The following is a 144,179-nucleotide window of genomic DNA, read 5'->3' on the forward strand; positions in this document are numbered from 1 at the left end:
GAGCACAGTGAATCAGAAAGGCCTGATTTCATCATCATCCAAAGAAAATAGTTGATTATAATTTCTGAGGGAGGTCCTAAGCATTATGTCTGCTTCTGGTGTAAGAGATTCCTCCTCGTCACTCAGGTTTTGTCACCTCAATTTACTGCCATTTGTGACAAGCTGCGTTTAGAGGCTCCCTGTGGATGTTTATCCCACTTGCTCCACCTGTAATTTGTCTCCCTCATTTCTCTTTTTATCTATTTTTACGTGTGCCAATCAATGCACTAACGCTCTGAGCCAGCAGGGTTACGTGTGCATATCCCAGGAGAGCCCTAATGCAGGAGTCGTGTTATCCAGTTTAAATCACATTTTCATTTTCTCATGTCACTCGCAATTCTTATCACATTCATGGAAGGATTTCCTTGACGATGAGCTCGAGTGTCCTCAGACAGACTCAGACAGGAATTTGAAGACTTAGTGTCAGACCTAGAGTGGCTAAGAGGGAGACATTATCTAGTTTTTAGAGATGTAAGAGAATGTTTGTTTTTTTGACATGGCTTGGTGTTTCTTTAAGTACAAATGTTGTAATCTTAATGTTTGGCTGAGTACAGTCACTGTCAGTAATGATTATAGAATATGTGAAAAAAGCTACATCACATATCCATAAAATGTCACTTCTTTCTGTTTAACAAACAGTAGGGCTCCATAACTGTGGTAATGGAAATCCTTTAGAAAACTACCATCCCTGCAGAGATTATTTTTAGATAGTGTCAGATTACATCTTTGATGTTGATTTAAATGCCGTACATCAGGATGCCAATTAACAGGCTGGGTTTCAGGATCACTCCATAAGTGACAGTTTCTCAAATGAAACTGACAGGGGTCGACTTTCATGGTGTGAAATAGAACCGAAGATTTTCATGGTTGTCAAATAAAGTCAAGAGTTCGAGCAGCAGCTTACAGTATTGTGTGACCTGGGGAAAACAGGCAAGCAAGGTGTCCTAGCAGCACTGCGACTGAGCACCAGGACCCCCAAATGTCCAAAGAGTGACTTTTAGTTTGTAGATCATTTCACTTAAATGATTCAAATTCAGTGGTATTGTTTGAGCAGAAAACTGAAAATATTACAAAAACAGAAATCAAGTTTATTTTGTGTTCTGTTATTCCACTGAATTATCTAGAAAACTCTTGAGGGTTCAACACCCCCAAAGATGGAGACCACAACGTCTTCAGTAGATATAACATTTACCATGTCTCTTATCTTAGGTTAGTGTGTAAGCAAAGTTCAAGCTGATGAGAATGTCTTTAATTTTTCAGGTATTTCAGTCAGATGTCACCAAATTCGCTGCAGTTCATCCTAAGGGGAACATGAATATTTGTACCAGATTTGATGGTAGTCCATCTTGTTCACGCAAGGGCCATGACACACCAAGCTGACTGCTTTGTCGTCTGCGCCGAAAAGTGACGCTTGAACACACCACAGAGACGAGAGCTGACAAGCACGTAGGGCTGCACATTTTCCGCTTCTGTGAGAAGCAGACATACACAAAGCAGAGTTAGCTCGTATGTTTTATAACTTCTTCAGATTTATTATGTCATAATAATTTCACATTGTGCTGGCTGGCGCTGGTAATGCCACGGTTTCTTCTTGTGCACTGATTCGCTGCTCAGAGTGGCCCCTCGCACCAACAGGACCAATGCTGCAGGAAGCACTGCAAAAACTAGGCTGACAGACACCTGATGGCCAACGGCTGATGCTCGGCTTGACGTGTCTGGAGACAATTATTCTGTAAAAGTTTTATATACTCTCATTCCAAGCCACAAATGTATTTAAAACTGATATTGTTTTAGTCTCAGTCATATCTCAGTGAGTTACAAATGTCACCAAGGACTGTGCTCCAGCAAGTAAAGTAGCCCACACAAAAGTTGAATTGGTTATGCTGTACATGCCTAAATGGGATGTATTATGAAATATTATATTATTGTAGAAAATTAAATGGAAATCATCAAATAGAGGCAGAGGTTAATGAGCTGAAAACAATGAGCATAACACCCTGTCTGAGAGATGGTTATGTTACTGATTTCTGTGAATTTAGTGTTAAACTACTGTCTAACTTGTGAGTTTTGTTTCTTTGCTTTAAGAAAGTTGCTGAGAAGTCCTACACTGACCAAACAGCCTGTATACTGTAACAAAGTACTTGTTTATTTGATGCCAATCACAAGTTCAAAGGTGTCTGTAGTTAAAACCTCTCGGTTTATCTGCTTCCTGTGTTTGGTGTTGTTGACTGGTCTTCTACCTGCTGCATGTTTTTCAACTTTCCTGTGGCTTTGGGATTACAATAGACCTGTAAAGCCTGTGTCAGGATGTGTAGGACAGCCTTTAGCTGTTGCTGAAAAAACAACCAACAGGATGTTGACACAGATTTTGCTTCAGTCTTTTAAGTGCCCCCATTCCCAACACATCAAAACAACATATTCAAAATTGCCACTAGCACATTTCTGTCCCTTGACAATAGTTTCATGTTTTGTTTGCCCGGTCTTAAATGGGATCAGGAACACTGCATTAAGCGGAGGTGTAGATGGAGAATAAAGGACAGGTCAGTACAGTAGCTGGCTTCCAGTGTTGTGATGTGCAGTTACAGCAACCTCATTTACACAGATAAAAATAAAACTAATAATTACGAAAGGAAACATGGATGGTCTAAGTATTTTAACTGAAGCATTCGGTTGTGTACTTCCTAAAACTGTCTGATTGTTTGAAAACTGTAATTCATCAGTTCAGTCCTAGAGGAGTCAACAAAAACAGCATTGTTTAAAGTGTGGTTCCGTGTTATTAATGAGAGAATGGTCCCTTCTTTGAAGGTAATGGGATTAAAAACTATGCCATATGTGTAACACAGCTGAAATATATCAGCTCAGGTATTTACTGTAGGACACATATACATCAAAACTACAATGGGACAAATCATTTTTATTATTAAAATGGGAGCAAGAAATAAGTCACTGGTGAAATTACAAACGAGTACTTTTGGTAGTGAGATTACTAATGCAGAAACACTCCTCTAGGTCAGTGTAGTATGTGTCTTAGATTTAGATGTGGCTTTTAATCAAAGTGCTAATTGACCTCTTTTTCTCCTCTGGGTATGAATCCAGTTCACAACCTCCAGTTAATCTCCACTTCAGTACCCCCATCCACTAATCCCGAGTGGCGCAGCAGTCATCGCAATATACAGTGCTTAAAAAAAACAAGATACTGTACCACCCCGATTTCACCCATGCTCCACTTTGTCCCATAGGGATTTCCCAGTACAAGAGGAGCAGAGATGTGTTGCTGTCTCCCTGGTGCTGTTGCCAGGCAGTTTGCATCAGATGAATTAGTCAGCTCTCTTGTTTGAAAACCTCTTAAGTGCTGTCTCCTTAAGCTGTTGTTGACCATAAAGCTGTGGGGTGGAGAAGGCCGTGATACTGCGGTGCTGCCGTATGGCTATGCTGGGTGGGATGCCTACTTTAGTAAATAGATCTAATTGAAGAATGGGATCTCTTAAGTGTTGCTGTAGGATACTGCAAGTGCACTGGCTTGTTAAAAAACTTCTGGCAACTTAATCCTGTTAATAAGCTATGGCGAGGGATAGAACTGTTGCACAGGCACAGTCTGTCTATATACAGTAATTGCATGTAGACATAGTTATTGAGGCAGCATGGTATAAGTTTACCCCACCCGCCATCTTAGATTAGTGTTTTGGCCTGCTAATATTCACTCTCAACAAATTATTGCTGTTTTAAATTTCAAAACAATGTAACAAAGTAAGAAATGCTTTTTAAAATACTAGTTTAAAGTAAATGTTCATGAAATTAATATTTTTGTCCCTAAGGTGGAAATTTTATAGCATTTTATTAAATTGACTTGATTGTATTTGTTGTTCATTCAAAACATACTGTAACTATTATTACCACCAGAAAATGGGATGAAAAGCAGAAGGTAAAAAGGTTGATTAAAGACATATTTGGCACATTATAGTTTATAAAATCAGCTGCAACCTATTGATTTTTAGAAAGGTATTTGTTAGATTCACAAATATTAAGTCTTAGCTTAAAATAACTTGAAATAATTATAAGATATCAATGATGGTAATAGTACCTTCAGAAAATACAGTATGTAATAAAATACATAGAGTCAGGAGCGTTCTTCCACCCACTAAATTACGTCATCAGACGTGGCCCAAAGTGTGACGATGTGAATTTGGCTGATTAGTAATAATGTAAGACAACAACATATTTTTTTTTTTTAAGAATTTGCAGGTGCAGCAGGTACAGGGATTCCTGTGGCCAGCAGCTGTGTTTTAAATGGTAATTGCTGTTTAAATAATTTAGGGAACAGTCACAGATTTTGCAGCTATCCAGTAAAGATTTTAATATCCAATACTTTATGTCAAGTTTTATGTGGGACTGTTTCTTGGCTTTGAGTACTTCTCCAAGCAACCGGATGAGACTTAAGGTAGTTACTTGTCACTTTGTTTTTTTGTAGACGATGAACAAAGAAGGGATAAGAAACCATACATTTTCCAGCAATGAACAACTGACCATCTGAACCAATCAGAAGTAGCATTTACATTCTTACATAAATATCATTGGACATACAGTATATTCATATACAGGAAGGGGCTTGAAATAGCACGGCACTGATGCTGAATAAAAGCCATTTATTGTTTGACTAAATTAATACTTTATTACTCTAGCCATTGCAGTAAGTGTCACTGCCATATGCACTAGCAGATGCCTTTTCCGGCTCTCACGAGTGCCCATTTGCTGAATGTGACTGCAGAGACCATAGCAGGGTCTCTTGTCTTCTCAGATCCCTCTCCTAAAATCGGTATTTGTAGTCTTAATTGTTCTTAAAGAATACTATTCAAACTTTTGCCAATTTCTTTCCTAAACCTTAACCCTGCTGAAAACTTTTTTTCATGTTTGGCCCAAATTCAGAATGGTAGAGATGTTGCATTAAATATTAACATGTGCATCTTTTTTGCCTTCTTTGAGGCATGGCACATACTAATATCTCACACTGTTTAATGATTTTCGGAGAAACTAATGATCAAGTCCTTATGGGCCTGTTGGATAGATGAAAGCCCTCACTGGAATTCGGTCTGTTTCCAAGTAGTTCAGAGTGGTGTTTTGTGCATAAATTGTAATGAGCTGAACTTGCACTTTCTGAAAAACTGTTTGTGCTGCACATAACTTGACATCTCATAAGGATAGCAGAGAAGCAGTTGTTGTTCTCAGTCAGTCTGTTGTCTTAGGTAATTGCTACATTTATATCAACATGGAAGGTTATGTGGTAATTCAGTACAAACGATTAAGATTCAACGCCCATGCTGGTGTCTGTGAGGTTGTACTTGGGCACAGGGGTCTAGTATAGTTGAAGATGGTGGAACTAAACTTAATGGCGATCCAACCAATAATTGTTGGGAAACGTCGGTCAAAAATATAAATATAAACCTCATGGTGGCTCTAGAGGAAATGTCGGGGGAACAGAGGTTTCTAGAACCCAAGGCCTTCTGGATCCCAACCCAGTGCTCTACCACTGAACCACCAGGCCCCGTACATTTTAAAAATTACTTAGTAGAGTTGAGGGGTTTGAGAGTTTAGTTTTTTTAGGAGACCCTGTTGCATGTCATACCGCCCTCTCTCTCTTCCATCATTTTCCTTTTATTTCCTGTTACAATGCCCCCCAAAAGATATTTTAAAAACATTTACGGAACAAGTAAATCAGTGGATTTGACCTGATAATAAAAGAATCATCACCCACCCACTTAAGATTCATATTCTGGACATAATGTACATATAACAGATTTTCAAGACTGTCCCTCCATTAGTCATTGAGATATTTGGCTGAATGCAGGAAACAGCACAGTCAGGTTGTCATTAGAGGAAAAGTTAGAAGATTTTTAACCCTACAGGGAACAAAAATGTCAGCTTCATCCAAGAACTCATAAACATAATTACTGTACATACTATATAGTTTTTAATATAAACTTCATGTGTAATAAACATTTTTTCTTCTTTCCCGCAGACTATCCTACCACAAGATCCTGCTGTAAATTTCTACTATTGGCTATAGCTCTTGATTTTTACAAGACCAAGAAATACCAAATCAGCAGAAAGTCCGGTTGATGACTGTCACACACCCTCTTCCAAAGTTACTGCACTCTGATCCTGTCCCTCCCCAGCATGGCTAGACGGACGTTAGAATGCTTTCTTCTGGGCCAGGTGTTTGCTGGTCTAATCCTGGTATCGATAGGACTATCCTTCGTCCAGAGCAACGAGTGCCCACAGTTGTGTGTATGTGAGATCCGACCTTGGTTTACGCCTCAGTCCACCTACAGAGAAGCCATCACTGTGGACTGCAATGACCTTCGCTTAACACGCATTCCAGGGAACCTTTCCAGTGACACCCAGGTTCTCCTTCTACAGAGCAACTACATAGCAAGGACCAGTGAAGAGCTGGAACAGCTCTTCAACCTGACTGAACTGGACTTATCCCAGAATAACTTTAGTAACATTCGGGATGTTGGCCTTACCAATATGTCCCAGCTCACCACACTTCATCTGGAAGAGAATCAAATCACGGAAATGCCCGATTACTGTCTGCAGGACCTCAGCAACCTGCAGGAGCTCTACATCAACCACAATCAGATCAATACCATCTCTGCAAATGCCTTCTCTGGGCTCCACAATCTGCTCAGGCTTCACCTCAACTCCAACAAGCTCAAGACCATCAACAGTCAGTGGTTTGAATCTACACCTAATCTGGAGATCCTCATGATTGGTGAGAACCCAGTTATTGGAATAATGGACTATAACTTCAAGCCTCTGAGCAACTTGAGAAGCCTGGTTTTGGCTGGCATGGATTTGACAGACATCCCCGGCAATGCCTTTGTGGGACTTGACAATCTTGAGAGCCTGTCTTTCTATGATAATAAGCTTGTCCGAGTTCCTCAGAGAGCCCTTCAGAAGCTGCCTAACCTGAAGTTTTTGGATTTGAACAAAAACCCGGTGCACAAGATTCAGGAAGGAGATTTTAAGAACATGCTGAGACTGAAGGAACTAGGTATTAACAACATGGGAGAGCTTGTTTCCATTGATCGTTATGCTCTGGACAACCTTCCTGAGCTCACAAAGCTGGAGGCTACCAACAATCCAAAATTCTCCTACATCAATCGTCAAGCGTTTCGGGATGTCCCAGCTTTAGAAAGTCTTATGCTGAACAGCAATGCCCTAAATGCTCTATATAAATCCACGGTGGACTCCCTTCCCAACCTGCGTGAGATCAGCATCCACAGCAACCCCCTTCGGTGTGACTGCGTCATTCAGTGGATGAATTCTAACAAAACCACTGTCCGCTTCATGGAACCTTTGTCCATGTTTTGTGCCACGCCAGCAGAGTTCAAGGGTCTGCATGTGCGGGAGGTCCTGCAGAAAAACTTAGCAAACCAGTGCCTGCCCATGATTTCTCACGATACCTTCCCCAGCCACCTCAATTTGGACATTGGCATGAGCGTGGACTTGGACTGCAGAGCCATATCCCAGCCTGAGCCTGATATCTATTGGGTGACACCCATGGGGAACAAGATAATCAAGGACGCCCTATCTGACAAGTACAGCCTTACCGGTGAGGGGACATTGAGAATTTCCCACGTCCAAGTAGAAGACTCTGGCAGATACACCTGTGTTGCTCAAAACTCAGAAGGAGTTGACACAAGAGTGACAGCCATACGGGTGAACGGCACTCTGTTAGACAGCACCCAGCTTATGAAGATCTACATCAAGCAGACAGAATCTCACTCAATCTTGGTCTCTTGGAAAATAAACTCCAATGTAATGACTTCTAACCTCAAGTGGTCATCTGCCACCATGAAGATAGATAACCCACATATTACTTACACTGCCAGGGTACCTGTGGATGTCCATGAGTACAACCTTACACATTTACAACCAGCAACTGAGTACGAGGTGTGCCTCACCGTCTCCAATGTCCATCAACAAACGCAGAAGTCGTGCGTGAATGTCACAACAAAGCAAGCAACCTTCACTGTGGAAATATCCGATCAGGGGACCAACACTGCTCTTGCAGCAGTCATGGGAACAATGTTTGCAATGATCAGCCTGGCCTCTCTGGGAGTGTACGTTGCCAAAAGATGGAAGAGGAAGAACTATCATCATTCTCTGAAAAAGTACATGCAGAAAACCTCATCAATACCACTAAATGAGTTGTACCCTCCTCTTATTAACTTGTGGGAAGCAGACAGTGAAAAGGACAAGGAGGGTTCCTCTGAGACCAAACCCAGTCAGGTGGACACCACACGCAGTTATTACATGTGGTGAAAGCTACTAACTATCCAGTGACAGCTAGAGAATCGCATTTCTTTTAGGAGCACAAATATATATATTTACTTCTCTATGTAAAAGTGAAGTAAGGCATTTTTTCTTTCACGTCTCCTCTTGGTTTTCTTCAAGTCTCTCAGACTTGCTCTCTGAAGGAAACAAACTGACATTCTGAGATCTTTAGTTTTAGCGTATTTTCTCTTTACCTCTCACCCATTTTGACAAACAAATATGGCAGCTTTTTTTGGCTTCCTGGACTTCGTAGTCACTGTGCTTTATTTTTAGTACTTGTTTTGATGAACACAGCATGAGCATTGTCACAGATTCAGTATGTGTGAGCAAAGGAAGAGCTGAAATCCAACTGATTTTTTTTGACATGTTTTCTCTGGCAGTACTGTTAGAGACTGCAATCTTTCTTTCTCTTGTGAAACAGTTTCACTGTTGACTGTTGTGCACTGAAATATATATAAATATATATATTTACCAATTTGTCAACTGAAATATAAGCTGACAAAGTACGTTTAGACTTGATATACCGTCTATTGAGTAATGTTAGCAATTCTTCTGTAATGTTGTATCAGCTATGATTTAATTTACTTTTTGTACATTAAATAACAATATGTTTGATGTAGACTTTACATTTTCAAAGCAACTACTGTAAACCAGCAATAGAAATATAAATGTTATAAACTAGGTAGATAGATGTAAGGCTTTTAAAATTTCTCAAATATTTCTTTTCTTATTTTGCTAGAATATGTCTACAATCACTGGTTTTGTTGTGGTTTACACACACAAACATGTTTATTGAGAAACAAGTTAAATAAAATCTTCTTTTTCTCATATTTTTTAAAACATGATTTAAACACCAAGTGTTGTTTTTTTTATTACAAAATATATATCTACAGTGATATTTCTGTGTTTTGGAGAAACAAGCATTTCTAGGTTGACAGTGGAGGTTCAAGAGAGAGAACATAATAATCTCATAAATCTCGTAAATTAGGATTTTATTAATTTTGGTGTAATGAGTGTAGCTTTAGGTGGTGTAAGAGAGCGATTGGGGGATGCAAACTTCGGAGTGTTTGCCTCTGAAAAGCAATTATCAGGGAATAATTTAAATTCTCGTCCTGGCAGAGTATAATTACTGCACAATATGCCTCAGAGTACATACAGTAACTTGAAAAACAAAGAAATTAGTCACTCGGAAGCAAAACAGTGGATTTAGTGCCTTTGTTTTTTTCTTTGCTGGCTTTTTTATTATACACAGCCTGTCTCTCCAAAGAACTCAAAGAACATAGACAATGGACAGTTACACCAAGTACAGACTGCAGCGTCCACACCACCTGCGTCATTTAATTTAATTTAACGCACACATCAGATGTTTGATTTTCATTTGATATAGCATCATACAGTAGGAAGCCTTTCTTTATCTGTCAGTATAATGACATGAAACAACCATCTGCTTTCTCTGCAAAAACTAATGAGACTGGAATATGTTGAGTTACTTGCAGCCCCTCAATGTGTCTGCTAGGCCCATAGCTTCACCACAATGCAAATCCCAGTTTCAGTGGCTCACTATCTAGAAAAGTGGATCTCCACTGGGAGCTCAGAAGCCCTGTTTGTTTCTGATGTTGACTGACAGCTTTGGGCTTTGTGGTGCAATCAAACGATCTCCGTCTAGTCTCCCCTGACAACACGCTCGTTCCCCTTCGTGCTCTCTCCGCCCCTCTCTTCGACAATTAGTGTTGGAATGGAGACAAATATTCTTCAGTGTGCAGAAAACAATGGACAGTTCATCAAACGTCTTAAGCTTTACCTTTGTGTGCAGCAGCTTTTTTAATAGCACCGTGGATTCTTATCAGTGACTTTATAGTTTTGTAGAACATTAAACAAACTGAGAACACTGTAACATAATAGCTTTAGTGTATTTCACTAAAACACACTAGAATGTAAACATTTTATGTGTTAATGGTATTTCTCAACAACTATACAACTATACACATATTTTATATAACTTTGCCAAGTGTTTATTGTTATAAACACAAATAAATTAATTTCATTCTTAAAGAGGACTACAAAAGGTAGGGGGTAGCTTCAGACAAAATCTAAAGTATTTATAGATATTTTTTTATCCTCACAAACTACTTCAAGAGGCCAAAAATGACCTGTCCTGTAAAAGATGCCCTGGTGACTTTTACCAAACTATAGTAAATCTGTTTGTGAATCATTAGTGCGTGTTTTCCAATACTTAATATTGTATGTTCCTTAACAGTTTATACACCAGCTAAGCATGAGAAGTTATATTTTATTAAACATTTAAAATGTGTTAATAGTGCTTATAGCTACATTAAAGTCAACATTTTTATTTGTGCGTATGCATTATTCGAAAAGCTGTTAAAATAAAGTGTTAAATTAAACTGATACAAATATGGGGTTTTTCAAATAAAGTCCCGTTGGTTCTCTGTTATACTACTGTCAGATACTGACTTGGTGTTCCATGCCTTATACATCAAGAAATGTGAATAATGAAATGGACTAATGACGCCCTATACTGCTGTTTCATGTATAGGGATGTCATGAGATGCTGCAAGAAAAATGTCAGTGAATGTCACCGATCCTTTAGAGAGACCTGTGTCCTGTCCTGAAAATGATTGACAGAGGAGGACAACAGCAGCAGTAGTCTGGCATTTGTTAAAACCCCACATTAAAACTGCGGCTTCGCTGAAATTCGCTGCCTTCCTTTTATCTGCGCAGAACCGATGAGCCTTTATGCCGGCTCAGCGGGCAGCCCAGTCACAAAACGGACATCAGCTCATTGGGACAGCTATCAATGAAAGCTTTTCAAAGCCTGTGCTGGAGCCCGCATCGTGTCCCATCCCAGTGGCCTGTTTCCATGACAACCTCTCGATCCATCCACCTGCGGGTGCTGGCAGCCAAGTGAGAGAAGTCCCCAGAGCCTGAAATACCACTGACAAGGTCAACACCCTGCAGGTGGGAAACCACTAAAACATCATGTATGCTTTCAAAGGCGTATAACGAGAAAAGCTCCATCTTTGCACTGAAGGTGAAACAGGCACAGAGCTGTCTTCTGCTGGGCTTCACGTTTGTTTTTCTTCTGTCATTTTTGAGGTGAACCATGCAAAAACTCTGAGTTTATAAAAAAAAGGGTACTGGTCAACTTAAAAACATACACATACCGACAACCACGCAGTAAATACAAAAAGTGACTGTATGTTGATGCTGTGTTTGGGTTAATATTCGGATCTGTCTGACTCGGGCCTCAGGAAGTGGTTGAACACCAAATTAGTCGCAGGTTACAGTGACTTTCTATGTCCATTATCAGCTTTTTGCTGTTATTGCAGTGGCATAGAGAAATTAATCAAAGTTTAAAGAAAGAAGTCAGAGCCTAAACTGGAAGCTCTTCAACCAAAGAAAAATTGTGGTCATCTTCTAAATGAATAATATTTTCAACAAGTCCCATACAGACACAAAATCGAACAATTAATTGCTTCTATTAATTTCTCCGTTGGTGTTCAAAATAAGAATAAACACATCACCCAGACATACTGCTCGACAGGAGTCTCTTCATCCCAAAACTCTTGGTGGAGAACTGTTAAAATAATGTTGCCCTGAATGCCCTGAATTTGCATAACTTTTTTCTGTGGTCTCAAGTACAGTGCATCCAGAAAGTATTAACAGCGCTATTAACTATTTCCACATTTTGTTATGGTACAACCTTATTCCAAAATGGATCAAATTAATTATGTTCTTCAAACTTCTACAAACAATACACCATAATGACAATGTGAAAGACGTTTGTTTGAAATCTTTGCAAATGTTTTAAAAATAAAAAACAAAACAAAAAAAATAGCATGTACATAAGTGTTTAGGGCCTTTGCTCAATACTTTGTTGAAGCACCTTTAGCACCAATTACAGCCTTAAGTCTTTCTGAGTATGATGGTACAAGCTAACACAGCTATTTTTGGGCAGTTTCTCTCATTCTTCTTTGCAGTACCTCTCAAGCTCCCTCAGGTTAAATGGAGATGAGCGGTGATGCACAGCCATTTTCAGATCTTTTCAGAGATGTTCAATTCGGTTCAAGTCTGGGCTCTGGCTGGGCCAATAAGGAAATTCAGCGAGTTTTCTTGTAGCCACTCCTTTGTTATCTTGCCTCTGTGCTTAGGGTTGTTGTCCTGTTGAAAGATGAACAGTTGCCCCAGTCTGAGGTCCAGAGCTCTCTGGAACAGGTTTTCATCAAGGATGTCTCTGCACATTGCTGCCTTCATCTTTTCCTTGATCCTGAATCTTCTCCCAGTTACTGCCACTGAAGAACATCCCCACAGCATGATGCTTTACTGTGGGGATGGTATTGGCCAGTTCGATCTTTGTTTCATCAGACCAGAGATATTTATTTCTCATGGTCTGAGAGTCCTTCAGACGGGCTGTGATGTGCCTTTTACTGAGGAGTGGTTTCTGTCGGGTCACTCAACCTTACAGGCCTGATTGGTGGAGTGCTGCAGATGCTGCATAATCTCAACTTTATTCTGTAAAGTGCCCTGAGATGACTTTGTTGTGAATTGGCGCTATATAAGTAACGTTGCCAGCTGGCTCACTTTAGGAAGAGTCCTGGTGGTTCCAAACGTCTTCCCTTTACAGATGGTGGAGGCCACTGTGTTCATTAGGACCTGCAATGCTTTTCTGGACCCTTCCCAAGATCTGTGCCTCAAAACAATCTTGTCTTGGAGGTCTACAGACAATTCTTTGGACTTCCTGGCTTTGTTTGTGCTCTGACATGCACTGTTAACTGTGGATCTTATATAAACAAGTGTTTGCTTTTCCAAATCATGTCCAGTAAACTGACTGTCCCACAGATGGACTCCAATCAAGTTGTAGAAACATCTTAAGGTTGATCAGTGGAAACAGCATCTGCCAGAGCTCAATTTCGAGTGCCATGGCAAAGGTGGTGAATTGTTTTTGTTTTTAAATTGTTTATAAAATTGCAAAGATTTCAAACAAACTTCTTTTATTTTTCATTAGCACCACTGTACTTCAACAGCACAGCAGCAGCTTCAGTATCAGCAAGGTGCGAAGTTGGATGTTGGTGGAAAGTGATCAGAGCCCCACACATACCCAACACAACGGAAAAGTCTTAAAACAAATATTTTGGTTTAACCTCAGACAGGGTCAATAATATGACGAGTGAAAAAAGCAATCGAAATACCTCCATTAATAACATTTCATGAAAATTTCCTGGCATAAACTTGGCAAAGACATGTTAGCTGATTAGCTTGTGTGGTTTTTCAAATGTTTTTGCTGTGCCTGAGATTAGCCTGTTAACACTGTCATATGTGCAAAAGTGAAAAGTCATAATTCCATGAATTATTTTAAAGAAAGTGCCATTTCTTTGACTTGGGCTTTAGCTGGATAACTGCCATCTGGTGTCAACCATCATATACTGTAGTGCAACACATTTTCTACTTCTAGTAACAGCTAAAAAGAATGTTGCCAATGAAAGTCAACATCGTGAAATGTTATGAGGGTCCCTGAAAGCAGCCAATCTATAAAAAGATAGTCAGGTATAGGTAAATATTACAATTACATTCCTAAAATGATTGATTTTAAGATAAATTCACAGACTTAAGACTCTTATTTTAATAAATAACAAAGCAAAGTCTATTACCTGTGACAATTCTCTTGTAAAAAAATGTAAGTGGCTGCTTATGAATCTAGTATCAGTATTTATATAACTTAGTACCTGAGTCAGTCTCTTACATTAGAATAAGCCTTTTCTAAATACTACATCCTGATATCTGAAATCATTGAACTAAGATTGACAGTCACTCTATGTGAAACCGAAATGGTTACTGAACATGGTTCAGTGGAAAGAGAAAACTGAATGTGTCAAATTTCCATCGTTCTCCTGTAATTACACTAATTACGTTACCAAACTGGGGCAGCATGGTGGTGGAGTGGTGAGTGCTGCTGTCTCACAGCTAAAAGGTTGTGGCTTTGCATCCCTGACTGACTGTGGCCTTGAAGTTTTAAAATCAAATGTTATCTCTTTAAAAATCTCAGAGGCTTCTCCAAAGGGGAGTCAGATGGCAGCTAAGAACATTAACCTGCGGTGAGAAAACCAGACAGCATTTTGCTGCCTGTTGTAATCCACACAGCACTCAGCTTTTGATGCCTCTGAGTGCACTGGTGACTTGCTATTTGGTTGGACAAAGTGATGAGCTCCATTCTAAGCTAAAGAACGATCATCAACAGGGTTTAACAGAAGGTCAGCTCCCACAGATTATTAATTCAAGCCAATGAGGAGTCATCCATAACCGGAGTCATCATAGCTCCTTGTTGGATACAACAACGGGGTGGCACAGCCTCACTTGTTCCATTGTTCTGGTGAGAGTGTAGGTGTGACTTCACACCTCTTCCTGAGAGAAACTGGCTGCCCTGCACACACAGCCCCTGTGAGTCTGTTCTCTTACTATTCTGTGTGGAGTTTGAGTCTTCTCTCCATGATTGGGTGGGTTTCATCCCACAATCCAAAGACATGCGTTGGTCAACTGGTAACTCAAAATTCCCCTCAGATGAGAGCATGTAACTGTGTCTGTATGTGTCAGCCCTTAGATAGACTGGCAGTCTGTGCCAGACAAAGCCCTCGACTGGTGATAACTGAGACCAGCACCAGCAACCCTGCGGCACTCCTAAAGGCGGTAGAATCCCTGCAGGCTGCAACCTTTCACACTGAACCACTAAATCCTCATGCATTTCTGCTTGACTCTGCATTTCTAGAGAGAAATCGAATAAGTCAACCTCTCCAAGACAAAAGTTCTAGGCCAGACCTTCAATACAACACAACATCAGCATTAACTTAGGATCTTTAGTGATAGTCCCTACAAAGTCTGCCAGTAGTCTGGGGGTCATCATTGATGACCCTAGCTCAGACCCTACCATCTGAATATGCAACCTAACTCCTCATGCAGGCGCTGGTCATATTTTACTGTAATGCCCTGCTGACAGGGCTTTCAGCAAAATCAACCCCCTCCAGATGATCCAAAAAGCAGCAGCACATCTCATTTTTGATCAGTCAAAAAGGCCTCGTTTCACACCACTTGTCAGATCTCTGCACTGGCTTTCAGTAGCTGACTGGATCAGGTTCAAAGCTCTGAGTCTTGGCTACAGAGTGGTCAACTCGAAAGCCCCTTCCTAGATAAACACCCTTATCCAAGTCTACAATGTCTTTCGCCCACTGCAATCTGAAAAAACTTGGACTGTCAAAGGGCAAAAGTAAAAATAAAAATTGCATTTTAGCATTTAGCTTAAAATGCCACTGTGCCAATATGATAAACCTCATAAAACCGGTAGCCTGGCTGTAAGCTCTTAATCTCAATAAAAATATATTTACATGGGTTTTCAACATAGGTGTAGACTGTTGACTCAACTTCTACTTGATGATAAAACATTGGCTCTGTCTAAGTAGTTTATTTTTAAAAAGACAAACTGGCTGTGTCCTGGTTAGGCAAACACCAGTCTATACACCCAGCTAGATGTCTGTCTATAGTTTTTTCTATCACAATAGCAAATGGCTTTTTTTCAGAATTTATCGCTGAAGACTGAAAATCAGTGCGAGAAATTAAGATAATAAATGCAGTCGCTGCAATAAAATTGCCAGTGAGATAATGACATTCAGAAAAGTTTCTGTTTTAGTATTAGACTGGTGTGATATGGGTCTATAACCTTTGAGGCATTGTCGCTATTTTTGCCTTTATTGACACAGAAATTCAGCTGGAAAAATATGAGCTAGAGGTTGGTTTCACTTGTCGCAGTGTGTGTTGTTTGCTTGTGTGACTCAAATGTGATGAGATTATAACTTCTATATTATCTAAATAATGGAGTCATACTGAGTGAAAAAGCACATCAAGAGAAGAGTGAAAACACAATGCATTTCAGTAATGTTAATCATCCGTTAAATGCATAATGAATTGTTGGACGGATTGTTCTGGTGTTTTCTCCCAGGGCCCAATTAAAGAGCTTTGCTTTTTGCCTGCAGCATACTGTAAGTATGAATATGTGTCAAGTCTCACTGCTGACACAAAGGCTTGAAGCTAATTTCCATCCTCATAGTTCCCACTGTAACACTTGTGTCTTTATTCAAACAGGAATATAAAATGTTCTGCAGTAATGAAAGTCAAAAACCATGGAAACAATTGTCTAAATTCAGAAACACACTGTACAAGTGTATAGAATAAACAAAGACTATTTTAATAAGCGCGCACACATTCCCATTGCAACAGGGAGCCGAATCCACAGGCAACAATGTCAGGAAGGTGAAACAATAATGGGGCAATCAAAGGTGGCCTCACTCCATTAGTCTATTGATTTCCTGATCATCAAAACAGTGCAAAATGGTTCCTTACATTAATAGTGTGGGTGCATTTGTGCATTCGTTTTTGAATTATAAATGAAAGCTGATGGATCACATTCTCGGATAAGAAAACCTTGATGCTTGATGCTTGAACCTTATGCTGCTTCTGACTTTTCATCCCGCACGTTAGTGACATTAGAAAGCAGGTCAATAAAGGTCAACAGTCTGTTGACTTACAAAATCCATACCAGGTTTGCCCTAAGCCAATGAGGATTTATTTCATTAGAACGTAAAACACGTACACACGGGTGTGTTCGCACTGCTAAATATTTTAAAACACGATATAAGATGTATAATGAATCTTTTTATAGAACAGAAACATCTTTCTGACTAATGTCTTGGCACAGCTTTAGTCGTCAATATTTGCATTGTAAAAGAATCACGTTAACTAGGTTACATTTTGTCTGAGGAACAAATGCTTGCGCCCGCCCATTGTTCAAAAGCCTTTTTCCAATTTCTGTGATGATGACACAACGTTAAAAATGTTCACCGCCGTGTGTTGCCACCATTCTCCACTGCGGTTAGCTCAAATTGACTGCTCATAGACAGGCTATTTCATGCATTTGTGCATGCTGAAAAGAGAAAAGAGACAGTAATGGGAAATATGGAGGTCGATTGCTTCCATGATTATTACTGATGAGAAAAGTAGCGGTGAACAGTCTGTGTGCCACTGTTTCTTCTGCATATCGTTACAAGGTAGGCAGCGAAGAACTGGAACTGTGTTGACAAGATGAAGTTTAACTTGTGACTTTTTAATACTTCTGTGAAGAGAAATGCAAATGCTGCTTAAAAGTGGCTCAGTGACTTCTCGGTCTCTTTGCATTTATTTGTCATGTCAATAACTTTCTCTTTTCCCCCTCACACTCATGCTTCTTCCTCTTTGTCACCTTCTAGCTGTATTGTTCTGCAGGTTTTCAAAGCAAAGCTAAACTGGTGCTACATATATATATATATATATATATATATATATATATAAAAACCAAAACACTTTTCACCAAATCTGCACAATCGCAACAGAGACCAACAAAAAATTATCACACTAACACCTCTCCCTGACGACCCCTCTCCCACCTCCCACCTCTCCCACCTCTCCCTACCACTTTTAAGTGGTATGGTGGTAATAGTGGTAAATAGTGGTAAATAGTGGTAAATAAGTGGTAATTAGTGCATGTCAGCTGAAAACCAATGTCCTGCTAGTCTCTGTGCTGCTGCCTAACCTGCCCAGATTTCACACCGATTTAATGTCAGTTTGACAAGACACAGTGAACATATAATTTAAACAAAGCTAAAAGCAAACACACTGACTGGAGCGAGTCTCTTTTGTTTCTCCACAGCACAATGGATCCCGCTCAGAAGGTGTCCACTGGTTATTACACCCCATTTAAAAAACAGACACTCAACCATAGCCAGCTAAGTGGAAATAGACAAAGGCTATTGATTGGTTTGGAAGAGTGGAGCCTCTTGAGAGATGCAACATCTTTATGGGTACAGGCCTAGTTGACTTGATTTGTGAAAGCTGTGCATTGATTGCTCGAGGTTACTGCTCCTATTCTGCGTTCGTTTGTATACAGACTGTGTTTTCATAATTATGTAACACTGCACAACTTGCGTGTTATTCTTGTGAAAGTGAATCATGAAACATGATGTACCACATGTAAAGGTCAAGGAAGACAAATGTTTCCAACTAAGGCCATAAAGTATCTTTTGAATTACTCTTTTAAACAGCAAACGCAATTTTATTATTTATTTATTTTTTTAATTTTAGCTTTATTATGTTAGTTTTATTTGCAAAAAACATTACATGTTTTATTAAAATGTAAAAGAAAAAAGATGCTTTACAACTCCAGTTTATATCATATAGACATAAGAAGAAAAAAGAAGATGTTTAGGGAGTAAAATAAGAAGAAGAATTGCAGTTGGTGCACACCACCCCTGCTGCTGTGCATGTGATGACAGCTAGATTCAGCTACAGTCTTTGAAGTCGGTTGGCTGTTTGGGACAAAGAACAAAGGGAAATACATTATAAAAATCAAATTTCAACCATGTCTCCTAAAAATTATGTTCCTATACCACTGCAAGTGCAATGAGCTCCCCTCCTCTTTTTCTCTATACATTTATTTGTCACCACTGTGTGCTATTAATTTTGTGTCCAACCAACCTGTATAATGTTTTGTTGTTGCTTTTTGTTGCCTAGGGCCTTGCTCAAGGGGGATTTGTTGGATTGCTTCTACATACTTGTGTAGTCTGGACTTTATCATGTAAAGTACCTTGAGATGACTTTGTTGTAAATTGGCGCTATGTAAATAAAGTTGAATTGAATTGAATTTTATTGAACTAAACTGCAGACGCAGCTAGATTTTTCAGAGGAGCATAATTACAACCACGTTCCGTTTACTATAGTTATTAATTAATGACATATTGCTAAATACGTTGATAATTTTTTTGTCGTTTCGGCTTATCCCGTGAGTTCAGGGTCACCACAGCAGATCGTTGTCCACATCTTAATTGGCACAGTTTTTACACCCGATGCCCTTCCTGACGCAACCTCCCCAATTTCTACAGGGCTTGGACCGGCACTGCACGTATTATATAAAATGTTACCACACAATATATTTTTGTCCACCAAAAATATCTGATCCAACAGTAAAATAACCTGTTTTGGTTTCTGCACATATAAGGAATCCTGCAATCCAGCATGCAGTTCCCCTGACTCTAGCTTTATTAAAGCATTTCATGGTTGGGTTTACCAAGTTAGAGCAGCTGGTTAGGGTCAGAAGAAGGTCGAGGGCTGGCTTCATAGAGGACAACTTCACAGCCAACCTGTTTGCCTGCTTTTAAACATACTGTACCTCAATCTTTCTCTAACTATGTAAGTAGTTTTCTTGTCTGAACCTAACCAGACACAGGACTTAGGAATCGGACCAGGGCAGAGGTGTCGACAGGAGCAGCATACCATGACTGAGGCCTCACTACCCACTGCTGATTACCTGGATTTACAGTTTAGATGTACAGGAGCATAATCTTTAGGAGACAGGCTTGAAAATGTGCATTTCTTGTTGGTATACTGATAATTCAAGCACAAGTTTTGTTAGCTAGATAATCAGCAAGTTTTAATAAAGACTTTTGGTTGTGTCTTGACAAACTTGTGGCTCAAACATCACTCGTTCTTCAAACTTAGAGTGAAGAGCTAAATATATTGCTCGCCTCAGGAGGCAGATGAACCCCCTTGACTCCTCGCTTAATTGCTTTGCAAAATCTTGTCATGTGAGTGAATCACACTGTCACTGCAGTTGCCTGGCAGCAGAGGAAAGCACCCAAGAATCTGCTGGGATGACTGCTGCAGGGCTCGCGAATGTGACTTAAGTCATTCTGCTGTGAACTGTCTTATCGCCCAAAAAAGTTTGAACTGCAGTGAAAATGTGTTTTCTGTTTGTTAGTGTGCTTCTCTTCCTTTCTTTTTATGCTTTTCACCTTAATTTTTAAAATACAATCTTTGGGTTGTCTAGTCCGCTTTGTGACTAATTCGAGCATGTCTGCTCCCCTGTTTTGATAGCCTTTGATGAATTCAGCGGAGTAGTTATTAAAAGCCCCTTTGAATCCTCTTGGGTCAGCTATTCGTAACCATCCGCACTCAAGCTGACAAAGACAGATGAGGGAAACCTTTGAAATTTCCTTTGTTCTTCACTGTCAGACCAGACAGGAGTACATCCAGTAGGCCATGATGCAGCCTTCCCTACGATCTAGAAGAAGCATCGCAGCCAATTTGAGGCCAGTCAATCAGCAGAGTAGCTGAGGGAGTGCTGGACGGTTGTTGATAACCTCCCCAGAGAACATGCTCTGTCATGTCTTTGGTTCATTAACTTTCCAACCAATTGTAGTCCACGCCTCAAAGTCTAGCTCCTTTGTGCTGCCGCGTGTGTGTATTCTCATTAAAACTAAAGGATGCCTGACAAAGGCACCCCTTAAAGACCCTCAACAACTCGCTTCCCTGGGAGCAAGAGGAGCTGTTTCACCCTATTGTACAATAAGTCAATGAGAACCATAATGTTAAGTCATGTAAAGTACTGTAGGAAAGGTCACTGAGTGAATGAGCATATCTTATTCACTTAAGGTAAACATTCAAAATGTATCTGAAACCATTCAAGTCTTCTTTCAAATTCTTTTAGCACAAATTGCACCTTTAGGCATGTTATACAACTTTTTAACAAGAGCTATTAAAAATGCAGTAATCTGAATAAATTCTCAGGGCTGAATTTTGCTTTTTACTAAATTGCGCACATGTGAAGAACTTTGTGTTTGTAACACCTCGCATACTCATAGATGTGTTTTTGATGGTAATTAGCACTTCTGAGTTTTGTAGATTTACAGTTTTTATTTACAGCTTTTTATGTACAACTTGACAGGCACCCTCTTGAAAATGATGTTATTTTTAGCCATGGCAGCATGACTCTGGGGATGGCTGTGTTGGTCTGTCAGCCTACAGGTTTTTTGTTCTAGACTACAAAATCTCAAAACATGTTGGATTGCCATGAATTTTCATAGTTCTTCATGATCCCCAGAGGACTTTGTTAACGCCTTGGTGTTACAGTCAAAAGCATCTCATTGTTTGTTCTTATCCTATAAAACAACATTTACAGGATGCCTGAATTTATGGTTTGCAGATGATGTTTCCTGTTGAGGAAGAACGTTTTTTTCCATTAGTGCCAATATGAGCTTTTGAGTACAATTTTTGGAAGTTTTGGATGCTTTGTAATGAAACTTGATTCGTGTTCCTATTGGAATATATTGTGTATTATACTTGCTTTGGTGGTTTCCTGAGTTTCTTACAATTGCATTGTGATTTTCCTTTAAGTGTTGCCAAGCCAAAGATGGCGAATGTGGCAAATATTATTCCCATGAAACATCCCTGTGGTAACATTATGTCTGCATTTATCTTATCAGAATAGCAGGACTGAATGGCTGTTGTCCCAGACTTGTTTAATTTGGATATTATTTCTTTTTTATAATATTGGTTGTATCCATTAATGACAATGGATGTTAAATCCATTGTCCATTGCTTCTTTGTGTTTAATGATATAGTAACTAAAATCCTAAAGCATAGTTTATAGAGCCATTGTATTCTTATATACTGATTTGCATGTTTTTACTTTTTTAGATACTCTATGCCACATTCACAATTTCAGTCGGATCGCTTAAATGAACTGGCCATTTTGCACAATTAACAAACACTAACACTGATCTTATCTGTATAAATATAAAATTCTTGACAACAAACTAAGATGTGTTTTGAAACATGGGCTGTGCCTTGTGAAATCTGTCATCTCTGAAGCTCCAATCGTAAAGCACAGCACAGGAGATGAGTCATGAAGCCTTTATTTTTTCAGCATTTATCAGTGTTTTCATATCAGTCAAACTGTCTATTAGTTTAGTGTCAAATACTTCTACAAATTCACTCCCAACACTTTTGATTGAGGATGCAATGTGAAATCCAGCTGCAGGACAAAAAACAGCACTAATTTTGCCCAAGGACAAAGATGAAGGCTGACTCTCAAAGGAAAATCCTTGGCCACTTGAGTGCAGCTTGGAAATGCCAGTTGACAATGTGACCTCCCCCCCATCTGCCTCAGATAGCCACCAGAGAATTAACCACTGCATATCAATTACAAGTAGCTAACATCAGACGAAAGTTGGACATGGAAACTCAACACAACTTCAGTGGAAAAAGACCTTGACTCTAACTCTGTTCTGTCAGACTTTAAGCATTACTGGCCCTGTTTGTGTGGGTTTCTACAAACCCACATGAACCCACAGGCTTACTGTGGCCATGTTTTCACTATAGTTCGGTCATATTAAGGCATTCTGACAACACCCACATAATTTGCTCCAATTGGCCTCGTCACATTTCCAGGTGTATTTCCAAGTTTCCAGTGTTTGGGAGGGATTTTATAGATTCCCATTTTTCCTGAAGCCTATGTTTTTCTTGATCTGTCCTGCAGGAGATTCATTCTGGAACCAGAAGAGGAACACTAAGTAGCCTCCTTCCCTATCTGGGCCTGCCATCTGCAGGCAATATGACATTACTACGGATGTCTGTAATGATATGGGAATAAATAATGAGAGAAGTGTTACAATTACTGAGCAAGAATCGAAAGAAGGAAAAACAAACAGAATAGACACCTGATAAACGATTTACAAAAATGTGTGAACGCAGTGAGAAAATGTTTATTGTTTCTATCAAGTAGCTTTCGCCCTCACAATAACTCGGATGAAACATTTTATTTTTTTTTGGTCCCAAGTTAATGACCAGATGGTCACAGCACCTTCATGTCAGTGGGCAATAACCCAAACGCGTCGCTAGAGGGAGCTGATTTGTGTTACCTATACCGGAAGTTGTGGATTCTTTTACGTCCCAGCTCATCTCCCGCCCTCCAGGAACTCAAGCAATGGACGTAGCGGGCGAAGGTTGGCACGTTGTGGATTTGAGCAATGGCCTGGAGAGTGTTGCTGTTGCGATTGAAAGCAGTTCCACTGTTCTGACATTTCCTGAATTTCAGGTAAAGTTAGGTAGCAGCTCCCTTTGTAGCCCAACGCACTCACAGTGGCCCGGTAATTTTAACTTTATCAGTCTCTTTTTTTAATAGCTGAACTGCTGGAGAGTCTTAATGTTTGCTTATTGTTGTATTGGCTACAGTGAACACATTCATTTTTGTCCTTGTGTGTTAAATGAAAACCTGAACAAATGTTTATTTCTCCCTCCAAATAAACAGGCAAACATTTTCACATGTCATTTTTGGACTTTATGACGGTTTGACAAACAACACAATAAGACCAAACATTTTAACAATAAACAGTTAAATGTATTTCCGTCATCAATAAACGTTTACGCCTGCGTTTAGACCTTGTGACGTGTCTGAATGTGAAATTTACCATTTCCTGGTCGTTCATGACGTGTGTAATGTCGTCTTCTACAGGCCAGATAGTATTTTTACTGAAAGTTTAAACTGCCTGAACATAACTTTACTGCATTCTTGTTGTGTAAACACTTTTATTTTATCCAATTAATTTACCAGTCAAAATACCTCTAAAAGACTTGTGCAACTGGTTTTCGTCTTGTCCAACAGTAATTCAACCATTTTACTGAAATATTTTCTTTGCCTGAATTTGATGCTTTGTTAACACTCGGAATGTGCTCCAGAGGATGGCAAACCCTTTTTATTGCATGGTACTACCACCTTGAAAATTTTAATATACTGTGCTGTTTGCTAGTTTTTGGATGGTGACGTACCAGTGCATCTGCAATAAAATATTTATTTGAGATTTGGTAATATAAACAAAATTAAATAACAACTTTATGTATGTAGCATTTTTGAGCAAATTTCTCTAACTTCGTCCAGAAATCCTCTTGCTGCCAGTGCGTTAATGTGTTGTTGTTAATCTGCGGTTGCATCAGCCTAATACCAAGACTCGCTACATTTAGATGATTTTTATTATGTTTTTACATTTAAACAAATCATAATTGAACAAAAGCATACTAAGTTTGCACAACTGGATATGATACACTGTGACACACTTTCATACGAAACTGCATTACCAGTTTAATTAATGTTATTAGCTCCTGTTATGGTGGATCAAATTCACTGATCTTTATTCATAAATAAGATGAATGTGTCGAAAACCCGTCAAAATATACAGTAGTGCTCATTATTTCTTGTATCAGATGTAGTTTGTCTTGTTACCAGCAGATGGCAGCAAATCATAACCACAGACCAACCGTCTGACCCAGTAGAGGGAATCAAAAAATAACTGCTGTTTCGCTTGGACTGAAAGAGTTGACCTAATTTACAGTTCACACTCACATTGCTCTAAAAGACCAAGTGTAAGTTTGCAAGTTCACAAGTCTTTTTTAAACAAACTTCTAATGATATGGCGAAGCTTTGGTTGTATGGGGTTATTTAACTCTAGTTGGTTGATTGCAAGTAGGCAGGTGCAAATTTTGACACGTGCTCTAAATATCAAAAATGTACCTTTTTCAGTATTCTCCAGAAAATGTTCAGGGACCAGGATGCACCGTTGACCTCAGTGAAGTCACCCTTCCTGGATGCCCCTGCCTTTTCCACTCCTGTCTGACTGAGAGCTGCTGCTGCCTGCAGGCACATGGACAGGCGTATGACATCACGGGCACAATGCTGGACCTCAATAGAACAGACACTGGTTACAGCTCCCCTGTGTTCGAGTGCAACGTCCTTTGCTCGTGCAGTGACTCTTGCTCCAACCGTGTAGTGCAGAGAGGGTTAAGGCTCAGGTTGGAGGTTTACAGAACCAGGAACAGGGGCTGGGGAGTACGGACATTGGAGCCAATCAAACATGGGACATTTGTGTGCGAGTACGCAGGAGAGGTCATCAGTTTTGATGAGGCCAGACACAGACAGCTTGCTCAGAAATCGGAGGAAAATAATTACATCATTGCCGTAAGGGAGCATGCAGGTACAGGCTCCATCATCGAGACATTTGTGGACCCAGACATGGTAGGAAATGTAGGCCGGTTTCTCAACCACTCCTGTCTGCCCAACCTGTTCATGCTGCCAGTCCGTGTGCACTCAATGGTTCCCAGACTGGCGCTGTTTGCTGGACGGGACATTGATGCACAAGAGGAGCTGACGTTTGACTACTCAGGAGGATACAGTAATCAACCTCCAGCTGAGCTGCTGTCCACAAAAAGTGATGTTGCCATGCAGGCCAGTAGCACAAATGGACTCCAGAGGAAAGTGTGTCGCTGTGGAGCTAAGAACTGCTCACAGTTCCTTCCACTAGATTTATCTGTTCTTAACTAAAATAATAAAAATTTCAAATGGTGCTTTTTTTTTATATCTGAATGTGAACAGATGAGTTTCTAAATATTAGCACAAAGAGCAGCTTCTCTCCTCATTTTCTTTCACATGTACTTGTTTTGCTCCATTTTCAGTGTCTCTGAAATAATGCTTAATTGAAGCACTCATCAGAACGTGGCAAACATGTTGGTGGCTCCACAAACACAATAAACTGGATGAGTCATGACTATGCCATTTATTGTTTCCTGTTAAGTCCCGCCGGTGTCTCCTGATCTGCCACTGTCTTAATGCTCCACTCCCACTCATTGTAAAATGATGCAAGGCAAGAAAAACACGCTTTCTTTTCCAAAGAGAGCATACTTGTTGATCCCTGTGTATTCTTTCAATTTATGTCTGTCCAGGGATGATACGTCTGTATAGGAGGTGTCCCACCAGTCCCCCATCATCTTGCCCTGGTGCACATAAATCCCATTTTTCACAAAAAGCATGAATCCTGAAGGAGAATCAATTGCACTGGCAGACAAGGAAAAATAAATGATATGTTATGGATTTCACTTAATAGCTGTATAAGCCATATATCTATATATAGAGAGAGAAAGTTTTTGTCATTGCAAAAAGCAGAATTTCTGTTTAAAGTGAAGATGTCGTGTCTCCATCAACATGACATTTCTTTTGTGTTCATGTGGCACAGTCTCCCCTTGAAGATATTCTCAGTTTTTCATCACTTTGCAACCTCAAGAGAGGTGGGACCAATTAAAAAGGGCCAAGGGGTCCATTTTTATATAGAAACCAGCTTTATTCCCCTGTCAAAGGATAAGCGAAGGTGTCCCACTTTAGTGTGACCATTCTGAAATCAGGACCTTCTCTCAATCTGCTCTGTTTCTAGTCTAGACCTGCTTTCATCTTATTAATATCCACATCTGGGTTAATTAGGATAGAGGCTGTTTCATCCAGAAATGGGACATGGAAGCCCTCAGCTGATCAGAGACTGCTGTCAAGTTGATTGACTTTGCTGTTTCCCAGTGGAGAGACGCATGACACAAGATGTTGTTGGATCAACCTACATTTTCTCCTGTGTGAGGGTTACCTGCAGTGCTTTCCTTTCAAAACGAGCTCTTCCTTGGACCTGATTTGATCAATGTTCAGGAACTAAAAAACTAAGGTGAAAGGAGTAGTTTAGAACTTTGATATATATGTTAAAAGATGAAAGCTGCAGCCAGCAGCTTGTTAGCATAAATAGGGGAGAACAGCTACTGTAGAGCTTGATTTGTTTTTAACTAAACCAAGAGAGTTTAGCTTTCATTTAACTATCAGGTGGCAATAGTTTCATATTTAACACAAGTGGTAAAATTCATCTCAAAATAATAAAGTACATGTTTATTGATATCCAATATAGTTACTATGTAACATAATAATTTAGTTTATGAGCAGCTATAGTGGGGATCTTGGTAGTTGCTGCTAGTGCCTGGCCTAGGAGAAAACTAGGCCAGACAATATGCAGAGAAAAGATGCTCAGGCATTTCTCAAACCAAAGAACAGAAATGTATAGAAAGTTCTAGGTCAAGGTTTCTCATTCTACCATCAGCTAAATCAGGTATTTTACCTCAGGTACTAATGGATTTCTACTTTTTGTGACTCATGTCTGATCTCTAGCATTCAGATTCCACTGTCCTCTCAATAAACCCACTACAAATATAAGAAATCTCTCTTCAGATTCATGACTTCTGTCATTTTTGAGTCATATGTCCCTGGAATCTCTATAGCAACCGGCTGTGTGTACGGGAGGTGATTTGGACAGCAGTGGTTGGTTTGGAGGTGCATGAAGCCTGTTCTCAAATCCTAGGTGTTGAAGAGACCGGCTGCGAATCCTTTCAGGATGGTCACCTAGCAACCACCAGTTATTACATGAGGTGAACTTCCCTCCCGAAGCCTGTCCACTGAAAAATAAATATGTCAAAGATGCCTTACAGTGCAGGAGCCTGTTCTATCTTTTTTTGATTATTTTGAGAGTGGCATCAGACTGTGTGACCCCTGAAGCAAATCTTTTTTTTTTAGAAAAATTTTGTCCTATTGTTTGATGGAGATGGAGCTGTGCTTGGTGATTTTTCCCAGGCAGAGTTAATAACTATGCAGCAATAAACTGGAATACTGAATAAATACTGTAATATGTTTAATACCAAAGTGACCAGAGAGGCAAAGTATTAAACTGCACCCATTAAGCTTTGTTTTCCTTGGGGGATATTCATGCCTTTATTTGTCAGCAAACAGGAAACTCAGGCAGACAGAAAGGTACAACATTCAACACTCCGGTCCACTGACTGAGACCTGAAATAAAGACATCACATTTACATAGGATGCATCTAAACCACTAAACTTCAAGGTGCTCCAAACTTTTGGTCATTTCAACAGTGGCCCTACCTAAACGTTTGAAAGGAGAAATGTTAAAACCTGTTTCACTTGTTACAAACCGCTGAACGAAGTAGACGAGGAATCGTATTGTAGCTGAATTAAGCTTATTAGGCCAAAAATACTGGTCTTAATGTCACGCTGTGCTTTAGCATGTTACAAATCAACGATGTCGTTGCCTTGAACAGAGCCAAAGCGGCTTTCTTTGTTCAAAGCAGTGCAGCCAGAACAGTGCCACTAATCTGCAAATCAAGTTCTTATTAGGTGTGAAAATGTGAAACTTTATCCTTTAAAGCAAAGGAGTCAGGGAAAAGCAATGTTAAACAGATTTCGATTCTCCCACATATGGTTTGTTGCAGCCCTACTTTGATTTGGGCTAAAAGACTTTTATCTGAATGTATTGCCAAGGGAAACCTTAAAAGGACAAATAATACAAAGACACACCTTATGAGAGCCATGCTTCTCATTGATGAAGGAGCGACGCGCTATTTCAGGATGAATGACCAGTGGAGAAATTACAACTGGCAGTCCATTTGTACAAAAATGGAGCACCCCTCCTCTGATGAGGGAGCAGATGTCCTTGCCTTGGATCCTGCAGCCAAATCAAGAAGAAACACACACACACAGAGGGAGAGAGCTATCTGCTGGGCCTCAGCTGGCAAAAGCATTTCAAAGTCCATTTTCTTTTAACTCTTGACTTTGCTGTGATGTTGGTTGCTGAAAGACACTGGTACAAACTAGTTTACAGTTTATCTTTTTAGATGCTTTTGAGATAATTACAACAAGCAGTGTCAATATTTCATAGAAAAAAAGACATTTATTGGTTTGTACAGTAGCAGACTTCATAAATGAGACCTACAGATGTCTTCATGCTTATACAGTGAACCTATTTAAAGCACTTGGTGCTGTACTGAAAATTTTTTGTTCCAGGTTCTTTTGTATTTCGTTAGTAAGATATCGAAAATGCTCAAACCTTCCAAGTTCACTCGTTCGAGTGCTGAACAGGAGTAATGTTTTATATATGCATGTTGTGATTTGGTGTTTTTTGCTTCAGTTCACTCTTGAAGGAAATCTCTGGGGTTTTCACACCAGCTCCTCCCTTAACAGATGTTAGTTTAAATTTGGCCAAGGACACCTGCAGTAGGTTAATGAGAAAGTTTCGAGGCCCAGGAACCACCCACATAGCTGCTCTCACCCGTGTTAAAATCAATACATATTCCTATTTTAACTACACATACACCACGTTTACAGCACACAAGTACATCAACAAAACAGATGTGCAGTTGACATCTGAAGACCAGTAGACTCAAAGGTGGCTGAGCGGAATGTAGAAACAATACTATAAAGAAGTAAATAAAAAGGAAACCCTGTAACTAGTGTTTTTCTAAAACCTGGCAGTGATGGGTTTTATCATGACCTAGGACACTGGCTTGAGTTTATCACTGTTATTATTATCACTGTCTTTCATAATAATCCAATTTGTGTTCCAATTGCAGAAGGCTCCTTCTGCGCGTGTCAGGATGAGGATTATCATGTGTGAGCTATTGCATGTTAGACTTTTTTTCACTTTGCACATCTGCTCACTGACAAATAGTAAATTCTCAACATTTCTGTGCAAGCTAAGCCGTGACCATCCCATGACTAACCCCATGTCACCTGTGCAACATCTAGCACAGGCTTTGCATTCATTCTGGAAATAAACACTGTTCTATTAAATCAATGTTAACAAACAAGTTTATTACATTCGATTCATTCCATGATTTGGTTTACTAAATGCGGTATAATTATAACATGTGACTCCAAACCAGAACAAGCTTTAAGTATCTATTCTTTTTTAACTACTGCCAACCTGTAACCAGGTTGGGTATAACGTGCAGTGAAAGTGAGGCTAAGAGTCCTCCCACACTCGCTGATCCTACAGGATTACCTGCAGTTAAAGCAGCTTAAAGAGCATGTTCTGCAGGTGAAATACATGGCTTCAGACCACTGCTTCCTTGGATAGTGTTTGCAAAACTCTGCTTGTCTGTATCTCCACAAATCATACACCATGCAGAACATTTCCCCCCGTTAAGTCTGCATAAGCTGGCCAAATGATCAGGCCTATGCCATAACTAAGGGTCATCCTTTGGTCTGTGCACAGTGCTTATAAGAACGGGCAAGTTGAATGCAGCTGGCTGTTTTCTCTATGTGGTTTGTTGTAAGAGCCTTCCAGAATCTGAAAAATACCATTACATTGCACACAAACTATGTCTGTTTTCATTCTTGGTCCAGTTAAATCAAGATTACGGCACAGAATGTAAAAAGTAATTTTTCTTATGCTTGATAACAAGTTATACCACAAAACCACAAGACCTAATTAGAATATCTCTGCAGCTGGTTTAATCAGACTATTTCCATTGGGGATATTCAGGTCATTATATCAGCATAATTGTCTTTTATTTTTAGTGAGGTAGATCTCTACCTTATACCAGGATTCCATACCAACAACTGTTTCCTTTAAAGCAAGAAATGAGACGGGGCCTCTTTTCCTGCATGAATACCAACTAAAAGACTGTAAATTTATGAGGAAAAAGTGTTTTCTCTGTATTCTTATCTTCTGCGTGACACTGCACCTTTTTCCATTCTTCTTCTTGCTCAGTGGTTGACCGCAGTCTGCAAAGAGAAGAAACAAAAAGCTTCTTAGAGCAACAAGCTTTCCTGCAGGGTTCTTTGCAGAGGTAGATGTGTTTGTGACCTGAGGAACTAAGCCTCTTGGCTTGACTGTCCAACTGACTGGACTCAACAGGGATGTGATGTCAGTGAAAGTCTGTATTCGTCATGGTGAGAGGATAAAAGGCACTATGTGTGGTGGGGGTGAGCGGGGGGGGGGGCTAATAAGCCAACAGGGATGTGATGTCACTGAAAGTCTGTATTCGTCATGGTGAGAGGATAAAAGGCACTATGTGGTGATAAGGCTTATAATGCTAATAAGCCATTATTAGCAGTTTAAACGCATCTATGGTTTTTGCTCCTAATGGCATCATGCTTACAGGGGTTCACTATCCCAATGCTAGGACAGCACTCAGAGGCCAGCGCCTTGTTTGTACAGTTATGGCACTAAAGAGGCTTCCATCTGCCATTTGAAGAGGACTAGACTGGATCTGGACTTTGGAACTTCATCTCTGATAATAAATCATAATTGATTAAAGGGATATTGAAAAATACAAGAGCCTCATTGTTCCTAATATATTTAGCGCTGACATTTCTGATGAATGTGGAGATTCGTTTGCAGTCATCATGGCCCACACAGAGGAGTATCTGAACCTCAGACAAGAAAACTACCAACCATTGTGCCTACACATCACTGCTAAGGGAAGGCCTGACTCTGCACATGAGAATACTCCGTAACACCCGCACAATAATGAATCTCACAATCTGTGCACCCACACAGATGGTCGCTGCGTTTTCTCATGTCTCTGTCTCTGTCTATTACATTCCAAGCATGCAGATGCTGTATTCATTGATTTGTTTGTCAGTTCTTAACTCTGGAAAAAGCGGCTTTATGTCTTCAAGTCAGCTACAAGTCAGACTAGCAATCGAGATGAATCACCTCTCCCACCCACGAAACTTGTACCCTTCTTCATGACCCCTGCAGTATGTGAGAAAGTAATGTGTCTCCACACCCATCCCGTTTGTATCTATCAGATGTTCGACTGCAGTCATGTACTGTGTGGGGTGAAAAAGCAGACAGGTTTCTCCAGGTTCAAGCAGGTTACATAAACAAACAATTTATAAATTATATTTCTGGAGAGCTACTGTACTTCACAACCACATATACATGTATATATACGTGTCTGTGTGTGTCTAACTCAGTTTTTGTTGTGTGGTACAAAGGCAGCCAGTCATTCTGTACACTGTATCCATGACAACTGAGTTCTCAGTGATCTGTATTCAATTTCACTTAATGTCGAATTTAACCAGGCCTGAAAATACTGGAAACACGTAAGTAAAAAAAACAAAAAACACTTATTGCAATGTCATGAATTTTGATATCCATGCTCTGAGACTAAACACTTGCAACCTTCTTTCGATTCAGCACACACACAAGTGGTTTTGGAAGTACTTTTGATGCCATTTGTAGTTGAATTTTATGACTATAAGTGATTGCATAATCAAAGGACAGAGTGTCTGGGAATACAGAAAGGGGCATTGCGTGCATAATAGATGTTCTTTTTTTACTACATCACACAGGTGCTGGATTGTATATCAACACTGAAAATGCAGCATTAAAACAGCTTTTTCTTTTTGTTATTTTTTAACTAAACAATACAGCATTTTGCATACATTTAGGCCTTGCTGTACTTGGCAAGCTGTGATACGTAGAAAGAGACAAAAAGCACTTTTATGGTAATGGACACTCCTGACACGTGTTCCTCCACTTACTCCACTCTTATTGTCCCTGTAGATCCTGTAGCTAAGAAACCATGTTAACGGCTAATCAATGGATTTCGTTAATGCCACTGCGACCATGTTAGGGACGAAAGTCCTCTGTTGCCCTCTTCCTGTGTCTTTCTTTCTCTCATCCAGATTGAAATTACCAATGACTATAATAATTAAGCATCTACATATTCTCGGATGTATGCAGGCTTTGAGAAAAAAATTTCTTTCTTGTTTCATAAGAATTACTGAGACCAATGCTCTGTCTAGACTACCTGTCTTACTTTTCTGAATAGTTCCATGTATTAAAGTCCCTGTTCCAATTGCTGTAGCTGACAATGTCACAGTTTGATTTTTAATGGGTCATCTGTAAATAAACGAGATCACTCAAAGTTCTAGGACTAAAGATTCCAAAGTTTACCTCACAAATTGGAACCTTGGTGCATGGGATAACAGAGGAGATGCTAACTACCTATATGTTTCATAGATCCTGTGATTTGTTTTTTTACAGTTAAATTCTGCAGTTTAATAGGACTTGGCTAAACGGACCACAAAGGTGTGGGCCTCTTTGTAAATCTGCAAATCTGACCGCTAGAAACCAAATCAGTGTTTCTGACAGGAGACTGCACACACAACTGATGCTTTATCTTGTGTCTTTTCAGATTTCGACATGCACAGCATGACTCTGTCTTTGTAAGGCAAGTTTTGAGCTTCTGTTTTTGACATTATATAACGTACATGAAATAATGTAGACATTGATTAAAAACCTCCAGTCTCATGAATTTGATCATTCAAAGGAATGCTCCCTGCAGTCCATAGACTATATGCCACACAATAAAACCACAATACGATTGTACATAATAATAATGTCATAATAACAAAAATAATAAACCATTAATGACAGCCAGCTTTTTTACGTAGGATTTAACACTGACTATTATTATATACTGACTATAACTATACTATTATAATACTGACTATTAGAAGGAACTTTCACGCGATGTAAATGCGTACAGAACAACATTACCCAGAATGCAACGCTGCAATATAAATAGTAACGAAAGGGGCGTTCACTTGGTGACATGTGGAGGAGGTAAGAAGAGGGTTGTTGCCGAGGACGCATTTAGCTGTCATACATAACGCCGCTCAGACTGCTCTTACCTGGAGTTTCACTACCATGGACTTAACGGGGGATAGCGCTGTGGAAATTATCCTGATCTGACCCACTTCATTGCGCGTTTTCTGTCTTTCTCCGTCTTTGACGCGTTCTTTTCATCTCAGCCAGGTAAAACGACTGTGTGTTTGTAGTTAAACAGCTTGGGCATTGTTCATTGTGTCACTGAGCTGGAAGCATCCCCTGTCAAGGAAGTAGCCCACGCGCTCGTTTGTTGCTGTTTTGCTGCAGCTCGTGCGATAAAAAGGCGATTAGCCGTTCAGTGTAGCTAGCAGGGTTGTTTGGGTTCTATTTAGCAATTCAGATAATTATTTTATGTTTCAAGACGTCCAGGTAACTTCACATATTTTGCCACTGAGTTACAGAAAACGAAGTTCAAACTTTATGGTCAATATGTCAAACTGACAGGGACTGCTGTGGGACATGAGTCTGGGTAAATATGACCTTTAGTTGCGCACAATATCTTAATTTAAACGCACATTTAATAAAACAAACAAACAAAAAAAAAAACATAAAATATGGTATTTATTTGTTTATTTTTGCCCTTGGCTTTAAAAACATTTTAGTGTGATGCTACAGTGCGGGATATTGAGAGTTTATCGCGCTGAATATTATTATTTTGAATACAGAAATATGTGTAGCACACCGACCACTTAACCACTCTACTTGTTCTTTTACATCGTGGAAACTGACAAACGATTTGTGTCCTAAATTCAACATTGGATTCACACAGCTAATAGTGTACATAGAAACTTTTATCACTTATAATAACGTCATTCTTTCCATGCGGATTACATAAATGCCTCGAGATTTTATTCTCCAATGTGCTTTTATATGTTTTTTAGTGGGGGGGGGGGGAAACAAAACGCACACATTTAATTGCAGAAATTATAGTTTAGAGAGATTATAAAATCCGTTATTTTTGTCTAATGTAAACAATATGGATTTTAGCTTATTGCTCCTCAATTCTCCACAAGTCATGTGAGACAACTAACAGTAGGTGGTGCTCTGAGGATGGGCTGGAAATTCTCAAGTCTGAACCCAAGTACCACACACTACAGACTCAAGTCACCCATGGGTGATCGTAACTGCTGCTGTCTACAATTTATACAAGACTAAAAGCTCGAACAGGAACAAGTACTCTAACTAGCTAAATAATGCATTGAAATAAAATAATAAATAACAAATAAATAAACAACAGAAACGGTCCACATTTTGCTTTTAGATTTTCCGTTTGTCAGTTTAACATCTTGTTTTAGATCGAGTGGAGATTTCTTTGTCTGTTTGGATTTTGTGATTTCGTATAGCTTTTATAATATGTGGTGACCTGCTGTAAACATTTACTGTATGTTGTCAGTTCTTTCTAGGTTAAGTCAAGCTTGAATAACCATGTCGGACAAGATGTCCAGTTTCCTCCATATCGGGGACATTTGCTCCCTGTATGCAGAGGGCTCCACCAGTGGATTTATCAGCACTTTAGGGTAAGTCTACTGTACTTCTTTATATAGGATTTTCATGACCATGTCCACGTCCACATTCACTGGTACCTTTCATGCTGTTGGATTCTAGATGAGAATAGACGGAATGTCAGGTAATATTGCAAACCCATTGACTAGAACATAATACATGCTACAAAGTTAACACAATGCCTCATGGTGGCATTTTTCAGCCAAAGAGATATCAATGTGAGGTAGTATAATCGATGGATGTAATAATTAACAGTGTTAATCCTGTAGTTGTCATTGCTTCGCCTCTTTTTCTTTTCCCTTGATATTTTACTCTAGCCTCAAATTATCTTCTTGCTTCCTGGTACATGCTGAGCGGAATTTATTTAAGTACTTGACATCTTGCCTCCTCCCTAATTGTAGGCAAAGAGTTAAAAGTGCATCTAATTATGTGCAAATTAAGCAGATCATGACATACACTTGACAGTCAGAAAAAAACTGAAGGCCAAAAAAAGAATAGAGCGTGAACATTGATGTAAATGTCCCCATCCACAATATCTGGGATGCACTACATGTGTGCTTCTATACTCCAGACTTTTTTCTTCTAATCAAGCGTGTCTACTCTTCGGCCTTTCTGTTATCTACCACATGATATTAGTTTTCTTCTTCCAAGGTGAAAAGTAGCACAGCTTCTGTGTTGCTCTCCCCTCCCTCTCATCTTACCTGATGAGTCTTCCTCTTCTTTCCATGCAGCGTTTTCCCCTTGAGATTTTTCTTAGCAGCAGTGCTGTTGTGTGTGCGATCCTAGACCTGTATTTACACCAACTGTGGTGGAATAGCTTAAAACGGTATTCATGTCCACCTTGCCGTGCTTGTTAATTTACTGGGAGCTTTTGACACTTGGAAGGCTCTAGAGGCCCAAATAGCTGTATTAATGAATCTTCAAGGATCAAGGGCCTCTACGCAAAAACTTACATGTATAACCACTATTAACATGCAAGATCGTCTTCCTTTAGCCTATTTATCAGGTCAATCTTTACCTGGAAATACACAAATGAAGGACAATAGGTGTGGTGGAAGCCACTACAGCAAGCCAAGGACTAGAAACAAATCTGAATAAAATGATCCTGCAAACAGCTGGTGGTGGAGACTGATCAGAGGCCAATGACAGCCTGCTCTGTCAAGGCTGGACTAAGCCATTAGTAGTTCAGAACAAGATCATGCTACTTATTTAATTAGCTGCTCAGGTTATTTAATACAAAATGTGCAAATATTCTACAGTTTTGGCATAGCCTAAGAGTCTTGACATGTAGCTTGGCTTTTAATAGCCACTCCAGACTTTTAATGCAGAGTTACTTTGTTCAAGTTACTTCAGAGATAGGTAGGTAGCTCTACCTTGTCACTGTATACTTCCCAACATGAATTGGCCAGCTATTGCACACTTGTGATCAGCCTGAACTCCCCTCTAAAAGTATTGGAACAGTGAGGCCAATTCTTTTATTTTTTGCTGTAGACTGAAGAGATCATCATTTCATCTTTTATTTCCAGGTATTTACATCTGGATCAGATACACAGCTTAGAAGATAGCACATTTTTGTGAGCAAAAGTGACCGTGTTTTGTTGCCCAGGTGTGTCCTATGACATGGATTATTTAAACAATGAATAGCACTGAATGTTTACGCTCATTTTCAGATTTGGGTTTTGCTTATTCAGACTGCATTTATAGTTAAGAGGTGTAACCAACATGAAAACCAGAGAGCTGTCTGTGGGTGAAAAACAAGGAATTGTGAATCTAAGAAAAGATGGAAAATAAATCAGAGCCACACAAACATTGGCCATAGCCAGTACAATCATCTGGAATGTCCTGAAGAAGAAACAAACCACTGGTGTTATTAGTAACAGATGTTGAACGGGTGGACCAAGAAAGCAATAGCAGTTGACGACTGAAACATTGTGAGAGCTGTAAAGAAAGACCTTAAAAAAACTGTTAATGACATCAGCAACAACCTCCGGAGGGCAGGAGTGAAGGTATCACAACCTACTGTTGGCAGAAGACTTTATGAACAAAGGTAGAGAGGCTACACCAGAAGATGCAAACCACTTGTGACCATTAACAAGAAAAATAGGAAGGCCAGGCTGGAATTTGAGCCTCAAAAAGTCTGGGACAAAGTTTAATGTACTGATGAGAAAAAGATTAACCTTTGCCAAAGTGATGAAAAAGCTCATGTTGGGTAAAAATGTATCTGCTCATGATGCCAAACATACAAGCTCATCTGTGAAACACAGTGGAGGTAACGTCATGGCTTGGGCTTGCATGGCTTCTTCTGGGATGTGCCCATTAATCTTCATTGATGATGTAACACATGATGGTGGCAGAAAAAAGAACTCAGTGATCCTTTATCAAGTGACCCAAATGACCCAAAACACATTGCCAAAACAACACAGGAGTCCTCAGGGGAAAGATTTGGAAGGTTTTAGGCTGTCCACGTCAATCTCCAGACTTAAACTCTATAGAACATGTATTTTATTTTACCTGGTAAAAAGGAGAATGAAGGGAGTAACCCCCCAAAACAAACTACAACTGAAAGAGGCTGCAGTTAAAGCCTGGAAAAGCATCACAAAAGAAGAATTGAAAAGTTTGGTGAATTTAATGCAAGCAAAGGATTTCCAACAAAATATTAAGTATTCTTCTGTTCCAATACTTTTGCTCACATGAAAAATGGGTGGATTCAAACAAAAGGTGCTATCTTATAAGCCGTGTATCCAATCCAGATGTAAATACCCTGAAATAAGAGCTGAAATGTTGATCTCTTGCCTCATATTCATCTTTTGATGTCAAACCCAAATTTTTTCAGTCTATGGCAAAATTAATGGAATTGGCCTCACTGTTCCAATACTTTTAGAGGGGAGTGTATGTTAGATTGGTAAATGTTGATATCACTGTAGGGTTATTATAATTTTTTTTAATAAGAGGGTGTTTCTCCTTTTCCTTCATTCTAACCTCAGTCAGCTATATGCATTGTAAAAAGTGAGTGTTTCTTTGGTGAACATCAATGAACAATGTAAAATTTTAAATACAAATCTCTTAATCCAGTAGATACCTAATGGATATAGGACAAATGCTGCCGTGTCACTGCTCTGTTTGGTGCTTACCGGAAGGACTGCCAAGTCCATGTGCTAGCCAGCTCCCAGAAACCATGCTCTTTCACAGTTTAGTGTTGTGTGTCACCCACCGTGGCAACAAATGTGTGCAAGCTTTGAAGACTGCCACGATGACAGGGCTCATTTGTCAAACGTCCCATCTCATGTTGTTACGCCTGGTAATCATTTCCCCCTACTGCTGCAGTAAGCACACTATTAATCACATGAAGATGATGTAACTATAAATAGCATTGTTGTAATACAGTAGGTGTTACTTTTCCTGTTAGCATACCGAATGTAACCCATGGAAAACAGTTGCAACCACCTGGACCTCTGCTGCTGCAGAGAGAATAGCACCCATTCATACTAGGAGATGTAGCCGTGATGCTTTGTGCCAGAATGAAAAAAAAAAAAAAAAAGATCACCTTCTGACTCTCGATAACAGTAACCTCCCTTTGGATGTTGGCGCGTCAGTACGCTGGTATAATCAATGCTAACCTATGATCAGTCCTATAGAGGACATTCTCACGCTTGGTGCTTTCTTTTTGTGTGATGACAGTGCTTCTGTGGTGAAGTGTATACTCATGACCTATAAAAAGATGCAACTGAATGGAAGGGCCAGAACCAAATCAACTGTTGTATTTGTGGGAAATCTCCTATCTCCCATGGGTTTGTTAGAATTCTTATCTATCGATGATAAAAGCAGTTGTGGTCCAGATGCAGCAAAGCAGGCCCAAATCATTGACACCACCATGTTTCACAGATAGAATCAGACATGACAGACTCATAAGCATTGAGATTAATCCCTGTTACCACTCCTGGGGCAGGTAACAGTGGTGTTGAATGTTCTCCATTTGTACAGAATTTGCCTGACAGTTGGTAGAGTCCAAATGCTTGAGAAATATTGTGAAGTCAAGATACACTTCTACAAACCCCTTCTTCGATCTTACTGACCGTGAAGACCCATATTTCCCTTTTTTGGATAAGGAGGGACTCCCAGCCAATTTCCCTTTTTAAATAAGTTTATTACCTTGTGGATTCATATGTATACATTTGTAAGAATGGACCATTCTTCTTAGTAATGTTAAGTGTTTCATTCGACACAAAATCTTCTGTGTATTTCAAGTGCAGTCTTGTTGGTTGTCAGTCTTTATCCTTGAAATTTCCTGAAAGTTCTAATTAAAATAAACAGTTGAATTTGTTTAAAAAAAATTGACTCAAACTGATGGTTGTGTCTCCAGGCTTGTAGATGACCGCTGTGTGGTACAACCAGACACAGGTGACCTCAACAACCCACCTAAGAAATTCAGAGGTAAGGCCTCCAAATAACTTCCTACTTAATGCCATCATAATGCCAGGTTGTTGTTTCTTTAATGCTGTCAGATGGGTCAGTTGTAGTGTAGAAGGAACAGAAGCAGGCCCTAATAGAAGAGCATTTCATTCTGTAGACCTGAAGGGAAATCAAAAAAAGTCTACACAGGAATGCTATGGACATGTACCAGTCTTTTCAGTATGCAGCTTTCAGTTTTGGCTTTTTGGATTAAGTACCAAGACTGAGTTATAAGGGTCAATTCTGACACCACACTTTCTCATAAAGTGGCCCATCTAAATTTGGATTTGCAGTTCATCCCATTCTTTCCTGCCAGATTCTCTCAAACTCTTTCAGTATGATAAAGATTTGTGAAGATTTGCCTATTGGAAATTCCTTTTTCAGTCTGTCATTTGTTTTATCCAACACAGTACTTTCAAGCAGAATTTTGTTGTGCTTCTCTTGGTATTAGTCTGTCAATTCTTTCCCTTTGACTTTTGGATTTCGGTGGTGGTAGTGCAGTGTTCATTGCACTGTACCACACTCTGGACTTTAGGTCCATACAGAACGATGTTCAAGTTTTGTAGTGGTGTCCTCTGTGTGTATTGTCAGCTGGGTCGAGTGTCTGTTTTATGTCGTGTTACAGCCCTGACTGTTCTTGCTCCAGAGATGTTGAGTCTGCTGTTCCATCTTTTGACCATGCACAGCAATAATCACCTATGAACTGGCAGGTTAAACATTCTCTGGTGACCAGTGAGGCTGTGGCAGTTAAATTATGGTGAAAAAAAGCTGCCCACATAACCGACCTCACTCAACCAAGCAAATGGCTTAAATCATTCAAACCTGCTTTAGATGCATTTTTTTTAAGTGGCTGCAAAACAATTTCTTTGTGGGGATTGAGGCCAAACTGTGGATAGCCCCATATCCAACAAATTTTAGGTTAAAAGAAAAAAGTAAGAACCAAAATGACAGGTGATGTGATTACAAATCCAGCTTGCTGGGAAGGTCTCTGATAAGGTATTATTTTAAGTGGCCAACTGATGCGACATGGAACATTTACAAAACTAGCTGCACCTTTTCTAACATGTAGCAAAACTACTTATTTTAGGTGATCCCACATTTAAACTGCTTTTTATAAAGATGGGAAATGTTATTTTTTGGCCTGTGATGAGCAGGTCTCTGTTCTTCTAGTCTGTCATGACTCAGTGATGCTGTCCAGCAGGCATACCCTTCTTTCAACCACATGTTTTGTTATTGTCCTAAGATCTCAGAACAAATGGTTTATTTCAGGCAGAATGCCAAGTAGAGTTAAGCGTCAGTCCCATGACAGCAACCTGCCATTACATCTTAATAACAGGCTCTGACCTTACAGTGAGAACATGTGCACAGACTTGCTGGCGAGATTTTGGTTAAAAATGCAATATATGTTCTATATTTATGCATTTCAACTGCCTTAGTATTGCTGATTTGTTTTAGCTTCTGTTCTCATTAAAAACGTTATCCCGTGGTATCCCATTATATTTAGACTAATTGGTATCTAAACAGATGTCTTATTGGGGCTTGGTGACAGTCTTGTGTGATGGGTGGTCATGACAAAACATTTGACTCATCACAGTGACTGTACAGTAAATGCTCGGTTGGTAGAGTGGCCACCTACTGACTATAGGGTCAGAGGTTTGCGCACACCGTCCATAGCATCTGAGGTTCGTGCCCCGGTCTTCTCCACCACATGTCGAAGTGTCCCTGGGCAAGACATGGGACCCCCAGCAGCTCATCAACATCCCCAGGTGTGCAGTGGCTATCCAAGGCCGGGTAGAAATTGGGCAGAGTTGCTTCAGGAAGGGCATCGGCATAAAAATTGTGCCAAATCAACATGCAGCAGAATGATCCCATGTAGCAACCCTGAACTTACAGGATAAGCCGAAAGGACAAAAAAGTCCAGTACATCACCACAACAAAATACAACCTTTAAGTGTAGAAAAGAACTGAGTCAGTACATGAGTAATATTTTTGCAGGGCCTTTGTACTGTATCACATTATATTCCAAAGGTTTTTCCCCTTCCGGTAAAGTGTGACTTGAATTAGTAATTTGTAATGAGCTAGTTTTTTCAGTGGCTAGTCTGAATCCATCCAAACATTCTTGTTTACTGGATGATTGTGTCAGGGCGTCCCTTGCCATGATAATGCATTTCCAGTTGTCTTACAGAAGGTGCAGAACCGGTATAGTTGCTAATCATAGGTTGGATTGCACATGGAAATTTCCCATAACAGAAGCGGAACTGACATGGCTGTAAGAAACACAACAATGGCATTGGAACAGCACAATTAGCCCTGCTGGGGCTTTATCAGTGCAAGACAAATAAAGTGTAAAAGTCTTTTGGCTTCTTAATGCGAGAAGCATTTCTCTCTATTATCAAATTTATGAACTGTCTCACTGAAAAAACAAATTAAAACAAACTAAAAGAAGAGTAAATTAACATGAGTAGCACGGTAAAACAAAAACATTATCAGTCTAATACCAATGATATTAAGTCTCTTACAAAGACGTACAGTATTTTTCATGTGCACATACTGCAAGATGTCTGCAAATAACTCTTTGAGCCACAGTTGTTCAAGTTGTAGTTTAACTGTCAAGAGTGGATATTTCATATCGGGAGACTCTTTATGTGTTTAATACTCACACAGTAAACACTTTTTTAAAATACAAGGTTCTATTTAAAAAGGGGGCATGCTAGCTGTTTCTGATTGAAGTGATAGATATACATTTGCAGGCCTGCAGTTCCCCCTTGTACTGACAATATTAAAGGTGTTGTCTTGATATAACATTACCTCATGTGGCTGACGGCAGTTTGTTAATGCCCTGCAAACTAATTGAATTTGATTGTGTTTGCATGTTGCATGTTGTCTTTCGATACCATTCCCTTAGAAACATTAAATAATTAAGGTGCTTTTAAAGTGAGCCATAAATGATTTGGCCTCACATAATATTATTGGTTGCTTCTTATTGCTTTAAAAAACAGCTCATTCACACTAATTTACATTAAACCTGCTTCAATATTTGTTTATGTGATAAAGTTCCCTCATACTTAAACACATAAGGGATTCCACAACAGAGCAGCTTTTACTAAACCAATCATTTCCTGTGGCTCAGGTTCCGGATATGTTGCTAGCCAATGACTGTGGATATATTACGTATATTTATTGTATAATATACTGATGCAACAAAAGGTACCGTTGCATTATCTTCTGCATTATCTGCTGCTAGCTGCACTGACCCCTTCTAAGGCCTGCTACTCACCTGTATCAGGAAGTACTTAATTTGACTGAGTGAACAGTAGATAGGTAACAGTATTTTATGGTTCTAAACAAGACACTGGCTTTTTAGTTGAGGATGCAAAGTAAGACTTCACTTGTCTTTTTCTAACTGAGCTATTCAAATTATATTCACAGATGTAGTTTACAAACATAGGACTGCAGTAACAGCAGAGTGATACTGGCTAAACTAAGTATGTGACTGATATTAAGGCGGTGCAAATAGTGAAGTTATGAGCTAGAAAAAGGCCAGTGGTTAAACATTACATACTTTTGTACTTAAGAGTTTTAGTTTTTGTGACCTCATGTTTAATCCAACTACAGGTTGCTATCTCACCTCTCTTACTAAAGCCAGTCTTAAACAGATGCAGTATACCAAGACTAAATCCTAATGTCCTTCTTAAGTATTAATAGCACACTTAAGCTGTTTGCAAGGAGCTGATTTCTCTTTTAGACACAAGTGTTTTTCACTTTATGTATGCAAAAAAGAGTTTTGACTATAATATAATGCTAGGTTTATGTTGTCACAAATAATATAAGCAGAAATGGGCCATTGAGCACAAAAACCATACAGACCTCCCTTAACCTGAACAAATACAGTATTCCAAACCATTATAGATAATTAACATTGGAGTCAATCAATAAAATGTTACTGTACTTTTTGTGTAGTGAGATTTAGATGTTTTAGTCATTTAGTAAATGTACAGTATATTTGTCATTAACTAGTACAAAATGATGACATGGGTCCGAAATACTGCTCCAGCTCTGCCCCACCTGTCATTATTAAACAAAAACACAAACAAAATTCAGAACTTTATATTCTTCACATTTAGCAGGTTTTATCGATTTTTTTTCATTGGCTGTCAATAAAGGTTGGCTGAACACTTTTGCAAGAGATTCATGCAAAGAGTGTTCAATTTTTACAATATTTCAATCTCCAGGCAGTTAACTAGCTATTATCATAATGTGGAACTAAAATGTCTTTAAGTTTCAAGCTTTATTTATTTTTCCCTATCTATATTTTTCCCCTCAGTGTGGTATAGTAGAAGCATACTGATCTCTGAGTGGTTAACATAAATGTAAAGATCCCTATGATGTTTGAAATAACAAAGAATACATATTGCAGTAGCTGCTGGCACATTATTTAACAGCACCTTAACGGCATAAACGTGATTCTGAAAAGACCTGTTTCTCTCCAAGGCCATTCTTACAACCCAGCTCAATTTATATTCATAAATAAATAAATAAAATTGGTAAAGTGGTTTATGTAATAGCCTAAGTAGCAAGTGTGAGCAGACTGGCTCACTAATCAGAATTTCCAGAGCAAAAGGTGTGATGAGAGAAAAGGGTATGAGCATCTCTGTCTTGAGTCCAGAGATTAGACAGACAAACAGGAGGAGGCAAAAGACCAGTGCGACCATTTATTCCTTTTAAACGAAACAGAACATAGCTGAGGATGTGTTTATCATTACAGTCTTTGGTGAACATACTGTAAGTCATTCAGGTGGAACAACCAGCAGCGCTGCAGTGTTTTGTTTCATAGGGGAATTAACTTTTATAGTGAGATGTAATGTCGAAGTGTCTCTGGGCAAGAGGCTGAACCCCTAACAGCCCATTCCCCTCCCCAGCTGCGCAGTGCCGGTCCAAGCCCGGTAGAAATTGGGGAGGGTTGCGTCAGGACGGGCAACCGGCGTAAAAACTGTGCCAAACCAACGTGCGGACAACGATCTGCTGTGGCGACCCTGAACTTATATGATGAGTCGAAAGGACAAAAAAAAAGTGAGATGTAAGTCACTGACTGACTGACACAGTGGTTGTGAATTTCTCTGTATCCTCATTTATCAGAGAGATGTTCTCCCAGTGCCCTGTTTTTTCTACTGGTCCTTGTCCTCCTCTTGTCTTTCCTCTACCCCGTGTCCCAAGATGGTAAATCCCCGAACACTAATGTGTTGACCGCATTTCCAGCAGAGAATGTCATAGTACTGTAGTAATCTTTACCCTGGTTATAGCTCACCAGGTCCCCATACTTGTTAATAAACAATACTGTGTGTGCGTGTTTGTGTTTGTAAAGCCACTGAATACTAATTAATGAAACCACACATCCTGTGTGGTGATTTATTTTTTGATCTTGTGACACTGCTTCCCATGCTTCCTAGCACCCTCAACTTACACTGTTTAAACAAAACCGATTGAGCTATACTGAGATGGTACAGTACCTGCATCTTTCACTGCATCACACATTTAGTGTTTGTTTAGAACCTGAATTATGTGACGGCTCTACAGCTAAGTAATTCTACAGAAGGATCTGCCAGTCTTTTACTGACAATCTCCATTCTTAAAAACAACCCCAATTCAAAAAAAGTTGAGACGTTATCCCGTGTAGGGTTGCAGGGGGGTCATAGGGCGAGAGGCTGGGTAAACGCTGGATAGGTTGCCAGTCTATCTCATCCAGTTTTAATAATAAATGATGATGTTTGGCTTACTACATTTTTCCCTTTTGTTTTCTTTCCCTAGACTGCCTTTTCAAACTGTGTCCTATGAACAGATATTCGGCACAAAAACAATTCTGGAAGGCTGCAAAACCTGGAGGTAACAGTACTACTGACACAGTCCTCCTCAACAAACTCCATGTAAGACTAACTTAATTATTTCGAAAAATCCATGTATTAAACACTAGATTGTGGTATATCTGTTTCCTAAGGCTAAACTTTGTAAATACTGTTTCTTGCACCTCTGCCACTTGCTCTCTGTTAGCATGCTGCTGACCTGGAGAAGAAACAAAATGAGTCTGAAAACCGCAAGCTGCTGGGAACAGTCATCCAGTATGGAAATGTCATCCAGGTGTGTTAAGAAACCCATGAGATAAGGTGCCCTGGTTTAGAGAACAGTCGCAATATTTAGATGTTTATCACAAATATGACACTGTGAACTTGATAATATTGACTGTAATTCCAGTTTGATCAGTAGGGAGTTTTGAATAATTGCTGCAAGAAAAAGGTGTGCTGTAAGGTTGTCTGTTGAATCGTTTTATCATATTTACTCATTGCACAGAAATGGTTTGCACACAGCTATGAGATCATCCCTGGCATGCACAAGGTGCATGCAAGTGTTAAATGTAGAATGTCCAGCTGCACTGAACTGTCACTTAAGTAATAATGGTAACACTTACTGGCAGTATATAATTTCATGTTAAGAAAGTGTTTTATCCAGTCTTACATGTTGATTAAACAATTGATTATGGGTGAACCTAAGCTGCATGATGAGTTATGGGAAAATGGTTTACACATAAACAAACCACATTACAAAGACGCATATTGTCAGTCGGGTATTTCTTTAGTAGACCTGTTTTGCAAACCTGTGACATCTTACCGCACTTGTTCCACTGTTATTCTTTCTGATAACGCTAATGTAAGTTCTAATCACGCCAATCAGCTTCTTGTTTTGCCAACAGTTACTACACTTGAAAAGCAATAAATACCTGACAGTGAACAAGCGCCTACCTGCACTGTTGGAGAAGAATGCCATGAGAGTGACCTTGGACTCAGCAGGAAATGAGGGATCCTGGTTCTACATTCAGCCTTTCTACAAGCTGCGATCCCTGGGAGACAGTGTGGGTAGAGTAGGGTTTGGGATTCAAGTTAATTATGCTCAGCAGGAGAAATTAAGGGCTTATTTTTAGGCTTTTCAGCGGGTTTGAAAACAGATGTCACATGGGCAGGCTTGTAGCTTGCCTTTGTCAGACTGGATGATTTCAAGAGAAACGACAAGAAACCCAGTCTTAGCAGCAGTTCGGCTGCTGTAACGCTGTAATGCTTGACATTCCAAGCATAAGGAACTGCTAAGGAACATATAGTTATCGGTCTTCAAGTCTATGTCACTGAATTTGTTTTCCTTCCTTAACAATATGGAACTTCGACTACAAGCTTATTGTTCATGTAGTCATTATGAGATTCCCTCCAAAATTGTAGAAAGCCTTTTATGGAGCTGTTAGAATTCTGGTTAGTGTTGTCATGTGAGGTCTTAAGTCAGCATTCATTGGTTATATGTAGTTGCCAAACCTGGCAACTACATAAAAATAAGGAGCCGAGCAAAGGCATCATATCCCATGTCCAACTTTGCTATTTGAATTTAACATTGGACATAAGCACTATCTAGGTAGTATGGTGTCAAAGAAACAGTATATGCTTGTGCTTGTGAACATTTACTCTTCTGACCATGTTGCAAATTATTCTGGCAGCTAATTGTCTAAATAAGTTCAACTTTAGTAATCTAATTATGGAAATATGTCATCTGAACGAGGACAGAGCCTGTAGACAGACTCCATCTGATGCCACTGTCTTGGTCAAGACAGGAACAGAAGACTGTGTAAGAATACTGTCAAAACATGAAGAATTAAATCAAAGGCCTAAATGTTTTTTTGTTTCTTTGTTGGAACAACTGCACATAATAATGATAGTTTTTTTTTTGTGTGTTTCACAAGCAATAAAAACATTTAGGTACACTGACTGAAACTGAAATCCAGTAATGTTAAGATGAGATTCAGTGCCAATTTCTCACATCTTAAGTGATCGTTTTAGGATCCATTTGACCATACAGAGAATCTGTTGGCAAGTTAATCCTAAAACGCAAAACACAGATGTATGTAATATTTTTAGACCAAATTACACACATTCCTCTTTTAGTTAGAGTGATGCTGTGGTTCAGGAAAGCACCATTATGATGATGCTTTATCGAAGCTACTACTCCCTCTAGTGTTTATGTGATGGCTCACATAATCCAGATCTCCCAACTTTATAATATTAAACATCTTGTGAGAAAGGGAATAGCCGGTATTGACAAAAGAAATTTAATAACTATGGACTCGATGTAATTGTTTTTTGTTTTTGTTTTTGTTTTAATATTACTTTACTGTTGGAGGCTGGATTTAAATTGAATGTTGGAAATTACACTTAGATATTGACTTGATGTGACTGCAGATTCCTATTCATTTCAATACTTGTTTGTAAGCAGTATCTGTATTTGTATTGCCCCTGCAGGTGGTTATTGGAGATAAAGTGGTCCTTAATCCTGTGAATGCTGGACAGCCTTTACACGCCAGTAGCCATCAGCTAGTTGACAACCCAGGATGCAATGAGGTACATGAACACAGTTGGCCTTACCTTGCTGTAAAGTAAATTGACCACGAGAATTGTTTGATTACAGTAAAATATGAAACTTAACAATCATAAAATTACATAAACTTTACATAAAAATGACCCATCTTAAAAATGTTGTTTTTGCCTCAGGTTAATTCTGTAAACTGCAACACAAGTTGGAAGGTTGTTCTGTTCATGAAATGGAGTGACAACAAGGAAACAATACTCAAAGGGGTGGGTAGCCACGTATTTATGGACGACAAATAAGGAGTCTTCTATCTATCTACATGCATTTTTATTAATTGTTTATAAACCAGTGATAGAACGTAGAAGATCCACTGGCTAATGAACATGGGAAATGTATATTAAGGTAAAAAATGTCTCTACATGCATGTGTACTGTTTTTAATTGCAGGGTGATGTGGTGCGATTGTTCCACGCAGAGCAGGAGAAGTTCCTCACTTGTGATGACCACAGAAAGAAGCAGTATGTTTTTCTTAGAACCACCGGCCGGCAGTCTGCTACTTCTGCCACCAGCAGCAAAGCACTGTGGGAAGTAGAGGTTAGGACACCATGTTTTGGCAGAAATTATGATACTAAGATGGCTACGTAATAATACTGAGGTGCTTAAATCTACGTGACTCTAATTCTTAGTCAGTACAAGTGTCTCCATTATTTTAGCCATAGGCTGTGTCCCATTTTACCTGGACCATGACTACACTGTAAGAAAGGAGGGCCGAGATGCATAGCCATTGTTCCATGTAAATGCTTTCAGCTGAGAGGCAACTTCAACGGCCCCGCTAACTTTCAAACTTTGTAAATTGAAGAAAACGTTTTGTTCCCCTTGTGCTGTTATATCCATGATTTGCAGACTTTTTCTTGCAGCAAATCTACTGTTATTTCACAAGGAGAAATAGTCCCACATATATGTAACTGTCACTTTGCAAAATGTTTTTATCTCTGTGGGTTTTGCCACTACCAGGTGGTCCACCATGATCCATGTAGGGGAGGTGCAGGCTACTGGAACAGCTTGTTTAGGTTTAAACATTTAGCCACTGGCTGTTACTTGGCTGCTGAAATGGGTGAGGTATGTATCAACTTCTTTATTCTTATGTCACGCTGTTATAACTATCTAGCCATCTATACTTCTCAGGGCTTTTAATTGCATCTGTCCTTGCAGTATGAATTATATGTTGAAATCAGCAAAATAGTGGTTGCCTGCATGATTCAAATCTGTGTGGTACAGACATATTCTGTAGGGATGTCAGATTTAGAGCATGCAAACCAAAATATGAATTTAATTAAGCTTTGGAGAATATCTAACGTGGGTGTGTTTTCCAGGTGAACCTAGATTTTGAGGAGGAGAGTGCTGAGCAGCGGTCCTCGGTAAGTTAGCCTGATCTTTTTCTATTTGAGTGGTTAGCAATGTCATGCTAGTTTTTTGGATTGCGATTGATCTAATCCGTTGAATTCTTTGCTGGATCTTTGCTTTTGGCTTCAGGTGGCGGACTTTACGCCCTTTAATTTCCAGGTACTGTCAGATGATTTTTACTTGGCTGGAGGAATCTAACGTAAAAATCTTCATTATCATGTCTGCCCATGGATCCTTCTGTTTTTCATTTTCTCTTTAAGTGCTCCTAGGCATAAATACCTCTTCATCAAGGTTGTCTGTGCCTTCATTTTAGTAGCAGTAGATTACCACAGGATGTCACCATTCTCCATCATATTAACTGATGTGTGGCTCAGTGAATTACCGTTAGGTGGCAGTGTTAAAAAAACAAGGCAGACCTTTACTTTTGTGCAGTGCTTTTCAGCTATATGCCAATGAGGCCCAACAGAGTTGATTAAAGTTAATATATATATAAGCTAATATATGTATATATAATTTGTAGAGAATAAGAAATTAGAAATTAGAACTAAAAAATTAAATCTGTTTCGGTGGTGTCAGTAAGTTAAAGTGAAAACTTGGCACTTGGCCTCGTTGTGGCTGAGGATTGTTCTCTGCACTTCACCACAGTTTGTTCTCACTGCTCATTTTCCTGCTAAAGCTTGATGCAGATAATGAAGCTTTGCGAGGTCGTCTGCGAGCTCCACAAGAGAAAATCATGTACACTCTGGTGCCAGTTCCTGACGGAATGGACATCTCCTCGATCTTTGAGCTGGATCCCACGACTTTGAGAGGCGGGGACTCCATGGTGCCCAGGTATAACATATGCGCCACACGTATACATTCCTCTGGAACCATGGATGCTAACCTTTACTCTTCTATTTACAACTACAGATTGAAAAATGTAAATTATGGTTTACATAAATAGAAATGACCCAGGCTAAATCTGCTTCATCCAGCCAATGTTAGAGACCCCTTATTTCTCTACAGGGATATTGCAAACTATGAGGCAAAAACAGGGTGAATTACAGATATGTCAACACTACATTATAACAGAAAGACCACAGTGATGCAAAGATTACACCAGATCAAACTGACAATAGTAAACATTTGACTCATTTAGATTTGAAGGGGAATTTGGAACATCATCATAATCAGCAAGGCCAGGACTTTCTGAGGTGATGAAACTTTGTTTGCTATTGCAACTATGGATTAGAGCCCTATAATAATATATGATCTGCTACTATATGTCTTGGTAACAGTTACTGTTCGGGTCACTTAGTGGCATTCAAATGAGAGATCGGTTCTTTGTCCTTCCCGTTGGGTTAAATCAAAAACAGCAGAATGAAAGGACTGTTAGCAAGAGTGTTGTCAGTGGGGTATTTTGTTTGTTTTATTTAATTTTTTCATTCGTGCAAACTTTATTTAATTCAGTAATTTAGTTCTGTTCATCTGTTTGTGTGTCAATTTTAGTTCGTCGGTCCGGTCATTTTTTAAATGATACAGTCACTAGGATTGGAGAGTCCCTACATTGCATTAAACAGGAAACTATTGTAACCAGTATGAGAGTAAAAATGGATAGTGGGCAATGGTAAAAAACTAAATTTCAAAATGTCATCTAAGGTCTTGTTATATACCACAAACCAAATTTTGTGTAAACACTGCACATGACTTCTCACTCAAACACATTATCTGGGAGATGAATGTTTTATCAAGGAATCAGGTCTTTATTCACATTCACAGGTTTGTTTTAAAATTAGTTATTTTGAACTGTGGGTTTAATGCAGTGAAAACAAATATTTTGTGTGGGAATAATGTGATTTATAGGCAAGTTCTTTACATATTTGTTTTGTTTTGGGCTAAGCTTTGTATCGAACATATATTATTAGTTTGATTTAGCCCCTGACCATTTATTCTTTTTGACAGTGTAGTGTGAGAGGGAATATATGGCACTGAAATTGCGCTAGTGTAATTGTTCCCGTCCCCTCATAGATAACAACAGAGCATCTCTACCTCCGTATCAAAGCCTATATTGTTTTACATCTTCAGGTGCATGCTGACACACTGCAGGGTGTTAGCTGCTAGCACCTTCCTCATCTACCTGAAATAACGTACAGTAGTCTGTTTACATTTAGCCAGGCGACTAATAAATGCCTGGGAGGACTGATGCACAAAGGTAAGCCTGTTAGCTTCAGAGGGTGGTTATGTAATGCCTGCCAAGAATATGGCTACTGTCTGTGCGAAAGCCCTGACACGCCAAACACACACCTACTCATACACGTGAAGCAGGCTGTATGCTTTGAGAATGAAGATTGTAGTTGGCTCAGATTTTAGTAAGTGTTTAATGGAGGAGCGATGACACTGTGCAAGTCCCTACTGGCTAATCTGTACTCATGCCACACACTTGGCTAAAGAAAGCAATTGTAAGCCGTCTCTTTCCTAACCAGACAGTTTGTTTACATACCTTGCTCACTTCTTAATAAGAAGAATAGAAACTGATTTACTAATATAGTGGTTTATCACTGTATTAGGTACAAGGGTACCACAGTATGGAATAGTATAAAACCCATCTTTGTAGCCTTTGTTTTTGCTGACACTGTTTTGGAGAAATGTTAATTTAGGATCATTTATCATTATTTTGGAGGCCTTATGGTGGTGGATTTTTGGGCTTTGTTATAATATTTTGTCGCCCTCATGATAGATATTCTCATATGCTAATTAAAATATCGGCATGTAAATGTGTGTGTGCGTACATAAGAAATACAGAATTATAAATCAAGTAAGAAATTGTCCAACAAAAACTAACTAATACAGTTGCTTTTAGTAGTATCTTATTTACCTTAGTTTTCTACTTTCTACTGTGCCCTGCAGTTACTTTTGTTTTTTCATTAACTCCTACAATTTCCTTTTTTTACATTCAGGAGCTCCTATGTAAGGCTCAGACACTTGTGCACCAACACATGGGTTCACAGTACCAACATCCCTATTGACAAAGAGGAGGAAAAACCAGTTATGTTACGGGTAAGTTGGTGATGTCGAAGTCATGATTTGTACTGTAGTATTCCTGAAGTTTTCGGATTTTCCGTTTTTTCTCATATATGCTTACAACAATAAAACTTTCCAGATTGGAACATCAGCAGTAAAAGAAGATAAGGAAGCTTTTGCTATTGTACCAGTGCCGCCAGCAGAAGTGCGTGATTTAGATTTTGCCAATGATGCAAGTAAAGTGTTAGCATCAATTGCTGGAAAGCTGGAAAAGGGTACCATTACACAAAATGAAAGGAGGTATGAAACACAAAATATCACCTGTAGAATTAAAATACTATACAAACATATTACTTATATTATTTACTTATAAATATCCAACAAATCGAAAAATCAAAGATGACAAAAATACTTGCTGAACATTGTCATTGAATTTGTTTTAACAATACTGTATTGTTTTACTGTATACTGTATATTTGCTTTGTCTTGATGTTAAATTATAATTACCTTCCAGATTTGTGACAAAGCTTCTTGAAGATCTAGTTTTCTTTGTGGTGGATATCCCCAACAGTGGGCAGGATGTTTTAGAGATCATGGTTAACAAGCCAAACAGAGAGAGACAAAAACTCATGAGAGAACAGAACATCCTGAAACAGGTTGGCCTCAAACCTCAGCAATTGTAAATGCACTTCAAGATTATCTGCAATTACAGTTGCATTACTTACTCTCAATTTCCATCGCAGATTTTCAAACTTCTCCAAGCCCCATTCACAGACAGTGGTGATGGTCCCATGTTACGACTGGAGGAGCTTGGAGACCAGCGCCACGCTCCTTTTAGACATATTTGCAGGCTTTGCTACAGAGTGCTTCGCCATTCCCAGCAGGACTACAGAAAGAACCAGGTGGGTGAACTTTTCACCTCCCCTCTGACCCCAGTTCTATTCAGTCTTATTCATTGCATTGATGACCTGACCTTCTCTTTGCAGGAATACATAGCCAAACAGTTCCGCTTCATGCAGAAGCAGATAGGATATGATGTACTAGCAGAAGACACAATTACAGCTCTGCTCCACAACAACCGCAAGTTGCTGGAGAAACATATCACTGCTGCTGAGATAGACACATTTGTCACCCTAGTGAGGAAGAACCGGGAGCCGAGGTGAGACTTACCGGGAGGGACATCCCCTGTCTGGTATCACAACCTGGTATAGAAGCAAAAGCTGTGGCCAATTTTGAGTCAGTGTGGCTTGCAAAATAGCTCCTAAGTACTGTAAATCTAAATAAATGTATTGTGATGTGTGCAGAGGAGTATGTGTGGAACTACTTGTGCGTGACTTTGCCACTGCAGGTAATTTGCTGACAGCTAATGTGTGTTTGTGTCGATGGGGCAAATCCTGTCAAACGCTGTTAATGATATGCAAATCAGATCTTGATTCAGATTTTTTTTAATGAAGCCCTTTTAATATTTAAACTGTCTTAGTACTGAAAGTGTAAGCAAAACAACTTTCTGTATGAAATATTTTTCTTGTATTGTGATCTTTACCTTTACCCAGGTTTCTGGACTACCTCTCAGACCTGTGTGTCTCCATGAACAAGTCCATCCCAGTTACACAGGAGCTTATCTGCAATGCAGTATTGGACCCTACCAATGCGGACATCCTCATTGAAACAAAGTTAGCTTTTCATTTATCTTCATTATAAAAAGTTTTACATATTTCTAAATGCTCATTTACATTTATTTCTGTGTTGTTTACCAGATTGGTCCTTTCAAGGTTTGAAATTGAGAATGCTATAAATGGAGACAACCCAGTGGAAGCAGAAGATGAAGAGGAAGTGTGGCTGTTCTGGAAAGACAATAGCAAGGAGATCCGAAGCAAGAGCATTAGGGAGTTGGCCCAAGATGCAAAAGAGGGTCAGAAGGAGGACCAAGATGTTGTCAGTTACTACAGGTGAAATACCTGTGGTTATACAAACAGCAATATGGATGCACTGTTTTGAAATCGTGTGCGATTTAAAATCTCAAATCTTAAATTTAAAATCAATCTAAATGAGGGAGTCATAGTTGATGTACAGTAGAACCCAAAGCAGTTCAACGTGGTTCAAATAAGTGATTTTTTTTTATTATTTTAATTTTTCAATACACAATACTTCAGTACATTTCTGCCTTTATTTTTAGACGTTTACTAACTACTAACTACAATGTTTTTACAATGAGTACTCCACAGAGGCACAGAGTAATATTTTAGGATAATGACTATGTAAACAGTTTAATTCTGGAAAAAAAAAACATGATGTTGATAACTACAAACTTGCATAATATTTCCCCCAGATGCCAGCTGAACCTTTTTGCCCGGATGTGTCTGGACCGTCAGTACCTAGCCATTAACAAAATCTCCGGTCAGCTGGATGTGGACTTGATCCTGCGCTGTATGTCCGATGAGGACCTGCCATTTGACCTGCGAGCGTCTTTCTGCCGCCTGATGCTGCACATGCATGTAGACCGTGACCCGCAGGAGCAAGTTACACCTGTCAAATATGCACGTCTATGGTCTGAAATACCTTCTAAGATTGCTATTGATGAGTAAGTTCATACATACTTTTGCCTTACTTCTATTACTATTCCAAAGATGTGTCTTTCACAGATGTATATATTTTTTCTCCACTAATCACGCAGCTATGACAATGATGGAACCACCAGAGATGAGATCAAAGAGCGGTTCTGCCTAACAATGGATTTTGTAGAGAACTATCTGAGAGAGGTGGTATCACAGAACATTCCCTTCTCTGACAAGGAGAAAAACAAACTTACATTTGAGGTACAGCCTGTTTGTGGATGGTATGACCAGATGATATATTGCATTGTTTTTAATAATTATAAATCATGATTTTGGAATTTCTTTTCTATAGGTTGTGAACCTTGCAAGGAACCTCATATACTTTGGGTTCTACAACTTTAGTGACCTACTTCGACTGACAAAGATCTTGCTGAACATTTTAGACTGTGTACATGTAACCACCATTTACCCAATCAACAAGATAGAAAAGGGAGAGGAGAACAAAGGTAAACATCCACTTCACTGGGCTTAACGAATGTAGTTCAGGAACCGTTTTTCTTTATTATCATGGATGTGTTATCACCACTTCAGGAGAGTCACGATAGTCCTACGTATTGTACTAGTCTATGATTTTCTTTTGTCTCAAACATGTCTTGCAGGAAATGTTTAAATTCGTTTACTTTTTCTTGTATATGTAAAGTACTTTATATGAAAATGAGTCATAACGAAAGTGCAAAATGATCAGAAAACTAAATTTGACACATTTGAAATACCCTTGATGTTAACTGTAGTGTGTAAAAGTGAATTTTTTTTACATTGTTCAGATAAAGAAAGAAAGAAACATCATCTCTCAAACATATTGTTTATCTCTGTATGGTTGAATGTTTCAATGGAGGGCATTGTATGTTTTTCTATGTACTGTAGCTAGCAGCAATGTAATGAAGTCTATTCATGGAGTTGGGGAGCTCATGACCCAGGTGGTGCTGCGAGGAGGTGGCTTGTTGCCCACCACGACAACTCATCAGCCAGAGGGAGATGTGGTAAAAACACAGACTGAGCCAGAGAGAGAAGACATTATGGTGATGGACACAAAGCTCAAGATCATTGAGATTTTGCAGGTTAGGTAGTAAAATGGTTCTTCAAAACCAAACTTTGAGACATTTGTCCTTGTTGTAACCTTTTTTTTCTCTTTTCCTTCAGTTTATTTTAAATGTACGGCTAGACTACAGGATCTCCTGCCTTCTTTGTATTTTCAAACATGAGTTTGATGAGAACAACCCTCAAGGAGACAACACTGCCAGTCAGAATGGAAGCAATAATATAACAGGTCAAATGCCAGGTACAAAACCACTTTACGTAATGAAAACAATGTAAAATACAAAAGTTATTTTGGTTATTTATTCATGTGGTGTTTCATTTTAACTCGCTTTAGGCAATCTTGACTTTGAGAAAATTGAAGAACAGGCAGAGGGAATCTTTGGTGGAAGGTAATCCTTGGCAACCTCAAAGTGTTTTAGCAGTAGCTTGAAGTAAAGAAAAAATATGTGACTTTTTAGTTTGACTGTCCTTTTAGTGAGGAAAACACTCCACTAGACCTAGATGACCATGGTGGTCGAACCTTCTTAAGGGTTCTGCTGCACCTGACCATGCATGACTACCCTCCTCTCGTGTCTGGAGCACTTCACCTGCTCTTCAGACACTTCAGCCAGAGGCAGGAAGTCCTCATGGCCTTCAAACAAGTAATTTCCACCATTTATTGAATTGAACACTCCATTGAATGTCTCATAGAGCACATACCTGGGCTCATAAGTTTCTATTATAGTGAAACACTATTTGAGCTTATGGATATTTACCTTAACTTCAAAATATAGGTCCAGCTGCTGGTGACAAGTCAGGATGTTGATAACTACAAGCAGATCAAGTCAGACCTTGACCAGCTGCGTTCTATTGTGGAAAAGTCTGAACTGTGGGTTTATAAGAGGCAAGGAGAAGATGGGATGGATGGAGATGGACCTTCAGAGTCTGAAAACAAAAAGAAGGTAAACTGAATGGAAAAATGAAACTTTTGGTGGACATTTACAAAAGGAAAGCATGAAATGAGTGATGTCAGCTCAGTGCAGGTCATAACAGAGCATGGCTATTGAACATAAAGAGCATTTTTTTTTTACCATGTTTTGTATTACAGGGAGATTTGCCTGGTTCAGACAAAAATACAGAAAGTACCAGCAGTTACAACTACAGGGTTGTGAAAGAGGTATGATTATTGGTTTTCTGATCTTTTCATGTTTTTGACCTGTTGCCTGTAACTAAAATCTTTCTTCTATTTGTGATCAGATCCTGCTGCGCCTCAGTAAACTGTGTGTCCAGGAAGGAAGTTCAGGGAAGAAGAGTAGGAAACAGCAGCAGAGGCTGCTGAGGAATATGGGAGCTCACAGTGTGGTGCTGGAACTCCTACAAATTCCCTATGAGAAGGTACAACACTGGAGCTGATCGTGGTTACAAACTGTAAAATTAGGAAGCTCCAAAACATACTGGGGCGTTTGCACATTTGCAGTTCCTGATTTATTTAATGTCAATTTAAATTTGTCAAAAATTGTCATCTGCACAAGGGTGAAGATGTCCGAATGCAGGAGATCATGAAACTGGCTCATGAGTTCCTGCAGAATTTCTGTGCAGGGAACCAGCAGAACCAGGCACTACTCCACAAACATATCAACTTATTTCTTAACCCAGGGGTGAGTAGCATAGATATAACAGATATCTCTTTTGAAATTATATTCTGGGAAAACATATAAAAAATACTCATATTTTAAATATTGTACTTGTTCTCCCCCCTATTTTCTTTTCTCAGATCCTAGAGGCAGTCACCATGCAGCACATCTTCATGAATAACTTCCAGCTGTGCAGCGAGATCAATGAGCGTGTTGTTCAGCACTTTGTCCACTGCACAGAGACTCATGGTCGACATGTCCAGTACCTTAAGTTCCTGCAGACTATCGTAAAGGCCGAGAACAAGTTCATTAAGAAATGTCAGGACATTGTCATGGCTGAGGTCTGTTCTATGATCTATTAGCTCAACATGTTGGTGTCACTGATAGAAGTAAAGGCACAAGTGATAGTGATACACTACATTCCTAACTAGCTATGTTGGCCTCCCCCATTCAGCTGGTGAACTCAGGTGAGGACGTCTTGGTCTTCTACAACGATCGTGCCTCCTTCCAGACCCTAGTCCAGATGATGCGCTCAGAGAGGGAACGCATGGATGAAAACAGCCCTCTAATGTACCACATCCACCTGGTTGAACTGCTGGCTGTCTGCACTGAAGGCAAGAATGTGTACACTGAGATCAAGTGCAACTCCCTGCTGCCCCTGGATGATATCGTGCGAGTCGTTACCCACGAAGACTGCATTCCTGAAGTATGAATAATAGTGTTATTTCTTTCTATTTTAAATATTATTTAGTAAAAAAAGAAATAAATCACACTGATCCTGTTGTGCAATGTGAGGAGTTACATCTTAAATGGAGTATATCAATCCATCATCAGTTATCATTAAGTGGTTTTATCTGGAATAATGTGTTCTAGTTGATAAAGCTGACCTTAACATGTCAGTGCAATATCAGGCTTTAAACAACGCCCGTCAGCTTATGACAGTGACAGTGGTGTTGCACAGATAACAAAATCTTAGATGACTTAGCATTTTTAGCTTTACAGTAACTCTTAATTATAATAACTAATGACTGGATAATATCTGGAACCTTTTGTGCTATTATATGGACCAATTTTTATTACTTGGTCCAGTATAACAGATATCAAATTAAGCTCTTAGATCTTTAAAGTCTATACATGATCTGTCCATATTCTGTCGGCTCAGATAAGTAACACCATCCACCTTCTCAAAATACTAAGTATGCATCTAAAAGAATTCCATGTGATAAATTCCTTTTAGTTTATGGGTGTTGTAAGACAAATGGGGATCCCATCCTAAACTAGACCAAGCATAATATATCTGTAATTTTGTAGGTGACACCTTTCTGTTCAACTAGAACACTGACACTTGTTCATGCACACACGTTGTGTGCCAAACAGACATATTTACAATAGGTATTTCAGAGTAAATGTACCTGATAATGTTTGTATTTTTGTATTCTAACAGGTGAAGATTGCCTATATCAACTTCCTTAACCACTGCTACGTTGACACCGAAGTGGAGATGAAGGAGATCTATACATCCAACCATATGTGGAAGCTGTTTGAGAACTTTCTGGTGGACATTTGTAGAGTAAGCCACAATGTATTTGACAATGTCAATCAATCAATAGATAAATGTAGCTCAACACAGAATGCAGGGAACATGTGTTACCTAACACCCACATGTAGGACGTGTGATCCAGTAGCGGTGCATCATGCAAATATCTTTATTTAAATGTATTTATTTATTTTTGTGTTTTCCCAGGTGTGCAACAACACAAGCGACAGGAAGCATGCGGATACTATGCTGGAGCGTTATGTAACTGAGACAGTCATGAGCATTGTCACATGTTTCTTCAGCTCCCCTTTCTCTGACCAGAGCACAAGCCTGCAGGTAACCAGGTCTATAGAGTGCAGTATTTGAAACAAGCAGTCTTACCTCTGCAATATAAAGTTTAGACATCATGTGTAGGCTTGACTCTGAAATAGGTGGAAACAGTATAGTAAGCAGGGCTTTCTTACATATTGTACATATACATGTACGATAAAAAATCACATTCTCTTTTTATGTAGCTTGCTCGTCATATGTATGTAAGTAACAGTGACTCTCCTTCACATTTTGTTTCCCAACCTTTGGGTGTGTAACTTGTGTGTCGACAGGCCTCGACTGAAGTATCTTCACTGTGTGGGTTTTCATGTTTTCATAGCTTAGTCAGCACCTAGACTCTGTTGTTCCCAGAGCTGTCGGTGTGTTGCACAAGGTCTTTGCTGGGATATGGTGCAGACGATGTACTGATGCAACATGGCCACTCTTTCTTAGACTTTCGTGTAGTGATGTCCTGTCGCCCACAACTTTCCTAATAAATTTTGTCCAATACCCTACATAGATTGCCAAATCCCTTGTGCAGCAACTTTGTGGTGTAGATTTACGGAAAGTTGCCTATTCAACACATGCCTGTCATATTAACTTGTTTGTTTCAAGTTAGCTCCAGCAGAAATGGACTTTATTTTTATATAACACTTTGCACATTCTGAGAATTTTGCTTACTGAGATTTTACCAATCCATAAAGACATCACAACCCTGTTTCTCTTGCAACAGGCTGCCATTCTTGGAAAGAAAACAGAGGTATTTATTGTACTGTAAGACTGAGACCAGCTGATAGAGCTTTCATCATGGTGGTAGACATTTGTCATGCTCTCTATTTGGGTTTTTATGTTGGGAGTGCACATGATTGTTAACAGCTGGGTACAGGACCTGAAGCTACACAGTAGTCCCTTCCACCATAGGTGCTATAGTAGCCTCACATTGTTTCGCACGAATGGAGTTATGAATTCAACTTATTGAAGGAACACAATAGTTAACGTTGTTCAGTTTGTTCACAGTTATTCCCCCTTGTTTTTCACTTGTTTCCGTGTCTTACAGACTCGTCAACCAGTATTTGTACAACTGCTTCAGGGAGTTTTCAGGGTATACCACTGTAACTGGCTTAACCCTGTCCAGAAGGCCTCAGTGGAGGCTTGCATTAAAGTTCTCTCAGACGTGGGTAAGATATTGAGACTGCCCCCCCCCCCCCCTTATGTACTACTGTAGCACTGTATATTGGAAAACAATTAAGACACATAGTGAAAGCATTAAATCATTATTCTTCATTCTACCCAGCTAAAAGCAGAGCAATTGCTATCCCAGTTGACCTGGACAGTCAGGTGAACAACTTGTTTGTCAAGTCCAATAATGTGGTGCAGAAGAGCATCCTCAACTGGAGACTATCAGCTAAGAACACTTCCAGACGAGACTCTGCGCTGACTACCTCAAAAGACTACAGAAACATTATTGAGAGGCTGCAGGTTGGTAATGAGCGGTTTTGTTTTTTATAATTTCAGGTGGTTATACTGTTAGTTTGTTTTTCCAATTGTTTTAATGGACAAAACGTTTGGAAAAAAACTGTGCAAAACAGCAAAATATAAACAGGTCAAATATGAAATTCTTTGAAATGTAGCATGTGCATCTAAAATGTAGCTGCAAATATTAATTGGTGCACTTGAAATTCATCTTGGTTAGCCCACCTATCACTTTGTCACTGATTTATAGATAGAAAATCTGTTTATGGAGAAAAAAACGCAAGTATGTTATGTTAGTCTTATGGAATAATCTGTTTTACTGGACTGAGAAACATGTAAAAATCACACACAAAAGTCTGACAGGTGCACATTTAAAAATATTATACTCTTAATATTGATAATAAATATGCTGCTAACAGGGAGCCTATATATATTCAGAAAGTTTGTAGACCTTCTCGTTTTTCAATTTGATTATGTCGTTCAAGTTCATTTTTCTCTCATTATTCCATGCCCTGTACCCCATAATGACAAAGTGAAAACTGAGTTTTAGACGATGTTTGCAAATGAAAAAGGAAATACTGAAATATTACATTGGCCAAAGCATTAAGACCCTTTACTCCCATTTCTCATGATTATTGCTGATATGTTGCTACACCTTGACTGGAGTCCACCTATTACATGATATGGAAAGGCACACACCTCTCCATAGAAGGCTTCACAGCTGACAATGTATACTGGATCACAGCAAAAGCCATTACGTCAAAGGAATTACGTGCAGAGCTCGGAAACAGGATTATTGCAAGGCACAGATCGGGAGAGGGATACAGAAAAAATTCTGCCGTACTGCATGTTCCTAAGACAACAGTGGCCTCTATAATTCTCAAATGGAAGAAGTTTTCCACAACAAGGAGTCCAAGAACCTGATGATCACTCTGATTAAGCGCCAGAGATCCTGTGTAGATATGGGAAAACACATGAAATCCCACGTGGAGTTTTCAAAAAAGCACCTGGAGGACTTTCAGACTGTGAGGAACAAGATTCTCTGGTCTGATGAAACCAAAATTAAACTACTTGGCTTAAATTCTAAACTTTATGTTTAGAGGCTCATCACCTGCCAAATACCATCCTAATGGTGGCAGCACCATGAACTCTATTGAACATCTCTGGAGGGACCTGAAAATGGCTGTCCACTAATGGTCCCCGTCCAACCTGACTGAGCTTGAGAGAATTTTTACCAAGAAGAAAGCAGAAACTCCTCCAATCCAAGTCTGCAAAGCCTGTTGTGTCATACCCAAAAAGATTCAAGACTGTAATAGCTGCCAAAAAAACAAAGTACTGAGTAAAGGGTCTGAATGCTTACGTATATGTGATGTTTCAGTTCTTCTTTTTATTGATACAAACATTTCTGAAAAGAAAATGTCTGAGAAAAAAAACAAGAATTATTAGAATTAGTATTCTGGTATTGATAGATCTCAAATAAATGTTTGGTATTGATAGCCACGTAATTGCTTAAAAACTGTTTTTCCTCCACAAAATGCCATAATCCTTTTGGTAAATGTGTAGCAAACAAAATACCGTAGAAGTAGTTTCTGACCACATCCTAGAAAAAACATGTATCTTTAGTGATAGACTAAGCTGTTACACCCTTTTTTTCTTGTAATGCGTGACTCAGTATTCACTGGAAGTCTGAAAATCCAGCCTTTTTCCGCTTCCATTCAACTGTTACCTTTACTTACACAGACAGCAGGGGGTTAGTATGAAATGTTAATACGTCCTTTTATTAAATAAACAATTCAAATTGCAAGATCCACTTAGTCATAATATTGTCACACAGTCTTCTGTTTTGCGTTATCCACCGATTACTTCGCAGATGCAGAATAATTTGGTTTGCTTATCATTTTTGTTTTGTTTTGTTTTTCCCCTTTGCCCTTATTTATATAAGGAATATGATATCTCAGAGTGTATGCTTCATACAAAGTCATTGTTTTTCTTTTGCCAAATGTTCCTATTTTTTGCCCTTTTGTTCTATCACTCACCAAACAGCCCACACAGCACTATAATCACCATCCAACCTGCAATCTTCATGATGCAGTTTCACTTATTTGCATATTTTCACACTAATCATCACCAGACGTGACAGGAACTGTACTGATTTGATTTGTTCACAGTGCACATTATACAGGATACATGAACTGTTTTTCAATGCTGAAAGCAGTCACAAAGATATTTTATGCTTGGCTGCAGCTGGATTTCATGGATGAAATGACTAATTTGTATGCATGTACAAAATATACTGAGAGTAATAAGATTCTTTACTAGAAACTCCTCGTTTTCTGCTTGACTGTTTATCTGATTGACATTTTTGAAAAGCATAATACAGTGTCTTGTAAAAATAGCACCACTTTGTAGAACGAATACTAGCACATACTTAGTTTGATGAGTTTGGGACTAGATATTGATTTATTTACTTAGTAGTGTTTTGCTAGTATTAATTCCTGTCATGATGTTTCTTTTATTTGTCTCGTTTTAGTTGTCAAAAGCAAAATACATTGTAGTCTACTGTGATCTACAGCATTTCAGACTACAGCTGTTGACGCCTTCATGACAAGTTACCAGAGTTACAGCAGTTGTTCTTTTGGAAATGACTGTTTAGATGTTCACACCCAGTGTCCATGTCAGTCTTTTTTGTTTAGCAGCGAATGATTCAGAAGCTACGCTCTCTGCCATTTAACTAAAATACTTCTCTGTGGTCAGGTTTAGAGGAGAAGCTAATAATTTGTTTCATCCACTTTTCTAATTCTCAGTGGACTGTAAATAAATTAGGTTTATAAACACATTTAATCAAAGAACTGATCATGCCAGACGACAGAGACAGAACGTTTTTGAATGTACATTAAAGATGCTTCTCATTAACTGTCATCTAACAGGCCGAGCGTCTAAATCGACCTTCAAATGAAGACTGGGCATGACAGAAAAAATTTAAAATTTATTAATCGAGAGTGGGCAGGTGGTTAAATAAGGTTTTGCATTAAGAAAGCCATTGTTTCATGTCCCTTCTTTAGTCTTTCACATTATATTTGAGTTTTATTATAATTTTTTTGTTAAAAATGTAATACATTTTTTGATCTAATTCTCATTTTGAAAATTTGGAGTCCTCTCTTTTTTTATGACATTCTTAGTTTTCATTGCCAAAATTAACACTGCTGCGTAGTGTTTCGTGTCACGTCTAACCTCTGACAGTATGTCTCTGTAGGACATAGTGTCAGCATTAGAGGACCGTCTAAGGCCACTGGTCCAAGCGGAACTCTCAGTGCTGGTGGATGTCCTGCATCGTCCAGAGCTGCTCTTCCCTGAGAACACAGAAGCTCGAAAGAAATGTGAAAGTGGAGGGTTCATATCAAAGTGAGTTTAAATGTCCAACAGCAAAGGTCAGAGCACTATTAAGGGACTTTCCTCAAGTACAGCTTAGTCACTTAGCTGAATTTGTAGATTTTAAGCCTTTTCCTAGAAGACAGATAAACGTGCTGTAAAACCCAAACACACACAAAAAAGAACTTGTTGTTATGTTGGGGCTAATCAGAGCTCAGATTGGATTACAGAGAACTGGCTCGACACAGAGAGGTGTTGATCGGGTTATCTTACTGCTACAGTGCCTCTGTGTAGTACAGCAGATCATGTAAAAGTGTGCCAACGTTCACAAATACTGGAAAATTGCTTACAACATCTGGCACGGTAAGAGTAGCTTTCCATGTTCCCTGCTAAATGTCACTACTTGTACTATTGGTCATTTTTATTTACACTCGGCTTATTTAAACATGTTTAGGCACTCATCTTTAAAATTGCCTGTTTTGAGCAATAAGAAAATCACATCCTGATAGAAATCAGCCAAAATAGTTTGGTGTGATTATCACACTGGTTAGGTGGTTGGAGAACAATTGCCTTCCTTGGCCCATTCGCGTATGCGCTAACTTTTCTTTTTGTTCTCTTCGTCAGGCTCATTAAACACACTAAACAGCTGCTGGAAGAGAATGAAGAGCGCCTGTGCATCAAAGTACTGCAGACACTGAGGGAAATGATGACAAAAGACCGTGGCTATGGGGAGAAGGTATGTACCCCCTATGTTTCTGTTTCTCATCATCAGCTTGTATTTATGCCCAAGATTCACCCACACATAAAAAGAAAAACCCACTTTCTTTACATCTCAAGATTCACTACTCCTCCTTCACCCAACTTACTGCTAGACATAAGATTAAAAGCAATAAACTAAAACAGGAGGCTGCAATTTATTTCGTTGCCTAGCATGCTGAATACAAATGAGACTTACATGCGGTACATTAAGTATTTTATTTGATATCAATGCAAATTTATGACAGTTTGTGAATATTCACTGTTCCGTTTTATGTTTGACAAACTGTCATAGACAGAAAATATCCCTCATTGCTTTCTTCCCAAATACACTTAAGCAAACAGCCGGTCTGGATGACCGGTAACAAATATCAACATTTATAATACTATTAACAGCATGCTTAAACTCGCTAACGTTACCATTATACATTCATTGGCTGCTAATGACTTTAAATTAAATGGACACACCTATTCACCTAAACTATTAAATGATCGTCTTTCAGCTTGTTTTCTAACTGAAGGATGACAACAATGCTCAATATTTTGGTGGGAAATGCTTAAAATGTTTTGTGATGACAGCAGATTGAGCCTGTAGAGCATTGTGGAGGCTAAAGACCTTTTTTTCCCCTCAGTTTTCAGACTTTTTCTATAATGGCTATAACCTAATTATCCTAAATGGACTATTTAATGTTTCATTTTTTAGGAACACTTTTCATGAAATTGGGATTTAGGATTCACACTGATCAACAGGATTAGAGGTTCTTGAATGTCATAAAAAATGTAACAAAGTCCTATTAGCTCAATTGCATCTGTATCTTGCAATCAGAGACATATCGAAGTTAATGTTTCTAAGCCCCATATGAAGTAGTCCGCAAAGCCCAAACAGACAAAGACACAATGCAAACCACACGTTTGGTTGATTTGTGGCTTACAAAGTACAGCAAATTTGAGCTATTTTTTGTGAGAAGGAATGGAGGAATATGTCCAAAGTAAAAACAGCGGTTAACAAACCTTTTTATCTGCTGATTAGTGGCAGACTAGCTTAGTATGATTTCTGATTTCCATCCTTTAAAACAATAAAACATGCAGGTGGAAGGGTGTCAGATTAACAGGCTCTCTTTTCACTGTCCCCACTAACTTGACATGCTCCATGTCTGCAGATACTAAGCTTTAACTCACTAATCTAGCTCTACTAACTCTCTGCCCCCTATACTTTTCTCTCTTGCAGCTGATTGCCTTTGATGATGAAATGGATGTGGCTGAGGTCGATCACTTTACTTACTATTGTGATATACCTTTGCTTTGTCTCCCACTAACAGTGTAGACGTGCTTGTGCTGCGAGCGTAGTTTGTAGCAACACATTTTCATCTGTGGCGCCCGTCAGTAGCTTACTAGATCCATTCCTGTTGTGTGCTTATTAAGAGAGTTTTGTGTGAAAATGTAGTCCAGTACTAGCATGTCCACCTCACATTATGTTTGTTTGTCATTCCTGTGTATGGCCTTGTAATTACTCACTATTATTATTATTATTATTATTATTATTATTATTATTATTATTATTATTATTATTATTATTATTGGAATTCGATTTACAGAATACAGCCAAACAATGTTACTGCCTTTTAACCAACCAATTACACATGTGAGTTTATTACTTCTTTAGCTTTATATAAGAGTCTGCTTATAACACCATAGTATTATTTATTCTTAACATCACCTTGCACATCACAAATTGAACATCACTGGAATTTTGGTTGGGCGTTTTTTTCCCTGTCTTTTTTTCTTTTAAGTCCAAATGACTATGGTGGCTTTTAGAATTAAACTAGTGTCATTAAAGACACTAGCACCTTTTGAGTCACACCATATAATGTTCTGATTTGTTTAAGGGATCAAGAAACAGATCTGACTATCAATGAAATCACAGGGATAGAAAACAGTTAGTAGTGTCTACAGAGTGCCCAGAAAATTTCAAAATATGAAGAGAGTGATTAAAAATCTGTCCTTACTGAAATCCATTATTATGATTTTAAAAATATAACCTAAATGCAATTTTAGACGCTTCTTCATGGTAATTAAAAACTAATTGTTAAATTGTGTATTATTTTACTTTATTCCAAATGTTAGTTTTTTTTGCTCAGAATAAGTGTTACCACTGGTAACTACATCCAAACTGACTGTGGAATCATACTACATCAACTAACAACCTATCTAGTAGCATTAATTTAAAAAATGGAACATGGTAATGTGCTATTTCAGGGGGTGATAGTGTTTCAGTGCTTTATATAAACAAAGCTGTTGCTATTTTTCTGGTCACTCAATCTACATTCTAAACATCCCCTTTATATGTATCTTGGTGAGAGAGAGCGTAGCATAAGTTCATTACTGTTGTTACAAGAGCAGGTGTGTGTGTATATATAGATTGGATAATCCATCAAATGGCTCATAACACTGGGGGCCAGAATTTGTGCAGCAGGAAAAATACGTATATGACAATGATCTGTGGTCTTATGGGAGTGATTGTGAATGGAGTGTCACAGAAATTACAGTATGTAGGTTATGAATACATGAACCATATCTGACATGCTGATTGGTGTGAGACAATTCCACACAAACATGTTTTTAATTTTTCACAAAACTACTGCAGTCACTGATATCTAAAACAAATTCTCAAATAATGTAAAAAAGCTTATAAGTTTATTTTTTCAAATTATAAGTTTTATTTTCATGTAAACCTTTTCTTAAATTCAGCGTCTGAATTTGTTTTTTAATCATTACAATTTAAATTTTATATCTATGGGCAACTGTACTTTTTTCATTAAGCTGTCAATACTTTTTTGTTTAGAAACGTCAAAAATCAACGGCTTTCAGCTTGTACATGCCAAATCAATGTGCGGACCTTGTTCCGCACATTGATTTGGCATGATTTTTTTACACCGGGTGCCCGTCCTGCCGCAACCCTCCGATTTTGTCTGGGTTACGGGACCGGCACCAAGGTGGCCCTTGATGGCTGTGCAGAGCCACACATGGTGGGGTTTGATTTAATCCCACGACCTTCTGCATCCCAACCTGATGCTTTACCCGTTGAGCCAACAGGCCCCCATTTTTGTTTAGAAATGTACTACACAAATTTGATGAAATGGTCTCAACTCACATTTCACTTGCTTGTTAGAACAACCATACCACAAAAAGTTTATTAGCAAATGAAGTTGTCACGTAAGCTAAGTGTAAACTGCACTTAAAGGACTTCGCAAAAGTGTTGCTTTGAAGTCAAAGTTCATTCTTCTTCATTCATTCTTAGTTGTTTTATTAAACCTCTACAGTAAAACTCAAGGTTCATTTAATACCTTATCTTGGCAGCTGTTTTAGACAAGTCCTAGAATTCTATAAATAAAGCCACACACTCTGCTTGTAGGTCAAGAGATTCACGTTCAGGACAAATGAAAAACTCCATCCACCGATGAGGAGTGTGTGACGTGGTTAAACGACCCTTAAAAAGCAAGCAATGATCTTGATCTGGGACTGTTTAACTAACTTTGTTTGCCACAGCACTTCTTGATATTTACAGCCTATTTTTAGCCTAAACGTGGCTGCTCCTGAAATCAGAAAATTTATCAAAACTGAAAGTACACACTGTCAGAGCAGGAGAATCAGTGCCAGCAGGAAAGCAATACTGAAGAGTGAATAACAGTCTGACTGTAATCTAGCCACTTTATCAACAGTGACTAGATTATAGCGTGGTGTGCAGGAGGGAAGTGAACAATGTTGTTAGTTGGGAAATGGAGAAATTGTCAGAACGGGTCTTTCCAAAGTTGCCAGGAAGCACTATGCCCTCATTTGGTCTGTAAATTCTGCTATGTCTCTGTCCGTCTTTTTTTCCCTCCGCTTCCCTGCCCCTCTGTACTTGCCTCTTGGCACTGTAGCAATGGAAACCCCCAGCTTCCATAAACAGGGCTACGCTTCACAGAGACAAGTGCCTTGTTTCGACGACTCCCCCCATATACAGTATCTGAAGTACGCACACTCTGAAACCCCCAGCTCATGCTGTATGTCACTCATTCGCGCACACTGTGCCCTTGTTGACAGCTGGCAGCATGTGTGAGGATACCATTCACATGAAAAGACAGGCAGGCCAAAACTCCAGCTTCCCCTCAGCAGCAAGACAAACCGCTATGATATCTGTTATATAACCCGTGTTAAGCCTACTATTACTCTCTGATCTATCCCCAACACCCCCCCTTCCCAGTTTCCACCCAAAGGTCTCCACGAGTGAATGTAGCTGTCAGTTTCACTATCAGCTGGACAACCCTCCCTACAATTGTGCATGCCCCAATCTGTGCACTGGATAGTGCGTATCCAGAGTCAGTGAGAAGAGAGCAGTGAAGTGACAGTGAAGCCATTTGCAGGGGTTATCTCATTCACCCAGAAATAGAAAATTCAAACCAGGGGAAAAAGTATATGTGACAAGCATCCCATCCTCATTGTCAGGCCTGATCATATCATTTAATACATGCGTTCCTTTCACATAGTTTACATACGAACATCTTTGTAAGATTGAGAGGTTAAATGGATCTGACGAAGTCTCTGCCTTATTTTGGTGATGTATTACGATTGGCTGAGAGTACAACTGAATATGTAACCCATACATGAAGTAAGGGTCACTCCGTTTTACAGATATCACTTTTGTTGTTGTTGTTTTTGTTGTTTTCCTTTTTAACACTTGTCACCTATGCTTTTTTCTTCTTCACTTCACAGCCTCTCAAAAATATTGCCAAGCCACTTCAGGTAGATTTGGCTTGTCCCACTTAATCTTTCTGCCTGCCATTGTGGAAAAATTCAGGAGACTGAGGCCTACTGTTATATTTCTGAGTCAACAGGGGGGGCTGCAGACATTCATCAACCACATGTAGCGCTGTCCTAGTTTCCCTTTCTAAATGCTGCACATTTGTTGGACTCCAGCCAGCGTTCAGGCAGCAGTTACATAAGTGCCAACAATTTTCTTTTTTTTTTTTTTCTGTTTTCCTAGAATTTTAAGCTCTCCTCTGATGTGTGACCTTCAGTGGTAATTGGCAATAAAAGTGCAGCAGGGATGTGTTTTCGTTGCAGTGGTGCAGCTCAATCTAGGTAACGCTGGGTAGAGAGGGAGAGCATGGGAAAGTTGGGGTTTCGCTTTGTGGTGAGTCTGCACTTTAGCCAAGACAACACCTGTTAATTGTCTGTGGTCTGCCTCTGTTAAAGGGCAGAGTACCAGAGAGTTATACAAAACCTTAAGTCTGGCCTGTGCCTTGTAGACTTATTTCGAGAATTATGAATGGTCCATTTCCTTTAAGTTTCCAGTGAAATGAGGTGAAGCACTGCCCACATTCTGGCCACTTTGGGATATGGGTTAATTGTCAAAGTAATTTTTATTCCAATGTAAGGGGTGGTTTGACTTGTGGCAACATACTTTTCTAGTCAGTGAAATCATATGACCTCCTCCCTTCCTCTGCCTTAAATGTGCCCTGAATCTCATTATGTCTGGCTTCTTCTCTATGGAGGTTTTATCACACATTCTCGGAAGCATAATAAATGGAACTGATGCAGACAATTATAGGGTCAAACCAGCCAGCTGGTGCATCTTTGTATACACAAGAAAATTGCCAAAATAGGGTTGACCGTAGCTGATTAGGTCAGATTATGCTTATGGCAGTTGTTTTGTTCCACTGTTAAAAGCAGTGGTTAAATTCCTAACATAGCTAGAAAATGTTAGAGCTGGATGTTCAGTAGTGCCTTTTTTCAGTGGAAATCAATGTGTTGACGCAAAAGGAGGCTTGATATAGGGAAATTCCTGTCCAGTTGCACAATTAATCATCTTAAACCAGCATGACTAGGCTACAGAGACACATTAGCCTAAGTTACAATAGACTGTATGTTTGCAGTTTAACTTGCTGCAGTCAGTGTGTGTATTGTTACTTTATCAACTTGGTTGTGCTGTAGACTACCATAAAAATGTTCTTACAATGTTTTTAAGGAAGTACATTTCATGGGTATCTAAGTTTTTAATATTCTTATTCCAAGAAACAAGTTCTTTTTGTTTGTTTTTGACTTTGTTTTTAAGACTGACCTGCCAGCAAATACGTCAAAACATAAAGTTTTTAAAACTGGATTTTATTTGGCCGTAATTTCACACCACGTTGAATTTTCTGTACCAACATTACTTGTGCTGTTTACTATGATTTTGGAGGGAAACCTAAATTCATATAGATTATAATATTAAGGTGGTGTCATGTAGCGGACAGGCACCAACACTTTACAGCAGAAGGTTAAAAGGGAACCACAGAATACTAAATGCACCACATTGAAGCATTGGTCTATAATGTGGTGAACACTGTTGTGCACAGAGCTTCTGCTTTCCTGCTACAGCTTCTTATCATCCATGCTGCACTATTGAGCCAGATTAATGTAAACGTAACATAACACAATCCATTATCAGCAACATGTTTTCAGTATGCTTTCTCACTGCCCTTGGCTCTTTAGGCTATGCACACTTATGATGTGCCTTTTTGCATGTGACGGACAATCTTACTGAGCAGTAAAAAGCCTATTACAGACAAACTATGCATCAGTAAAGAGCAGGCAGGGGGTGTGTCATTAGATAGAGCTTTTAGAGCGTGGTTCTCTTCGGAGGCAGGAGCAACCTAACAAATTTGACATCTTCTACCTTTAACTAACATCATCCTTTTATTTCCAATCAGCTGGCACCTCCACCTGAGCCTGACGTCCCTGCTGAGGTGTGTTTAAGACCCATATTGCCCCCTTGCCCATTAATATGGGTCACTGCTGAGCATAGCTCATTTGCCATATTTATATACTAACTTCATGCATTATACATGTGCTCAGTCCAACATCAGAAAATTGAATAGCAATGACTCCATCTTCATTTTAGGCACCTCATTCCTTTGTGTATGTATTTCAAGTTTGGAAAAATGTGTCCCAACAGTCAACAGACAATAACCCATAATGATTTTTTGATAGCAATATAAAATTGAAATCACTCTACATGACACCCCTAATTCTGTGGAGAAGCCCATTTGGCAGCTTAGGTCTTATCCAGTAAGTCGCAACAAGCTGTGCCCCCCTGTATTTAGGGAGTTTATCCCATTCTTCTGGGAGATACTCTCAAGCTTCTTCAGATTGGATGGTAGGCCATGAACTTCATCTTCAGGTCTGTCTTCCGTTCTTTAGCTGGGCCAGTCAGGGACAGTCAGTGACATGCCCTGAAATCACTTCAGCATCATCTTCGCTCCATGCTTTGGATAATTGTTGTGCTAAAACTTCACCTTTCACCCTATTCTCAAGTGTTATGCACTCTAAGATTTTCATAGACATAGTTTTTGTTTGGGTCATCAGACCAGATCCTTTTCCTCGTGTTCTCACAGACCTTTACATGCTGTTTGGCAAAACTCCAAACATATTGTGGTTTCTGTCAAACCACTCTTCTATTAAGGCCTCATTGAAATAGTTCTGCTGATATATGGTTCTCCATGTGTAGAGATCTTCTAACCCAGTGACCAATGCTGTAATTTTTTAATACATTAGGTTTTTTTTTTGTATGGCTACACTCTGTCATGATATGGGTTGTTGTGTGTAGATTAATAGGGATAAATGTTTTATTTTTTACATTTCAAATCAAATTTTCAATACATTAAATTCACTTGCAACACTCTTGCCCCTTTTGTTCATTTTTGATTTCACATCTTGCGTTTTGAGCAAAGAACAATTTTCTGACCATTCTTTTGTGTGGTGTTGGGATTTTATGACCTGAATCAGGTGTTTTCCCATGCGGGATTGCTGCTTATCGTGTGTGTCAGTCGCTCATGGCTCCATCATTATGACTTATGTTTCTCCCCTTTTGGCAGCTGTAATGTAAGTTATAGTGGCACATTTGCAAATATAACTGTAAAGTGACGGCCAACACTATGGGATTTCAAACTCTCTATTATCCTGCATAGCCTACGAGTTTTTATAAATTTAGAAAAAATGGTCAAGATATGACATTTTGGATGTTTCATATTTTCAAAATAATTAAGTGGGTACATGATGTCTTAGAATGAATATCATGTCCTCCTCCACAGCCTTGCATGACTTTGACTCAACCTCACATCTTTCCTGACCTAACCACTTCCCCCTTAACTGCATGATCTAATTTGAACAAGGTTTTGTGCATGCTCTTGAAGTAACTAATTTGCACCGTATTAACACCCTTTGTCTCATTTCTTTTCAAATTTTTCTTTCCAACCTTTTTATTTATTTATTTATTTCTTATTTTGATGCTTTCTGCTAATATACCTCACCTTTAAGGAGCTTGATCCCAACCAGCCACAGAAACAACTGGAGGATCAAACGAGGGTAGGTACTGAGTTTGGTTTGCTGTGGTCTGGTTAAAGCCCCCCCCATCTTACTGATGGTTGTCAACTGGCTGACTGTTGTGATGTCCTCACAGTCGCACTGCTGCATGGCACTGGCACTCACTCACCTCCCCATCAGTTATATGATATGTAACATATGTGGCACATAACCAGTTGAACAGCTCGACATTTACTTAGGAGGATCTGCCGTTCTCTGACTTGTGCTGTTTTTAACCAACATGAGGGAACATGTAGCTGAGTGTGCTCTGGTAGCTACAATAAACTAGGGGAAACACTGAATGTCAGTGTACAGTATATTGGGATGGAAGAGGGCACCGTGTTGCATTTGTGCATTAAAGACTGGTGGCCAGAGGTTAAGGGTCAAATATGAAGATGGTGACAAGTACTATGTACTACACAAGTACATGTTGAAAGGCTGTGGCAATTTTTGTTTTGTATATTTTCCTTTGTTTGTCTTTTATTACATTTTTATTCAAAAATATTTTTCTGAAGAGGCTTCTGTTTTCAGAAACTTAGACCTATACCTCTTAGTTTGATTTATTGTAATTGTTATGTTTTTTTACTAACTTTTTATTCAGCTCTGTTTGTGTGACATACCTATAATTGAACTTCATCTCCTAACATCTATTCTCTCTGTTAGGGAGAAGCTCTGCGACAGATCTTGGTCAATCGATACTATGGGAATGTCAAACCTGGCCAAAGGAGAGATAGCCTCACAACCTTCAGCAACGGCCCAATTACTCCTGGATCACAGGGAAAATCGCCTACAGGTGTGTACAACAGTTTTTATATGACAGTGTTTATATGAGCCAGAGCCATAAACGTGACATGGTTTTTGCAATTATTTACTTTCGGAAATTGGGTCATGATATTAAAAAAAATTAACACTGCGATATAGCAACCAGAAAACCGTTACGTTACGTATAATAACATTTAAAAGCTGTAATTATCGACAATAATAGAACTAGTTACAAAAGATATTTTAAAAAAACGTATGTTAATTTATCAAGTGTGCTCATTACATTCAGACATCACTACAAAGCAGAAGTGGAATGATGATGTTCATGATAGTCTTCTTAGACTGAAGATAGAGGTTTGCCTTTTACAGCGATAAGGTGTGTAAGTTTAAGTTTTACTGTAAAGAAAATCGCTTCCACATTTTGGTTCTAACCAGTTTTGCCAGTAAGTTAAATAGTACTGGGTAAACAAGTACAAGTAAACAACAAGTCAATCACATATTAAATATTTTCAATAAGTTGAAATCACTCAATGAGTGTCTCAGAAATTGTTTCCAAATTATATGGAGGTTCCTTTCGTGCTGGATCTGTTTGTTTCTCCTTTACACAGACTACAAAGAATAGTCATTGTGACGAGTTTCCACTGAGTTGCAGTAAACACAAAACGCCCACTTGGACCAAACTATCTTAGTTTACAACCTTTGGAAGCATTTTGTACATATGTGCATTGCGTTAAAAGTATCAAAATCAAGAATGGGATTTGCAAGTTTTTTAGATGGTTTGTAACTGGCATTTATTCATGCTATTTAGTCACTGTGTCTCTCTTCACAGAGATGATTCATTGTTCAATAAAGTTTTCATATTGGTGGGGGATTTACAGCCATGACCTTTGTACTCCTTTTGAGCTCCCAGATTGCAATCTGCTACACAGCATACTGACTCTCCCCTAAACATAACGTAGGCCATGTTGTTGCCAGGCGACTCGAGAGCCAAGCTCTGTGTAGAATGGATGTGTTGTATATTCAGAGGCTCACCCAGCCAGTGATGGCTCTGATGGGTGTTGTCATCTCGCTGCTGGTTGGCTGGTTGGCTTCAGTAGCTAGTAGCAGCAGCAGTGGGAGTTAAAGTACCTCCATGGTTTATGGACTTTTATTGTATTGTTATTTGTGTCCTATGGCAACAAAAACACCTATTACCAACTCCTGGCATCACCTATAAGGATTAAACCCACCATTTGTACGGTACATTCCAGTGGTAGTAGCATTTCTCAGATTATTATGACGGCTTTGCTTTCTGGAAAAAAATACATCCTGGTAAAAATATGTGCAATTTCTAAGCTACCTGAATTCTTTTCATCAGGAAGCATATGCGCCATGTTTAGATAAAAAGTTAAAAATGTTCAAATTCTAAATACAATTGTTTATATGGTTTTGTTTTCTGTACATGTCTGTTTTTCTTGGTAGTATAAAAACCTACCCCCTCAGTCTGCTTTTCCATTGATTCATTCTGCCTGACATTAGCGTCATGTTATCCAATTCAGAGATCAGGGTTATTGTTTGTTTGTTTTTTTTATTCAATTATTTTTTGAATTTAGCTGGCTAGCTAGTTAACTTAGTATGAAAATGCCATTCTTAACCAACTTACTCTGATTGGCTGTTTCTCCAGCTGGCGGGAACAGCTATCAGTAATTATGAAACAAGTCCTGTTTGATCACTGAGCATGGGAGTGATTGATAAGTGTGGACCTCTGCTAGCAATATCTGATTTGCATCTGCTCTTGCCTATATTCTGAAAAACTTACAGTAATAGTGGACAAAGTAACACACTAGCAATATTGCTCAGTATCCTTTTATTAGCTAAGGAAGGTATTTTGATCATATATACAGTGAAATTGCAAGTGAAATTGCCAGAATTCTAATAAATTGTGCACATTTAATTATATAACCTCTTTGAAATCTTAATACATTAGTGTACTTCTGTGACCATAGTTGTCAGCTCTGGGGTCGGAGGTCGAGGGGAGCTGAGTTTGGCTGAGGTCCAGTGTCACTTGGACAAAGAAGGTGCATCAGACCTGGTCATTGACCTCATCATGAACGCTACCAGTGACAGGATATTCCAGGAGAGCATACTGTTAGCTATTGCTCTGCTGGAAGGTGGAAACACAGTCATCCAGGTAAGGAGCGGTTTCTTGAGTTCAAGACTAAACAGCAGTAATGCTGCAGGGGAGGGTGGGTGCTAAGAGTTAAGTGTTAATTAGGTCCAACTTTCACATGCGTAACCTGCAATTAAATTGTAATACTAAACCCAATTGCTTCAAAGAGGCATGAGCAGCCTTTCAACAAGTAGATGTTTTCTCAGGCATTGAAAGCTAAGGTGTCTCTTAGTAAGACGTTTACTCATTGCCTGGACCTCCACTGCTGTCAAAAGAAAATAATGAAGTGAACAAGATTGGCTTGCAGAAAGGAAATAAAGCTAGACTTCCCAATTGTGGACAGAAAGCATCATGCCAAGTTTACATTTATAGAATGTGTGAGTTGTGATAAAAGTGAGATTGAGTTTGTGCAATGAATAGATGAAAAAGGGAAGTAATATAGGAAGGGGAACAGTGGTCTGCAGGGAGAGGTCCAAGCTGTGCAGGCAAGCACGTCATCACCTTCTCAGAGCCAGCTAGGTATTGCTATAGCAACGCTTACTCTTTGCAACCCTCACAACAAGCAGGTTAAGAGAGGAGAGAGCTGCTGTGTTTGCAACTGCATTATTTCACCTTAGCAGGGTGCTGTGTGTGTGTGTGTCTGTCTGTCTGTCTGTCTGTCTGTGTCTGTATGCATGCTTGTGAGCTGTCTTTCATCTGTGAGTGTATTTTCTGGTTTTGTGGTTTGTGTGTGCGTGCTCTTGTGTGTTGTCTTGCATAAACAGGCCCGTTGCATAATAGTCTCTTATTTGCATAGTGTCATTACCTGACATGGCCTGACTTCCCAGAGTGTACACAAAGGCACTCACATGCCTCCTGTTACATAAGCTGTTGCCTGCCTAACTGGATGAATGAAGCCCTGGGTAGGCCTAACATTGCAGCCGGCCTTTTAATTAGGTCATGCTTTGCTAGTCTAAAGAGGGCAATAAGAAACACAACCCTTGGTGGAGCAATACAAAAGATTTCAGTCGTTTTGTACTTTTTCCTGAGGAAATGCCACTTCCTATACCTAGGGTTATATCCACACATCTGACTAGGTGATTTGAGCTGTCATTTCATTTGCTGATTGATTGATAGGGCTGGGCTGATGTAGATGTGTTTTTCTCTGAAAAATAGGCTGTGGCATCAAAAGTTGCACTTGCCATTTATCTTTTGTGTGCAAAGTTTCTTTCTTGTTTTCTTGATTGTAAATGTATATTAGAGCTGTCAACCACTAATATCAGAATATTAAAGGGTGATTAGGTTGAAAATAATAGCTGTTAGTCACAGCTGTTGTATAATCTGCCTCTGAAAATCTCTGAATTCATACTGTATATCTGACTCCAACTGTGACAAGGCTGTTTTCCATTTTTACATTTGTTGGCGGAAAAAACTGAGTGAAATTGATAAGCTGAAGACTTCATATGAGAACAATGCACTATTATAGTGAAGCTACTTTTTTCAGAATTTCGGTCAGGTGTTTTTTACCCTTCCTTTGGCATTATACAGGAACAAGTGAGCTTTTTTCAAGGATCATGAATGCTTCAGAGTGACTTTACAACATATCAGCAGATGCATCACATTTCCCTGTCTTACATAACGACTGGTTGCCTGTCCCCTTTTGAGGACAAAAGGGTTCTTGTTGTTTAAATGAAAAGCAGGACAAAAACATGCCCACAGATTTCTCCAAGCAGTCAGTTAGTTTTGAGGTCATCCCGGGCCATAGTCTAGCCAACAAAACATCTGAGAATAAGCAACTTCAAGAGAGAGAGATAGAGTTGTTAGTTGGATGCCGAATGAGATCATATGTAGCCTAGAAGTGGACTTTATATGGCAGCCCTGGAGGAGACTTCTATTAGTGAACACAAAAAGAAACGGATCAGAATTGAACTCTTTTACTGGTTTGAGTTTTGCACAATGTAAACGTTTAACCCAATAAACGAAACACAATTTCTTCACTTGCCAGAGTTGTTTATGTGCTGGGCGTAATGATTAATGATTTCATCATGACCCCACATGCAGGAACATCAGTTGACTCATGAGCGAAGTTGCAGGATTCACACCTTTCTTATTTATCATTTTGTTGCTTCCTAACTGAATTTGTTGGGCTGTCTAGTCACAGCCACAAATATGCTCGAAGACTTTAATTTGGGGCTAAGAGAAGGCTGCAGCTTTAGGCAATGGCACAAATTGTCTTGTTTTGTCCTTGTACATGTAAAATGTCTTTCATTACATAAAACAATTATAGCCATAGCTGGGCTAAATACCATCCATGTTAGTACAGTCCAAAACCAAGCTTCAAAAACTGGAAATCTCACCCTGCACACTTATCAAGAATTGGTTTTAATGCAAATGGAACATACATTTGAAGGTTAGATAAGCATTGCTTATTAAAAATAATTTTATTGTGGTTTGCATAACACATCATCTCTCAAAGGCACGTACAGCTATTAGTGTAAACCATCCCTGACACCTGTAATGTGCTCACTTACTGATGTTTAGAATCCTATTTCCTCTTTTGCAATACAGTACTTGAAGTAACAACAAAAGCTTATATAAAACCTGTAGTTTGGTGATTGTTTTTAAACACAAGATAACATACTGAATTTTTGCCAAGTGTTGGGTAAGAGATAAGATAAGACTTCAGTGATCCCACAATGGGGAAATTCCACTGTTCCAGCAGCAAAAAAAAAAAAAAAAAACCCACCAGATATCGCACCTCACATTAAATTGAGTATTGCACAAGAGCACAAAAATAGGCTTAAAATAAGTAAAGTCTGGTAATTATTGACACAACAAAAGATATTAGTTATTTACATTTGACATAAATAAGCTAAACCTGCTTAGATCATCTTGTCCTAGATGACATGTGTTGCAGCACGTATGTGCACATTTTTTAGGTTGTTGTTCAGTACTCTGTCACTGCTATTGTAACTTTAGAAGACAGTTGGCACACATATTATATCATAGCGTAAAACTACATTCCTCAATGCTCATCTGCACATGCCATTAACACGCGCGCACTTACTCCAGGATATACTTAGAGGTTAGAAAGCTTATTCCAAAAACAGCCTTCAGAGTGTGTGTTATGTAAGCGAAGTGTGGAAGCTATGCCCCTCCCAGTCCACCATCCATCTACTCAACACTTTCTTCTTTCTTCATGACCTCAGATCTCTCACTGTCACAGGAGCAAACAGGTGCCACCACTCAGCTTAAAAGTTGTTGTGGCACACCACTTCCCTCAGCCCCCCCCCCCCCCCCCCCCCCCCCACCTACCCCCCCCCTTCTGCTCAGTTCGTGTTCCACTTTACAGCTACCTCTTGGAAAGCTGTAAAAGGATTCTGGAAAGTGAGTTTATAGGCATTAGCGTCATCAACGTACCGGCTCTTTTCTAACTACAAACTGTGTAGGGGATTCTCTTTTTATCTTCCAGTTTATAGCTTATGGAAGTTTAACTATTTTACTAATTCTATCCAGTCTGTTAGAAAATGATCTTTTGGTTGTTAAAGTCACTGGATACATATTAGACTTTACTTGGCTTGTTAGCTGTACAGCGAGTTGAACACACACACACATGTGTAAGTAAATTTCACTTTCATTTTGACCTCTTATCAGACAGTCTCGTTGTAGATTCAAAAGGACGGTCGCTGTGGTTAAAAGCTGGGCGGTGGCACGAGTATGCCTATGAAGCCCTCCAATATGCAGCACGATGACTTTGCCACTCACTAAGGTGTCAGGCTGGAAAGGCGGGACATGGATAACAAGAAAGGGAGAACTGGTGTTATAAACAGGTCTTACATAACCAGCCCGTGTTGATGCCAGGAGCAGGGGTGGCAGCTGACGAGGAAGGGAGAGAAAAGTGGAAGTACAGAATAATCAGAAAGGAGGCTCTGTTATGCCACCTTGTTAAATCTGTAGAATGGAGTGAATTATGACTCATCTAATCTGACTGACAGCAGCAGGATCAGCAAAGCTTCCAGGAGTCTTGATAGCACTGTAGTGGGACACATAAATGTAAATCTACACCACCTTAGGGTAAAGTTGTTAAGCATTTTTTTTAAGTGGTGATACAGCATATTTTCAATACAATCATATTTTATTCAAGCTTCTAAAAGGGTCAGAGTAGGCATTTCAACTATTAGTGCTTGATGCTTTTTTGGTAAACTATAGACACATTCTAGTTGGATTAAAGAAGCCTTGAGGTTTTGATACCCAGCCACTGTCAGATTCCATGCACACAGTGCAGCAGTTGTTGCAAGCAGTTGCTTTTGCTTTTCAGCATATATGACAGACAAGTGTTGGATCAGTGAAGAAATTGAGTTTTTAGGGCTGCAGTCATGAGATGTAATTAATTTGGTTATATTGTAACGCTGCTGTCCTGGAGCTGTTGTTTCAGTCGGCCTGCTTACATAAATTTCTTAATCAGATCACTATCAATCAGTGACCCTATTTTGTCAATAACATGACAAAATAGCTTGAAAAGAAGCAAGAAGGGATTGAATAAAAAAAACGGGGAGGAAAAGGACTCTGATTTATTCATTAGGCATCATGCATCCCTCCTGACCTGAGTCCATTGAAAGTACAAAGTTGCATATTTTAAAAGATTTTTTTTCTATACAGATCTCATTCCTGCGCTGTGCAGTGAGTTGCAATGAGAATGCAAGAGTTGAGCTGGAAAAGAGTATTATATAACGGGGTTTTTAAATCAACCCCCAGATCTATGAATGTGATAAGTACCGCTTTCTTGCTGCATCCCCCCCGACCTCCAAAACAAAAACTCACACACGCACACACACCTCTCCTGCCACTTTTGGACCCTTTCTCCCACAGCACACACTTACACTAGGGTTGAGAAGAAGGGCAGGGTTTTTATCTCCCTCTCTCTACCTCTCACCCTTTTGTGGGCTGATGTAACAGGGTTAGCGCCAAAGTGCTGTGTGCCCTCACTGTAACCACTCAGCTGATTACAGGTCTTATGTAAGGAGGGATTGTCGAGAGGAAAATGGGACATAACAAATGAGCCCGTTGCAGAAAAACAACCGTCTCATGCATACAAGGCCTTTAAACAACACAGTTGCAATTTATATTCAGTAGGTCCAAGGGCTTGAACCTTTGATTCCGCATCTCTCACTCATGCTGGAGCACACCTTACCATTACGTAGTTGCAGAGTTTTTAAAAGCACACATTGTGATCTGCTGCATTCAGACAAATTAAATTTCCCTTCTTTTTTTTTTAGCAACACAACTGAGCCTAATTCTATGAATATAATTCTGCAGCTGTGTGTTTACCTGCATGTGCAAGCATGTCGGTTTGGCACACCTTCCTTTTTGTCATGCACACTTTTACAGTTGGTACATGTGAATTACAGTGTCCCCAAGAGCATGAGAAGTGAGAGTAGAACTGGTTGTTTTTTGTGTGTGTGTGCATGTCTGGCTACTTTTGAATTCCAAATATGTTTTTCATTTTTGTGGTGGTTTGCCTGTTTGCATGTTTTTGTATATGCCACAAACATGCTAGACCTAGGGGGCAGAGAGCAGATGATCTAAGATCAGGTGAGCTTGGGGAAGCCTTACAGCATGTTTTCCTGCCCCTGTAAAAGATGGGGCTTATGTAACCTCTGCTAGCTGAACCTGTTGCTCTCAGCACTGTGTAGAAAGTGTAAAAGTGGAAGAAGTGGTTGCAAAATGTTATTACTGTAAAACAAAGGTCTAACTTTGAATACCATATATCAATAGGAAGTTTGACAAGAACCTTCCTTAGTAACGTTTAGGCAAGTGCTGGTGTTAAGATTAAACTTGGGTACATTGATTCAGCCTTTTGACATAAGTTTAAAAAGGAAGAGGTCAGAAAGTGTTGTGTAATTGCCACTAAATTATTCATGACCAATCTAAAGTGTAAGACCGATTTTAGTATATTTAAAAGTGAACACAATGTCCTCTGTGTTCATGATTTTGTTCAGCGGTCATTTTACCTTCGTTTGACGGGGGACAACAAGTCTGAGAAATTCTTCAAGGTATTTAACGAACGCATGAAGCTGGCCCAGCAGGAGATCAAAGCAACTGTGACAGTCAATACTAGTGATCTGGGCAGCAAGAAGAAGGATGAGGAGCCGCCTGATAAAGATGCACCAGCACGCAAGAAAGGTTAGAGGTTATTAAGACAAGATAATATTATGTTGGAGATAGGATAATACAAGATAATAACATGTTTCCATGAAAAGAGCATCTATGCATCTTGATGATTATAAAAATAATGCGACTTGTCACTTTTAAAATGAACTTGATAACAAACTGATTTATGTTCAATTGTTTGTGTTTAATACTTGTGGTTAGTCAAGGACATACCAGTGGTGGCAGTGGTGACTGAGGAGGTGAAAGAGCAGCTAGTAGATGCCTCTGTTGTCACCAAGAAGGCGTTCACAACCTACCGTCGTGAGGTCGAAGCTGAAGAGCACCAAGCAGTTGCTGATGGTTCTCCCGTCCCAACTACTGATAAGGGTCAAGAGGAAAGCGAGATGAGTGTCATCATCACCATCATGCAGCCAATCTTACGCCTTATGCAGCTTCTTTGTGAGAACCACAACAGAGATCTGCAGGTCAGCCATTACCCCGGCTTGTTGACGTTATAGAGTTTTCGTTTTGCCTAAATCCCCCCACCCCTTTTTTGTGGCCTATGACATCGTAACATTTCCTGACCTGTGTTCTGAATTTCTACCGTACTCAGTTATACAGAAATGAAACCAAGTTGAAAATAACCACCATTTGCAGAACTTTGTGATGCAGATGTTTCCATATCTGGTTTGTGTTGTTCTGGTTTCACTATGAGGAGTGTGTTGTTGTTTAGTAATGGCTGGCTCCAGCAGCGCAGACTTTCTTCTTGCACTGATTCTGTTTACACCCAAACCAGAGACGGCCCTCATTAAATGATAGTTGGACCCATCCTTTGTCTGTATAGGTGCAAGATAATGATTTACTGCTGGCCATGCAGCACAGATGATCAATTCAGTTTATCCCAAAGACTTCACAGCAGTAATTGTCTGACTGTTGTATAGGTTTACATACTTAAAAAGAAGACTAAAGTAGAACTCGCCACCCTTAAGATATTTTGTTCTTATTTACAAGAAAGAAAGAAAGAGAAAATGGTGGATGGTGTGATTTTGGTTTTTGTACATCATTTCTCTAACCCAAGATCACTCCTAACCAACTTTTTAACTCGGTGGGTCATCATGTCTCAAACCTTTTACTCCCTTGTTGACAAATTGATCACACTGCCTGAAGCCAATGCAAGAACATGAGTCCTATGACAGGATATACCCAGTAGGTCTTTACATGTTCTCCATCCATCTCCAGAACTTTCTCCGCAACCAGAATAACAAGAACAACTATAATCTGGTGTGTGAGACTCTTCAGTTCCTGGACTGCATTTGTGGGAGTACCACAGGAGGACTGGGGCTGCTGGGACTTTACATCAATGAGAAGAATGTAGGACTCATCAATCAGACTGTGGAGAGCCTAACTGAGTACTGCCAAGGTCCCTGTCATGAGAACCAGGTGATCAATATACACAAAAAACAAACTCACACTCACACACAGATGCAGATTTAACTACAGTGTTTGTTTAGTTTCCAGTTTGCCTTAGTTGTCGTGCACCCAACTGTACAATCTGCTTTTTCTTTACCCTTTTTCATTACATATGTTTGTAACACTATAAAATTATTGTCATTTTCCAGAGCAGAAGACCATTTTTACTATTATGACTAACAGAAAGCTCAGCTGCTAAGCTGAAGTTATGCAGTCACTGATCTTTCTTCAACAGTGCAACACCAGCCTTATCTGGGAAGTGTGCCTGTGTTTGTTCTTGGCATGGATTAGCATAGCTTGGTCTTCTCACATGATGGTGGCATTCTTTGTTCCTGCTGATGTGGGGTCATTCTATGCCAAGTCTGAAACTGGCATGACTAAAAAAACGACTGTCTAAATGCAGTGGTTGTTGAACTGATTTCAATTCCCTTACACAAGGCTACAAGGGGCCAGAACCAGACAAAGTGCTTTGTACGTATCCACTGTTAAGGAAAGGTGGTTTATTAAATGGTTTCAAGGCACTTGTTCCAAACTACTCTGGCTGCTGTAAACTGTTCAGTTTAATGTGTGTCAAATATTTGTCAAAAAATAAAACTGTATTTGTAACTACAAAGCCAGTGTACATAAACCTTTACCAGCAGTCATGAAATGTAACCTGTCTCATTAGCACATGGTTTTGACATGATTGATAAGTGAAATATTTTAGTCCGTATGAGAAAAGACAGAAGAAATAGGAGCAATTTAATACTAAAATGCTGAAATCTTGTCTTAGAGGTCAGCTTGACAAAGGTTTCTGTTGGTGTTCATATTTAGAAAATACTTTTTTCTTACAATTTAGGTATTTTATCTAACTACCAGTTTATTATATTGCTCTCCCCTTGTTTGCAGTTTAAGAGTTTATTAACTGGTGGAGAAAAGTCTGAAATTGACACTGACTTTTATATTTATTGATTAAGGATTTCTTTACCTGGCCATAACTGAAAACATTGCTGTGTTTAAAGAGGTGATCAATAAATCTCCATTATTATATTTATATTTTTTATTTTCCATCTAGTGTCAGTTTGTTCACTTTAGTTCTATCTTTTGTGATTCTACGTCTAATAATGTTGCTGCTGGCAAAAATGAGTCCTATGGTATGTCTAGACTTTCATTTACTTTCATTTAATTCCTTCATCAGAACTGCATCGCCACTCATGAATGCAATGGTATTGACATAATCATCGCTCTCATCCTCAATGACATCAACCCTCTTGGCAAGAAGAGGATGGATCTGGTGCTAGAACTCAAAGTGAGTTATTTTTGGTTTATTCAGTAAAGAAGGAAAAAGAAAACCTCATACAAATTTGTTTGACTTCAGGGAGGTATATTTTTGGCATTCATTTGAAAAACTTTGTTCTTTGTTGACCACATATTACAATGACCTGTTTCTGTTGAAACGCTTTACAGCATAAACACAAGACATCCATATAGTGAGAAACAGTACAGAAAGTAAGTGCCAAATATGTTACTGATGGTAGCGCTAAAACAATCCTAATGAAATCTAGTTAATAATTGTGCTTGTGGTCGCACCCTAGTGTCATGAACTATTTGGCCAGCTGAAATGAAGACAACATTCTATAGAGCTCATCAAGCCATAACAGGAAATTTAGAATCAAAGTTGGATGAATATACACCTGTCAATTTGACATAGAGCAAAACAAAAATATTTATGGCTTTTTATAGCTTTTTTCCACTCTTTAATAGTCCTTAATTTATGGCCTTTGTTCAGTCAGGAATCTTGAATATCAGGAAGAGAAATGGAATCTAAGTTGTTGTTTTTTTTTATTTTATAGAATAATGCCTCAAAGCTGCTTCTTGCAATTATGGAGAGTCGCCACGACAGCGAAAACGCCGAGAGGATACTGTACAACATGCGGCCTAAAGAGCTGGTGCGTGAGACCCAATACAAATCGTCCTATTTTTACTAAGCAAGTGATATCTGACAATGTGTGTTCTTGCAGGTAGAAGTGATCAAAAAGGCCTATATGCAGGGTGAGATAGAGGTAGAGGAGCCGCAAGAGGGGGAGGATGGAGAGGAGGAGCACTCTGCATCACCACGCAACGTTGGTCATAATATCTACATTTTGGCACATCAAGTAAGCCACTAGCTATCCCTAACATCAGAGTGTAGTCTGACACATCCATGAGCACACACTTTAGCATATGCATGGACCTAGAGCATTGTAAATGGCCAAGGGAATTTTTTAGCTTTACTGTTACTGGAGGTTTCTGTCGGTTCCTGTAACCGCTAAGACAAATTATACTGTACCTGTCAGTCCACACTCGCCAACTCTTTTTTTAGCCCTTAGGCTGTCCATATCTTAATAGTGTGTCTGGTCCAACTATCATTTCTATTGACCACAGCAATTATAGTTATGCCACACCAAATGTCAGTCCACACCTTACTGTCCAGTGATTGAGTGGACAAACCATAAATACACTAATAAATAAAAAACAAATGCAATGTAATGTGATCTGATGGTCTTTGTTATTTCAGTTAGCTCGTCACAACAAGGAACTACAAGCAATGTTGAAGCCAGGGGGGACGTATGGAGAGGGGGATGAGGCCCTGGAGTTTTATGCCAAACACACAGCTCAGATTGAGGTCAGTTGCTGGGTTTGTGTCTGAATAAGCTGTACTTACAAAAAATATCATCGTTGTCAGATGCTTGCTTACGGAAATGTGAGTTATCTGAGGATTGTAACCTTTTCTGAAAAACAAATTGACTTCAGGCATGTAAGAACATTTTTTTTGGCCTGCTTCCGAATCTCATCATGTGCCTTGACATAAGGACGTGCAGCTTTCGCATGTTTGCACATTTTTTTGTGTTTACTCAGTAAGACAATTGTTCATTGTCTTCTGAACTAAAGTTGTTAGTTTGCTTTATCTGCCACCATCCTAAAGAACACCTTTTTTTTTTTTTTTTGTATTGCAGATCAATTCAATAACAGTCTGTAAAAACATTCAGTCAGATCAGCCTATGTATATGATCTGCGCCACAGTGCACTGTTATTAGTGGCTGTTGTGTGTGTGTGTGTGTGTCTGTATCCGTCCAGATTGTCCGACTAGATCGCACCATGGAGCAGATAGTCTTTCCTGTGCCCAACATCTGTGAGTTCCTCACCCAAGAGTCCAAGCTGCGTGTCTACTACACTACAGAGCGGGATGAGCAAGGCAGCAAGATCAACGACTTCTTCCTCCGTTCTGAGGACCTCTTCAATGAGATGATCTGGCAGAAGAAGCTGCGAGGTACTCAAGAGGCTACTGGTAACACAAACACAGTTCCCTGTGCGTCTTTCTCCTCAGCTCTTTATCTCATAGTGTCTGCTTTACATGCTTCCATCTTGCATCCCTCCAGGCACTTAAGGACCCCTCTGAAAGGGACACTGATATTAAAACCCTGTCTCACCCACACGTGCACACCCACACACACACTTTATGTTAATTCTGCACAATGGCATCATGCATTACCAGGAACTGAAAGCAGAATTTCCCTGCAGTCTGGTAATTCCCTAAATCCGTTCAAACTCTTCCTGCACTCCTTTTGGTGATTAAAAACCCTGACATACAGCCCAATAAGCAATAAAAATTATATTTCATTATTTAAAATTGTAGTGCATAAAATGTAAAGCATCATACCAAGCCAAAAAATAAGAGACTCTCAGACAGGTTACAGTTGTGCAAATCAAACTCTCTCAAACTGTTAAAGTGTCATTACAATGCATAAATCTGGTTTGTATTAATAATAAGATTTTTTCTTATTTTCCTTTTTGAAACTTTTTTGTGACTATGGTTGGCAGTAAATACATAGTGATGCAAATTATTCCGTTTTAAAGTCACTTCTAAAATCCTAAATCACTAAGCCAGCCTGTCTGAGAACATTCTCCTTCTTTGGTGTTCCCACCAGCACTACTCTCCTTGGCAAGTACGAGGAAAACCACCCGTTCTTACATCCTTGTCACAGACTCAATAATTTGTTTCTATACTAACTCGACATAATATTTGAAGCCAAATGTTATGTTTCCTAAAATCTGAACCCTGGAGGGATGTAACTGGAAAGCATCATATCACCTTATTTAAATGACATTGTAGTATAACTTAATTACAGGCTAAGATGGGACAAGATCATGTACTAATATTTTCTCACTGTTCCATGACAGAGATGTATTGGATGTTTTTACGCAACAGTTCTTAAATAGTAGAACAATATTTCATAAATTCCCATTTTTTAAAGATTACTGTGTAAGATTGTTGTCTTTTGCCTTTCTGGGAATATCAGGGGAAGGCAAAAAAAATGTCTGGATGTATTTCATTCATGAAGATAGTTTTTTTTTTTTTTTAGCATACTAATATTAACATGCAAATATTTCTTTGTTTCTGCTGTGAACAATTAATTTAGAGCTCAATCTGTGACGTGGTCAGAGTGAATGATGGATCTGCTGGTGTTTAAAAGTCCACATGAGTGCAGAATGCTGTTTTGTCAACAAATAATGGGTTGGATTGAGCTTGAAGCCTGTCTTCACTCTTTGGTTATTTTTAAGTGAAACTATAAACATGGCCAGGAAAAATAGCAGAGATGCATCTTATATTTCGAGGATCCTTTGCCTTGGAGTCACATTTAATATGTGGATTTGTCTGTATGATACTGTATGATCTTCTCCAGCTGAGTTAGCAGGATGCTCCAAGTCTGTTCCATCTTAATTGTAATAATGGACCTGCATTCATCTACAACCCCAATTCAAAGGATATTGGGATAATGTGTAAAACGTAAATGAAAACAGAATCTAATGATTGGCACATTTTATCAACCCATATTTTATTCTCAATAGAATATTGCAACAAATTTTACTATTTCATGGAAAATATTAGCTCATTTCCAATTTGTTGGCAGCAACACATCTCAAATAAGTTACAAAAGGGGCAACAAAAGGCTGGAAAAGCAATCGCCAAAAATCAGGTCATTTAGGTCAATTGGCTACAGATCAGTAACATGACTGTGTATAAAAGGAGCATGTTAGAGAGGCCGAGCCTCTCGAATGTAAAGATGGGCAGAGGTTTATCAATACTGGAACAATTTCAGAAGAATGTTCTTCAACATAAAATTGTGAAGACTGTGAAGATCCCACCATCTACGTGGAATGTCTGTGCGCAAGGCCAAAGGTCAAAACTGAATGCACAAGATCTTCTGACCCTCAGGCAGCACTGCATTAAAAGCAGGCATTATTCTCTACTGGACATTACTGCATGGACACAGGAACACTTTCAGAAATTACTGTCTGTGAACACAGTTTGCTGTGCAATTTGTAAATGTAAGGTAAAACTGTATCATGCAAAGAAGAAGCCATGTGTGAACATGATGCATAAATGCAGCCGTGTTCTCTGGGCCAAAGCAATATGGAAATTGTCAGATAAATCAAAATTTGAAATTCGTTTTGGAAACCATGGATGCCGTGTCCTGTGGACTAAAGAGGAGAGGGACCATCCAGCTTGTTATCAGCGTACAGTTAAAAAGTCTACATCTGTGTTCATATGGGGGGCATTAGTGGCTATGGTGTGGGCAGCTTACACACCTGGAAAGGCACCATCAATGCTGAAAAGTACATAGAGGTTTTAGAGCAAAATATGCTCCCATCCAGACAACATCTCTTTAAGGGAAGGCCTTGCATATTTCAGCCAGACAGTGCTTAACCACATCCTGCATCCATCACAACAGCATGGCTTCACAGGAGAAGAGTCCTGGTGCTGAACTGACCTGCAGTCCAGACCTTTCACCAATAGAAAACATTTTGCACATCATGAAACGAAAATCTTGCATCAAATGCCCAGGACTGTTGAGCAGCTAGAATCCTGCATCAGACAGGAATTGGACAATATTCCTCTCCTCAAACTCCAGCAACTGGTCTCCCCACCTCCCAGACTTTTACAGACAGTTGGTAGAGGAGAGGCTACACAATGGTAACACACACCCTGCTCTAACTTTTTTGAGATGTGTTTCTGCCATCAAATTCAAAATGAGCTAATATTTTTGGACATTTTATTCAAAATGTCTCAGTTTGTCTCCGTTTATGTTCTATTGTGAATAAAATAGGGGTTGATGAGATTTGTAAATAATTGCAGTTTTACACATCATCCCAACGTTTTTTGAATTGGGGTTGTTCCTGGCAGTTTGAGGTCAGGATTAGTCACACAGCCTTAACTTCTGTTATGACACAAATTTGCTAGACACTAATTAAGGCTCATGCATGCGATACTCATGCAGGCCATAACAGGGTTTCCCTTTCAGCAAGGCAGGTCTTTGGCTTATTCTCTGACAGCTACGTCAGTTAAGCAACTTCTCTTGTTGTTTGGTTTAGGAGCATGTTGTGGCCTGTCCCACGGTTAAGCATGAAGAAAGATGGTTTTCTATAAAGTGAAAACACGTGACAACAACCATCTTTCTCCTATCTGAATGAATCAGCACAGCTGGAGACCATATTTTTCCGCTGGTGCTAACCGCTTGTCATGCATATAGTGACTTATGTTGATAAAAGTCCCCACCCTCAGTTCTTCTTTTCTAATTAACAGCTGGCCTCAAAATAGTGCTGGCCATGACACTGGTCTCCTGACCAAATTAAATAAATTTAAAATGAATGCTTTTTTTTTTTTTTTTTTTTTTTTGGCACCCAAAACACCGAAGTCCCCAGTTTCAAATCACCATAATATTCCAACATCTAACTCTAAAGTGTTCAATATTAAAATCTGTTTGAATTTCACAGAACCAAAAATAATATAGGTTTTCCCAGAGTTATCTTTCTAAACTAAGCAGAAACTAAAATGTTAATCTATCATCACAAAATATCAAAACAAATTATCAATTATGTTTTCTGTCAAGTGCCAGTGCAGGACGTAACGTGCCCTTTATGTAGCAAAGCACAAGCTAAGAGGGTGGAGGTTTGGATGGTGAAACTAATTGTTTTAGTGGCCTACCAAGCCTTTAACCTTTTATATTTTACTATGATCTTTATTCAAATTCAGCAAAACTATAACTGCAATACACAGATATTACAGAATTTTAAAACTTTTACCATTTTAAATCAGTTTGATATTACTAAATGTAGGGCTAAATACCATACTTTCATTCTATCACACTAGCTGAATTTAGTACAATCAAGTATCAACAAATGCTCTGTCATTCAATGCCTAAGGAGCAAATCTCATCCACATCATTGAGCCAATAGGCATGCAGCGTTGTATTGTTTACATTTTTTGTTTTAGTAAAAATATTAAAAAATGATTTTAACAATACCCAGCTCTAGTTGTTAGTTTGTTAGATGGATACACTAAGCTATAATTCAATCTAATCTAAAACTGTAAATCCTGCTTCATGAAGGTAAAAACTGCTTTCAGTAGAAAAAAGTGCTGGAAAATGAAACAAAAGATGGCATAATGTCATTTTACTTTGGAAATTTTAAATCTGCTATTAAACATGGGAGTAAGTATCAAAGTTAAAATATTGGTATCTGCACTGGTCCTAAGTGAATGTAATCTGGGGTTTTCCAGAAATGGCATTGTCTTTGTTTTTTGGCTCTTAGTAAGGTGTCTATATTATAACGCAAATTGTCCCAAGCCTTGTTTTAACTAAGACTGCAAATAATTGGATATCATACTGTATTTATATGTCAAAATCTATGTGTTTTATCCTCTTTTATATGAAATGAAATGAAATTATAATCTATCATTCTGTGTTTTACTTTTATTGCAAACTGAACTGCTTTGTGAAATTTGTGAAAATAAATTGTTTGGTGTATAGAGTCTTCATGATTGTAGGATGCTGCATTGCTCTCTATATTAATTAGCTACATTAATTTGTCCTCCAGCCCAGCCCATTCTATACTGGTGTTCCAGAAACATGTCATTCTGGAGCAGTATCTCCTTCAACCTGGCTGTGCTCATGAATGTGCTTGTGGCCTTCTTCTACCCTCTGGAGGGTGTTCGTGGAGGTCAGTCACCTTAAGCCTTTCTTTCCAATTCCTTTAGCTTTTTAACGCTCATAAACAACAGATCTCTGTGTGTGCGTGTGTGTCTGCGTCTTTAACACAATTGATTGTGGCTGTTACAGTGAAGGAAATAGGAGGTGGGGCAGGAATCCATGAATTTCCAGAAACCTGGCAACGTTGAACAATTAAAGTGGAAATAGGTCATGGATTTCACGCTCTTTATTTTAGCGTTTGAAGCGATTGTGTTGTGTGAGACTTACAAAAAAGACCCATATGAACTATTAGTTGTACTGTAATTGTCTTGAAAGATATAGAAACCTTATTTCTGATACGTCGAGAAAAAGAGATACTGTCTCCCATGTTTTATACATTTCTGAAACCAATAAATTGACAGCCACACCTACTTGCTACAGTAGTTACCAGATCAAAGCTCACAGATACTTTCTCCTCTGCTCTAAACACAATGAACTTAAATTGGCCTGTCATTTGCAAATTTTAGCTAAAAGGGGATTTTCACAGATTTATACATAAATTATGTTCACAGGCCTTGCAATGCTACTGCATTCTATGTATGAAAAGTGCTATTTAAAGCCTTGTTTCCGTGTTTTTTTGGGGGGTAAAAACATCATAAAAATCATCTAATCATAGCAGGTCTTAGTATTACAAACAAAGCCTCCAACAGACAACAACATACCCTTAATAAAATGAAACCAAACAGAATTAAAACATGTGGGCAATACTTAAAGTAACCCCTTTACTGCTTCCATATGATTTAAGAAGTTGCAGCTAGTGCTGCTAATTATCAGCCATTGTTTAATTGATCATCAGCAGGTCTGTAGACCGCTAAAAAAGCAGAAGTAATGGTAAATGGTCTGCACTTATATAGCGCTTTTCTACCTATTGGCACTCAAAGAGTGCACGAAGTTAAGGCAGTTTGCTGCTCTGGAGCCTTCAGGTGTGTGTTAGTACAATTTCATGGAGCGAAAGATATAAGCAATTGTCTTAAAGAAGCAATTGCTGCTTCACATCAATCAATGGTTAGAAAAACATTTCCAGAGAATATGGAATTCAACATTCTACAGTAAGAAAGCCATCACGACACTTCGCAGTCTTACCAGAGTTGGACATCCCAACACTATTACCCCAAAGTCAGAAAATGCAATGTTTGGGCTTGATGCCTAGCACAACGTTTAGAGAAAACCAAACACACAATTCCAGCAGAAACATCTCATAACCACCATCAAGCTCAGCTATGAAGGGGCTGTATTGTAGCCACAGGACTTGGGCACCTTGCAGTCTTTGTATGGGCCATGAATGTCTCTCAATGCAAGAGTGTTCTGGAGGAAAATGAGGACATCTGAATGAAAAGAGGGGGTACTAACTTTTGCTCATGACTTTAAATTGCCTCAGATGAGCTCACCTTAGGCAGTGTCTTTTGGAAGTACATGTTTGAAGATGAGAAAATTCTGGAAGTTTGGTGTTTAAAAAGGAGTCCGCTTACGAGATCTTTTTAGATCTCCTACAACTGCAGGACCCCTCTATACAGTGCACAAATTTGGAAATCCAAAGTAATGATGAACTACAAACGCTTACTCAGTCACTTGAAAAGTGAAAAGAACTGAATTGAGATGCATTCGTGAGAACATTTGTTTTTCTGCTTTACACCCAAACATCGCCCAATGAGGCTTAGGATTTGTAATAACACATTAGGTCAACTTAAAGTTAGATATTTTATCAGTTTTAAGCATGCACAGGACTTTACAGAACACTGTGCTCCCGTGCCTGTGGTTTGGGTGTAGCCTCACACCTTTCTAACCAAAGTTAGTTTCACCACAAGTGGATGTGTGATGAGAATCTAATCCTAGCTAAAGGTTTAGATCTTGAATTGCAGTATGATCATAAAAGCCCAAGTCAGATTATCTCTTCACTTGGTCCTGACCTACTAAATGATTCTTTACCATTCCTGAGCTGTACACTAAAACAGATTAACATATTAAACGATTTCTATTGTTTTCTCACACTGGTTTTGGTTTGAGTAGTTTTCTTCTCAATATCTATCACTTCTGGTAATTAGGTGTGTGTATGTGTGTTTTTATGCGCAGACGTAAATACTGTGCTTTCCATTTAAGGCCAAAATCTAGCAGGAAACAAAATACTATGTCACTGCTGACTACAGAACGTGAGATAACACTGAAAGTTACACCTACTTGATAAGAAGAAACACAAGGAACACAAGCCCTTTTGAAAAAGGGGTAACATGTTGGTACAGTTACAGTGACACATTTCAATCTAATTTGGGTTTTATCTAACGGCTTAAAACTACAGCCGAGGTATAGTTTAATTATTTTACACACATTCTAGGGCACTGGCCATCAACCTAATCCACCAAGAAGCGGGTTTTTCATATTTTCTGTAATATAATTCTGTATATAAATTCAAATACTCTGTTAAATTAATTTGATTACTAAAACTGCATCCACTGCATCTTATTCTTCGTTCAGATATGTAGTTGCTTGACAGTATCAGTTACTAAAATGAGGTCAACCTGGACCGTAGTTTTTTAGTTACTTTTTTCTGACTTAAATGCTGTTTTCAAGTGGTAGTTATGCTTAGGGAAGTGTTCTATTATAGCAACTTTGTTGGAAATGCTCAAAAACCAAACAGATGCTTTATGTCAATAAAAAATCTATAATTTGATGTGATTAAACCCAAAGTTCATCGAAATAACTCTGCAATCATACAACCATCTTGATCACATATGACACAAACATAAATCCAACTAAAATCTAAGAATTACAAAGCAAGGACGGGGGAGGCTCAGCTTTTTAACAGTATTGTACATATTTGAAATGTTTCCACCCCCCCACACACATCAGGTTGTGTATTATGGACCAAATTTGCAGATTTAAGTGGGTGTAGAGTCAAAATGCATAACAGATGACTTTGCTGATGTCTAGGCAACACAAATTACTGCCTGATGGGAGTTTTCTATTTTTCCCTTCCACAAATAAACAAACAACAAAACGTGAGTGTGTTTATACATGCAGTTTCATTTGTTCTTCTTTTATGCCTGTATTTTTTTTTTTCACTTCTTCTTGAGGGCAGTATTTGTAAGGATGTGTAAAGCCACAGCCATTAAGTACTCCATTGTTCCAGTGCAGAGTAGCAGAGAGAAGACACACATTGTGATTCGCATAAACTTTCAATTGTTCGGTCTGGGGTCAAACAGCGCAGTCCCTTTTGTTTGAACTTCCTCACAGCGGTATTAAAGAGACAAAGGCTGTTAGCCAGGGTTTCGAAACTTCAGGTTTTCAATGTCAAAGGTCTTTTGAGAGCAGCAAACAAACAAAACTATCAGTGTAGGATGGGTTAAGAGATGTTTGCTTAAGTCTGAACACAGTTGCCAAGTGAAGTTATTTAGCAGTTATTTACTGGTAAGTTGCACTGTGGTTATTATTTAATGTCTACACAAATGCATAAACATACTCTGTGTCTTGAATTCATATGAGCTCAGATGTTAATATTCAAGCCAACTTCTTTTAAAGCTTCAATAAACCAACCTACTACAGTGAACTTCATTTGGGCATGACAAGCATTTACTGCAAGTTTGACATTAAACCACTTTTATAGCTGTAAAAATATGCTTAATTTGCAGATTGTATAGACTAAAGTCCCCTTAAATCTTATTGTATCAGCTCACTCTCTCACATGTGTGTCAGTAGATGTTTCCTCTCTGTGGTTTGTTTGAAGAGAAACTGTGGTTGGGAACTTTTCCCAGTAGTGCGCAGATGTGTAGAAGTCCCAGAAAAAGCACCTTAAATAACCAAGTTATAACTGTGGTTTAATTTTACTTGCATGTAAAAATGCTGTTAGTTGTGTTTTGAACTTTGGTGTAGTTAAAGTTGTTTAGTGTGAAAATCACATTCATATACTTTTGCTGCACAGTGAGCTGCTAAAAGAGATGAATGGTTTGAATGGACACTGTAAGTGTTCAGTCTGGGTTGATCCTCAAGTCCAAGTTATTGGGTGGTCTGGGACAATGCAGTACCCAGGGCCATCTCCAATGAATTTAGCTCATACCAATTCTATTTTTAGCCAGTTGATTTAGTTGGTCAGTTTCGTAACAAGTACCTGCCATGCGGTCGGCAAACGGAGAGGCAAGAAGTTTCTTTCGGTGCCTTAGAGAAAAGATAAACATACTACAGCCTAATGGCTGTGTTTATGTCTCAACTCAGAAGAATTAATATTACCATGTTAATGCATTCAGCCTAGCATTAGAACATCGCACTGAGGTTTAACTTTACTACACCTCATTACACAGATGTATTGTTAAAAGCTTTTGCGCAGCTGTCATGGCCTTGAAGATGCAGAAGCTCAAGATGAAGAAAAACTTAACATTTCACATCTCCAAAGAATATTATTCTGATGGCAGGAATTTTGTTCTACTAGTTGTATTTATAAATGATTATTTTACAAAAAAAATGATAAACTGGAGTGATGTAGTTTAAATTAACTGATCCAAACAAACTTTTTTTTTTTTTTTAAGTGGTCAGTTGAGTGCCAATAGGTAGAAAAGCACATGCCTTTTACCATTTACCATTAGGGGACTATGACAAGGCTCAATCCTTAATAAAATCCTTAATAAGCTACCTTCTTTCTCACATGGTAGAAAGAGTACAACATATTCATACTACTTAAATCTACATTTTACTTCCTCACCTTCAGGTACCCTGGCGCCCCATCTGTCTGCCCTGCTGTGGATGGCCATGCTTGTATCTCTGGCTATTGTCATCATCTTGCCTCAGCCTCACGGTATCCGAGCACTCATTGCCTCCACCATCCTGCGCCTGATCTTTTCTGTAGGGCTGGAGCCTACTTTGCTCTTGCTGGGGGGTTTCAATGTAAGTGTGCATTCATATGTTCAGAAAGGCAATAGGAATTTGTACTGAACTAGCGTGCCATACCAGATCCAGATATGATTTAAACCCGGGAGATGGACTGGAATATGCCTTGGTGGAAGGCGCGGTCACATGCCAAACGTGAAATGTCAGACTTATTTATAAAGGAGTAAAACGTATAGTGAAATCACGAAAGCAACCAGGTGTGTAGTGCCATCAAACAGGATTTCAAGTTCAAGTTGACACGGAAACACACTGGTTATACAAGCTGGGGTAGCTTTATAGCTGCTAAGAAAAATGTCTTTTATACCTGTTGTGTGCGGATGCGTGAGCATGGGAGACTCCACACTACTGTGGCTGTCAACCACATCCACTTTGAAATGCTACGCTGTATGTTATCTCTGTTGTTCTCCAGTTATGTAATAAGGTGATCTTCCTGATGAGCTTTGTTGGAAACCGAGGAACCTTTACACGTGGCTACAAAGCCATGATCTTAGATGTGGAGTTCCTGTACCACCTGCTCTACCTGATTATCTGCATCCTGGGGGTCTTTGTGCATGTCTTCTTTTACAGTTTGCTGGTATGTTAGCACACACTAACGCATAACACTAAAGCAACCTTATATCCACATTTACACACAAGAACAAATTTGATATATAATGCATTTAGTCACTACCAACCTCATTTAACCATGGAGATTCAAATAAAGATGACTGTCCAATCAAACAATAGTTCCTTTATTAGCCCACATGCTAACATTTGAACACACTTCTGTCTTCTTCTTGCATGTTTTTCCACACACATACTGCAAACACGTCTTTGAATCCTTCCTCTTTTCAGCTCTTTGATCTGGTATACCGAGAAGAGACCTTGCTGAATGTAATAAAGAGTGTGACACGCAATGGCCGTTCCATTGTTCTGACAGCTGTGCTGGCTCTTATCCTCGTCTACCTCTTTTCCATCGTGGGCTATATTTTTTTTAAAGATGATTTCATTTTGGCTGTCGACAGGATACCCAACAAAACACTAGGTATGATGAAAGGCACATTTTTCTCTCTTTCCTTGTTAATGACCTGCAGCCTAAACACACATTCTGCAACTGTTTTACTCAATAAGTTGAAACATGTAAAATCAAAAAAGCGCCTTAATGTTTTGCGTTTCCCATTGAATAGAGCATGGAGCAAGTATGGTAGGAGAATTGTTCTCTGGTGGAGTGTGTCAGAAAGAAAATGGAGAAAACTGTTCAGCAGAGACCACAATTGATGGTAGGTAGGCAAAAATGAAGTGCGTGTGTGTGTGACTTGAATGGAGGCTGGATGCCACTGTCAAAGTTTCAGGGAATAAAATCAAGAGATTACAAAGGGTTTGCATGTGACTTTGCACTCACCATACGTCTGTGTCTGAGCATGCTTTAGTGTGTGAGTATGTAAAGGTCTTTTTGTCCTTGCAGACGTCTGAGTCAAGCAGAGAAGAATCCTCCCACTGAGCTGTAAATCTGAGTGTAGTGGTCATGAGATTAAAGCAGTCTGATCCAGCTGGGGACGTTCAGGGGGCTGGATGTAATAATGGGGGTTTAAGGGTCCTTGGGTGTTTTAGGGGAGCCAGCCTAAGACCTGATGTAGGGGCCCAGGGTTGAAAGGTCAGAGATTAATTACCAACAGGTACAAGCAGGCCAATGGGTCCACTAAGTGATGGTCCACCAGACTACCATTACAAGCAATGAACATGTGCCTTAAAATCAGCCATCTGTGTTGAATCCTCAAACTGCCTGGGGCCTGACCCTGTCAAAGCTTCTCTGTCCAACACCACGAGGCTGACAAATCATGGTAGTCTGGTGACTTGTTTTTGAGTGGATGGTTCAAGAAAATTCCCAGTTTCATTATGTCCTCACAAACAGTAATGGTGATGCAATAAACTGATGCAATAAACTTATAAATGAATAACTCATAGTAAATTTAAACAAATAATAAAAGACCACTATCATTAATAAGAGCAAAGCAGCTGACAAACTTTAGCACTCAGCCTACTCTGGAAATGGCTATGTAACTGTCTTGCTATGTCTCCATAGCTTCCCTTACAATCCAGCCATCAGCAGTGGTGATTGAGGACAAGGAGCGAACTTGTGACTCCCTGCTCATGTGCATTGTCACAGTACTGAGTCATGGCCTCAGGAGTGGAGGAGGTGTTGGGGACGTCCTGCGGAAACCATCCAAAGAGGTAAAAACAACAGGAACACTGACAACAAGAAGGAAATCACACCCGAGTCAAGTTCAGACTGCAAATATCAAAAAACAGTATATTTAAATGTCAAACAAATCTTTGGCTCTTCAGCTGTAGTCCTTTGGGGCTATTAAAAAGACACATCATACTCCTTCCAACACACAAACATTAACTTGAAATAAATTAAAGTGGATGGAGAAAACTGATCTAAAAAGTGGATTTATGTCAGAACAAGGTCATGAGAAGACCATCATTTCTATTTAATTTTCTTTTAAACACACGGGGCAGCTTCTCCTTTATACAGATTTATGTAACACTCAGTTGGCTTAACATTTATGTGAATTCTCTGTACTGTTTTGACTTGGGCCAGACTGTGTTTAACACGCAAGGATTACTTCTTTACAAATGGCCCGTAACCTTTATGCATTGAGTCACTTTAATGTGTCATCCCAGTAACAACAGTAAGCCCACATATAAATGAGCTCTGTATTTGTCCCTTGATATATTCTAGGCTTTTCTACTCTAGCAAACAACTTGATTCTCCACTCAGATGTTAGATTTAGTAGATTAAAATCATTTATTAAATGTATTTTTAGCACAAAGAAAAAAGGTTGTGATTTGTTCATTAAAGCCAAATAAAAAGTGTAAACTCTGTGAACAACTCGGTGGTAGTTCAGTATGGTTGAGGCTTTTGACATCAGATCCTTAGCACATTTTAATTGTCACAAATTTTCTCCCTTTGCCTACAACAGGAGCCCCTCTTCACCGCCAGAGTGATCTACGACCTGCTCTTCTTCTTCATGGTTATCATTATTGTCCTCAACCTCATTTTTGGTGTCATCATCGATACGTTTGCCGACTTGAGGAGTGAGAAACAGAAGAAAGAGGAAATACTGAAGACAACATGTTTTATTTGCGGTGAGAGTTAAAGTAATAATTAATTTTCTTTTTCTGCATGAAGAAAAGACTGGCCTTTTTTTAAACAATTACAGCCAGTTTTCTTACTCAGCAGAAAAACACTATGGGTTGTCAGCATTACTTTGAATGTGACTCATGACCTTTGACATATCTTTTCCTGTCTTTTTCCCATCATTGCTATATAGTAGCCGTACTCCCTTCTTAGAATTTAATAAAGCGGAAACGTCTTGCAGTTCCATTCGAGTCAAAGCTGCAATCGATACTTGACACACTGCTGTTTAGCATTACTGTTGCAGAACAATCAGCAGGTGTGAATGTCTAGGCTTGCATATGATGATGAAATCAAGAGAAATCAAACCAGTGGTCTGCGCCTGTTCTTGTTTGAGCATGCGACTGCTGTGATGCAGCTTCACATCAGGGCTTTGCAAAATGGGGGCTGTTTTTCTGGGTAGTGTAAACAACAAAACGCCTCCTCTTCCCAGAATGAATAGTTAGTCATGGCAGGTGCTGCTGTGGAGGAGGAGTGCTTCTTCCTGTTGCCATATGGGTCTTGACCATGTTCGTTGGCATTAAAGTACTGTACATTTAAGCAGTCACTTTTCAGTTGTGGCCTGGTTTATGTTGGACAACACCATTAAGGGTTATCTCTCTTTTTCCAGTACAATGAATAATGTCAGTACAGGAATTATCTAATAAGTGTAAAGATTTTAGCAAATGTCAACTGATGTTTTTCCCTGCCCATAAACTTGTGACCCCATTTCCTCTTGACTTTTTTTTCCCCTTTATTATGGCATGTTGCAACACACACTGAGTGTATTTCATTCTTCCAAAGAAATAAGAGCACTGTGTTTATTTTGTGTGTGTGTGTGTGTGTGCTTGTGTGTGTGTCTGTGTGTGCGCGTGCACACGTGCCCCCTACTGTGTGTGGTTGTCTTAGGTTTGGAGAGAGATAAGTTTGACAATAAGACAGTTACCTTTGAAGAGCACATCAAAGTTGAGCACAACATGTGGCACTACCTGTTCTTCATCGTACTGGTGAAGGTCAAAGATTCGACAGAGTACACCGGCCCGGAGAGTTACGTGGCTGAGATGATCAGGGTAAGGATGTTGTCATGCACACACCTAACAGTTCACAAGCCCTACACACAATCGCCACCTTTAAATCTATACTTTACTACTAATTATGGGTAAACAGAGAGAGGGTCATGTTTAGAATTAGTAAATTACAACTGTTTAATTCAAATCAATTTCATAATACTAGTCTGTCCCACCTTGTTTGCAACTACAGGTAAAGCTGTATACTGTCTCAGCAACTATGCATGCAGAAAAACTGTATCAGCAGTCGCTGTGATCTTTATTGAGGTTAAACATCCCCACTAAAGACCACTGTAGGGTTTTGTGTATCTCCACGTTTGTGCAGGGTCTGGAAAGAATGTATTATTGCAGGCTTTTTTATTTTTCCGCACCAGCAATAAGAAGGCTAAAAAGATCTAAACATATTTGAGAAATGCGACATATCACGTACACTCAGTCAAACTTTTCAATTAAAAACGACAACTTCTGTGGAAATTTACAATTTAAAAACATAAACCAGAAAGCAAGGTAATTATTTTTGTTGCTGCATCACGCTCATAGCATTTTTAACTGTCAAAGGAAAGCCCCTTCTTCTGAAGTGGTTGCTTCCCTGACGCATTTATTCTGCTGTCAGTTTCTGACATGGTTTCTCATTAGATGCCATTTAGCCCACTTGACTGCCTTTTGCCTTGATCTGCTACACACAGTCTTGTGAGGAACCACCTGATGTGGGATTAACCCCCCTTCTCTCTGCCATTAACCTTTGGCTTTTACTTAAAATGACCGTGTCAAGGGTGTGTTCTGACCAAGTGGGTTTTAGCGGCAATCTGAGAGAAAGCACACGTAGTACAAAAGACCCCAGTGACCCATCACCTGACCAAGTTATCCTTAACTTTAGCTCTTATCTTCACATGGTGTTAGATGCAGGGTCTTACAAAGATCGCAGCACTCACGCAAATTCATTTTAAAATGTCTTCTGCAATATTGATGTAGTTGGTTTGTTCTAAATTTGAGCCGTTTCTTTTCTAAGAGAGGAGGGTCTGAGAGGAGAAGGAGGCTTTTTTAATATATTTGCACGCACATTAAGTGCAAAAGAACGTGTTTTATTAATTTTTTGTTAATCAATCAAATATACAATGTGCATTTTAAAAATACTGGAATTTAAAATACTAACTTTAGTTATACAAACATTTATTAATTTTCCCTACCAATATAGTGTACCAATATAGAAAAAAACATATATTTATATTAGCTAATGTATTCCTAATTAAAATGCTCAATATTTTATTAGTGTATTGAGACATGTTTCCAAAATGTATCCTTATCCTTTGTACCATTGCCATTTGTAACTCACTCAACACATTACAGCCATTACAGTTAAATTGTAACTAAACCTTAGTTTTACTTAGTAAACTTGCAATAATTGAAAATTACATATTTTCAGTTTATTTTGCTCTTATAAGGGTTTACAAAGAAAAATAACAAAATGAGCGTGTGTTGCTTGTTAAACCATGCTGCTGTATTTTATATGCTACATTCCAGACTTGTCCCACAGTATTAACTAAAGCTTTGCATTAGAACCATCCAATTTCTTCAATCTGTACTGTCTCTCTCCCACTATGTTTCAATTTTTTTGATGCTGCAATAATGTGGAAGAAGCAACAGGACAGAAGGGGGTGTAAGAAGTCAGACTACTCTGACAATGACTGGGACTGACGTCAATGGTGGAGGGCTCCGGGTGAAGTGTCACGTCTAAGATTTAAAAAGATGATGCTTGGCTCACACTCATTGCCCTAATTTGTACTTTGTCTGATACTGCAACATGCCCCAGCTCGATGAGCTAATCCTCAATCACAAACATGCAAATCGATTTTTATTTGAGCGTGGCGAAAATAAGTTTTCCGGTGCGTGTTTGGATGTGTGATATTTTTTTACATTTATTTGTATATTTGTAGACTGAGTGGGCTGTCAGCTCGTCAGGTGGCTTGTGGCATGACTGTGACGTTTTCTGTTGCTGTTTTAACCACACAGCATCCTGTTTCTCTGTCATGGCCCGTGCGGTTTTAATAATGAAAAATGTACTTCCGTCATTTCCAATGAACCAGCATGATGTCGAGCCTTAAGTCGTGCCTGCACTTCTCAGTTTACTGGAAGGGCTTTCATTTGTAAACACTGGGGATGGAAAGAGGGCTGGGCTGCCGGCGACAAAGTCGTCAAACAAACGCACGTGTGCCTTGGCCGATAGACAGGATCCAGAATGGGGACATGACCTGTGGCATGTTTAGTTCATGTTTTTTAGACAACATACAAACAGAGTTGAGCATGGGAAACACTAGTGGAAAAAAAAATTAAGTGTTTTATCTGAACATGAAATTACTAGTAGATGTGCTGGAAAAAGAGGCACATTTTTACAATATTTTTTTCATAATAAAAATTGCAAGTCATATAAAAGCATAAGTAAAACTTTATTAAGTAAAGCTGGAGCTTTGTTCAGATATACAGTAGTACGTAAGTGCATGTAAGTTGGGGGAGGGGGCAGGTAAACTAGGTAAACACAGTGTCTGTCTGTTTGCATTCAGGAAGTGGAACTTGCTCAACAGTTTTCTCCTCCTCTCAGAATGAGTATGTGCTGCTCATTATCTTAGTGTTGTGTGATTCCCCTCAGGCTGCTGTCTGACCCAGGACTGGTTTGTGGTTCAGATGGCCACCTCACTCACCCCTGTGTCTCCAAATCAACCACTGAAACCTAGGGACTTTTCCAGCCCAGTTCTTCAGCACTGTGCTTTTTCTACCCAGTGACCTCATCAGCTACGCAGCATCCTGCCTTTTCATTCATGCTGTATGAGGATCGGTAGTTATGCTGATTGAGGGCATATGACGATGAGGTGACTGTGTGGGATGTGCATTTATGTTTTGAAGGATTGGAAATTGTTTCACATGACTTGGGCTCATTTGGGTTAAGGTTCAGACAGCACACAATAACAATGGCATGTGATGGTCAAGTGCCAGAGGAGGTAGAAGTGTGAAAGAATGTAGCTAAGTAGCTGGCCCTCAGCCATGTTTGAACTCATAACATATCAACATATTGTATGTACTTTACAATATACATGTATGCATCTGATGTCAGAAAAGTATATTTTCCATACAGTCTGAACCCTTATCACTATGTTATGTTAATATTCTTCAGTCATACTTCCCTCAGTATTTTGTGGACTTTAAATTACTTTTCTCTTATTATTCCCTAGTTATAATCCTTAGGAGTCGGTCCTGGTTGATTTGGTGAAAGCATGAAACAAGTAAACAAGATTACAAGAAAATACAACATATATAAAATATAACAGCACTGGTACAGCATTGGAAGAGTGAATAGTTAAGAGTAAGCATGCGACAATGCATTTCATGCAGCATCCTGTTTTGTTAACCTTTATCCTTATGAAGGTAGTCTTAATCCACAAAAAGGACTCCACTAACACTGGAACTAACAATGGAATCTATAGTTGAAATAAAGGTCACAGGCAGGCTGGAGCCTATCCCAGCTATCATTGCACAATTTAGGCCAGCTAATGGAAGAAATCCAAAGATCCACACAGAAAACCCTGAACCCTGTGAGGCGGTCGTGCTAACCCCTCCATCACCTATTAACTGAATGTATATGCATTAAATGGCTAGTGCTGGAACATCCACAATATGTAGTATCAAAAACATGGGAAGGCTCTTTTTCTGTGGCTTTAAAAAGTTTTTAGATCCCTTCACGTTCTACCCACATTATGGTTCTAAGTTTCATTTTAAATTGATACATTTAGCAGGGTTTTTTTTTTTTTTTTTTGCTTCATTAATCTAAACTTCTTCAGTCAAAATCCCAAAATGACTAAGCACAAACATTTAAACAGCTACATTCTGTCTGACACAATTTTCCTTGAGATCTGTCTAGATCTTAATTGAAACATGTCAATGATTGAATATAAATTAAGAATAGTGCACACATGTATATAAAATGTACCACCATCTCAGGACAAAACCAAGCAAAGAAAAAAAAAATTCTAAACACGTTTTGTTTTTTCATAATGAGTTATTCGCTGAGGACTAGTGGGCAAATGTTATTTATTACATTTTAATTGTGTGAAGAGTGAAGGGTACTGAATACTTTATGGATTCACTGGACATAACAATTTCAATCAACACTCAGACCTTAATGAATAATGTCCACATCTCGCACATCAAAGTTTGTGCCAAAAAAAAAGTTTCTTGAGTTCAACTGATCCCAGTTTGCCAATAGCCCTGTGTGTTTGAAAGGTTTAATGTGTGGCAGTGCACTTTGTTTGTATGTAATGAGAGAAATCACTACTACTACAGACAGTATTTCAAAAAGTGTATTCTAAATTGCCACCCTCTGCCCTACTCCTCGTTGAAAATGTCATTACACACATGACTATATCAACACTAACAAAACACCCACACTGGCAAAGTTCCTCAGTTCCACCTACTGTCGCTGGTGAACTTTAGCTTACTACAGTTCTTGTCCATTACTAACGTGAACATTCAAGATCTGGGCGTTTATCCTAGTGCTGTACATGTATAATTAAATAAGGAAACTATCATTTTTTTTGTCATAAGAAGGACAGAAACATTGCAATTGAGTGAGCTGCCTGTTACAAATGGATTTTTAAAATGCTCTGATCCAGAATCTCACAGACAATTCCACACGATCAGTTTAAGTACACCTTCCACGGATGAGTGAAAAACTAATTAATGAAAATTGATGACCCTCTCAAAGAGGAAAGAATCTTACAAAACAGTTTCATTGTGTATGGATTCACATTGCGTGTTGATTCACTGCCTCTGTAATTATCTGGATTTCTGTTCTCCAGGAACACAACTTGGATTGGTTTCCACGGATGCGGGCCATGTCCTTGGTCAGCAGCGACGCAGACGGGGAGCAGAATGAAATCCGAAACCTGCAGGAGAAACTGGACTCCACCATGAAGCTGGTGTCCAATCTCTCAGGCCAGCTCATGGAGCTCAAAGAACAGGTTTGTTAAACTAAAGTACATCACTGAGACAGACACAAAGACTTTGGTGTCTCTCACCTCATCGTGGGGAAAACATTTTTCTGTACATGTGGACAGCAGATGTCTCTCAAGGTTTGTTTGATTGCCACTCATTGCCCTTTAGATGCAGAGCTTACTAAATGCTAAAGGTGATGAGTCATAGTTCAGAACACATCACATCATGTTCATCGCTGAGCAACACTCTTTAGTGGCTTTCTCTGTGGATTTCATGATTGACCGTAACTTTATAGGTTAGAATTTAAAGGAGCACATGATCAAAATAATTTGACCGGTTAGTTATTCAGACTTGTCTGATTGACTGATTTTAAGTGCTACTAAAAGGTATAAGAATACATTCTGCTGATGTTGCATGCAATGGAAATCGAAGGCACGAAAATTGCACAATTACTGCAATCCACTGTTTCTAGTAAACAGAATTGTAAAATGTCTTTTACCCTTGAAATGAGAACTATCTGTGAGGAAGTGAATGTTATCGAGACGTTTTGACCCAGACAGAGGGGAAATGATTAATTGTGTTGCTGAAAGCCACTTTAGCATCTGTCACATTTAATTCCAGATTTAGTGTTTGTATGGCCTGTTTTGACTTGAAATAAAAAAAAAACAAATGTAAAAAGTACTACAGTACTTGTACAGATGTGTGAAAGTGTTACTACATGAATTTTAGGCAAAATAGAAGCAGGACAATTGTTCAACAAGCCTTCTTTATGAAATTGGCTTATTAAGAAAATTATAGTATAGAAAGAAAATAATTGTATTGCTAACTGTGCTAAACTGTGCACAATTGCTAAATGTGTTTTACAATTTTTCTCAAACTTGTCCCTCTCTGCAGAATTATTTCTGATGGAACACTCATTACAAGACCACTTTGTCTTCTCACTTTTAATATTGCTGTGTTTCAGGGCTGAGGTGCAAATCACTACCTTATGTTAATAAGTTATTTCTTAGCCAAAAAAAAAAAAAAAAAAAAAACACTCATTCTTGTTCCTGTTGCTGTAAAGGTGAACACCTGTGTTATGACTCATTGCTTTGCTTGATATCTAAAATTTCTTTTGACTGAGTTTCAGTATTAGTCGTTTGTATTCTGGTGCTTTCATCAGAAGGCTTAGCAATGTGGATGACAAGACTGGAAGGATTTCAGAAGAATCTGTTTCAGTTGAGCAACATGCAGCAGTTTGTGCAGCATTCGTTAGTTTCTGTAAAGTGATTTGAAAGAATGAAGCGATGAAGAGCATGTAAAAGTTAAGCTGCCAGCAGGAGCAGAAGAAGACATGCATGCCCACAGAGGTACAAAGGAAGAGATATTTGTTTAGGTTTGTAAAAATCTGTCTTTTCTTTAATCTTCTTCAGATGACAGAACAGAGGAAGCAGAAACAAAGGATTGGCCTGTTGGGACACCCTCAGCACATGAATGTCAACCCCCAGCAGCCTGCATAAGGTCAAGTGACTCGGACCTATCTGGATGGAGCGTGCAGTCCTTATTTAGAGGTTGCACTTAATGTGTACTGCACTGAGTGTGACTGTAACTTATAACGGTAGGAAAACACTGTAACATACAGTAGGTAGTCATAAGATGATGTGTAGCTCTACCCCGTGCACCAAACACTAATCCTCACCCACCTCGTTCTGTTTAGTCCTGTTAGAATTGGTGCCAAATGTTTTCAGTGTAGACACAAATTGGATTTGTCAACACATGGCCTTTACTGTTGAACTTGAAACACAATGAAGCTGACAGGACAGAAAGACTTAGCCCCATTCGTGTTCTGTTCTTATTTTTAAGTTTCATAATGTTTTCTTTTTATACTGTATTTCTGGCATAACAAGCAGTATTACATGTCTTATTTTTGTATGTTGTGCAATATATTAACTTAAATATGCAACCTCATTGGTGTGTGGATTTAAGTTCCATGAATGTCTTACTTAAAAGCGTGGGCCAATATGTTTTTGTTTGTACTTTACTGTTAGAATAAGGGGTTTGTTGGTTGTCTTTACAACATAGAGATAATATTTAATAAGCAGGCCTCAATTTTTACTTTTCTTTTGTTTCTTGAAAATGTGCATACTTTTCGAGTGTAAAACGCACTCAACAGAGATAGTAGATTGTATGAGAGCAATATATCTGATAATTTCCTTTCACATGTGTAACTCCAGTGCTATTTTATTTTACTATAATTTTGCTTTGTTATTTAATTTTGTTCTAAACGTCTTTTAGAATGTTTGACTTGTGTGTCAAATATACTGTATAATTTCTGCAGTGTCACACTTGTTATTATAATTGGCTCAGGAGTTGGGTGATTGTTACTTTAATAATTATTAGCATTGTCTCTCCTGTTTGCAGTAAACTTGTTCCATTTGTGCCTCTTATGTCCCCATTTCAAGTGTGATACAATTATTCTGCGTGTATGGGGTTAATAACTTTTACACTCGTGTTCACTAAATTATTCATTAATTTATTAATTGAAGATCTAAGGACTGTCAGTTTGTATTTTAAAGTAGAATTATTTATTAAATTGATGTAATTTACTTTGTGTACTTGTGTTTATTTGCAGGTAATTATGCTAATGATCAGTATAAAGTAAACAACTAATATACTTTGTTTAAAAATGTTTAATCTATAATACCTAATAATAATTCACTTTGCGATCTGTGTATGTAGGATGACTCATGTCTCTAATTACTGGTTTTGCACAGCTTTTTTTTTTTCAATAGACAAATAAGCCCATTAACAGATTGTTAACATCACTGTTATGAGTATAAAATGCAGTGATAACAGCTTCAATATGTTAACTTAAGGTGCTGTTTTAGTCACAACTATAAAGACAATATATTCCACGAGTCACATACACAAATTTCAGTAAATTTCAGTTCATAAGTGAAACTAGGCCATGTGCTGAATTAATCTTTTAGCTTTCAGAGGAACTCTGTCAGCTGGAAACCAGCGAATACTATAAACAGTACAGGTGAAATGTGTGTAATTGCGTGCATATAAAATTCCATGCAGCATATTTAATAAGGAATTTACCAGAATGATTTTCTGCATTTTCAGCTCCACTCTTCATATCGACTGCTACTCATGTGCCGGGTTCTTTTCCGAAAGAATTTCTACTAGTACTTAACAGCACTGCATTTAAACATCTGTGGTTAGTTGTTTCTTTTTAGATTCATGTGTTTTACATGGAATAGTGTCATCTAATAAAATATGCTGTACTGATATAGATTGCCCACACGTAACTAATGAGGGAACTGTCAGCAATATAATGGCCTACACATGAACAATATTAATAAGAATTTTTATTGCCAGACCACTGAAATTACCACGTTAAGCACTTTGTTAGACCCTGCTTTAAGTAGATTTTGTTGACTTGTACACAGAATTTTGATTGCTGGGCGTTATTACTTTCACTTGAATATACTAAGAAAAACCATCTTTCAGATACACAGGCGTGATTAACACTGCCATGTGGGCGGGATATAAAAAAAAAAAAAAAAGGCAGCGCCATAATAGTGTTACCCACTATGGTCATCGTGTGACGTTCAAATTGGTTCTAAAATTAAATTTTCAAAGAAAGTAACTAATGGTGTCGTGGGTAGAGTCAGCATTGTTATTTTTTTCCTCCCATTACTTTTTTCCACAGAACAACTTAAGCAGGAAATCTGTCAGTTTCATTTTCTTCAAGGTCTTATCGGAATTTAGACAAGTGATGACAGAGACCCCCTTCCCGCTCCCCTCTCCCCGTTGGCTTCCCCGTTGTTTTCGAAGCTCTTTCTATCTTTAGCCTCTGGCTCCTTCGGGACGTCGGCGGGTGGAACCGAGCGACCCTTCGGACGCTCTCGGCGGTGTGCGGGCGTGACGTCATGCGCAGGGATCTGTGCCTCGGCTCGCTGTCCCAACCATGAGGAGCTCAACGTGACAGCCCGCAGGGTTTACAGGCAGCGTTAACAGTATCAGCACGGCAGCCTCTCCAAGAAACACAACAAAACGCCCCGCTACAGCGACAGTGTCCTCCCGCCGCAACTGCACGTGCCACGCAGCAGAGGGGTACAGTATGAAATTACCGCGTGTCCACACAAAAGCGCGTGACACGTGTGCGAGATTACAGAACGCGGAAAGTAGAAATTGACGGACCGAGGAACGATGTCACTGACGTTGTTTAGCAATATCTTATAATTACCAATTATTATTATTATTATTATTATTATTATAATTATGAAGTCGTTTGAACCTTTTAGGGTTTTCTCTCTGGTAGGAAATCATTTTTCACGACAGTCTAAACAGGTGGAATTCAATTAAATAAATTAGATTAAACCAAAAATAAATTTAAGAAAAAAATATATGGTTATTGATATTGTGGGTGTGTTAATATGGGTATGGAAACAGCTAAAATTCAAATTTAAGTTCAGTTTTATTTTTTATCGTCATTAAACACATGGGAGGTGCACAGCAGAAAGAACATGCTCCTCAAACAATCTGGAAAAAAGAGACGTGACAAAAGAAATAAAGGAAAATAAACACAATTGAGTATATGCAAAAATAATATACACATTACCACAGGTGGCAGCTCACAGCCTCATGCAGAAAATGTGATACACTGGGTGCAGAGGTGGTAAAAGTACACAAACTCAATAATCAAGTAAAAGTGCAAGTATTAACCTAAAATATTCTGCACTAGAAGATTTGAAGTACTACTTCAAATCTTTTACTAAGCAAATTATTTATACTGCTTAAAGTACAACACTAAATATACTTCACTAAGAAAACTGTGTTTTATAAACAATACTGATTATGGTAATTATGGCAAAATATGTTCAGGAATAAAACAACAAGGGTCAAAGATCAGTGGTGATGAAGGTGGGGCTGAGTTTAACCAGTTTTGTGCTGGCAGCCAGTTAACCTACGAGGATTTATCAGCTTTTGTTCATAATTTTCTTTTTAATAAAAAACATTTTTATAGCAAAAACCCCTAGTTGGTGGCTGATCATTGTATAATAAACATGTCTAGAAAGCCTTAGTAAAAGGCAGAGAATGTAGACTGGTAGGTTATCGTTATACTGGGACAGAAGTAAAATGCCGTTGCATAGTTTTATCTGTTGGTCTAGTTGTGTTTTTTTATCTCTGTATCGTGCCAGATACACTGCCAATACAGTGTGAAGTAGTCTCCATTGAGTGGGAAGATATTAGCAATTCATTTGAAGGGGAAATTAGAGTCAGGTGTTTCAATCAATGACACCATCAGGTGTGAGTGTGGGAAGTCCTCTTTTATTTAAAGAAGATAAATCTGGGTCTTCGCTATCAAAGTCTGATCTTCACAACAACGGTTTCACTATGTGCATCATGGCTCCAACAAAGGGGATTTCTGTATAGCTAAGAAGAAGAGTTGTTGATGCTCACCAGGCTGGGAAGAGTTACAAAAGAATTTCTAAAGAATTTGGACTCCATCGCTTAATTGTCAGGAAAATTGCGTACGTATAGACAACATTCAGGCTTCCTAGGAGTGGTTGTCCAATAAAGATTACACCAAGAGGCATGTACCAGTCCAGCAGATCAAGATCCCTGGAGTAACATCTAGGCCTTTTTTGGAAGTGGTTGTTGTCAGTGTGCATTAGTCGATTATTGAATAAAATGCTGTGCATAGCAAAGTTGTAATGAAGCAGAGGCAGATGTAGAAACGGTTTTATTGGGATGGCCAGACCGCGGCACTTGGTCAAAATAGGAGACAACTTGAAAATGATTTAAAAGGTTTGGGAAATAATAAACTGTATATTCATAGGCTAATAGTGTGATTATTAAGTGTTTGTTCAGTGTCATAAATGCGAATATGTAACCTTTCTACCATTTTTACTCCAACAAGTCATAAACAAAGCCCAGCAAAGAACATTGCTGCCCATGTACACTTTGTACACTTTTAATCAAGGAAAAACCGAAACAGATGTTGGCAATGTAGAACATTTTCACTTGAGTTAGAAGTGTTAGGTTTGCACTCCAGCATAATAAAGCTTTTCCAACCCGTGAATTGTGCTGGTGCCCGTATCATTAGTTGGAGCTGCTTTGCTGTCTCTGGACCACGATGGATCGTTGTCATTGATGGAGCTATGAACTCCTAAGTTGTACAAGCAGATACTTAAGGAAATTTTCAAGCTGTCCATCAAAAAAAAGTCGATCTGAACACAAGTCGTTCTAGCAAAAAAAATAAAACCCAAAAAACTGCTAAGCAGATAAAAAAAAAAGTATTTTGGAATGGGTCAAAGTTCTGACTGTAATCTTCTACAGATGCTGTGACATGAAGCAGGCAGTTCACACAAGTAAGGGAACTAAAATCAATGTGCTGAAGCTGTATGTGAAGCAGAAAAATTGAAGGGATGTTATTGCTGCTATAAGGGGGTCCCAGCAGTTTATGAAGATACACAAATATTTTAGATTACACAATTTTTCATAAATTTAAAAGTAAGGTTTTGTCTGGTGTGTTTGACTGGGTTCCCTTTATCTATTGAAGGGAACATATTAAACAAGATTTATTGATATTTTAAAGCGATCATCAAACATCAAACTTTCATTACATATATAGGTATATATATAAAATGTGTATAGATTTTTTTTTTTTTTTTTTATGTTTTCTACTCAAGAGGTTACAGTGTGTCCGACTATTGTTGTTACATTGTAACATAAAGGAGTCGAAGAACTTTTCTCGGCTTGATAAGTGACGGACTGTTGCTCTACTTTCTGTCATGGTAAACACGGTTCACTCTGCAAACACGGAGCATGGTGGTACACGGGACTCAGTTCCAGCGCTCGAGTACGACAGAGATGGGTTGTACTCAAGCAGCAGGGAAAAGGGAGGGTGTGCGTGATGGGAGGGGGAGGGTGATGAGTTGAAAGCGCCGTCCAACACGTGAGGCTCATGTGACGGAGTCGAGCCTGTGTCTCTGGCCGAGAGACGTGCCTGCAGTCACAGGGTTTATTTAACACGTAGTCAAACCCACCCAGCTCTCACACACATTCAGCGTGGAGCCTCCCCAGACGTACTACCGAGTCCGGATCTCAGGGTGACAACAGTGCGCCGTGCCCGACTCTCAGCTCACAGCGCGAACACACACACAGACACACACACACAGTCACTGACGCACACGCGAGCGGATAACAGGAGATACTTTTGTCTCTTTTTGTTTTGTTTTGTTTTTGTGTGGTATTTTTACATTTTTTTCTCGACTTTGAAGTGCGACTGCAGAGACACTCTTGGAGCTTTGTGAAGTCTTTTGGGAGAGTAATTTTTCGGGGATTTTGCAGTTAATCGACATGGAGAGGATAACCAGTGCGCAACCACCTCCCTGTGTGCCCAAACACGCATCAATGGATATACACATGTCAGGGTAAATTTGATTTATTTTTTTTTCTGTTTCATATATTGTACTCTTCTTTACAGAACATTTGATGGTATTAGTGAACCCTATCCAAACTAAACTAATTGTACCTTTTCTCCAAAGAATGCCATTTAATTCCATGTATATGTGCAAATCCAGAAGGGGCATAAAGCGCGATGACAACAAGGTAAATTAAAATAAAAGTGCACATCTGTATCTGTATTTATTTAATGCAGCAGCCTGGATTTAAGTGACATTTCCAACCCTGTGCAGGAGACAAACAAGTTGCCGCACCGACTGATCGAAAAAAAGAGACGTGACAGAATCAACGAATGCATTGCCCAGCTAAAGGAACTGTTGCCAGAACATCTTAAGCTTACAGTAAGTATTATCTAATACATATGGCATGTGTGCTACTAGAGAGGGAATCTGAAATGAAACATTGTTTCATTGTTTGGCTGTTCCAAGACGTAAAAAAAATTAAAGTTTGGTCATGTATCTGTGTCTAAATAAATCCCCTATTATTTTGTTATTTGTTAAAAAGATGTGTGTGTGTGTGTGTGGATTGCATGAGTTCCCGGGCGTTTGAGGCTCATCCACTGTTCAGCTGTGAATGTGTTACATAAGAAAGATCAACATGCTTATCGAAGGCCTTCCTGTTTTAGACGCTGGGTCATTTGGAGAAAGCTGTGGTGCTGGAGCTCACTCTCAAGCATGTGAAAGCCCTGAGTGCCCTACTTGAGCAGCAGCAGCAGAAAATCATCGCGCTGCAGAAAGACCTGCATATAAGTAAGTTTGGGCCATGAGATTCTTTTTAGGCAACAGTAGGCATCAACTGACTGGCCCCTGTGTCATCTGTTAAATTTATAACAATCACGTAGCAGGAAGACTGTGCAGTAAATGTTTTTATTCGTTTTTAAACCACCAGGCGATCATGGAGGGGACAGTGGAGAGAGCAGTGACGAGATCTTCCGCTCCGGCTTTCACTTGTGTGCGAAAGAGGTCGTCCACTATCTGGCCAGCCAAGAAAGCAGCAGGGACCTGACCCCCTCTCACATGATCAGCCACCTCCAAAAAGTGGCAGCTAAAGTCCTGCAGCATCAAAACAGCCTATACCCAGACGAGTCCATCCCTCCAGCTCCGGAGAAATTGAAGAAACCTGCGAGTCAGCCCCAGAGGCCCTGTGAAGGCCCTGCTAAAAACTGTGTTCCTGTTATTCAAAGGACTTCCACCCATGGGACGGGGGAGCTGAGTGGCAGCGACACCGACACCGACAGCGGGTATGGCGGTGAGCCTGATAAGCGTGACCCCAAAACCCAGTGGTCAGAACGCCACGCAAGGGAAGGGGAGCGCAACCATGGTGCAACGCGACGTACGGCCGGCGCCATCAAGCAGGAGAGCGAAGAGCCACGAGCTAAGAAGTCGAGGTCTGACTTCTCAGAAGATGAGACTGTGTGCAGTTATGCTTCAGAAGACCTCAGCCCCTACAAGAGTTTCTCCACCAGCCAGCCCCCATTTTGCCTGCCCTTCTACCTCATGCCCCCTGGAGCTGCTGCAGCGGCAGCATATCTGCCCATGCTGGAGAAATACTGGTACCCTGGCAGCTTGCCAGTTATGTACCCGGGCATGAGTGGCTCTGCAGTGAGCTTACACCCAGACATACTTCCCTCATCCCTGGTGATGTCGCCAAGAGCAGGGTCTCCAGTTCCTCACCAGAACCCCAGAGACTCACCTGCTCCTCACAAAGCTTTAAAGCGGACCCCCCCTTTGAACTTGGAAACCAAAGACTAAACAGATGCTTTTCTGTTGGAACCTTGCCCTCTGAATGTTGAATGGGGTTATATTGTTGACCCACTGGAAAGAGGGCAAATAAGCCCAAACAAGCATTGGTATGCTTTTCAAACCGTAGCTGTGTGGCCCATTAGACCACTGACCCCGGCAGAGATGCCTGTATGGTCATTGCAGTTCTGTGATCAGCTACTTGCACACTGAAATTAGACTTTTTTTGAGGGGCAAACCTGGAGAGTCCCCCACATGAAGGCTTTTGCATGGCTCTTAAACACTGTGAATATGGCCAGTGTAAAAGGCGATGAGTGCGTAAGGGATCGCAAGAGTTATTTTCGCTTGTTTTCTTTTCGTTGTTGTCTTTTTTTAATTAAGGCTGTCCACACCAAGTGTTGAATGTCAGAGCTAAATGCAGAATGTAAAGCACAGATAACCCCACCCCACAAAAAACAAAATTTATTTAGACCTACAGTACTTTTTGCACCAATCTGTAATGAATGTTAAAATTGAACAAAAGTCCCTTGTAGATGCTGCTTGAATTATTACCAGCTGTAGATCTGTGAATAGAGGATCTGACTTCAGTGTTTGTCGCTCATTTCACCAAAAAATAAAAGCGTTTCATTTTGACCAGAAACAAAAAGCAAAAAGACATTGCTCCTGTCACCTTTCGTTCAACGTGGAGCTAAAAGAACACAAATGTTTAAAGTGTTCAAAGAATTCAGGGCGTTGTCACTGTACAAGGTGTGTCATTCATGTCTCTAGAAGAGTGATGTGGCCATATGTGCTTTTACAATGTAATTTGTGACTCATGACTATTTGCGCACCTAGATGGAGTTCCTGTGAAGTACCGTTTTGTAATCGATTTTCTTTATACTACCTGAGCATCTCTATTTTTGATACATGACCTGCTAAGTGTATGTGCATCGCTACCAGATGAAGGTTGAGGGCATCATTTACTGTACACCAGTAGTACGTGTACAGTAAATCGCATCACGCTTAACCAGATTTGCATCTTGTTTACAAATTCCTGGTCAAGTTAAGGCCTGATCTTAGCTCATGCTGTTGCCTTTACTCGGTTAACACAGACACAACGATGGCAGGCAATTTAAATGCATTTGCTTTATATGTTGTGTCTGTAGAGAGTGAATGTAAAGTTAAAATAAAAATAATAGTTTTGTATGAAAGAGGTACTTGGGATTTTTATTTTGAAATGTAACTAAGTCTTTGCTGTACATATTTTGTATATAAAGTATTATTGGTATATATTAAAATAATAAAGCTTTTTTTTTCCTCCCCATAAAATTTGTGTTTCACTGCCTGATAGCTTAAACGTTTTGTAGCAACCCAACCTGACAGTTCCTCATAACAACACATACTTGCATAACACTTACATAACCCATAAGGCAGCAGAGCCACTGTAAATCAATACCGTGTCTTAGATTACAGGCTGTGGACATTTCAAAATATAAAAGCCCCCAGAGAAATTAAGCTCACAAATAAACCAGTTTTTCTGTGTTTAACAGTTTTTAGCTTATCACAGCTGCAATAGTCATGAATAGAAAATAATTATTTCCGTTCACAATATTTAGAAAGTAACAAGAATAACCAGACATAAAATGTTGTAGTAAACTACTTTTTCACTGAATTTTACTTTTGTGGTTTAGTAATTTCTCAGTTAATACGGTTTGTGTACTGTACGGCAGGCACTGTGACAATATTGAAAGTGTTTTGTGTAGAAGCAGAAAATGTGTCTGGCAACTAAAGAACACCACAGTGGATGGAAATGGTATTTGAGGTTGTGGGGGCAAGGACTTTTAAGTCTTTGATTTACTTTCATATTTAATGATATGGAATATCACTCTCCACCAACTCTGCTGCTTAGTTTGTGCGCTGTTTCCTGGGTGGTAACACTGCTGTAGTTGTAGTAATAGTGAGAATCAAAAGACCTATGTCATGCATTGCTTTACCACCCACCATGCATCCCTGATAAATGTGGAAATAGCATGTTTGCTTTTCTTGTAATCACAACTGTGTTTTGTAATTTGGTCTGCAGGTACCACGCTATCTTATGATTTCCTTCTCACAGGCCTGCTGACTGGTCCTGGGCTAAAACATGCAACACTGGCACCACCATGTGGAGCTGCTTTGTGCTGGCTTCTAGCCCTACGTAGACTGCTGTGTTACCCACCAGCTGAGGCGGCAAAATGAAGTTGTAGTAAAGTTCCTCTAATTAATGTATGTATTCTATCATGAAATTACTTTTTGTAATGTTGATACCCACACATTCCATTTCCAGGTAGTACTTGCTGCTATTGGCCTGTTTTGTGATGAAAAAACTGTTGTGAGTATTGGATTTGACCATCACTCTGTGCTCAAGACTCTTTTTGGGTGGGTGGTTATATTGCTTCTCCTTTTTTTTAAAACAGCCTCTAAGTGTTTGGGAACTGAGAAGGTTGTTTTTTTTTTTTTTTTTTTTTGCAATAGGCATTTGTTTTACAGGCATGCAAATCGTTTACCAAACATTCCACATGTTTATGGATTCTGTTTTTCTTTCAAAACATTACAGTTTTGGAGACAGACATGCACAGTTCACGCGTCACATACAGGATGTGTGTGGCTTTGTCCTTATGAGAAGCATCAGCTGGATACCAAGGTCCTCCTGAAACACACAAGTCTCTATGAGTTCTGAAGTACTAATACTTTACAGTACTACTGTTATTTAACAACATTTACGACTTTTTGCATTAGGAGTAATGTAAAACAATATTGCGCTGTTACTGATGCGTTGTTAGACGCTACAAACATTAAATTAAAGCCAGGTACATGGTTCCAGGTAGCCTATACATAATAAATACAGAGACCACATTGTTATTGTATTGCTGATATTGTAAAATCCTTTTTTTTTACCGGGAACTGAACTTACGTGTGGGTCCAACTGTGCTGTATGTAAACTATTTTGAAAAACCCGGAGCGGAAGTGTCACTCTCGCTCTTGCCTGTGTGCGGAGAAACAGTCGTCACCAGCGCCAGGCTCAGGCTGTAATTCTCTCAGACTTGGACCGGAGAGGATGGTGCGGTCTGCGGTGCTGCTGCTCGGACTGGTGGTGTCATGCCGGGCAGAGTCTGCTCCACCTACCCTGAATATCAGCCTGGACGATGCTCCAGATGTGCGGTGGGCGCCTCTGCTGAAAGTCTTTGACGTAGAATTTCTGAAGAAAGCTGGCGCAGAGGTCATAGAGTAAGTCTCCCTGAGGCTGCTTCTGACACAACTCACTGGGGAATTAGTCCATGAAACATTCCTGGAAAAACCCGTTGTTTTTTTTCTCTAGAAAGTTCGCTCATACCATGTCATGCTAAGTTTATTGGTTGTTCAGACGGAAGTAATTAGTTATAAGCCGTCCATTGCTAAAGTTGTACCATTTACCATTAGCTAATTAAAAGCACGAATCATGGAAATATAAACATTCGGAAAAACATATGGCGTCGTGTAATTTCCTGTCTCGTTGTTACTGTTGGTAAATAAAAGTGAAGATGAACTGTAACATTACACAACCACAAAGGCACAAACAATTACAGAACCAAGCAAAGCAAACATTCCGTAACATAATGTTAATTTATTATTTATTATTAACACATCGTGTCAGCTTTGAATTAGTGGGTAAAGTAATTGTGGGCATGGTGTTTATTTTCCACTACTCCCACTGCCTGTGCAGACGGTGATGTGTGATTGCACATCTCTCTTTCTCTTCCTCTCTCCCTCCCCGCTCTCTCTTAGCTCCACCGTTCCAAAATGGGTGCATCATGCAGTTGCACCAGTTGTGATGGCCTTGGAGAAGTACATTCCTCAGCCATATGCAGGGGAGATCCGTGGCATGGCCTCTCACTTTGGAGGAAGTCTGTCAGATGTCATCATTCTCAACTTTGCCTATGAGGTGTCTGCGTATGTATGATTGTTCATCTACGTACATATTTGTAGTAGAAAATCATGCACTATGCAGAGGCATGTGGTGTCACAATCTGCCGGAATAAAGTTGAAAGCCCTCTCATCATTCTAGGTTTTGCACTAGCATCATAGCTCAGGACAAAAGTGGACATGTGTACCATGGCAGGAATCTTGATTATCCACATCCTGTTCTGAGGAATCTGACTATCAACATAATCTTCCTCAAGAATGGAAAGGTACAGTATGCATGAATGTAGAATTGCAAATTGCCCTGTAAACCTTTGCAGATGTACAGTTTGATTGTTTCTTGCGGACACCATCCTTCAGGTGGCATACCAGGGAACTTCCTTTGCGGGCTATGTTGGACTGTGGACGGGACAGAGTCCTAACAAGTTTACTGTCTCTGGTGACCAACGAGGTAAGACATGTTTCTTATCTGTTGTCATGTTTGTCCAAAGTCTGCTTTAGACCGACTTATTGTTTTTTACTGTTTACATATTTGTGATCGTCAGGCAGTGAACACTGGTGGAACTGGTGGAAGAATGTGGTGTCCGCTTTCCTCCTTCGAAGATCCCCAGTCAGCTGGCTGGTGAGGGAGGTCAGTATCTTATGAAAATTATTGTGAGTTAAGTATGGTTTTAAGGAAATGAAACCAGCTGTATGTAACCTTTGCAGACACTGGAGGAAGCGGAGGACTTTCAGGATGCAGTGATGCGTCTTTCCAAAATCCCCATCATCACTGGAGTGTATTACATTGTTGGCGGAGTGCGAGCAGGGGAAGGGGCCGTCATCACTAGAGACCGACAGGGCCCTGCTGACATCTGGCCGCTGGATCCCGTGAATGGAGGGCAGGCAAAATGAAGGATCTGAGTACAATTTGACATTACAAGGTGTGTTTTGAGTGTGACTGTACATCCAAAGCCAACCGTAAAACTGTGTTTCTGATTTAGGTGGTACCGAGTGGAGACGAACTTTGACCACTGGCTTCCTCCACCAGCCCGGGATCATCGTCGGTGAGTCATCTTACATAATGAACGCATCAACAATATTGTCGCTGCTGTTTCACACTGTTGTCATGTATTTGTTTCTTAGAGAAGCAGCCAACAAAGCACTAAATGCTACTGGCCAAGAACATATAAACATGGATACACTTTATCAGGCGAGTAGGAACAAAATCACATGTGATACAGAGGGGAAAATTCTGTATGGCCCATCTTGAACCCTTAAGACAATATATTTGACAGCATTCTCTTCCTCAGGTTTTGTCGCTGTATCCAGTGTGTAATGGGTAAGGAGGTTTTCTCAGTTGTTTCTTAAAGAATCACATGACAGTTTGTTCATAATGCTGAGATGGAGCAGTTGTGTGCATACCAGTTTCACTTCCCTTTGCTCCACCTCAGCAATAATGTCAATAGCCCATTGTTTAAGCACAGACTTCAACACATAGCATATAGAACAGCAATGGCAAAGCTTGAATAGTATGCAGTGATATGTGGCTTGTTATGTATTTCTTTACATATCCATTGACTACCATCTTGTTAATTTCCCAGAATCACAGTGTATACAACAACAATGAGTGCAGGAGCCCCTGAGAAGTACAATACAGTTGTCAGGCCACAGGTAATTCAATTAAAAGTAAAATTTACGTAATGTAGTCTTGATTTCTCTCGATAAATCTTTTGTCCTAGAATAGTAGACAATGGTGTGGTGACACACCAGTGAAAACACCAAACCCTCCCTCACTCATCTGTTCTTATCTCTTTCAAGGGCTGTCCTCACACCAACTGATTCAAGTATCAGTCAGATACTCAAGATTTTTTGATGCACTGACTTTCAGGTGCCTGGACTTCACAACATGGTTATATTCAGGTTTATGGTCTAGTGGAGACTATACAGTTACATTCATAAATATTGGAACAACGATGTCTTTTTGGCATTTGGCCTCTGTACATCATCACTCTGATTTTGAAATGAAACACTCATATGTTGAAGATGTGAACAAAGACTTTTAGCTTTAAGTTTGACTAAAGTGTGGCATTAAACATTTAAGTATTACAGCCGTTTTCATTCACCGCCCCATTTTTGCTGACACCAAAATAATGAAACAAACTACCATAATTACAAACATACGATTGCTTGGGATACTTAGATGCAGTCCTTTGCAGTCAATGACAGCCTGATATCTGGAACCTATGGGCAATGCTGACTTTAATCCCTCTAGATGCTTTCCCAGGCCTTTGTTCGTGTTCTGCCTTCAGAATTGTCTTCAGTAAGTTGAAAGCTGCTCTACTGGGTTCGGATCAGGTGACCAACTTGGCCAGTGAAGAATATCCCATTTGTTTGCCTTGAGAAACTCTTGGGTATCCTTTGCTGTATATTTTGGGTCATTATCCACCTGCAATATTTAGCGAGGTCCTGCCAGTTTTGCAGCATTTATTGTCCTATACGTTTTAGGATTCATCCTGCTAATTTTCTCAACAGTCAGGTCATCAGTAAACATCAACAATTCGGTATCATAGGAATGCATTAACACTGCCTCCAGCATGTTTGACAGATGATGTGGTGATGATGATGGTTTGGACCACGAGCTGTTCCTTTGTTTCTTTCTCCAGATTTTTTTCTGATCATTCTTAAACAAGCCAATCATGGCTTCATCTGTACAAAGATTTTTCCAGAACTGAGCAGGGTTTTGAAGGTGTTTTCTGGCAACGAAACTGGCAAAGAAAGAAGTCTGACTATTTTGTTCTTGAGTGTTACCAGTGGGTCAACCTTGTTGTGAAGGTTGTGTATTTCATTCATAAAGCCGTCTCTTGACTCTAGACTTAGGCAACGCCTGCCTCCTCAAGAGTGTGAAAGGGTTCTTCTTCACTTTGCAAAGTCTTCTGCTGTCATCCAATTTAGTTGTCTTTCTTCCAGACCTTTTGCTGCAGCTAAGCTGCCAGTGGGTTCCTTTATTTTAAGAATGTTCCAAACTGCCTAATGTGGCCTCCTTCATTTGCACCTCTCGGAACTTCATGAGTACCACTGAACAGCTAAAATGCAAATGTGAAACTCATAACTACCTCTAGGCCTTTTATCTGCTTGATGAGTCATGAGGTAACAAAGGAATAGGCCACACACAGACTTGCAACCTCTTGTCAGCCAGTGTGTATGAAAGTGGTTGTAAATGCTACACACTATTGTCATATACCTTGAATTAAAGCTGAAAGTCTTGACTTTACCACAGTGGGGTGGCATACAGAGGCCAAATGCCAAAAACACTTATCATTGTTCTGATATTTATGAACCTCACTGTATATTTAACATGAATACAAGGGAATCTGAATCAAGCTTTCTTAGTGTGATTGCGCTTTTCTGCCTTTATCAAAAAACTAAAACAAAAATGTGACTGGTTTGCCACCTTTTGAACCATATGTCAGGTTTAAGAAAAGTTTGGATACTTGACCTCAGAATGTGAAGTGCCTTGTGATGATTTTTTTGTAAATTGGTGCCATATAAATAAAGTTGGAAGTTAAATGATTGTGATCATCTGGACTCAACATTTCTTTGGAATTGGTACTGAAATTCACCAAACCTAATACAATAATGGTAAAAGTTCATTCCAAAACACAGCCAGGTGGTGGGTTGCCATAGATGACCAGTCACTGCCTTTCTCCTCCTGGTTTCCAGCTCAACTCTCTCTTGTTGTAGCGCTAACAACAGGCTCTTTCTGCTGTGTCCCCCAAATGATCAGTTGTCATCCTGTCCCTTGTTTCCTGAGCCGACAGTGTCTTCCACACTGACGACTCTGGGAAACCCCTGCAGCCAACCACAACTGGAAAAAAACCCCTTTGGCCTTAATGTGCCGTCTACAGAAGGATCTTCTTAGACTTGTTTGGGAAAGTGGCTCCTCCCATGCTCTGGTGAACCTAATGGGTCGGGTTAGTCTCATATGGGTCCTCTCGTGCTTTGCGCCAAGAGTTTTGAAGTTATCTTGAAGTAGAGTCAATGCAGCTGGACATATTAGTCTGAAAACTTTCACTACTCTTTTATCAGAGACGTAGTAAAAAAACGGCATTCAGATTATTCAGTTTTTGGCACCTTTATGCTTCCTGTTTTTGCCTTCCTTCCTGCGTCCTGTTTGGTTTTGTTTACTTCACTTCATTGCCTGACTTTGCACTCTTTCGAATGACGAACGCTTATTTGACCTGTGAATTAATACATTTTCTATATATCATGCCGAATTGATACAGCATTGATATGAGACAATTAAGGCTATATTAATATTCTTTTCACTATAATGTAATGTTTTGTCAGTTCTGTAATATTTTAAAATTTTCGGGATTTTAAGTTAGACTTTAAGTTAATTAATTACTATTTAAGTAACCCATTTATCTTCGTTGCTTCGCAGTGTTAATGCAGGTCACTGTCCAGTAATCTGCAACACCAAACATCCAACGTTACCTGTAGTAGACACACTTTAATAGAGAAAAGTAACAAATTTAGATTTCTTGATTATGAAAGAGTTCATGCACGAGGTCCCTTGTCTTGACAAGGGGTTAGACAGTCTGTTCGATTTAAATGTCATTGTTGTGTGTAAAATGTCATCCTCATATAATATGGTTTAGAGGGAGTCTGATCTACCAGCAGCTCTTAGCAGGAATAATTACACCGTGCTGGTGCCCTCTAGTGATGACACAGTGGAATAAACATGTAAAAAAATCCCTTTGGATGAGTCAGTCATTATTTCTCTTTTCTAACAGATCTAAATGATATTGCTTAGAACTTTACACCTGTTCATGCTTCCTAACATAAAAAAGATAACCCTTCTATGTTCAGTAGAGATCCAGGAATTAGCATCACAATCCTAAAATATAAATATTAAAATTGGAACAGTAGGCTCAAACATAAACCACGCTCCTTCATCTCTTCTTCTTCCTCTTCCTTCACTCTTTCCACTCTTTCAAAACATTTAAAGGAGGCTTTTTGAAGCTGCTTGGTTCTTGATCACCTCCCTGACAAGCATGCTTGCACAGTTTGAAGTGCCACACCAAAGTCTGTGGAGATCCTCAGCCATTCAGGTGATTGACTCATGGTGACTGGGTCATTTTCTGGGTAGTTGGAACTAACGAAAATTTGAAAGTGCAAGTCGTTCTTTTTTTATGAATTTGCTAAATGTTTTTGTGATGTCCTTAGTGCAATCATTCTGTGCAAAATGGCAGTTGAATAAATGCCTGTGAAACCCGTCTTGATACTTTACACGACTTGTAAAGAAAATTGTGAAAAACATTATTTTAAAATATGCTAAATTTTAACTATTCATGCCTGTAGGTTTTCTAAAGTGTTTTATCACTATCACAAGTCAGTGTGAAAACACAGGCAAGTTTCCTCACAAACTTCATCGTGCGCGCTCCCGTCAGGTTCACGCACTCCTCTCTGCGTGCACGTACAATCAGCAGCGTGTCAGCTGATCACATGATATGACAAAGCACCTAGCCACTTCCTGTGTAGACCGCTAGCCAATTCACACCCAGACGGCTGCAGCGAGTGCGACTACTGTGTCATCCAAAATGCTGGCCCTCATAAACAGGCTTTTGGACTGGTTCAGGTCCCTCTTTTGGAAAGAGGAGATGGAGCTTACATTGGTGGGGCTGCAGTACTCCGGGAAAACCACATTCGTCAATGTGATTGCAGTAAGTAGCTAGCAAACAAGCTGTCAGTGTGGGCCCAGACTACTACCTGGGAGAGGTTGTGGGCGAATGTTTTTATGCATATGCTACCAAACTATCGCCTCAGCATTTATGGGTTCTAGTTCCATAAAACCTGAAGGCCATTTCCTCGTGACTGGATTAAGGCTGGCTTAAGATAGCACAAATTGCTGCGGAGCCAACGCCGGCAACGATTTCACTCAGTTGTTGTTTGGATCGCTGGAATGACGAGCTTCTTGGTATGACTGTGCGCTTACTCGTGAAATCAGTCATGTGAACGGACTTGTCAGTGCTTCGTAACAGCTGCTGTTGTGTCCTCATCAACCATATGTTGACAGCACGGGCAGCTATTCCGCGACTCCCTAAACAGTTTGTCTTCTTGATGCGCCTTGAGGAATTAAAGAACCCGACGAGGCCCGGAGGCACCAAGACCAGAGGCTGCCTGGTAGATTAGAGTAGGACAAGTGCTGCTGAAATGTCCCTCGGCTGTTGGGTTTCTTTGTCGGACAAACTGCCACAACTTAATGTCGATCGAAGTATTTATAATTCCTGCCTTGTCATTGGGGGCTGTTTGTATGTCTGACTTCTTCAGCTTTTGACATTATTGTAAGGGTTATATTGTGAAGTCCGGTCTTGTTTATGTCTGTGTTTCTAGGTGATAGGCCACACTGTACTCAACCGAAGCAAGAAGTCGTCAGGCACTATGCTTTGCCCCCTCCCCTCCCACAATCATGCACATTTTTCCCTCATGTCAGGTGATCGGCAATTGGGTTAGAACAAAGCTGCCCTCTGTCTTTGTCATTGGTGGGCTGTTCAACTAATACCTATAATGAATCATATTTGATGTTTTTTTTTTTTTAACGATATAACAACAACTGCTTATTCATGGACTTTAAAAGATTCATAGAGTGACCTGGCAAGTATTGGCAGCAACATTGGCCGGAGCTCAGAAGCAGCTAAAAATGACCCCTGCAATCAAATAGTTTGCTTATGTAATCTGACCCTGTGCACAGAAAAGATTCACACCTGCTTTCCATGTGATCTCTGAATCAGATTAAATCATAGTGATGGTCGTACACGGGGACACAAACGTGAACACATTTGTGGAGAAAACATTGACAACAGTGTGATAATTGACCAAATAAAATGTATCGAGGACTTTGCTTAATACGCAAGGTCCTGATTAAATACAGGTAAATGATTGTAATACTATTTCTTATCCTACTCTTTATCCTACTTGGTGTGTTTTTTTTGTGTGTGTGTGTTTTTAACAATGCAACATGCAGTACTTAATAGCACTGCCACTTTTATCCATGCTTTTGTTATGTACAGTCAGGCCAGTTCAGCGAAGACATGATCCCCACAGTCGGGTTCAACATGCGTAAGGTCACTAAAGGCAATGTGACAATAAAGGTAAGCAAGTGTCCATCTGCCCGCTATTGCTGCTCTATTGAAATCAATTTTCTGCTGAGAGCAGTAATGATGCAATAATAGGATGGCAACATGTTGAGGACTCTCTTGTTGATTTTTGTCCTTTCTCACCTCAGATATGGGACATAGGTGGACAACCTCGCTTCAGAAGCATGTGGGAGCGCTACTGTAGGGGAGTAAATGCAATTGTGTAAGTTTGTGGACCCTCAGGAGAACAGCATGTTACATAAAAAAACTAAACAAAGAAACAGACATCTTTAAATTTTACAAGGAAACTATTAAATGAACTCTGTATTCTCAATTGGGCCTTTTTCCCCTTTGCAGTTACATGGTGGATGCAGCAGATAGAGAGAAGATAGAAGCTTCCAGAAATGAACTGCACAACCTTTTAGACAAGCCGCAACTACAGGGAATACCTGTAAGAGGCCGCACATTTGATCACGTTGACCTCTGATGATCTATTGACTGTGGTCACATGCAGTGATTAAACGTGTAATTAGGAGTCACGGTGACTAATGACTTGCAGTGACTAAGGCTTGATGATGTGAGACTAAGTGGTCATTTGAAACCAACCCTGTTTTTCTTTTTTTTTTCTGCTAAGCAAATGGTATAATTGACTTGACAGGGTTTGACATGCTAAATCAATAGGCTTCCACCTGCTTGACACCACACAGTAAGGATTCTGTGATGGCTGGTTGAGAGAAGCCTGATCGCGATGTGTGATAATGCTGATACATTGTTTGGTGGGATATTGATCATTGATCTTTCTCTCTTCTGTGGTTTTTCAGGTTCTAGTACTGGGCAACAAACGAGACCTACCCAACGCACTTGATGAGAAGCAGCTCATTGAAAAAATGTGAGCCACTCACAATTCTGTAACATTGTTAATAATTCTTTGCTATCAATTTTAGACATGGCGGGTATCAAAAATTCTGATTAAAGACATTAATCTTGGAAAAGCCTTTTTCTATAATGACGAATTCAAGGCTGGTATTCGCAAAATGTTAATGACCGTAGGTTTTGGATTAGATGTTTCAGGTGTCCACAGACTAGCAGATGTTTAGGTTCTTTAAAAATACACATCTTATTACACTTCACACTTTTCCTTTTGCAGGAACCTATCAGCCATTCAGGACCGAGAGATCTGCTGCTACTCTGTGTCCTGCAAAGAAAAGGACAACATAGGTAAAGATCTGAGTAGAAGTTAGTTTATGAGACGTGCAAGCATTTCTGATAACAAAGAAGTTCACATAAAAACAAAAAAAGGTTGTAGTAATAATTCAACCTGCTGATGTCCTCAAACACCTCTTAAATGGTTCTCTCCCTGCAGATATCACACTGCAGTGGCTCATTCAGCATTCAAAGTCACGAAGAAGCTGAATGTGAAGACCTTTCCAGTCGCAGCTCTGGCCTCAGCCCCCTAATGGTCATGGGTCCTCGACAGTCATCCCTTCTACTGCCTCTGTGAAGTAATCCAGCTCTCTCTCTCTGCTCTCTATCATCACCACCTGCGCCACCCAGTACACTACCATAGATGTGTAGAACCTATACAGCACTACCACCACCCCAACTATCTGGAGTCTTGAAAAGTTGTCAGCACTGTGCTAGAAGGTGGATTATCCCTACCTATCATCGCCTGCCACTACGGACATGGTCTGTGTCTGTATACATCACGGATATTTTCTTTTTTTTTTATGGCTTCTGTTCCCTTCGACACAGGAATCTAAAGATGTTTGCCGTGTACTGTTCCCTCGGATACACTAGGATGAAGCTCCTCTAATCCCACAATCAAACATCCGTTTTCTGTTGCCTGTCAACATGTGGCGTTTACAAGACATCATGCGATTGTAGTTTTTAACAGTTATTTGCCAAAATGATGATGGTTGCTTTCGCTAATGCCTGTTAAACCTCTACGCTGTGCTGCCTGCGTTTCATTTGCTGGCTTGTGGAACTGTCTGTGTTCATAAAGTAACTTGCATTAATGTTTACACACAGCATAAGCATACAGATCAGGAGAAACTGAGTGGTTGCTGTGTCTGAGGCAGATGGGTCGGCAGAGATTTTAGTGCCTTTTGGCTAAGAGAGCGTCCAAGTTAGACCAGTATTGCCCAATACAGCTACCAACCTACTATTTTAAGTAAACGCTTGGTACAGACGCAGCGTGAATCCCTTAATTAGACCTGACAACACCTCTCGACAATCTCACATGTTTTGTATGGATATAAACACATTGTAATATCTAAGAAAAGACTATTGTATTGTAGATGAGAAATGAGAAATAGAGCAATGGGTCGAGGGAACGTGAAGTGAATGAGAAAATGTTACATTTTGTTTGGTTGACCGTTAATTGGATGCTGTCTCACTTGTAGCTTGTAGCTTGTAGCTCCAAGCAGCTTTTATGTAGCTTGAGATGCAGACAGGCGTTTGCATGCAGTTCTCAGTTTGTCAAAGGATTTTTTTTTTTTTTAAAGAGAAATGGTCTGAACACAGTGTTTGTCTGTTTCATAGTCCAACTTCTGTTGTGGGTTGGATGACGGAAAACCAGTGTTAGTAATGATCAATAGAGAGCAGAAGGGGGTCCACTAGTTCAGAGTGTTGGGTGCTTGATGTCATCTATGCCTTTCCACATCCTCGTCTGAATCCTGATGTCCAAGGACGACGCTCTCTCCTCTAAACGCAACGTATTGGTTAACGACATGTAATTTGCTTTCAGCGACAAGACAATGGTTTCTCACAGGTTTCAAGCACTTTATATTAATCTTCCCCTTGCTTGGCCAATGCACCTTGAGCTTTTTTTTTTTTTTTTTTTTTTTTTTCTTTCTTGTGAGTATCATGGGATCAGGATGAGTTATCCCTTTTGCTACAACACTGCGTATGGCTTCTGCATTTCACTGTAATGTCGTCTACAAATCTTAGCACATCCCTTCTGTTATCTCACACGTTGTTCTGTGTCTGTCGGTGATCGTCGTAATCCTAAATGCTGATTGTTGGGACCACAGCAGGAGTGAGGGGCTGTATAATTCGGGTGACTGTGTGGGTAATTTGGGGAAAGCTTTGTTTACCTGTGTAATAATATAGCCTATTTGCAATTTGTATGTGCATGTGCTAAACTTATTCACATTCAATTGCAGACTTTGTAAATAAGAAGTTAGCATTTTTATTCCAACAAATGCTCCTGTAGATGTCATGCATTCTTTCCCTGTGATTGCTAATAAATTTGTTTTTATTTTTAAGGATTTCAAGGCTTGCAGTCAAATTCCTTGGAAAGTTGTCAATGTCATTTTCCCCACTAGGTGGCAGCAGAGTAGTTTTGTAGAGTAATAACAGATGAGATGAGCTTTAAAGTCTCTACAAACAGTAAACTCCCAAATTCTACGTGAAATCATGTGTCATGAACCTGTTTTCCTGTATGATAATGAAGAGTCTTTTTTTAAAATTTTTTATAGAGGTCTTCACAAATTGATCTAAATAGTAGAATTTGGCAAAATCAGTAATTGCATTACAGTTTTTCACTTTCATTACCCTGGAGTTCTCATTTAAAACATAACCTTCATCTAAAGTGGACCCTAAGGCAGATGGCTTGAAGTACCTGCTCTCACAATATATTTGGTTCCCAGAATTCAATTTACAAAAGCCTATGCGTAGACATTTTCTTGTTAAAGGCAATTAACACCTGTTAGTGTTGCTTGGCAGAAAAATTGCTTTTATGCACAGAAATGTAACACTGTTAAAACAGAATATTAACACAAGCACGGGGGGAATATGCCACAAACCAGGGGGCCATAAAGCAAGTCATGTTCTTGCAGCTGCACAGAACTGTCAGAGAACAGACCTGTGCTGGTAAAGCAGAAACTCCTTCATTAATCTCATTTCTTAAACACAACTTCTAATGAACAGCTGCTGGCGTTTATGGTATGTAAGGGCAGTAGTTAGAACGTGTCAACGGATCTAGGTGTTTTCTGATGAGTTCCATGGTCATTTAGAGATCGAAGCGTGTGTGTGTGTGTCTGCATGGGCCCTACAGTAACGTGTGTGTGTGTGTATGTGACTGACAATTGCAATGACTGCGAGGGGGTTAAGTAGTTGTTACAAACATGCCTTAAGGATTTATGTAGGCACGAGGTCACATAGCCCACCCAAAGGTGTGTTATACTCTATTAGCAGTGCACTCGTTGTGCAATGCAGCCTATTTTGCGCCTAACACCTGCCACGAGTGCAATGTTTACCTTGTGTGTCAAAATGTCAATCCTATGATGAATTCGTCACCAAAATGATGTGGATTGCTGCAAATCGAATTACAGTGAATCCAGTTATGTTACAGGCTTGTTTCAAAATGGATCAAATTCATGTTTTACTCCCAATTCTACAAACAACACCACCTAATGACAACGTGATAAAGTTTGTTTAAAGTCTTTGCGAATGTATTAAAAATGAAAAACAAAATACACATGTGCATAAGTATTTACTGACTTTGCTTAATACTTTGTCGAAGCACCTTTAGCACCAATTACAGCCTCAAGTCTTTTTGAGTATGATGCTACAATCTTGACACTACTGTTTTTGGGTAGTTTGTCCCGTTCTTCTTCTTCGCAGTACCTCTCGAGCTTCATCAGGTGCAAGTCTGGGCTCTGGCTGGGCCCCTGAAGGACATTCACAGAGTTTTCCTGTAGCCACTCCTTTGTTATCTTGGTTGTGTTCTTAGGGTCGTTGTCCTGTTGAAAGATGAAGCGTCGCCCCTGTCTGAGGTCCAGAGCTCCCTGGAACAGGTTTTCGTCACGTCAACTTTCAACAAGGCTGTGGCCAATATAACAATCCCCTCTACATAATACTGTAGGTATTCCTATGATAATGTTTCAGTTAACTTTCTAAACAGCATATCCTTAAACAAAAACAGCTATTTGACACAAGCATTTATTCAGCTTCCTGTCTAATGCACAGAATTGGTTCCAGATTGAAGCTGCTGTTGCTTATACAGCAAACAACCTTGGACGGTCTCAGTCAACACTTTACTTTCACTCTGTTGTCTGCAATAACAAGCAAACTCAGCACACCTAGGTTTTGCAAGCATTGCGTGTTTCTGCACTGGCTGCGTGAAAGGAGAGGCCATAGTCTTGTTTGTCTATGTTATAGAACACACTTTTACAGCGTAAAAACACTTAATGTCTCCTCAGTCAAAGACATCTTACGTTTTTTTTGGTTTTGTCTTTTGCCTGATGACATATGGTCTCACGTGCATGTGAATGCATTTGGGTTTATTAGCATACACGTTGGAAGCATTAGTTCTGTAACTTCTGTCCTGTCCCTGTAAAGGCTGAATCATGCCCACTTCCTTCCTCCTCTCTCTAGTTCTCCATATAATTATAAACAGTTTTCATACCTTCCAGACAGGACTGTAATAATATTTAGCCCACTTCCTCCATTTAGACTTTTAGCTCATAATGTTTACAATACACAACATTTGCACGGAGCCGCTCGCTACATCCGTGAGCTGCAAACATGTGGCTGTAAAGGTGAAGGTCATTTCATGTCTGATTTACAGCGGCTGCGTTTGGGGGTTCGAACAGCAAGATAGTAAATCTACCAATTCAGCAGAGAATGGTGGATGAATCCTGACCCAACTAAAATGAAGGAGTAAGTGTAACTACTTTATGTTTTATGATGTTCCTTTTGCAAAAATTTGTCATTCATGCACAATTACTGCTAATAATTTCCATATCGGATATGTTTTTTTTCCCCCGAACTATTTATTTACTGCTGAGTTGCCTTTGTTCATGTGACAGGGATGTCAGACTTTGGCTGAGCTAACTGTGGGGGTAATTTGTTTTGGGGTTTTAAAATGTCAATAAATTGCTTCAAAGTTGTTGAACTGTAGTTTGAGAATAGGATTGTTTGGCTCTTCTGCAAACACTTCACTGAAGTCTGCATTCAGACCATAATTTAGCACTAACTGTGTGTGGAATGTCACACGACTCATGCAGAGTTGCATGGCACGAGTGAAGTGTAAATAAAGTGGATGCAATCATTTGCAGATCGTTTTAACCATATTTGTAATGTGGTACAAAGACAAAATACCAAATGTTGAAATTGTATTATAGAATTTCAGATTTTTTTCAGTGGGTGACAGGTCAGGACTGCTGGCAGCACGTGTGCTCTCCTTTGTGAGTGTAATTTTTCATACAAATTAATCCTTTGCGCCGATTTTGTGTATTTGGTGACACTGAATTGTTGTAAATATCCTAAAATATGAATAAAAAAAAAACCAACAGGAGTTTTTTGATCTTGAACACTGAGGTTTCTAGATGGCCTTGCCTTAGTTTCAGAGGCTGTGAACCCCAATAGATAATCACTGTTCAAGCTGCCAATAAGAAAGTTAGTTTTTGTTTGACGTAAACCATGACTTTTTCTTCGTGTTTATGATTGTGGTAGTGCAGAAAAGCTGCTGAGACTTCCAAACGCAATAATTCCCTTCCCACTCAGTGAGAGTAATCTTTCAGGTCCATTCTGTTATCCGGTGTCCTCTCAGATAGCTGGCTCCCCTGTGAACGCTTTCATACTCTCACCTCCCAGCTTCGGCTTTGACACTCTCTCCTCCTCAGATTCCATTAAAAATCATAACTCCAGCTCCTGGGGCTCTGATCAAATAGGCCGGCTAATGCATTTTTCCTGCGTTTAGGTTTTTTTTTTTCCAGTGTACCCTGTATTTACATATAGATTGAGTATTTATCAGTCTCCATTTTAAGGACTGTAGTCCACTTTATTAAGCCATGTTGGATTTGTGTATATTTAATGAAAACTTGATGTAGGGAGTGTAATTCTTTGAACAAGGGAGTCCACTTGATGTGTGGGGTGAATAGTAATGTGAGTTAACTTGTAAGCCTTTAAATTTCTTTGGTGGGGTTTGGTTATTGTGTCCTATGTGCCTTGTTCTCTGACTCTACTCATGAACATTGTTCTACCAAACTAATGAGACTAAAATATCACTGTAATGGACCCTTCACACAGTTGGAGTATGCAAAATATGCTCATTCCCTTAGAGTTTAAGATTAATACCACAAGCATTTTCAGGTTACTCAATAATTGTAATAAATGAATCTTTCAGCGCTTAATGAGAATTTTAACAATAATTTGCTACTTTATTTGTTTTGTGCAGCTCCATTAAAGGTGTCTTGGTCCTTCACATCCACGATTAAAACAAAATGGTCTTTAGCAGCATTTAGATGGAAAACATGGAAACTAGCCTGGAAAGTAGAAATACAGGTGCACAACCCCATCATGAAATCACCAGTTGTGTTTTTTTACGCTTTAGTTTTTTTTTTTTTTTACAGATTTACACAAATAATATATATTGTGTTTCTGTATTCTGTCTGTTTTGGAAAGAGCCACACTAGTCCTCTTCATGCTTGTCCACTCAGGATTTTAACCATTTAAAATAGGAAAATATGTTTTTAAAAAAGGTTAATGTAAGCTGGTTATTGCACATCATTAGTTGCAGTTATTACAAAACTTTCTATTACAAATATTCCTCAGAAAGCATAAATTTACATAGATCCATTATAACATCTACCAACCATTACAACCCTCCCTTCATTCAAAATAGCATTTTGTATTTTTTTTAAATCTCAATATTTTGTGTTGCCCATGTCGATTACTATAACTGTCCAACTTAATAACAAGATTATTCATTACCTACATACTGATCCCTAGGGGGTCTTTAAACTGCACAAGACAATTATAAAGAGAGAGAGAGAGAGAAAACGACATGCAACACAAGTGAAATGTGTCTTTTCTGATAAATGTTGTCCAAATCCCTACAAAGGATGTCCTCACTGTGCGCTTGCAGTCTTCCTGGCTGGAGGCTTGAGGAATCTGCTGCTCTTTGTTTGTGTGTAGCATCAGGTATGAGTGTGTTAAGAGGACTTCACAGGGACCATGTGAGTCCTTTATCCTCCAGTCACTGTGGCTTCAGGTTGACAATGGCTGAAAACTCTGTGGGCTGTGAATAGGGAGGCTGAGAGGACAAATGGTGCACTGCCGGCTGGAATGTTGAGGAAAGACAAATTAACAATAGGGGGCAAAATAATGTAGTGCAAACAGTGTAGCGAATCAGAGGCTCCGTTCCGAAAGCCATTGTTTAAAAAAAGTGAGCTTTTCTCTTGGTGTTTCATGTTCCTATTTAGGTTTTAATTTTGCACCAAAAGACACAGAGAATACTTCTTTTCCGTGATGAGCCTGATGGCCAGAAAGAAGAGTTAAGCATCATCCCTACCACTCCCTCTTTTCTATTTAGGGCCTTGATGAGTCTTTGGACTCAGTTCAGGGAGAGGGACAGATGTTTCCTCAGGCCAGATGAACTGGAAACCCAGTGACAGCTGGACTCAGACCAAGTAACCTGCCTTTGATATCCGCACAGCCCTTTTCTCTGCAGGTAGCTGGCATTGGCAAACATGACAAGGCCAATCAGACTGAAGCATAGTCTTAAACTTGGTGTGATCCACTGCCAGCACACCTCCTGCAACTCTCCCACAGTCTGTTTTGCTGCACGTCACATTGCATGTGAAGTCATTATGAGAGACAAGCCCTAAACTGCTTCTCTTCCTCCGGCTAAATGCTCTTAACTACATTTGTTTAATTTTTTTTCTTGTTCGCCTCTTTTACTTGAGGGAAATATCTGCACTACTCTCTGGGGCAACATGATTTACTCTTGCCCATACAGTACAAGCAGCAGTTGTTCCCCGTGGGTTTGCGCTCCATTATAAACTGGAAGACGGGCTGAATTTTTGCTGATGAGAAACAGCTGTAGTCTGAGCTACATCAGTCACCGGAATATGAAAAATTGCACTTTGGCAACTTTAAACCACCTGTCTGAACACACACATTTACGTGTACAAGCAGCCTGCAGAGAAACGCAGAAAACTGTGCTTCATAACAGTGAAATCTCATTAATACAAACTAGATTCATACTAGATAGAGTTTCACTATGACGTCCTTTTTCCTTCCTGTAGCATGTTCATGTTTTCCACACTATAGTCTGTATGTGTGAGTTTAATGAATTGTCCATTTTAATTTCACTGACTCGCCCACAGTATTTTCCAAAGCGACAGCTTTGCTTTAGCATGTTGTCGTTGAGACTTTTCCAAAGCAAACCTTCCAGTCATTAATTCCGTTGCCATGTTTTGTGTGTAGTGTCACCCATCCAAGCACCTCGGTGTGTTATGCTTTAATTAAAGAAGCGTTTGAACACGATCGGACGAAGAAAAGTGTTCGAATACACAGGAACGGAGATGAGGCATAGCAATCACGGCTGAAGAAAGAATTACATTCTTTGACATAGTTAGCATGTCCTTCACACTCACTGCCAAGTTAAAAGCATTTCTGAGAGCATAATTACAGGTTGCTAATAGAACAACATTTGAGCACAGCACATGCATGTCCTTAAAGAAGCATGATGAAGCAGGACTGGAACCATCTTTCTTTCATGACTAATGTTTCCTTGCTGTTGGCATTTGACTCTGAAATGAGGACAAGCTGCTATTTATAGTGGAGAATGACTCCAAGTCATTGTTCCAGGCCACAATGAGCACAATCCCCTCTGAAGGTGACACTTCATAGAGGTTGACAGTAAACAATAACCTGGTGTCCAAGGGTATGCAAAGCAGAATTAGGCTTAAGTGCTGATGTCAGCTCTAACAGAAGTTGAGAAACATCACAGGCACAGAAGACTTCTCAAGCTGTTTTGTATTTTAATGTCGTTTTAATTTTTCAACTTGCTTCCTGTGGCTTTATTAAAGGGTTTACATTTACATTAATGCTTTTAAACGTCCTGGTGATTTCACTATATTAAACTATTCCTCTGCTTTTAGCTGAAAAATCTCTCCTGATGACATCACCCAGAGGAGTTTTTCATCATTAGGGAGTTCCGATGACGTCATCTGGGGGAGCGCTGGAAAAGCAAAATAGTGTGAGCAACAAGATAACTGAATCTGAACTGAAGGTTCCTCCTAGTGATGTCATCTGGAGGCATTGTACAGCTAAAAGTAGAGAGATTCTTTGATACAGGACGGGAAGTTTAATGGCATTTATGTACTTGCACTACCCACAACAGAACCAAGTTCAAAATCAGTGAAGGCTTCCGTTAAAGAAATAGTTTGACATTTCAGGAAATACACATGAAAACCACCCAGTAAACACCAACAGCTAATTAGTGCAGTTTAGTACTGGACACAGGGTAGGAAACTAACTTGGCTTTGCTCCGAGATAACAAAATCTATCTAAGGCCGCCACTAAAGCTCACTATTTAAAAGTTTAATGAGTTCTAGCCTTGTTCTGTACAGAAGCTGACAGTTTGTGAAGTGCACCTGGCTAAGAAATTATGTAGCACATCCCTGTCCCACCAGAAATGAAACACACCAGATGCCTGTCATGGCCATTTAAACTTTCAGCTCAATTTAACTGATGAGGAACATTGACCAGCCACTGTATACACTGAGACAAACTCTCTGGCTCATAAAAGGCATTTAACACATTACTTTTGAAATATTTTAATATATTCTATGCATGCAAATTGATTCAACACTTGGAAAATATTAATAGTACCTAACTACACCATTAGCTTCCTGCTCCAACCCTGTCACGTGCAACTGCAAGATGGTAATAATTCTGAGTAAACAGTAGAGGGAAATTATTGTTTGTTCTTGTGAAATTGGTTTTATTTTCTTTGGACTGATACACAGACAAGTTCCTGGCTAAAGACCACGACAGAAAGCTGTTTGGGTACAGAAGGATCGGGGAGACAGAGGGAGGTTGTCCATACAGAGGAGGTAGTGAAGACGCTTTTCCACCCGAGATGTTTGCACTGAATAATTCCATTTACACTACTGTGTTCTTGGCTCTTTCTCATATGAAAATAGGTGTTTTTGTACATTAACTTGTGCTGTTTTTATCTAAAATCGCATCTTTGTGAAATTAAGTGTGTGTTGTATTCAGTTTTTGTATAAAATCAGATGGTGTTTTTTTCATTCCCCTCTGACATTGGCTTTGTCTGTCTTTTTGCAGACTTGACATGTGGAATGTATTGTGTGTCTTCCTTGGGGTTATTTCCCATTATGGTATGGAGCTTCCTTAACTTTGGCCTGCTGTCTGCAGCCGTGGTGGTCTTTTCAGCTCGAGATGTGTCATGTCCCCACCATTGTTCATCACCATCTCCACCCTTTTACCCAGAGATGTGGCACCTCTACCTCTTGACAAGCTACACGTCACACACTCCCACTAATATCTATGCATGATCTGTCCAGAAAGACTCCACAGCCATCTTTGTTCCTCCCAACGCTGCCTCTCGAGAGCAAGAGGCTCCGCGCATTCCTGCAGCGGACGGTCTTCGACTTGTTTCCATTGAAGCAGAAGAGCATGGGTCCAGCTCCCTGTCTCTGGACTGATGGATGGCCTGTCCGAGTTTATCCGGGTGGACAGACACTACATTGGCTGGGGGCCAGAGATTGTCAATCCTGACTGCTTTATCAGGGTCTGAGTTATAGAGCTGTCGTCCTCTAAGAGCAAGGTTCCCATGCACCTCCTCCAGCCATCCCCCCCTTCCCCTCTGTCACTCTGCCACCCAGGGACCTTGGCCGCGCTGCCCAGCCTGCTTGACTGGCCTGACGCCCTCATCCACACACCCATGGACAGATACATTAAAAAACTTGTCTTGATCCATCAGCTCCACCCTTGGGTGTTAGTCAGCCTGCTGTAAGAGCCTCTCTTTTGCCAAGTGGAATTAACTCCAGATGAGGTGTGGATTTTCTTATTTTAGATACAGATAGTGTCAATAAATTACGTTGCTTTAGGATTTCACTCATGTTGAATCTACCTCACCTGGCACACACTCAAAAAACGCTTCTCAAATGTATCTTTATCTACTTGCTCACATGACAAAACCTGAAAAAAAAATAGAAAGATGGCCATTTTTCAAAACATCTTCTCAAAGGCTGAGCCCATGTTTGAGCTTGCCATGAAACCACAGCAGTGTTCCTTCCTTATTCTCACTTTGATGAGCCATTGGAGATGTTGGGGCGAAGCCAAGTAAAGTCTGGGGCCTCTTGCACATTTTGATGTTTTGTTTTAAACAGAGTAGCTTTTGTTCAACTGTCAGAGGGAGAGAGCGATTTCGCAGTGTGTCGAAGTGTATTTAGTAACCACAAACACCCAGCACGTGTTTATTTTATTTATTTAATTCCTACCAAGGTTATGTAGACAGCGTTGCATGTGTGTTTCATATTGTTTCCATGGATATCTTTATTCAAGAAATGATGTAACGGTGCACGCGCCTGCATCTGGCTTCACCAAATAAGTGTATTTAAGATGAAAGGGATGGGTTTTACTATATGTGACAGGGGTTGAAATATCACATAGAGATTATCATCTCCACCTCCCACCTTTGACTTCGACCAAATTACAAGACCCCTGGGGCTTACACTTAAAGCTAAACAAAAGTGAAAATAATTTATCTATTCTCAGTGCTGCATATCTCCTTGAGCTAGACCAGAGACAGCAATCTAATTAAGCTAAATGTAGGTTAACTGCACGGGTTTCCTTTAGCCAAGGTAGCAGTGTTGGCTGGACTGTCATGAAAATAAGTACATGCATTCATGTCTCCCTTACGGAGAACTGCAATAACCTTGGTGTCCATTCATCATTTATGTCCCCCCAAAACAAAACAAAACAATGACATTTTGTCTCAGGTGAACTTAGTCTTGCTAAATGTGGAAACTATGAAATAGTGCATTAAGTGGATGATGTCAAAATTATGTACAGTGTTGCCCATGAAGTTGGAAAAAAACATTTTTACCTCTTCTCATGAAATTATTGTGACAATGTCATTTACTCTTGATAGATAAAATGTATTGTCTTCTCAAACTTTATTGATCAATCTCTTCCAAACATTTCACATTGAAAGTTAAGACCACTATGAACCTTTGCAAAAAAAGAGGAGCAGTGTAATTTGTTTTGGTCTTGCATTTGTCCAAAGTAGTTGTTGCATTTACTCCCCCTCATGATACCAAAAAGTGCCACCTTCAAGTCAAAATCTTTTGTTTTTGTCCAGTTCATTGGTTAACGACCAAATTTCGGCAAAAGCTGTAATCTCACGGCTGTAAGTCGTCGTTAGAGTTAAACAGCAAATAGTAACATGCTTTGCTACACAACAGACTAAAGTGTGAACGTGTCAATCATTAGTCCTGCTGCACATCAGGATGTTAGCACTAAGCTCCAAGCACTGCTGTGCCTAGTGCCCTTCATGTCACATGTGATGGATAAGCAAAATGAGGAAGATCCGTATTTATGACATGGGAGCAATCATGTCATCAAGAGGGGTGTGTGAGGGCTACAACACCATGTGAGTTCAGTTTGGGCTTAATTATAATGATTGACAACCTTTGGTAATGTGGGGGTAGTTTAAACTTGGATGTTGATGTAAACTGATTTACTTCTCTGTGGATCATACTGTGTCCATAGCACTTTTGCAATGTTATGTTATTTTGCAACGTATTTTAAAGATGTGAATCATACAGTTTGCCGCACTTCACTCTCAGTTATGTTGTAAAACAATGGCAATTAATGAACAATTTCCCCACTTAGTATTTACTGTTGCAATGAACTGTTATTCATGCAGCTTTGTCGTCCTGCTTCTGGGTAACAGCAGCTCAGTGATCAGCAGTAATTTGCATTAATGCTGATTGTGACCACAACAGGGACTCGTTAGGTCCCACTCAGCAGTTTTTCATCCAGATGCCAGCTCATCAGAGTCCATTCAGAATAATTTTGCCTAAGAGACTTCCAAGCGATATCAGAGTGGTTTTGTGAACTATATGACAAAGACAAAGCAATTTTACTGCTACAAAAGTTTGACTATATTCATAGTCATGGTCACAGGTGTGTTAATCTGTCAGCGTGTGGCTGCTTTATGACACTGACGCAAATATGTGCTATTTTACTGTATGGATCAGTGGACAATTAAATTAACATACATTTATAGAACGACCGTGAGCCTTCCCTGATATTTGATATACTGTGTAACACTGGATTGGATTTGACCACCAGCAGTGAAGTACATCAGTGAGCATGTAGCAATAAACCTCCTTGTAGGGCTGGGAATAGGGCTCAGAATGGGGCCAGTGTGCCAACCAGAGACGTTTCAGGAAAGCTGAAGTCTTTCCTGTAGCCCCCTCCACAGCTCTGCTTTTCATCTAACATGGATTTTATGTATTTAATACTTTGCATTCTTTTAGGGAGTCAGATCTATGTCCTCCACCTCTAGAGTTGGGGCCAGAGGAAATGAGAAGTGTGAAGACACAGTCAACCTTCTGTAAAAATCTGTGACAAACTCTCTAAACAAGGCACCTATAATACTGCACGTCGTCTATATAAGCAACTCAGTATTTTCGGTATTTAGAGAAGGGTTAACATGAACTCATTTTTCATTGTTCCTTTCCTGTTTTTTCTGTTAAAGGTATCACTGTGCAGGTAGAAAAGGTAACATATGCGGACAGCTTGGCTGTGAGCCTGTGGCTTATATAACCATTCTCAATAGCTGTATTGTGCCAGTTTGCTCTCTGTAATAGTTGCTTTTGATGGGTTTGTGTAACTTGATATTGTGTTAGATGATGGAATTTTCATTGGAGACAATACACACTGAACCTATAAAAGGATATTATGTCATGTTGGTGTATTATGTCGTATGTGTGTGGGTGGATATTGCTCATAATTTTGATACACTGGCTGGTTCTTCAATAAGCTGCCATGTCACTGCTGCTCTGGTGTGTACTGGACATAATAGCTTTAGGGAAACAGCACCCAATGTAAACCAAGTGAAGGGTTTCATATGTTTGCAGATATTCGACCCTGACCATCTTACATTTAATTTTTAATCACTACCAAACAAATGTTTTACAAATATAACTTATACTACAAGTACATACAGCCACACATGGTTGTTTTGGGCAAACTGAGGCACACTCCTGCTTTGAACTAATGACAGCATGCTAACATACTGAAAACAATGGTAATTTGCTGATGTTTATTATGGGTTATGCTTTCTATATCTGCATAGCTGTGAAGGTATGTGTAATGTAAATTTTGTAATTTGCCCAAGTCTGCAAAAGACCTGGTGATGGCCTGCAGACAGATAGTGAGCAGACACTCTGCACTGAAAGTGTCCGACTGCCCATGAAACACACAGGTTAACGGGACGGTTGTTTCAGGAACCTTGAGGATATATAGGTTTTTGTTACGGGGTTATACAGAGCGTTTATTATTATGTATTATTACTATGAAGGATTTCCAGGTCCAAAGTCTGCAGTGGGGGATGAAAAACTCAAAAGCTGTACAAATAAACAAACAGTAATGTACTCTAGTAAAAGTACCCACTGAAATTTCTACTTAAATAAAAGTAATTGATTTATATTTTACTTAAAGTATTAAAAGTAAAAGTACTTGCTGGTAATGGTAATAGGCTTACACGATGCTTATATATTTTTAAAATGGTCATATTGAGTGAGAAGAAGAGAGACAAAGCTAAGTTCATGGCTGCATACAAGCTTACTTTGAGTACTGCTAATATGTCAAAGTCTTTTATATAAGACTATATAAAGAGAAAATAAAAAAAGTGGTTTATTATGAAATGTATGAAGTGACCCAATTTTAATGCAACTTTGATTAGAAATGTAGTGGAGCAAAAAGAAGAGATATTTGCTCTTAGATGTAGTCGAGTAAAAGTCAAAGTAGCCATAATTAAATCTTCTTAAGTAAAGTACAGACATGTGAAAAATGTACTTAAGTAGAGTAACAAAGTACTTGTACTTGGAATTCTAATATTTACTTTTTACCATTAGCAGAGGGCTTGAGGTTGGGGGTTGGTAGAGATGTGTCGTTTCATGTAGAGGTGAGTGAATGAAACACCGTTGGGGAATCCAGATGGGGAGATGAATGAAGTTTGTGAAACACAAAAATGCAGTACTGTGGTTTGAAACTTTCTCTGGTAGGATTTACAAGTTGTTTCAGGGCAACAGGTTTATCTTTTGTCATCAGGATTGAGATGAACAACAGGTCACAAAGTAAGCCACCAGGAAGGTACTATACTTTTGTGCATGTGAAAAGTTTATCACAAATGGTATTAGAATTATTCTTCCTCCTGGAAATAAAAATAGCTCATTTCATGGCAGTTCATTAAACGTTTTACTTTAATGCCATAATTTCACGTTTACCTGCGATACAATGTAAAAAACACTACAGTTTTTGGACTTTGATTATGTCAAATTGAAATGTTTTTTCCCTAATGCGAATGTTTCCACCCTCTGCTACTGGTTGCCCCTTTTTTCTTACTGGCAGGATGTCTCATCTGTAAACTGCAGTGTCTTACTTGGATCAATCTGAGTTTAGCTTCTTTGCAGAACAAGTGAAACACTAAACACACTAATCCAAGCCATCCTTTATAACATAGCCAGAGAACGGTGCTTCTTATATCAGCTGACAGCTCATATATATCACCGCAGGCAAATATTTGGACCTGTAACATTAACTAGGATGTTCTAAGCGTCAAGCGTCCAAGCGTCCTCAGTATTGTTCTGTTGTGAAATTCTAACCTTCTTGATTATAACTGAAACATAAATCAGGGATGGCTTTATCTTGTGAAAGCAACAGAGTCCAGATGAGCTAAAAAGGTCGTTGTATTAATGGTATAGGCAACATTATTTATATGCTTGTTTTGCCTTTGATGTCTCACTTAATGCATTCCTCTTGATGAAGGACATAAATCTATCACCTTGAGAGGTGACGAGTTCATTTGGCTGAAATATCGAAGCCACATGATGAAAGCAGTTAAATTGAAATTCATTTACTTTAGCTCATTGTGTTATGCTGAGGTCAGGCCTTTAATTTGCTGCAGGTGCTGTAAGATAAAGGTGAGATGTTTAATGAGTTATGTATTATTCTAAAAGGAATCACTGTGGTTTTTGTATTGTTTTTTGTATCTAAATTCCGAGTAATTCTGTCACATGTAATGCAATAATCTTCTGCTAGAAAGGTGGCTAAACAACCAACCATCCGTCAGTACTTTTATTGCATAAAAATGAACAATAATCTCACTTTGACACTGAATATCAACAATAAGTAAGCAGATCACTTGTTTGTTCATTCCGCTCCAGCAGCATCCTGTGTCTGAGCTTCCACGTCTGTCCACAGATTTAACCCGTATGACCTGGCAGATGAGCCGTGCGGACAATGCCACCTTCTGCCAAGGTGACCTGTCACCACAAGCTTTTACACAGGACTGCGGTGGCACTTACATGGCCTAAGGGAGCTGTAAAAGTGTTAACACTATGCTCACTCGACACACTGGCATTAGGGAAAGGCCTGGTTGCAGGAATGGCCACCTGTTCCCTTCTGGTCTGGGACGACTGCCCCGAATGTCCCCAAGGACGCCCATTCCTGCCACAGCCATCGCAGATACACAGTCAAAGGAATGGCAGAGCAGATACAAACATATTCTTTCGATTGTCACTCAGTAGGTATTTAAATGCAGCCAAGTACACCATCAACAGAAAAACCATTTTCATAATGTAAAGAGAAACCTATTCTCCTGAATCAGTATTGATAAATCTTAAATTATAATGTGAGCATTTAAAGTTCACTAATCGTTCTAAAACTGTCCCTTTGCTGAACCCATCCCTCAAACTGTAAAACAGCTAGTTTAGTAACTGGGAAAAACAGCTCTATTTCCTCTTCTTTGGGAGAACACAGGGAGAATATCCATTTCTAAGTGGCAGTATGAGTCTGATGTTGAGATGTTTGAAAGGTGTGTGGTCATTTTGGAGCA

The 144,179-nt window shown here is 39.3% G+C and overlaps 6 protein-coding genes across 22 annotated transcripts in view; all 6 read left to right on the forward strand.

Moving 5' to 3' along the window:
• lrrn1 (leucine rich repeat neuronal 1) overlaps positions 1-9,221 on the forward strand; it is a 13,134-nt gene extending 3,913 nt beyond the window's left edge. Inside the window, exon 2 of the mRNA XM_067505738.1 lies at positions 6,053-9,221. Within this exon, the coding sequence (XP_067361839.1) occupies positions 6,211-8,364 (2,154 nt within the window). The 5' untranslated portion in view covers positions 6,053-6,210 and the 3' untranslated portion in view covers positions 8,365-9,221. The remainder of the gene's footprint in view (positions 1-6,052) is intronic.
• Positions 9,222-23,208: 13,987 nt separating this feature from the next.
• On the forward strand, positions 23,209-25,839 carry setmar (SET domain and mariner transposase fusion gene). The gene is made up of 2 exons (XM_067505971.1): positions 23,209-23,341; positions 24,821-25,839. Exons 1-2 carry the CDS (start codon positions 23,231-23,233, stop codon positions 25,616-25,618), a joined length of 909 nt encoding a protein of 302 aa, XP_067362072.1. The 5' UTR covers positions 23,209-23,230; the 3' UTR covers positions 25,619-25,839.
• A 7,688-nt stretch (positions 25,840-33,527) lies between these two features.
• Positions 33,528-108,641, forward strand: itpr1b (inositol 1,4,5-trisphosphate receptor, type 1b). 16 transcript variants are annotated; one of them, XM_067505584.1, is made up of 63 exons: positions 33,528-33,722; positions 34,969-35,092; positions 39,439-39,509; positions 45,333-45,448; positions 45,573-45,659; positions 46,270-46,428; positions 47,855-47,953; positions 48,104-48,187; positions 48,368-48,514; positions 48,935-49,039; positions 49,294-49,338; positions 49,454-49,483; positions 50,001-50,155; positions 52,261-52,360; positions 52,464-52,624; positions 52,839-52,980; positions 53,068-53,226; positions 53,311-53,483; positions 53,878-53,997; positions 54,082-54,273; positions 54,654-54,905; positions 54,999-55,140; positions 55,232-55,385; positions 55,804-55,997; positions 56,080-56,218; positions 56,312-56,366; positions 56,453-56,618; positions 56,751-56,918; positions 57,065-57,133; positions 57,214-57,351; positions 57,489-57,614; positions 57,731-57,931; positions 58,045-58,296; positions 59,035-59,160; positions 59,335-59,463; positions 60,494-60,614; positions 60,731-60,915; positions 64,163-64,311; positions 64,903-65,014; positions 66,263-66,298; positions 69,787-69,816; positions 71,766-71,801; positions 73,372-73,419; positions 74,080-74,209; positions 76,164-76,348; positions 82,306-82,489; positions 82,679-82,941; positions 83,696-83,896; positions 85,104-85,214; positions 85,759-85,854; positions 85,927-86,061; positions 86,463-86,570; positions 87,023-87,254; positions 91,823-91,945; positions 96,668-96,843; positions 97,256-97,420; positions 97,681-97,870; positions 98,013-98,105; positions 98,909-99,057; positions 99,813-99,978; positions 100,916-101,076; positions 105,921-106,082; positions 107,469-108,641. In XM_067505584.1, the coding sequence occupies exons 2-63, from the start codon at positions 35,001-35,003 to the stop codon at positions 107,553-107,555; spliced, it is 8,382 nt and encodes a 2,793-aa protein (XP_067361685.1). In that variant the 5' UTR covers positions 33,528-33,722; positions 34,969-35,000; the 3' UTR covers positions 107,556-108,641. The 16 variants fall into 16 exon arrangements, with proteins under 16 accessions (XP_067361685.1, XP_067361688.1, XP_067361691.1 ...); XM_067505587.1 differs by having other exon boundaries at positions 87,023-87,233; XM_067505590.1 differs by having other exon boundaries at positions 87,023-87,215.
• A 4,335-nt stretch (positions 108,642-112,976) lies between these two features.
• Positions 112,977-116,561, forward strand: bhlhe40 (basic helix-loop-helix family, member e40). Of its 2 annotated transcripts, XM_067505602.1 has the most exons (5): positions 112,980-113,483; positions 113,598-113,661; positions 113,748-113,855; positions 114,140-114,263; positions 114,403-116,561. In XM_067505602.1, exons 1-5 carry the CDS (start codon positions 113,410-113,412, stop codon positions 115,263-115,265), a joined length of 1,233 nt encoding a protein of 410 aa, XP_067361703.1. In that variant the 5' UTR covers positions 112,980-113,409; the 3' UTR covers positions 115,266-116,561. The 2 variants fall into 2 exon arrangements, with proteins under 2 accessions (XP_067361704.1, XP_067361703.1); XM_067505603.1 differs by lacking the exon at positions 113,598-113,661 and having other exon boundaries at positions 112,977-113,483; positions 113,711-113,855.
• Positions 116,562-118,247: 1,686 nt separating this feature from the next.
• Positions 118,248-122,721, forward strand: LOC137127985 (N-acylethanolamine-hydrolyzing acid amidase-like). The gene is made up of 11 exons (XM_067505604.1): positions 118,248-118,496; positions 119,034-119,198; positions 119,314-119,437; positions 119,529-119,619; positions 119,714-119,799; positions 119,877-120,049; positions 120,152-120,214; positions 120,294-120,360; positions 120,461-120,489; positions 120,752-120,821; positions 120,969-122,721. Exons 1-11 carry the CDS (start codon positions 118,327-118,329, stop codon positions 120,987-120,989), a joined length of 1,059 nt encoding a protein of 352 aa, XP_067361705.1. The 5' UTR covers positions 118,248-118,326; the 3' UTR covers positions 120,990-122,721.
• A 1,946-nt stretch (positions 122,722-124,667) lies between these two features.
• On the forward strand, positions 124,668-129,555 carry arl8bb (ADP-ribosylation factor-like 8Bb). The gene is made up of 7 exons (XM_067505605.1): positions 124,668-124,873; positions 126,221-126,301; positions 126,436-126,509; positions 126,644-126,737; positions 127,108-127,175; positions 127,434-127,504; positions 127,650-129,555. The coding sequence occupies exons 1-7, from the start codon at positions 124,751-124,753 to the stop codon at positions 127,697-127,699; spliced, it is 561 nt and encodes a 186-aa protein (XP_067361706.1). The 5' UTR covers positions 124,668-124,750; the 3' UTR covers positions 127,700-129,555.
• The last annotated feature ends 14,624 nt before the right edge of the window (positions 129,556-144,179 follow it).

This window comes from Channa argus, chromosome 5, assembly GCF_033026475.1.
Source record: "Channa argus isolate prfri chromosome 5, Channa argus male v1.0, whole genome shotgun sequence".
Taxonomy (NCBI): domain Eukaryota; kingdom Metazoa; phylum Chordata; class Actinopteri; order Anabantiformes; family Channidae; genus Channa; species Channa argus.

Coding starts and splice junctions, on each gene's coding strand:
- setmar (XM_067505971.1), top strand. CDS start 23,231: ATGGACGTAGCGGGCGAAGGTTGGCACGTTGTGGATTTGAGCAATGGC. Junction 23,342..24,820: donor TGACATTTCCTGAATTTCAG/GTAAAGTTAGGT, acceptor TACCTTTTTCAG/TATTCTCCAGAAAATGTTCA.
- itpr1b (XM_067505584.1), top strand. CDS start 35,001: ATGTCGGACAAGATGTCCAGTTTCCTCCATATCGGGGACATTTGCTCC. Junction 55,998..56,079: donor AGATCATTGAGATTTTGCAG/GTTAGGTAGTAA, acceptor CTTTTCCTTCAG/TTTATTTTAAATGTACGGCT. Junction 86,062..86,462: donor TCTACATTTTGGCACATCAA/GTAAGCCACTAG, acceptor TTGTTATTTCAG/TTAGCTCGTCACAACAAGGA.
- arl8bb (XM_067505605.1), top strand. CDS start 124,751: ATGCTGGCCCTCATAAACAGGCTTTTGGACTGGTTCAGGTCCCTCTTT. Junction 126,510..126,643: donor AGGGGAGTAAATGCAATTGT/GTAAGTTTGTGG, acceptor TCCCCTTTGCAG/TTACATGGTGGATGCAGCAG. Junction 127,505..127,649: donor CAAAGAAAAGGACAACATAG/GTAAAGATCTGA, acceptor CTCTCCCTGCAG/ATATCACACTGCAGTGGCTC.
- bhlhe40 (XM_067505602.1), top strand. CDS start 113,410: ATGGAGAGGATAACCAGTGCGCAACCACCTCCCTGTGTGCCCAAACAC. Junction 113,484..113,597: donor ATGGATATACACATGTCAGG/GTAAATTTGATT, acceptor TTTTCTCCAAAG/AATGCCATTTAATTCCATGT. Junction 113,662..113,747: donor TAAAGCGCGATGACAACAAG/GTAAATTAAAAT, acceptor AACCCTGTGCAG/GAGACAAACAAGTTGCCGCA.
- LOC137127985 (XM_067505604.1), top strand. CDS start 118,327: ATGGTGCGGTCTGCGGTGCTGCTGCTCGGACTGGTGGTGTCATGCCGG. Junction 119,800..119,876: donor TCAGCTGGCTGGTGAGGGAG/GTCAGTATCTTA, acceptor TAACCTTTGCAG/ACACTGGAGGAAGCGGAGGA. Junction 120,822..120,968: donor ATACAGTTGTCAGGCCACAG/GTAATTCAATTA, acceptor ATCTCTTTCAAG/GGCTGTCCTCACACCAACTG.